The sequence below is a fragment of the Vombatus ursinus genome, unplaced genomic scaffold, assembly GCF_900497805.2.
Source record: "Vombatus ursinus unplaced genomic scaffold, bare-nosed wombat genome assembly UNPS02000580.1, whole genome shotgun sequence".
NCBI lineage: Eukaryota > Metazoa > Chordata > Mammalia > Diprotodontia > Vombatidae > Vombatus > Vombatus ursinus.
The window spans coordinates 13,975,964-14,114,261 of NW_020940358.1; the positions used below are offsets into that span (position 1 = coordinate 13,975,964).

At 36.0% G+C, this 138,298-nt stretch overlaps 3 protein-coding genes across 3 annotated transcripts; 2 read left to right on the forward strand and 1 right to left on the reverse strand.

Moving 5' to 3' along the window:
- Positions 1-10,084: 10,084 nt before the first annotated feature.
- On the reverse strand, positions 10,085-30,050 carry RAB22A (RAB22A, member RAS oncogene family). The gene is made up of 7 exons (XM_027847997.1): positions 29,933-30,050; positions 28,396-28,475; positions 16,357-16,438; positions 14,965-15,036; positions 14,536-14,642; positions 12,766-12,875; positions 10,085-10,995 (listed from the first exon to the last, which is right to left on the reverse strand). The coding sequence occupies exons 1-7, from the start codon at positions 29,966-29,968 to the stop codon at positions 10,898-10,900; spliced, it is 585 nt and encodes a 194-aa protein (XP_027703798.1). The 5' UTR covers positions 29,969-30,050; the 3' UTR covers positions 10,085-10,897.
- Positions 30,051-30,498: 448 nt separating this feature from the next.
- Positions 30,499-94,036, forward strand: LOC114034866 (serine/threonine-protein phosphatase 4 regulatory subunit 1-like). Its single transcript, XM_027850662.1, has 20 exons — positions 30,499-30,598; positions 30,942-30,986; positions 61,394-61,526; positions 61,906-62,012; positions 64,462-64,604; positions 65,754-65,900; positions 72,049-72,156; positions 72,967-73,032; positions 73,814-73,972; positions 75,220-75,386; positions 76,865-77,319; positions 78,883-79,079; positions 81,808-81,903; positions 82,913-83,098; positions 83,338-83,499; positions 84,324-84,424; positions 87,519-87,639; positions 88,290-88,424; positions 89,572-89,713; positions 90,896-94,036. Exons 1-20 carry the CDS (start codon positions 30,592-30,594, stop codon positions 91,048-91,050), a joined length of 2,832 nt encoding a protein of 943 aa, XP_027706463.1. The 5' UTR covers positions 30,499-30,591; the 3' UTR covers positions 91,051-94,036.
- An 8,536-nt stretch (positions 94,037-102,572) lies between these two features.
- Positions 102,573-109,926, forward strand: ANKRD60 (ankyrin repeat domain 60). Its single transcript, XM_027848534.1, has 4 exons — positions 102,573-102,855; positions 105,315-105,445; positions 106,185-106,350; positions 109,631-109,926. The coding sequence occupies exons 1-4, from the start codon at positions 102,573-102,575 to the stop codon at positions 109,924-109,926; spliced, it is 876 nt and encodes a 291-aa protein (XP_027704335.1).
- The last annotated feature ends 28,372 nt before the right edge of the window (positions 109,927-138,298 follow it).

The window sequence follows — 138,298 nt, forward strand, 5'->3', positions numbered from 1 at the left end:
CACACACACACACACACACACACACACACACACACACACACACACACTATGATAATCAGTAGCAGCGGTATTCAAGTGAATATGAATTTTAACTCTCAAACATGTGAATGAACTTCGGCGACCTAGGTGCAAGTGTATTATTCAGATAATACCTAATGCTTGTATATAACCTTTCAACAGTTTCTACAACCACTCATTATCATCAGATTCACTAATCGGTGAGATAGGCTGGGCTCGGAGAATTCCCCCCATTTTAAAGATGAGGGAACTGAGGTCAAGAGAAGTCAATTGATTTGTCCATCGTCATGCTGCAGCTAGGTGGCGCAGTGGATAGAGTGCTGGCCCTTGAATCGGGAGGACCCGAATTCAAATTCCTCCTACGACACCTACTGTGATCCTGAGCAAATCACTTCATCTTGTTTGCCTTAATTTCCTCATCTGTAAAAGGAGTTGGAGAAGGAAATGGCAAACCACTCCGGTATTTTTACCAAAATAAGCCCAAATGGGGTCAAGAGGAGTTGGATGTGACTTAACATACTATTAGTAACAAGTGGCCTTTAACCCGGGTTTTCTGCAGCTTGGGACAATGACCTGTGTTAGACTCTACTGCCATTTCTGTATATTAAGTAACAGGTGCTCCACAATCCACTGAAAGCCTCTGAAGGTATCTTCAGACTATTACATCAAATATAGGTAAAGTGGAAGTCAGGAAAGGGAAAGACTATGAAATACTTTCTTCTATGGAAGTTCTCTGAAAAGAAACATTTTCCCAGTTATTCTCTTAGATCAATTCCTTAATATAATAATAATTTATCAGTGTTATGACAGTGATTTATCTCTGTAGGGAATTAGGATCTGTAAAATCTGGTTCTGATTTTTATTTTTGTGCCTAAGCAGATCTAGGGCTTTTCATTGGCAGGAATGTTTTAACATCTAACAGCAAAAGATGATGAATCAGCCTATTAAGATTTGCAACAAGGAGGGAGGAAGATTGTGTTGAAACATTAAGGAAGTAGGCTACAGTATATATCTGCATTATTTATAATGTATCCCACCTCTTCAGCTGTTCCTGTCCATCTTAAGCTTCTCTGTTTATCTTTAGCAGGCCTCTTTCTGATCCTGTTTAATGTTTTACGTTCAGTAGCTTAAAAAGACTCTTCTTTCTCATTTCATTACATAATTTAAATCATTTTGCTTTTCTTCATTTGCTTAAAAAAAAACATGGCCTTTTGAAGAATGACAACTTTGGTTTGTCTATATTTAAAACATGCAATATGAAAAAAAAATTAGCATTTTAATTATGGGCCACATGTTAAATGACCCTCAGCCCTTAGGAGATATACAGCGTTAGCATTATAAATGCAAGTACAAATCAGCTCATATGTAGCAGTCAAGACTCTGTTACGTCAGCAAATAATTAAGCATGTCAAACAGCAGGCTTACATGTATGAAATCAACTTTGTCCAGAAAGTGATTTGTATTTAACAATCACTTCAGATGCTATTTTTTTCTACTTCTTTAAATGTTCTTTCACATTTGACAGCTCACTTTAGCCTGTATATCAGTTTGCTACATTTCAATACTGAAGAGGCTTTCCAAGTTAAGATTTTTCAACTTGAACTCAGTCACTTAGAACAGCTGTACTTTTAAAAAAATTAATTTGATCTCTATAATCTTCATATAAGAGGCTTTAAAACTTTCTACCCAGAAATTGGTAAATATTTGACAATTATACCCCATCTTATTTGTAAAAAATTGTCATTTACATTTCACAGGGTTGTTGATGGTCAGCAGCATCTGATTCTTCATGTTTTTATGGACTATCACCACACCAGACCCTTCTATCCTCCACTATCTCCCAAAGTGTATCCAAGTTCACATTTGTTGTTTCCATACTATCTATCCATCTCATTCTCTACCATCCCCTTTTCCTTTTGCCTTCAATATTTTCCAACGTCAGGGTCTTTTCCAAGGAGTCCTATCTTCTCATTATGTGGCCAAAGTAGTTAAGCTGCAGCTTCGTTATTGACTGACTTTCCAGTGAGTAGCCTGAATTAAATTATTAAGTATTGACTGATTTGATCAATCCTTGCTGTCCAAGTGACTCTCAAAAGTCTTCTTTAGGACTAGAGGGATTCAGTGAGAGCTAAATGAATATATGCAAAATATTTTGCAAACCTTAAATCAGTATAATAAATTTCAACTATTAATTATTAAAGGTACTTTCTGAATTCTAGTACTGTGAAACTGCTAGAAAATACTAAGAAGTTTCAGGCAGCACTGTTTAAAATGACTATCTAAATTCTTAGGTTCCTGATTAAAACAATGGGTCTGTTAACACCCTAATTCATTCTGACAAGATGTCACATGTAAATTTCTTTTTGCTACAATCTGAGTCAAGAGCCTTCCAGGATATGTATTTTCTTTTGTGGGCCTTTTGAAGAAATAATTTAATGCTTGTAATGAAAGATTTAAGAAAATTGTTGCTTTGTTTCCCAAATGGTATTGACCTTTTCAGCATAACAGCATATTTTAAGCTGGTATTGACTGGACTCAAAATACCTGCAAACTTTAAATTTAAGCCTTAAATTTTAGTTATCTCAATCACTACCTCACTAGAAGTCTGGTGCTTAATTTCAAATGAAAGTTACTAATAAATTTGGAAATTATTTGAAATCTGAAAAACATGTTCTAGGCACTGCCTGCCCTTCTAAGCATGTAGGTCAGTACTGTCGAGCATATTGCAACAGTAAAGGATCCTGATTCCAAAAAGCTAAGAGAAAATGAAAACATCATGTTGTTACTTTTTCCTGTCATGAATAGTGGTATATAATAACAATATTCACATATAGACTGCAAATGGAACACTAGCATCTCTGATAAACTTCTAAGTATGAAGTGAAATGAGTCTGGAACTTTTAATTTCATGACTGTTTAACCAAGTCAACTCTACCCTCAAAAGAAAGGGCTAATCTTGGCCTTGGTAGTTTTGGTCCCTTTCTTAGCATCATAAGGGATGAGAAAGACTAGGACCATACAGAAGGACGACCTAGAAAGTAACAACAGCTGGTTCATTCTTGCAGCTTGCCCATGTTACAGCTGTCAGTTCTGTAGCTAGTTTCCCAACTCTGTCTTGGAACTGTCTTAGATATGGTATTTGAGAAATCATGATTTGGAAGAAATATGTGCTCCTTAGATCATACAACAAAGAAAAACCATTCTAGAAAGCAAGTCTTCATGTTTGTAAACATGATATTTTATTAGTAAAATGTGTACATCCATTCACAATACAACATAAACCTGCAGTGATTTAGCACATCATTCGTTACATTATAAAAGTTTGTAGATTGACTCAGCTGAAACAATGTAGTTTAAGATATACCAAATCAACTTTTATTTGCAAACTACCTACCTATGGTATGAGTATAAACAGAAAAATCTTACAGCAATCAAAATCCTGGTTTCTTGGTCAGCTTCTATAAACAATACAGACATCATACTAATGTTTATACATAGACTCTTAGGTCCAGCCTAAGATAAAGACTGTAAAAATAAAGTTTCAAACCATTCATATAAGCTTGGCAACCATCACTACAATATTTCATCACTAGTAATCGAGCTACATGTCATGCAGTAAAGCAATAGCTGTAGATCTGTGCAGTTTAGAGTGCTACAAAGCAACTATAAACAGCTTAATTCTTTTTTCATTATGCTATTATAAAAAGGCACAAATATCTTAACCCTTGCATCAGACTTTGGAAAGGCATAACATTCATAGGAGAAAAAAAGATTTGCTGGTACAAAGGGCTAACTTTTGATCAACATTTCAAGATCTAAATTCAAGACAGTTTTGGGGGGGAATATATCATACTTAAAATACTCTGCTAAGAATTAAGCTAACTTTTGACATTTGAAATTACTCTCACTGAAAGTGAGAGACACTTTAGAAAATAGAGTAGATGGTGTGCCATAATTTGGTGTTTCTCACACCTCTCTGAAAACAGCGAAATTCACTTAAAATTAGCCTCCACGTTTTCTGACAATGATAGTTGCTTCTTTAATCTTCAGTTGGAAGGAGCTGTTAAAAAAGTTTACCACTTTAAATCACATAAGGCAGCACAGTGTGGAATGTCAGGACAATAACATGTTTGAAGGTACAATTGACCTTTAGAGGAACTTTCACCATAAGCATGTGAATGTTAATAAAATAAGGCAAGAAGTATATTTTACACAGAAGGCAAGAGGTAAAATTCTTTAGTACAGAGGAATGCTAAACAATCTTGTGAGGTTCCCAAAAAGTAAAGACCATGACTAGACTTAAGTCAGAATAAAAGGTTTTATATTATAGGACAATAAGGCTCTGTCTACACAATGCCACAACTGTTTGCAAATGAAAATTCAGCCAAGCAGTTGTTTTCTCTTATTGAACATCAACAATTAGTGTGAGAATTTTTTTGTGTGGATAAGTTGCACATGTGGAAACTAAGATTAGCAGGTTCTATAATTACGTATACTAAAACAGGAGGATAGAAGTTAAAATTTGCCATCAAGAACAACAGATGGACCTGTCCTTTTCATCAGTAAATGGGAAAAAATCTATCTATAATACACCTAGTTTTACTATAAATTTAGAATATTAAAAATATATATGATTTGACCCTATGACCACAGGGTCATTGAATATCAAAACTGGAAGGGACATAAAACTCACAAATCAAATATAGACAGAATTGACACATTTCCAAAACATGAAATTAAACCTAGGTAGTTGTGATAAATATTCATTTTAACCCCAAAGTTTTACAAATTTAATGAAAGGATCAAAGGTAGATTTATTATTATGCTACATTTTTGGATCATACTTGCATTCCAGAAGTTTTGAGATCCTCCTTTGGGAAGACCAAGATATCTTGTTTTGAGCCTTTATAAATTATATGGTAAGATTTGGTGGGAACACATTTATGTTTCCATTAAAACTACAATTTGAGAATAAAGATCCCTCACCCTAAATGCTTGATAATTCTGATTATTTCCTCTAAGCTTTTTCTTTATGTTATTTGCTTTATAAATTACTGTAAAATTCAATCAAATCTTGTGATAATATAAGATAATCATGAGTATTTTTGTCAAATGACGAGGGGATCATCTGATCAATTCATTTTTCAAAAACCTTTAAGAATTAAGAAGCCCTTTTTTGAAGCCATTTATAGGACCATAAGTATTTAGAAAATAGAAGTGAGCCAGCAGAAATGAATTCTTAGTTACAGAAAGAACCTCAGGATATTTTTGTTTCAGTTAGGAAACAAACATTTTGATGACATATTGGGCACCATACATAAACAGAAAATCAACTTCTCTTGACTAATTTTTTTAAAAGGTTATGGTTTCATTTCAACATTTGATATTAAGTTAATCATAGTAATAAATAAAATGTTAAGGGGTACAGATGTAGATAGATCATAAAGGTTAAGGCTTTATTTCACTTTTAGGTACTTTGGTTTAGGGCCAACATAGCTTTATGATTATCAGTTGCACTCTAACAGAGAACAAGCATAAACATATTAATTTCTAATGTTCCAAAAGATCAAGCTAATCTATGCTAACTGAAGTTTTGCTAGATTTTGAGAATTGTTTTCTTCTAAGAGAAGTGGGCAAAAACCCTCAGGAAGTAAAAATTATGGATTACATTTCTTTCCCTCATTAGAGGAACTTGATCACAAAAGTCTGGTTTAGCATTCCTCTGGATATAATGTTAAAAAAAACTCAGGTCCCTCAAATATTTACCATTTTCTGTGTCTATTATCACATAAAATTAAATGAAAATTTCACACTATTCTATTATTATTTCTTCTAAGAAGTTTAAATCTTTTAAACTTTATTTTTAGAAATCAAAATAAGCAAATTTCTGCTAAGTCAGGGTTTGGATTTTTTTTTGTTTTGAGTTTTTTTCATTTTTCTGATTTTTCTCAGGAAACACTCTCATTCCCAAGCTACTAAATAGTATAAAAATAATAAAAATAAAAAAATCTTTGACAATTCCTTGGAAAGGAGTTTTAAATAAATCATCTGGACCCATTTTATCTTCGGCTGAACGTTAAGATTCTACATTTTTTAACAAGCTAGAGTTACGCTGTCCTGAACATTAAAAGTGCATTTTGTTTCTCCCATTTTAATGTTGAGTGTTGAGGTAGAGCTCTACTTGTAAGTGAAATGGAAACAGAAAACATGGTGTTAAAACCCTATAGAAAAATTTGGATAAAGGTTTTACATTTTTCACATCAATTTCTTATTTTGTTATCCAATAAAATGTAAATTTCATTACATCAAGGACTGTTTTATTTTTATCTGCATCCCTAGGGCTTAGCACAGTGTTTGGCATAGAGGAAGTGCTTAATAAAGCTTAGCAAATTCAACTACTGATTTATACTTGTGTAAATATGTATATCACATATGTATATTTATACCAACAAAACTTAGGCTAAGATTCAATGACTAGTTAAGTATGGATGTGATGGGAATGTAATTTTTAGTTTTTTAAAAAACCTAACAGCAACACTTCAATGATGAAATTCCAAAGTAATACAGTACCTAAAAATAATTAGGATTTTGGTGCTAAGTCCTTTTCCCTTAAATGCTGAGATGTACAAAATATAGTGGTATGTTATTTATAGGAATATTTAAGTTTGTTGAGGTATGAATTTTTCGAATAGCTTTTCCTCTGGGAGAAACAGGATTCTAATACTACTTATATTAAACCCCAAAAGTTATTTACATGCACAAGTTATTATGCACCACCAATTACTATTTTAAGAATGTATGTATCAAGTTCTCTGTGTGTTGGGAGCAAGAGGCGAGAAAAAATTTGTACAATATCTGTTTTAATGCAGCCTCATATTGTAAAACAAGCATATAATTAATGAGCAGATACCACATTTCTATCTGTTAGGACTCAGACGCCAATTACTTAATCACAACCAGAACTACAACTTGTTTTAAAAAAAGAATAAAACACTGCCTTTTTACACTCCACACTACAGTACTAGAACTTATTGGTTTGACAATACATTTAAAGCAATGACAACACTTAAATAATTCTGTAAAGGGTTTTCCATTATTCAAAATTTTACAGTTTCATTTAGAATGCCTAGATCTATTTTCTTGAACATACCTGAAAATGAACAAGACTATGAAATGTGAAAGTTGTTTTCTTTTCCTTTATATGAGTAAATCAAAAATCATTATGCCAAGCAACAGATCACCAATATCCAACACAAAAAAATTTTTGTTCTTTCATAAATGGCTAAGTTAGATGGAATAAGCAATAATATGTAGCAATGTATCTATGTATGTATATTTTTAAAATTATGAATAAAGTTAAATATTGGCATTTCAAAAACAAACTCTCAACTTACTCAAGAAGTATGTTAGAAAAAAAAAACCTGAACTTTAAAATTTGAATGAATAATTATCATTTTCTTTTATAATGTACATAAGTTAATAGCAAAACCTGGAGGGGTTAGGAATTTAGACTGTGGAGTAAGTCCTAATGTCTCTTCAACACAGCCCTCTACCCCCAAATTGAAAATCATTTCTAAAAATGACTAGTTACAGTTATGTTGTAATTATCACTAACCAAATTGATATTTGTAAATCAGAAAACATTTAAAAGTTCTAGAGACTAGCTGTTTCTAGGGTTAGGCAGTCAGAATACAAGTCAACTTTTTTAAAAGGAGCAAACATAAATTTAGAGCAAATAATCTAAAAAAAATCCTCAAAACCTTTCCAATTCCCTGTCATTAGATGGGAGTTAAAAGGAATTCTATAAAAGGCTGAGATAGGCAATTGTATGATGTTGTTTCTTTCATTTATTTTTTATACTCAATGATATCATTAGTGTAGGGAGGGTATTCTGAATGAGAGACTCCCTTCCTGTCCCAATTACTGAATGGAACCTTCTTTACAACTTAATCATTTTAGAGGGTTGCCCAGGGCACTGAGAGGCTGAGGAACTCTACTAGGATCCAATAGCCAGTACGGATGTATTAGAGATGAGAATTAAACCCAGGTCAAAACAACTCTCAATCTATTATGCCAAGCTCCTTTCACTATGTTTCAACATAGTGAGTTGTAACAATATGGTGTAAGACTATGCAAAATAGGTAGCACAAATCATTTGTGGTTTGATTTGTAACCATTTAAAAATGTGTAAAATAAAATACTGCCTACTAAGTTTGGTATCATCTTTACCTGTCAGAAAGGCATTAGAAATAAGAGACATCATAATTTTATCTTCAATGGATAGCAGTTGCAGAATATTTGAGGTTCCATTCCTATTTCCTTTTATGGTATGTGGAGCATCACAAGCTGTTTTATGCCAATTTCTTGGATAGCTGGGTAACAGGAAGAAGGGTAAAGAGAGAAAGAGAGGGCAGCTAGGTGGTGCAGTGGATAGGGCACTGGCCCTGGATTCAGGAGGACCTGAGTTCAAATCCAGCCTCAGACACATAACACTTACTAGCTGGGTGACCCTGGGCAAGTCACTTAACCTCATTGCCTAGCCAAAAAAAAAAAAAAAAAGAGAGCGAGAGAGAAAGAAAGAGGTCCTTGAAATGCATATGGAAAAGTTATGGATGCATAAACTTGAAGCCATTCATCCTGATAAAACATGGGAATATATGCATTTTTACATATGGTGTAGAAGTAGCAGAAAGCAAAAATAGAAATGGTTTGCTAATGGCTGCTGAAGGGATTTACTTGTGTAAAGATATAACATTAAATGTTACAATATTATTATAAACAATGAAGTGCCTTAATATCATCGAGACACTAAACCAGACTAGCAACATGAAATTCAGTTGATTTGGTGGCAGGAATGTAAAACTTAAAAGTTTTTATCATCTTTCATAGATATAAAAAAGGCAGGAAGGGTCAAAAGGCATTCACTGTCTATTTAGTAATCAACCAACTTCCAAGCACAACTTTTGTATTTTGCTATTTTGTGAGTAAGGGCATGGCAAAGCAACAGAAATACTATGAATAGAGAAGCTGAAGTACATAAGAGTATATGTAAAGTTAATGTCAGATTCCAATTTCTCCTGAAATTTAAGAGCGGAGCTTGTACGTTTTCCTTCCAAGTTTGTTAACTAATGACAAGAAAACATTAGGTAGCTAAGATCTTTTTTTAATAATAATGTCAGAACTTTCATTATGTGTTGCTTCATTCTGATATGTCTAAGTCAAAATGAGCTTAAAATGTTTAATGTTCTAAATAATTTTCCATTAGAATCCATACATACCATGTGTGTACATAAAACAATTAATTTGTTGTTCAATATAAGGGTAGTTCTGATTTCACAATTTATAGTTCTAGCTGCTTCATTCCTTAATCTTGAAAATTCCCTTCAGTTAAAAAACTAAAAGTGGAATGCCAAATTAGACCATGAATAAATTTTTCTAGATCGCATAAATGCTTTATTTTTAAGTTATATGAAAAACTCATTTCCCTAAGTGGGAGAGAAGATTACCGCTAAGCAGATAAAAGTAAAAGGATACTAAAGGCTAAGAGGGACTGCTAAAATTAAAGATGTGTTAAAAAACAAAACAAACCCCCCCCCCCCCAAAAAAAACCTGGCTTTAGATTTGACCTGAGGCTAAAGAGTAATTAATTATTACAGACATCAGGTAAATGACTTAGGCTTTGCACTTCTTTCTCTTGCTCCAAGCTAGGTTAGAGTGGATGCTGTCAAGGTAGTATGTAACCTAATATGCTTATCCACAGTGCAGCGGGGCCAGTGGGTAAAATCTTGCAGTATTTTCAATTCAAGTGCTATTTATTCTTTTCAAAACAATATCACAAATGTGCTTCAAAAAGTACACTTTTTCCTCAAAGAAAACTTGAATGGATGAGTATACATAGGCCTCAAATGGGATACTGAATGAAAAACTGAATTTTCTATTGTATTTACAGAGTTTATAATGCTTTAAGTATGGGTCTCATAAATATAGTATAAAACTTTACATGTGCTAAACAAAAAATAATTATTTCCCCCCAAAATATTTGGGTTAAATAAAAACATTGACAGCATTTATGCTACTGTTTTTTTTTTATTGCCAGTCAGTTCAAAACATTTTCAGTTTGCTATGTGTTCACCTATGTTATCTACTACCACCATCTTGATCGTGAGAGCTTATTTAAAAAGGTGCCAATGATGCATCTGCCTAAACATAAATTATAGTAAAAAAAAAAAAAAAAAAAAAAAAAAAGGATTATTTAATGTTTTCAATTCATTGCATGTATCCATCCATGGCTAATACCTTCAATGAAAAGTGCTTCAGGGATGGTAGGGGATGAGATCCTTTCCATCAGTTTTATAAATAACTTATTATTTTGAATACAAAGTAACAATTACCCTCCTTTCACTACGGCTATGCACTCAAATTTTAAATGGTACAGCTCACTATAGCAATGATAATGGGAAGAAAAGTAATCTAAGTGTCAAAATTACAATTTCTACAAGGCTTATTTTTTTCAAGAACCACAAAAGTGCTCATTTTCCCTTTACAAAACATGACATAAAATCTTGATTACAAAACTATTAAACATTTTAATGCTACTATCCATACAATTACACATTCCTCTTCAGTAAAGTCAAAATTTCAAATACGTATTCTCTTTGACTACAAGAAATTCTTTACATAATAGAAGTAAACAGACTGAAATTTCACAACTGCAGTCTTCAGGAAGTCAACGATACTAGAAACAAACCGGTCGATTTCTGTAGGCTCTCTGTGTACGATGATCACTCAGGTGAAAATGCAAAACATATATACTCAAAACACCCCCATTAACTTTCAGGACCACCTACTTTATAATTAAGTCTGAGTTGCTGCATATCAGTCAACAACAGCTTCGCTTTGGCTCTGAAGGCTGTCTTCTTAATTTGAAGCCTTTACCACTAGATGAGGGATTAGTATCTGTTGATGGAATTCTTCGACCTACAGCAAAAGCAGCCAAGACAAGGAAATCAGATGATTTTAAATGTTCAATTCAGCCTTGTGTAAGTAACCAACAACCATCTACAAAAATACAGTCCGAGTTTTCTCTTTTGCTAGTTCTTAAAACATAAACTTAATTTTACGCAAAAATGGTCATACAGAAGAAGACTAAAGTGAAATAACTTTGGAATATTAGGGAGAAACTATTCATATTTTAGAAAATTCGAGTTGGGTATTTTCAAAGAACATATTTTAAAGTAGTAATTATCAAACACCAACGTCAAGGCTGTTGTGTTATTTACAATCAGAAAACCTGAGTTCCAGTCCATGTTCTTCCAATTCCAAGCTGGATAGCCTTGGGTGTGTTATTTAACCTCTAAATCCTTTCTTAGCTGTAAAATGGGAAAATTATCTGCACAACCTACCCTACAGGACTGTTCTAGGGATCAAATGTAATCATGTATGTAAAGCAATTTACACCAAAAAAGCACAAAGAAATGTCATTCATCAGTGGCAAAATAATAATATTATATATTTCAGCTCACTGTGACACTTAAGATTCCTTTTCTGAATTTATACATTAACTTTCTTTTAAAAAAAAAGTTTTATTGATGCCTTTTGCTTTGACTTCTCATTTTTCATCCTCCACCTATGTGCCCTTATTCTTATGACCAAAAAACAAAACAAAACAAAACAAAACCAAAAAAAAAAACCCTACCAGTTCGGGAAAATCAGAAACGTATCAATCATATCTGACAGCATATTCAAAATATATTAGTTAACAACTTTTGATTGAAGAAAGTATAACAATTTACTTTTTAAACTACTGGGCAAACTTTAAATTCTGAACATTTAACAGAATTCTGTAATATTCCTCTAAAACATCCTGCAACAAGAGTTTTCTCCTTGGTATCCATGTAAGAGTTAAGGTCATAAAGGTCATGATATTTAGGAGAGGTATATTTTATGAAATGTTGAATCCCATTTAGCAATGTCTTTTGAAGATACCAAACCACTGTTATATCGAAGCTTGGATTTTTATAAAATAAATTTTCCAAATGTGATACCTCAATTTCTTTTTAACTTTGCTTATGCACTTTCAATGACCTTGGATAATTAATTGCAATATGTTCACAGTGATAAATATGGAAAGATGACAGCTCATGTGACATTAAGCTCAACTGAATAGACTGAGACTGGATAAATCATTATATTGCTCAGTGATACCCTTCCCCAACCCTGTTAAGTATTGAGAGGTATAAGCTGCATAATAATGTGCCAAATCTGCATTGGTAGAGGGAATTTCATTACAGGAAGTTCTCTATGGCAATAAAATTAAAGTCCATTTTTCTGTAAATGGTTACTTACACACACACACACACACACAAACTTCTAGAGATGAGATGTCTAATAGAGTAGAGGCAGACTGTGAGCCATGCTCCCAGGTGAGGCCAGAACCAGTTTAAAATGAAATTGGGAAACATTTAACAAAATTTAAAAAAATACAACACAGATAATGCTAGTTTGTGGTTTTCTAACTCAATATGCAGCCTGCATAGACCTATTTCTATTTGAGTTTGACACCACTGATCTAGAGGTTTAGAATCGCTCCAGCAATAATAACAATGAAAGACAGAAAGCAGTTAGCTTATAGTTGGAGATTGGGAGGACAAGAACACAGAATTTTCTTACCAAAGTGATCATTTCAAACTAACAAAATAGATAAGCTTATTTGCCAACATTATACACACTGAGTACAAGATGACTTACTAATTTCTATAAAGAGTTCATTTATGTTTATCGCATTTTTAGCGCTGGTCTCTACAAAAATCGCATGGATGGAATCAGCATAGTCTTTAGCATCTCTTTCCATGACTTCCCTGAAAAATAATTGTAAATGAGACAAATTTTAATGACTAATATTATAAAAGTACTCTTCATCCAGTAATTAACAAGATTTATGGCTACAAAATCCATTATGAAGACTGATGACTGATTGTGGTTACTCCCTTAATATTTGGTCCTCTTCAACTGTATCACTTTTACAAATTTATTTTTGTAATACTAGTAATTTATTTAGCAACTAAGGACCAGAAAATGGCAGTTTGTTTCCCAAATAGGAAGCATGGGAGTTATTAGCAAAGTTGGATGAATGACAACCTTTTTGGGCCTCAGGTTTCTATAAAATGAGAGGACTGAAAAAACTGGGCCTATTTAGCCTGATGAAGAGAACAATTATGGGAGAAACAATAGCTGTTATCAACTATGTAAGGGGCTATTATGTGAAATAGGGATTACTAGACTTACTCTGATTGGCCTCAGAGGTTATAACTAGAAATGCAGAGTTGTAGAAGCAAAATTAGGCTGGACATAAGGAAAAAAAATTCCTAACAATTGTTTTGAAAAGGAGTGGCCTGCTGCAGTTAACAGGAGGTTCTAGTCCTTTCCACAGATCTTCAAGAAAAGACTGGAGGCCCATTTGGAAGGGAAGCTGTACATCAGACTCTGGTCTGATGTGGGTTGATCTAGAGGGTCCCAAAAGGTCTTTTGAGCCTTCAGATTCTGTGACTAGATGATTTCTAACCATAAGTGAAACTATGAGATATAATTTATAGATGCCTGTTTTATTTAAGAAAGGAGATTAATATCCATTTTCTATATCAATGCAAGTCTCCTGGGAATATAATACCTGTCACTAAATAGCTATTTTACTGTGGACAAGTAAATTAATCCTTCTGAGTCTCTGTTTCCTCATATGCAAAAATGAGAGAGCTGGGCTAGATGATCTTTAAGGTCCCTTTTTGCTTTAAAATTGGAGAACTCTATTAACCCAGATCAGTAGCACTCCTGTTTAATCAGGTTTTAAACCTCACTCATTTCTGTAATGTATTTTCATATTTTTGCAAATAGTTTTATTTAAAGGATTTCAGGAGGACTCATGATGAAAAATGCTATCTGCCTCCAGAGAAAGAATAGATGACATCTGAATACAGAATGAAGCATGTATGCTTTCTTTCTTTTCCTTCCCTGCTTGCTTCCTTTCCCTTTCTTTTTTTGAGTTTTCTTCTACAAAATGACTAATATGGAAACGTTTTACATGACTGCACATGTATAACCTATATTAGAATGTTTATTCTCTAAGGGAGGGAGAGAGAAGGATAGGATTTGGAACTCAAAACTTAAAAAAAAAAAAAACCTTGAATGCTAAAAGTGTTTTTACATGTAATTTGGAGAAAAAAAATATTATTGAAAAAATAAAGGAAGGGGCAGCTAGGTGGTACAGTGGATAGAGCACCAGCCCTGGAGTAAGGAGGACCTGAGTTCAAATCCGGCCTCAGACACATAACACTCACTACCTGTGTGACTCTGGGCAAGTCACTTAACTCCAATTGCCTCATTAAAAAAAAAAAAAAGGAATTCAGGATTCCAGCTATGTAAGTATAAAAAACAGAACAAAATAAAATAAAAATTTCCACATGGGAATTCCTTGCTAATAAAAAACAATTTATTTTGCAACTAAATTTTCATCATGCAACTTACCTTACATCAATAAGGTCACACTTATTTCCTGCAATAGCAACAACAATATTAGGTGGCCCATGCTGTCGAAGCTCTTTCACCCAATTCTTTAATGTTGAAAATGTTTCCTATTGAAAAGGAAAAAAAGCATTCAAAAACAGCAGCAACAAATATAAATTATTCAAAAATTCAAAAAGAACCTCTTGTACAGGCATCAATTACCTAACATTCTTATTTAGTTCCATGAAAATATGACATTAGGTGAAACCACATTCCAAGGGCAGTTAGTTCCACAGAAACAACAGCATAAATATTATAAATGGAAAATCTGTTAATGATATTACAGCAAGATTCTATAACTTTAAGGTATTTGCTTACAATATACCAATAGCACTCTTGCAAAACAACACAGCTCAGGGAACTTTATGATGAGTATGCCTAAACTCTTACTTCTTTTGTGATGTCATAAACGATTATAGCTGCTGCTGAGCCTCGGTAGTACATTGGTGCTAAGGCACGAAACTGTATGGAGAAAAAACATGGAAAGCTCTTTTAGCACATGAATTATAAGCATAATTATGACAGTGAATTTCACTAGGTATAAATTCAATCTGCCCTCACACAAATGGGAATCTTTGTCATAATCCAAACAAAGAAAGTCAAATTATTTCACTGACAACTCTCAATGAAAACAATTTTAATGCAATATTAACTCTTAGGAAATAATTCAGCATACATTGTTTTATATGAGTAAGACATGTCCCAAACTAAATCTATTTAAGCTAAAACATGTAATTGAGTTCAAAATCATGAATAAACACATTTTTTCCAATAATCCTTTAAATGTTAGTTCCAACACTATCATTATAAAGTCAAAATAAGATAAAACAAACCCACAACTTATAACATGCATCAAATGTACTTCTAAAGGGAAATGCAAAGAAAATGGAAATTCTGAGAATCAGTTTCTTCTCCAAACTTTTTTTTTCTATTTGATACAGGAAGTTACTCGAAGGAAGAAAAGGAAGGTAAACTTAGTCAATACTGCTGAAGTCTTCTTTAACCTTTCACTTTAATACTATACACTCTGCTTTCTGGACATGGTACCATTTTTCATTTATGCTTAAGTCACTAATTTTTTTGGTTAATTTTTATTGTTTATGAAAAGCTCAGTACATAATGTTATATTGTATCCATTTTAAATTTAAGTTTGAAGTTTTATTTTTTGTAAAATTCTCTCTTAAGTATTGTATTTTAAAAAGCTGCCACAAATGATATATGTCTGGCTTCTTTTCCCATCCCTAATTCACTTATTTCCTTCCATGTCTTCATTCCTCATCCTACAACAGCAGAGCACTGCACACCACGCCCTACCCCATCCCCACCCTACCCCGCACTTAGCTTCCTTTTATGCATTATCTTCTCCCATTAGAATGTCAGCTCCTTGAGGGCAGGGTCTGTCTTTCTTTCTACTTGTATTTCTACCCCTAGTACCTGGCACATAGTAATTGCTTAATAATTGACTTTCAGAAAAATAGAATCCCAGATTATACATAATGCTCCAAATAGTGTTGTCATCTATGCTGCTCAGTATTTTCTATAAAGTTGAAATATTAAATAACTTTCAACACAGTGGATTTAGGAGCTCTGAGTAGAAAAGACTGTTGTACCCAAATAAGGATAAAGCAATCTCTAGTATAGGCTAAAGACTTAGGCCAACACGAAAATGTCCGTAACATTCAGAATATAGTTTGATCTTTAGTTGAAGCCTTGAAAAAACTTATACAGAAAATCACACACACACACACACCCACACACACACACACACACACACATACTTACTCGTTCTTGTCCAGCCGTATCCCAAATCAAGAATTTATGTAGCTCATTTTGATATTGGACAGTCTTGGTCATAAAGGATGCTCTATGAAGGAAGACATAATCAAATTATCATAATTATTATTAACAAAATATTATTACAATAATAATCACATCAAAATTATTATAAAATGGTCATAATCACTATGACTATGTTTGAAATACAATTGGGCATTCAATAGGTCATATTCTTTAGCCTCAATGCTTAGGAAATCAGTAAACCAGAATTTCAGAGATTTTAGATTTAGAAGAGACCTCAGGGTCCAGTTTAATCTAGACTCCAAAAACAACTTCTACTACAAGACAGCTGACAAAGGTCATCTAGTCCTTGACTGAAGGCCTCCGATGGGGGGGGGGGTAGGTGGGTAGGAAGAGAACCCCTAACTTCTAACGTAGCCCATTCCTCTTTTGAATAGTTCTCATTGTTAGGATTCTTTTCTTACATCAAGCTAGGTCTGATGTAAGAAGTTGCCTCTTTGTAACTTCCTTCCATTCTCCTAGTTCTTCAGAGCCAAGGAGAACAAGTCTAACCCTCTACCATTTAATAACCTCTTAAAAACTTAAAATTATCCTGTTCCACCTAAGTCTTCTTTTCTCTAGGATAACTATACCCAGCTCTTTGTACAGATCTTATGCCATGGAATCAAAGTCCTTCACCAACTTGGCTGCCTCACTATAAACTGTACACCTTATGTTAAAGTTCTTCCTAAAATGTGATACATATAAATTTAGAGCTATATTCCCAAAGTCATTAAAATCCAATACCCTCTGACCCAGCAATATCATCACTACTAGACATACACCCTGAGGAGTTAGAAATTAGGGAAAAGATTTATATGTACAAAAAATACTTGTAACAGTATTTATTGTGGTCAAGAACTAGAAATAAAGTGGGTGTCCATAAACTGGGAATAGCTGAACAAATTTTGGTATACATAACTGAATTAGTATACCATTAATAAAAATGTTAAAACATAAAAGTGCCATCATAAACAAATTATATGAGCAAGGAAGACACTACTTTTCAGATCTACAGATAGAAGAGTTCATAACCAAACCAAGGATAGAAAAGATCACTGAAGATAAAATGGACAATTTTGATTACATAAATAAAAAAGCTTTTGCATAAACAAAACTAATTCAGCTAAAATTAGAGGAAAAACAGTTAACTGGGGAAAAAATAATCTTTGCAGCAAATTTCTCTGATAAAGATCCCATATACAAGATAGAGAATTAATTCAAATTTATAAGAGCCATTTTCCAATAGATAAATAAATGGTTAAAGCAAATAAACAAGCAGTGTTCAAAAATAAGTGATCCAAGTTATCAAGAATCGTAAGAGAAAGTGCTTCAAATTATTGAAATTACTTGAGAAATGCAAATTAAAGCAACAGTGAGGCTCCACTTCATATCCCTAAGATTGGCAAAATGACAAATAGGAAAAAGACAAATGTTGGAGGACCTGAAGGAAAGCAAGCACACTAATGCAGTGCTGATAGAACTGTGAATTAGTTCCGTCACTTTGGAAAGCAATTTGGAAGACACTAAACTGTTCATGCCCTGTGACCTTGAAATACTACTTTGAGGCCTATAACCTAGAGATCAAAGAAAGAGGAAAAGGATCCATATGTACAAAAATACTTATAATAGCTCTGAAAAACTGGAAATGGAGGGGGTACCCACCTTTTGGGGAATGGCTAAACAAATTATGGGATATTAGGAGGAAACTAGTAAGGAAATACTATTATGCCCTAAGAAGTGACAATAGATGTTTCAGAGGAACCTTTATGAAATAATATGCAGTGAATGGGTGCAACTAGAATAATTTATATGACAATACTGTAAAGGAAATAAATTTTGATCAATGTAATGATAAACCATAATGCTATAAGATTAATGTACACTTTTAAAAAACACAGCGTAACATAAATTCAACTTCATAGACAGTCCTTTTTTATGCTTTGTATACTGGAATGTTTGTGCTTGTTGATTTAAGTGAATAAAAAAGGCATTCAAAAATAATAATATGGTGGCCAGATATGGTTCAACTGGAGGAAAGTATAGCAGAATTGTTACATCTCTATTCCTAGTAGAGATGTCTCTCTTAACGCTGTCTAAGTTTGCATTAGTTTTTTCTGACTGCTGTTATCATACTGTTAATTCAAATTGAACTTGCAGTCCACTAAAACCCCTGTATCTTCTTCAGGTGATGTGCTGTGTAGCTATTACACACACACACACACACACACACACACACACACACACACACACACCCCCACACCCACCCGCCTGCCTCCAACATTTACTGAGCCCAAGTATAAAGCTATGTGCTTATCCCAGTTAAAATACATCTTATTAGAGTAAACCTAATTTTTTTATCTTGTCTAGATTTGGATGCTGACTGCCGCTCTAATGTGTCCGCTATCCCTCCCAGGTTTGAGTCACCTGCAAATCTGCTAAATATGGTACCTGTGTCTTTATCTTAATAAGTGACAAACATTAAACAGGACCAAACCAAACATAGATACCTGGAACACTACAGTTAAGACCTCCAAGTTGACAAGGAACCATTAATAATTACTCTTTTAATCTAGTCATTTACCCAGTTCAGAATTCATCTAGTTGTACTGTCATCTAGCCAGCCTCTCTTCATATTTTCCACAAGAACAGCATGAGATTATTTTAACAAGGACTTAAAATCTAGATAAAGTGGACGTATGGTATTCTTTTGCTCTACTAGTTCGATAACTGTCAACAAAAGAAATGAGAGTAGCTTGCGTGATCTGTTCCTGATGAAGTCACATAGGTTTGCAACCATAATTCACTTATCTGGATGTTTGCTAACCATCTTATTAATAATTATTTTTGATAAATAAATTTTATCTTTTGTTTTTACATTTCCTAAATTTCCCTTTGTATCACCTTTTATGCCTCTCCACTTTGAGAACCATCCCATATAACAAAGAATTTTTTAGAAGAAAGAAAAAATTCAGTAAAACTTAATACTTTTAAAAATCCAAAAATATATGCAGTGTTTCACACCTGTGAACCTGCCACCTCTGAAAAAGACTGGAACTGTCATAGCTCTCTTTGAAGGCATGCTTGCTCTTCGTAATTCTGCATCTTTCATTTTGGATTCTTTTGCAGTTATTGTCCTTTCCATTTACATTGCTGTAATCATATGTAATGTTTTCTTGGCTCTGCTAATTTCACTGTGCATCAGTTCATATAAGTCTTCCTAAGTTTTTCTGTATTTGTTTTATTTGCCATTTCTTACCATACAGTAATATTCCATTACATTGAGGTACTAAAATTTGTTCAGCTATTCTCCAATCAATGGGCACCTTTTCTTTTCTTTTTTTAGCTACCAAAAAAAGTGTGACTATAAATATTTTTTCTTTTCATCAATAACTTCCTTGGGGGTAGATCTTCAATCATTCTTTCTAAAACTTGGCCAGTAACGCAAATCAAGCTCACTGGCCTATAAATTTGCAGATTCCCTTCTTTTCCCTTTTTTGAGACTCAAGAGAACATATACCTTTCTACAGTTCTGTAGAATTCCTCCCCTTTTGGCCCATATTCTTTTCCATAATTAATTAATGACTGGTTCATTAATCACATCTGCCAGGTCTTTTCCGTACCTAAAGATGTAGTAATCCAGTTCACTGAGCTAGAGGTGGAAGGGATCTTGAAGGCTCTCTAGTCCAATCCTTTCTTTTTACAGATGAGGAAGCTGAGGCACAAGGGAACGTAAGTGATTCTCTCAAGGTCACACTGCAGTAGCATCAAAGGCAAGATGTGAACTGACTCTAAAGCTAGTGCTCTTTCCAGTGTACTTTGCTTTCTGGGCCAAGTGACTAGAATACAAAGGCAACAGAGGGCTTTGTAACTACTGACTCACTTATTTTGTATCATCCATTATTACAATTATTCACTGGATTTCTTCTTTACCCATAGTTATTTATTCAGGATCAAAAGGAAACTTTTAGCACGTATGTCCAATATAAAGGAAGAAAAATGCTTAGATTTAAAATGCAAAATCTTTTAAAAAATCATCTTAATCTAAGAAGTGTTTTGGTACCTGGGAACGCCATCCTTTATTGAAATCTGTAAATATTTTTGACAATATTGTCATAGACAAAATCTAAAAAGCAGCCAAAAATAAAGAACATTGTATGTTCTTTATAACATAAAGATCATAAGATAAATGTTCAGGTCTTTGTAGACATGTCCTGTTTCCCCTATAAGTAAGCTCTTTGAAGGCAGGAATACTATGTTACTAATCTTCTAATTTCACAGAACATCTAGAACAGTGCCTTGCATCTATTAAGTACTCAAAAATTACTAAATAAAATTCAAACTATGTGTAAAGAATTCAAGAAAATATACATGGAAATTTATGTTAATGTCACCTTCTCGATATTGGCTTCTGTAAAGTAAGTCACCACAATAGTGCAAACTATGAAAAAATTAGAATTATGGAAAGGTATAGAATAAGAATTTCTAGATGTTATATTAAATGAGTATTATTTTTGAACAGATGGTATCTACGTTAATCAGTAGCCTTTACTAAACTGTTATCCGCACAAAGTTACTCAATAAAAGCATGCATAATTTTTGGAAACATTTACACATACAATTGGGACATAAAACATGATTTTTCATTTGGGAAATGATTTTGAAATACTGTAAGGTACTCCTAGGAAGATTTTCCAACTGAATATAAATCCAGAACATTATTTTCTACCAGTTATAGTGGCAAAATTTTACTTAAGCTCAAAATAGTCACTCAATAGAAACCTACCATTACCTCAAACTTAATCAGTTCAGCTGTTTAAAATACTTAAATTACCAGTTAGTCAAGGAGTTTGCATTACAAACAGCTGGGAAAGACATGTTATAATTAAAAAAGAAAATTTCAGCAATGTGATTAAAACTCTGGTCATTGCTTCTCACAAACCATTACACTTTAATGAAGCTTAAGAAACCAAGCATAACTGTACCCTACAAAACAACACTGCCAAAACTGAAGCAGAAGAATGGGGAAACCATCTAGAAAAATTTGGAAAGAATTTCTTAAACAATTATTTTTTTTCTGTGAATTCCTAATTTGTGCCATCCTTACCCCCCTTACCAATTCATGGGAATGATTAAATATATTAAACACATTTGCCTAAAAATTCTGATATAAATGCACCACATGGGATGGAAGTAAACAGATAAAAAAGCTTGGAAGGATTCTTATTAAACTGTATTGCATAATCTGTCACCTAGTACTACTTTCAATTCTTCTTTCTCTCTGCAATATATTCCCTCATCTCAATAAGTTTTGAATTCATGACACTGGCCAAAAGCTTTTTTATTTTTCCATGCCAACCACAAAATTTTCAGTACCTGTGATCCAGCATAAGAGGAATTTTCTGATCAGAATTTTTGAGGTGTAGACAAATAACAAGCAGAATCACTGGCCTTCTCCCTCAGCTTTAAGCCAGGTTCCAATTCAAGAGAAATCACCCTCCCAGGATGTAACAGTTGTAACAATTTCTAAGGAGTGTTTCTGGCCCTATCCAATTCAGCAATTAATTCCTCCTACAAAATAGGAGCTAAGCCACTATTTACATCTCAGTTAACCCATCTAGCCTGCACGGTCATTTTGCTAGCCCAGTGCCTTTCTCTTAAGTCACTAACCTGTGAAGTCTGATTTTTAGTATGGAAATTCCCTTTATCAAGCTAGGTCCTGTAACTTTTCTAGAGAAAGTGACTTAATAGGGCTCAGAGCAGTCAATCCCCTTGTCTATGATTACACAGCTAGAGTCAGAAGATGGATTTGAAAGTAGATCGTGTTGCCTCCTTACATGTTTGGTTTGGCCTTTGTGATTTCATTGGTGTAGAATTCCCTGTGGGACAAAAAAGTAGATCTTCAACTTATAATCTTAAAGCTGCCTGGGGCCCAGAAAGTTAAATGACTTGCCCAGGATGACACAGCTTATATGGGTAAGAAGCAGGATTTGAACCCAGATCTTCTTACTCTCAGACCAGCTCTTTTCACTATGTCATATTGCCTTTCAAGTTACCTTGCACTTAATACAAAGGTTTGCTCAACTGAAATAACAAATTTGTATGCAGTGCTCTCAAATATGGCAAATCATTAGAGAAACTGAGCAATATATACCTTTTTGTGCTTTTATTTTTAATCATTCCTTGCAAATACCTTTTCCCCATTTTGACAGTAGGAAGTCCTTACTTATATCAATCAGGCTCTTTTTGTCTTCCATTATGACAGTGATTTCATTCTTTCCTATGACTTCAATTTCAATCTAAATACGGACATGTTATAATTTAAAAAGAAAATTTCCATATTTTTAAATCCACATTTTGTGGGGCAGCTAGGTGGCGCAGTGGATAGAGCACCGGCTCTGAAGTCAGGAGGACCTGAGTTCAAATCTGGCGACCAAATACTTGACACTTATTAGCTGTGTGACCCTGAGCAAGTCACTTAACCCCAATTGCCTAAAAATAATAAATAAATAAATCCACATTTTGATTTTAAGCTAAGTATCTGATACTATCTCAAAGTTAACATGGAGAAAATAACTTGGTTTTCTTCTAATAATCCTTAAATGTTCTAGCTGTCAACCATGGTGGATTACATTTATTTTTCTAGTTCCCCCATCTGAAAGCCTGTCCTTTGCTCTTCTTATATCTAATTTTGCACTACTTCTACCTGTACCTCATCACCCTACTATCCTTCTAAATACGCAAAGTGAGCCCTGAAATAAATTGGGTATTTTCACAATTCTTTTTCTCAATTTCTTTTTCAACCTCTAAAACACTTCCCTGACAATTATTCTAAATAATTTGGGAGGTTAAAAAAAATTCTATAATGTTGCTACTTAAATCACACACAAGGTCCTTTGACATCCAAATTATACAGCTTCATTTTCAAAAGTTGTTATTTAATTGCCTAGGATAACCAAATTTCTTTTTCAAAACCAATCTCTGCTCCCTACTCTGTTCCAGGTAGATCTCAATATTATCTCTCAGCTTCAATTTCCATTTATACCATTTCCTGAACTTGGACTACCTCCTACATATTTTTCATGGTATGCTGTAATGCTACCTCTTACAAAGTACATAGCCTAAGTTATAAATAACAGTAAAATTTTTTCATAATATATTTATTTCATCACACATTTTTCTGAATTTTTGTTTATAACTTGCTATAGTTATGGCTACATAAAATCATATTTTAGAATAAATCTCTAGAATGTAGGGGTTTGGGGAATGGCAAATGGCACAGATACATCCAATTGATGACATTAACTTCAAGGATCTATTTCAATAGAGTGAGTACTTAAGTCAAGGAAAATTGCAACCTTTCTATACTTTAGTGGGCAGGTTTCTGAAATTGCCACAGTGGAAAATTCATCACCTGCTGGCCAAAATCTTGGTGATGAATCTTTTCAAAAAAGTTTTGTTGGTTCTCAGATGTTAGACCCTGATCACCAAGTTTCTACTTGATAGAACCACCAGGAATTGTGTTCTACTGAAACAGCCTTCAAGAACCTGGGTGACAACCATACCACAATAGGCATCAGAAGAGGACTTCAATAGAGGAAATCTTCATCATATTACTTAAAAATTTTTCCTTTTTGATTTAAGGAAACAAATTTCCTTCTAAGTAGGTTAACATATCATCTAAAAGATAGTACTTGTAACCTGTGTAATGTGTTTGGGTGTTATGTGGGTTGAGTCACTTCAGAAATGACTCAGTGTAAAGTATGTCACTACTGAATCATAAATACTACTTACTTCAGTTTTCAATCATTTGTAAGATTCCTCTGCAGGTAGTAACCCGCCATCCTTTATTACTGGAAGACTGATGGGATCATACATTTAAAAAGACATGCACATACATGGTTTTTTCCTTAAGGACTGTGCAAAGGTATCACTATAGCAAAGGCTAATGGGCTCAATTCTATGACTCTGAATATGAAGCAACATATTTTAAATAAAAAGAGCTATAAAAAGAACTAGAAATTAAAATTTCTCACATCAAATACATCAATATTTCAAGGATATGTAATCTAATTAGTCTAAGTACTTCATTGCCCCTCTACCACTCAGTTGGGGGAAAGGGGTTCTTAACCTGGGGTCTACAAACCTGTTTTGAAAAATATTGTGATAACTGCATGTCAATATAATTAGTTTCTTCTGTAGTCCTATATGCTCTATTTTATGCATTTAAAAATATTGTGAGTTGAGCATAGACATCACCAGATTGCCAAAGAGGTCCATGACATAAAAAAGGTAAAGAAATATTGACTTAAGTGGTCTTTAAAGGTTGTATGGCTAAAAAATTCACCACCTTATCACCAACTGGGAGAGAAGTCTTTCTGAACTTAGGCTGTTCCTCAGATAGCAATCTGTCATAGAACTTGTACTCAAAGCACTTCTAGTTTTGGACTGCCAGAGCTTAACAATCCACGGGCATAATCTTTCAGAACCTAGAGTTACCTATATGTACAAAAATATTTGTAGCAATTCTTTTTTGCAGTGTTAAAGAAGTAAGGGAATGACCAACTGGAGAACGGCTAAAGAAGTTAGGCTATATGAATGCTATAACATTGTACTATAAAAGTAATAGTTTTTTTCTGAAACAATCCCTTCTAAGACTTGTTCTTTTGAGAAGTGATTTAGAGTGAAATGAGCACAACCTACAGAACAATTTTTACAACAAAAATAACAATGTAAAGACAAACAATTTTGAAAGAGGTAAGAACTCAATGATGGATCATGACTCTAGGGTACAAATAAAGATGTATACTACACACCCTACAAAGCTGCAATAGATTTAGGGTGTAGAATTAGACATAATTCTGAAAATGATCAGAGGGAGAATTTGTTTTGCATGAGTAAGCATACATTACAAGGGTTTTGTTTTTATTTTTTCCAATGAGGTAGGGGTGGAAAGGGGAAAAAAATAAATGCAAAAATTACTATGCAAAGGTACCCTCCCTCCCAAAACCAAAATAACAACAACAAAGAAACCAAAACCCAGGGTCACCTAGAGGCCATAATCAGGGTAGATATTTAGTGGAGGTTACAATATATGATGAAATTATTATTCTCTATCCAGATCATCTTTTGGTTAACAGAAAAAGAGCAAAAAAATTTATTTTATTTTAACACAGGAAAAAAAACTACAAAGAAATGTAGTAAACATCTTAATTTGGGGGTTTGATGACAATAGCTCTATTGCTTTACAAGGAATCTACAGTAATGGAAACAAAGTAACAGAACCTCTCTCCCATAGCAGATATTTAATGTTGTAAATAGTTCACAGGATCATAGATTTTGAGCTGGAAAGGACTTTAAGGAATCCAGCCTAACCCCCCTCCCCCCACCCTATTTTACAGATGAGGAAACTCAGGCTCAGAGAGGACAAGTGATTTGTCTAAAGTCAAAAAAGCCGTAAATGGAAAGCCACAATTTTTACCCAGACTTTTTTTTTAAACTATAAATCCAGCTCTCTTTCCATCACTATACCATCCCTACATTCTTGTCTAAAGCTCCTCTTCATGCCCTTCATCCTTTCCCCACTAACCTTAGTACTGACAGTCATTTGGTCAGCTCCTTCCTACTGCACGCTCAAACTCCAGCATATGCATGCATACAAACACACACACGCACCCCTGCTTCCCCCCTCAGTGGTAGTAGCTGAGGTGGTCAGAAGAGACCAAGGGACAAGACATGCAAAATCTCCATGTCTGACATAGAGAGGAGGTCCTGCCTCCACCAAGGAGTAAGACTCTGGGCCTCTCTTTCCCTCCCTCTGCCTCTGACTGGGTAGACAGCAGGGAGCTCTTCCCATATGCACTACTTAAGGAGGGACTCCAGGGCAGGCAACTCATCAGCTCCTACCTGGTTGGAGGACTTCACGGCTCTCACTTTTCAGCTTCTTTATAATGTTATCTTTTCCCATCAGACTTGGAGCTCCTCAAGAGCAGGTATATTTTTTTGCTTTTCTTTGTGTCCCCAGCACTTAGTGCAGTGCCTGGCACAAAGCAGATACTTCATAAATGTACACTGATTGACCTACTTCCTCAGCATCCTATCTACAGCACTTAGGAACAATTTTTTTCTTGGTGCTAAAGTTTTTCTGCCTGTTCCACAGCTCAAGTGGAGCTGAGGTTACAAAAGAAGGCTCCCTGTGGCTACTGTTACTTTCATGCTAGGAAATTTATTAGCAATTTTTAGAAAATAAAACTTTTCAAAGATCTCCCTATGAGCCAGCAAACAGCATTAGTTATTACTTATAGTGTGTGAATTATAGGAGAATTTGGAGAGTGAAGTTGTATTTTTCAAAAGCAATAGAAACCTTCTAGTTACTTTTAAGAGCAAACTTGCCAGAAAGGGCTATGCTTATGAAGAAATCACTCCATTTCCATTTGCCTCATTGTAAAGATAAACTATCCTCAAAGGTTAGTAGTAATCAAAAATTTTATTTCATTTATGTGCACATACATACATTGTGGTCATATATGTGGGACAAGAAGGGAACCTAGAAGTCACCCTATCCAACTCCTTTATTTTATAGATGGGGAAACTGGACCTCAGAAAAGTTAAATGACTTGTCCAAAGTCAAATACCTAAGGAGTAGGAAAGCCTAGATTGAAACCCAAAGCCTCTACCTCCAAATCCAGCATTCTTTCTACTCTTCCATTTATTGATAAGCATGTTTACTTTACATGAAACTTTCATGTAAAAAGATATTTTTATAAAATCAAAAGGACATTAATTACCATGACAATTTTCTGACTGTACATCCTAAAGCTCTCTGGACCCTCTTCTCTCTCTGTGAGCTCTTACTTGGTAACTTCATCAGGGCTCACAGATTTCATTATCAACTCTATGAAGGCGACTCCCAGATCTATATATGCAGGCAGTACCTTCCTCCTGAGCTCAAAACAGGTACCTCCAATTGTCTGTTGGACACTTCCACCATGGGAAAATCCAAATATGTGCCAAAGTAATCTCATTATATTTCTGCAAAAGCCCACAACTCTTCCAAATGTCCCTATTATTTTCAGGGTCATCACCATCCTTCTCATGTCCAAAACCTTAGAATCACCCTCAACTACTCATTTTCCCTCCCGCCACACATTTAACCAGCTGCCTAATTGTGTCATTTCTACTAACATAATCTTTCTCAAATTTGTCTCCTCTCTGCTCTGGGTTACCACCACTCTAGTTCAGGTTCTTATCACCTAGTCTGGAATATTGCAAACCTTTAATTGGACTTTCTATTTCAAGCCTCTCACCTCTCTCTAATCTATCCTCCACAGAGCTGTCAATGAGATTTTTCTAAAAGGCAAGTCTGACCATGTCACTCCCCTACTCAACCTCCATTGGCTCTTTACTACAACCAGTATCAAATCTGAACTCTTATCTGGCATTTGCAGATATTGATAACCTGACCCCAACCGCCCTTTCCAGAATTATATATTACTTCCTTTCCTATCTTCTGACCTTTGCCCTCTATAGACTAGCTAAACTGATCATCGTGTGGTTCCTCACATGTGACATTCCATCTTCTGTCTCCAAAATTTGTACCGGTCGTCCTTCATGTATGGAATGTACTCCTTTTTTTACTTTTTTACTTGTTTCCTTCAACTTCACTCAAATGCCAACTTTACAAGAAGGCTTTCTTGATTTTCTTTCTCCTAGCCCCACTCCCCCACCATTCACTTTATATTTATTTTGTATATGCAAGTTATGTCCCCCAATAGAACGTTAAGTTCTTTAGGGCAAGGACCATTTCATTTTTCTCTTTATATGCCCAATGCCCTGGTACATAATAGCAGGTGCTTAATAAACTTATTTCTTATTTATAGGGGAGTTTCAGTAAAGATCTCAAACTACCTGAATTTTTATAACACTTTCATTTGAAAACATTTTGAAAACACTTCTAAAATTGATATTAAATAACTCATTTCTTACCCTATTGTTGGATTGATGTTTGGATCAAAACTGTCTTCTACAAACCGCCATACAATACTTGATTTACCTACACCTGTATCCTGAAAAATAAGGATTTTGTGAGTGAATATTTATTTATTACATTAATAACCATTGTTTTGGTGAAATTCTAAAATTTCTAATAAAAAAAAACTTCACAAGAGTATATACCAAGGAAACATCCATAAAAACTCAGTGAAACAAGTAGGAAATTTCAAGCTATTTAAAAAGAGAGGTTTTTGTGTAGTCCAGGTGGGGACCCTTCAGCCTCGAAGTCTAGGGCCTCAAGTTCAGCCCTCTGACTGAGTCAGGGCCGCAACTGAGGTCCTACCTCGAGGCCAAAGGTTCCCTACCCGTTGTAGTCTATAAATGACAAGATTCTAAAGAAATAATTATTTGTTCAAAAACCGAAATTTTTTATGAGTGAAAAATAAGATAAGCAAATCAAGAGCTCCAGAAGCAATTTTGGGTAAGTTTTGACTATTCCCAACCTTACCCTATTTAGTAAAAGATTAGATATACAACATGTGCAAAATCTTTTAGGGACAACTCAAAAGAGCCCAAATACCTCCTTTCAGGCTGTGGATGGTATGCTTCAAACTGCAAATGTGACCAAAAGAGTCAGGAAGCTGAAGTGTAAGCATCAATTTTGGGTTTCCTGATAAGATAGCAATCACATTTTAAATTCTGCATCTTCACATTTTTTTTTTTTGCACATTAAATGTGTAATTTCAGAAATGCATTCCACAGCCATAAATTTATTTAAAAAAAAGGCCAAAAAAGTTGAACAATTTGTAAACAGGTAACTTTCTATCACTTGCATTTTGTTAAGATTAAATGCACTAATCCTGGTTTAGAGTAAGTTGTTTGGGGAAGTTAATTAAAAAAAAATTTTCCAGAACAACCAAAGAGGTAGGTAGTATATATACGTAAATAAGATGGGGAGAAGTCATGAAAAGGCGTGATGAGACTCCTTCTCAAGGTGACTAGAACAGGTGGGAAGGCAGGGTTTTCACTTTCTTAATAAGAATTCAGAAAAACGGAAGATAGTGATAGGGTTTCATTTCTTACCACGGCTAGCTGAGATAGTATTTGTAAAGCACTTACCACAGTACCTGTCACATTCAAGGCACTTAATAAATGCTTGTTAAAAGTTTAAAAAAAAAAAGAAAGAAAGAAAGAAAAGAAAATCCAAGTGGGAGGGAAAGAGTAAGGGAATGGGGTAAGGGCCGAGATTGCATGTAAAGGGCTGGCAGTCAAAGGGGCAGGTGAGTGACAGTGGGTGGTTCAGAGAAAATGGAGTGGGGGGAAGGGGAGGCTACCAGGTGCCCAGGAGGCAGCTGACTCTCCAAAGCGGGCAGCGGCTCGGGGGCTGCGGGGGGCTCGGTCCTCCCTGGGCGCGCCGTGAGGTACAAGAGGCCCAAAGGAGCGGAGGCCGGGCCGGGCCGGAGGGGAGGGACAAGCAGGCCTGCCTCCCGCCCATCCCACAGCCCTCACGGCGGAGCAAGGGACCACTCACCCCCAGCAGACAAACTTTCAGCTCTCTCAGCGCCATGTCCGGGGAGCCTGGCCTGCCGCCGCCGCCGCTGCCACCGCCCTAAGGAGGAGAGGGAGTGCCCCGGCCCAGCACGAACATCCCCCGGCCAACCAGGCTCCAGCCCCCGGCAGTGGGGGAGAGGCGGCGTCGGGAGGCCCTGAACGCCCTCCCCGCCGCCGCCCCGCTGGGGCCTCTTCAGGCTGGTGCCGCCGCCGCTGTCCCGCGTGAGATGGCCTCTCCTCCCGCCGGGGAGCCAGCCGCCCGCCTCAGCAGCTAGAGCCGCAGCCGTGCCGGCCGCGTCGCCACCGAGGAGCCGCCGCCGCCATCTTGGGGAGCCCGGCGGGTCACCTGACCTGCCCTCCCACCTCGGGAGCCACCTTCGCCTGCAGGGAGGGGGGAGGAGGCGGGTGCGGGACGCCGCTTTTCCCTAATTTCCGCGAGCTCCGGGCGGGGAGGAGCCCCACCGAGGCCTTCTCGTCACTCCTCCCCCTCAGCCCCAGCCCGGTGGCCGGCGTGCGGAGGCGGGGCGAGGGGATGGGTCGGGAGGAGTTGGTCGCTCCTCCCCTCCGCCCGGCTCGCCCAGTGGGTCTCCCTCCCTCTCCCCCCGCCCCCGGCCCCGCTTCCTTCAGGCCCATTTCAAGATGGCGGGTGAGTGGAGCTAAGACTTCTTTGGCAGCAGCTGTGGCTGCTTCTTCCTCCTCCTCCTCTCCCTTCTCCTCCTTCTCCTCGTTCTCTTCCTCCTCCTCCTCCTCCTCCTCCTCCTCCTCCTCTTCCTCCTCTTCCTCCTCTTCCTCCTTCTCCCCCTCCTCGTCCTCGTCCTCTTCCACCCTCCTCCTCCAGCCTCCCGCTCGGTTCGGGCGGGCGAGGCTCCAGCCGTAGCCCCGGCCGTCCCGGATCCAGCCGTCCCCGGGGTCCCCCTCCTGCCCTTCCCTGGCCCCGCTCCCGGTGCTCCCCGCGCCGCTGGTGATCTCTTATCTCTCTTGGTTTTCAGAGATCCCCTTGTATTTTGTGGACTTGCAGGATGACTTAGATGATTGTAAGTAACAGTTCTGGCTTCCTCCCCTCCCTCGTCCTCCTCTTCCTCCTCTTGGTCCCTTGGCCCTCGGAGGGCCTCTCCCTCCCCGCTGCCCTCCCTGCAGCTTTGGGGGTGAGGGTGAGGCGAACCTCCTCTTTCTCCACCCCCCCCTTCTCCACTTGTATTGTGAGGGTGACAGTTTCTCGGTTTATGGAAGTGACGGGCTCCCCACTCCTGTCCGGGCCCTCTTTGGACATGGGGGTTTGGGGGAGGGGCGTGCACAGGGAAAGGAGGGGTGTCTCTTCACAACCATTTTGGGGAGTGGGCACGATCCTTCCTGCATTCTCCCAAAAGGGGAATGGGCGGTGATGGGGGGACGCCTTGTGTCACCTTGTCCATCTTGGGGGAGGCATGGGTGTCTGCTTGCAGACATCAGGATAGTTCTGACTCCAAGTTTATTTAGGTTGGGGGGGACATGGGGTGAGGAGGGGGAGTCTTCGACTTCTTGAAGGATTCCTTGTTTCTTCTGGTAGGAGGGAGGTTTGAATTGCCTTGTTTTTTCCCGTGGGACCTTTGAAAGAGTTGGAGACCCAGAGTAATGTACGAGTGTGACTGAATGAGGAGTTTCAGTACTGGCAAAGTAATTAGCGATTTATAAAAGTGCTCTTGATTTATAAAAGTTCTTGATACTGTGGAATTAGTGCTGGTTTTTGTAGTCAGAGGTTCAAATTATGCCTTTGTTACTGATTTATCCCTGTGACCCTAGGCAAGTCACTTTCCTCTGGGACTGGATTTCCTCATCTGCAAAATGATGGGGTTGGACTATGTGACTCTTAAGAACCCTTCTGTAGCTATAAGATCCTCTGATTTGGATTGTTTCTGATTTCTTCATACTTGTTACTTATGGATCCCTCCCTAAGGAGAGAGTTTGTTTGTTTTTTTTTAATAGAATCATTTTAAAGGCAGGTATTGAATTAGATGCTTTGTTGGGAAATTTTTCACTCGTGTTTTATAAGAAATTGGTACTGTTTCATTCCATGCAGAAATGGGCAGGTGAGAAGAACGTTAAATGCCATTGGCATCATTAAAAATTGTTTCCTTTAAGAAATACACACATTTAGGGGCAGCTAGATTTGCAATGGATAGTGCTCCAGCCTTGGAGTCAGGAGAATCCGAGTTCAAATCCGATCTCAGACATTTGGCACTTACTATCTGTGTGACGCTGGGCAAGTCACTTAACCCCGATTGCCTCACCAAAAAGAAAAAAAAAAGAAACACATTATCTTCCCTGATAATGCTCCATTCTATCTTTAAGGAACGTATTCTATTTTTTGGGTATGCGTGGAATGAAGAGGAGTCACTTTACAAGAGTAAAGAAATGGTTTTTGTTGGCTTCCCTTTAAAAACATTTCTACTCTTATTAATGGTACATACTAGGTATCCGAGATTTAAAAATCAATGTTGGTAAAGAAGACAAGTAAAGAGAAACTTATAAGACAAGATACCTTAACTGGATCCAAGGTTATCTTTGTGAGGAGGTGCGATAATTTTGTTTTGGTCCTATATATGTGCTTTTTATCTATTTTTAATTAGGTGCAGTGGTGTACCTTTTGACTTAAATTCAGAGCTTTTAGTAGATGCTTACCAAATATTTGTTGATAATGTTTGAGATTTTATTTTCTTAGTCTTTATTTTGTTAGTCTTAGTCAAATTTTACTTTTTTTAGTAGTATGAAGCATGATGACTTGCCCTTTAAGTCAATCATATTAGAAAAGTGTATATTAAATGAGCTAGCATACTAAAACAATGTAAGTTCCTTTCCTTTAAAGTAGCAGGTATATAGATAGCTTTATATCTAGCGCCATATTTGGTTTTATATAGGTTAAATGGAGCTTCCACCTTGGTAGCTTTTAAATGCTAAAGACATCCTAGTCATGATAAAGGTGTTTATGCAATTGGTAGACTAGAGCTCTGTGCTGTGGGCTTAAAAAGATGCCCTCTGAAAGATTTTTTGTGAAGATTCAGAATTTAAATTTGTCTCCAAGATGTTTTGTGTATGTACAAGTTTTATTTTATACACCTGTGTTTAGGGATAATTCTGAAATCTTGGATTCAGACCCTAACATTTGCAAACTTATGTAAAGATGACACTGTAGTTCTAAATGATTCATGGCAGGGTTCTAATATTTTTGGAGGTAGCTTATGATGAAGTTTATGATTTGTTTTACATGAGTGGAGCTATAACTGCCCAGTTTGCATGAAAAATGATTGTGCCTGTAGTAATAATATCCAGAATCAGGACACAGGTTTAAAATTAGGATTAGATAATGCTTAGTATACAAAATTATAAAATCATAGAATTTCAGAAGAAGAATCATACCCAAATAAATTGAACTTTGTGAACAAATCATTCTATTTTAACTACTCTGTTTGCTCCCAGGTTGGCACTAAATTGTCAGAATCTTAAAGTAAATGATGAAGGAGATGGTTTCAGAAAAACCTAGGAAGACTTATATAAACTGGTGTATAGCGAAGTAAACAGAACCAGAACAGTTTACACAGTAAGAGCAAAATTGTAAAGATAAATCAACTGTGGGAGACTTAGTAACTGATCAGCACAATGACCCACCACAATTCCAAAGGACTCATAATAAAACATGCTATCCATCTCCAGATAGAAAACTTACGGACTCAGAGTACAGAATGAAGCATTTTTTTTCCTCTTTTTCTTGTTCTTCCCCACCCCACCCCTAAACCCCCATGGAAATTTGTTTTTCATGACTTCCTGTTTGCAATGGATTTTCTATTTCTTGCCTTCTCAATGGGTGGAGGGAGAGAATTTGGAACCGAAAATAATATAAAATTAAATTGAATTTTAAAAAAACAAGAAAAAAAGAATCTTAAAGAAACGGATTTGACAAATGTATGTTGAATTTCCATTCCACAACTTTTTACGTTTATCTCTTCTCTGAACTAGTGTTTCAGCCATTCCAGGTGGTTCTTCATTCTGTTATTGAACAAACATAGTGCGTATTATATGTAAAGAACTATAATTGATGACATTTACAGTGTAATAAGGAACATGTAAAGACACATACATAAGTAAATGATACAAGGGAAGGTATGTTAAGTGTACAGGAGAGGTCCGAGCAAAGTGCTGTGAGAAATGCGATAAGAGAAAAATTATTTGGAGCAGAAAAGGAAGTGTTCATGGAGAAGGCAGCATCCATCAGTGAGAGGACTGGACTAGAGCAGCTGAAACATCTGGAAATGGGAGGTAGATGTTAGGATCCCTCAGTCTCTAACACTTGATGTGCTTGAAAAAAAAAAAAGCCAAGGAAGGCCAGAGGGTGTTTTCACAGATGCAGTTGTCACCCACCTTGTTATATTGTCATCACTGCTCAGCCCCTTGGTGGCCTTCATACCTAAGAACACAAGTGCTTCCCATACATGAAACTTTTCCCAAAGGTAGGAGCAACCCAGGGAGACACAGTTGTGTAGGGAAAGCCATCCCATACCGTGTAGGGAAGGGTAATGAGAACTCTTCTGTTCTGTCACACAGCAATCAAACCTGACTTTGCTTCCCTTTTTTCAGCAAAATTAGCTCTGTAGCCACAGTATAAGGGCAAATTCAGTTACACCAGTGCAGAGGCCTTGGTTCTCTTAGCTTTTATATGTTGCCTGCATGCAATCTCAGAAATGGATCAGGTCTGTGCCTTCTTAGAACTGTTTATAAGTCACCACTGTGTTCCTGCTTCAACAACTTCAACAACTCCTCTGATCCTGGTAACAATGGTATGAGCAAAGAAGCAGACAGAGTAGAGTCTAGATTGAGAATGGGGGAAAGACCAAGTAGTCCATTTTGTCTGGAACATAGAGTATGTGAAAGGAGTGGTTTGACATAAGGCTGAAAAGAAAGGTTGGAGTCAGATTGTGGAAGACCTTGAATCAAGATTAGAATATTTTATTTAATATTCTGTGATGAGTTAATTAGAGTTTTTGAGAGATAGGATCAAAGTGTTGCATTATGAAGGCTATGATCATTGATTTCAAAGACTTTGAATAGGAAATAGATTGAAGATAGGAAAAACAGAAGGCAATTACTTGTAGTTTAGGCATGAAGAGGTGAGTAGTCATAGTGAGTCTGGAAGGGAGATTGCATGCAGAGATATGTTGCAGGTGGTAGAATCAGTTGTACTTGACAAATGATTAGATGTAGGTAGGGGCTGATGAAGAAGAGACAGTCAAAGAGACCTTATGGTTATCCATTTAATTGGAATGGTAATGCTGACATCAGCAGAAATAGAAGATTTGGGGAAAGGGAGGACATTATAGTCTGATTGAGTTTGAGGTGTCAGCAACACATTCAATAAGTCTTCTTGCCTCTTCTCACCATCTTCTACTCAGCTGTCAAAGTGATCTTCCTAAAGCTCAGGGCTGACCATGTCATTTCTACCAATCCCTAAATAAACTCTAGTGGTTCCTTATTACTTCCAGGATCAAGTATGAAAACCTCGGCTTAGTATTCAAAGCCCTTCATAACCTGACCCTTCCCTACCTTTCCATTCTTCTTACATCTTACATTTCCCCACACGTGAGTGGGGTCTTGAGTCCAGTGACACTGGACTTCATCCTGTTCTTCACACAAGACACTCCCATCTCCCAACTCTGAGCAATTGCACTGGCTATCTCCCATGCCTGGGCTCTCTTCTGAGCCCTTTTCTCTTCTCCCTTTATACTATTTTATTTGGTGATCTCCTCAGCTCCCATGGATTCAATTATCTCTATGGTAACTATTCTCAAATCTGTTTATCCAACCCTAACCTCTGTAGTGAACTCTAGGCTTGTATCTCTACCTGCCTATCAGACATCTGGACCTGGATATACAGTAGATATCAGAAACTCAGCATGTCCAAAACTGAACTCATTATCTTTCAACCAACCCTCCCCATCTCTTTCAAACTTCCCTATTGTGGTTGAAGGTACCTCCAGTTCTCCTAGTCTCCGGGGTTTATAACCTAGGTGTTATCCTCAGCTCCTCACAATTGCTTGCCCCTCTTGTTGCCAAGGCCTATTGATTTCTCCTTTGCAGCCTTTTTCAAATATGCCCCCTTTTCTCCTCTGTTACTGCCATCACCCTGGTGCAGGCCCACATCTTCTCTACCCGGACTATTTCAATAGCCTGTAGGTTTGGCCTGCAAGTCTCTCCCCACTCCAATTTATCATCATTCAGCCATCATAGTGATTTTCCTAAAGTGCAGATCCAACCATGTCACCCCCTTACTCAGTAAACTCCAGTGCCTCCCAAGTACCTCCAGGATCAAATACAAAATCCTCTGGCATTCAAAACCCTTCATAATCCAGCTTTCTCCTATCCCACCTTTCTACCACCACTACCACTCCCCCACATACTGCTTAATCCAATGAGCTTGCCTCCTTGCTGTTCCTTGAATAAGTTCCCTATCTTTGGGGATTTTCTCTGGCTGTCCCTCTGCCTGGAATGCTCTCTCTCCTCACTCCAACCCCTGGCTTCTTTCAAGTCCTAGCTTAAGTCTCACCTTTTATAGGAAGCCTTTCCCAACCCCTCTTAAGTCTAATTCCTTCCCTTTGTTGATTATTTCCTATATCTCCTATGTATAGCTTGTTTACACATTTTTTTTGCACATTTCCCATTAGACTGTGAGCTCCTTGAGAGCAAGGACTGTCTTTTATCTTTCTTTGTATCCCAGTACTTAGCATGATGCCTGGTGCATAGTATGAGTTTAATAAATGTTTATTGACTGACCTGCCAGCAGTTAGGCTCCTGAAGGTCTCTGGAGAAGTTGACGGTTGAGATAAAGATTTTGGATTCATTTTCATAGTTGGGACAGTTGAATGAAAATTGCAATTGTTAGACTTGGGGAAGGGAAAAGTGGGACACAGTATAGAGATTGTAGAAAGAAAAGAAGGCAAAAGGTAGAACTTATGATGGAATAGTGTTAAGAGAATTGAATTTTGTGATGGATGAAATCTGAAGTAACTGAAGAAATAAAGGTTCAAGCTTTTGCAGATACTGATTTATTAAGCAATGCATGCCAGTTGCATAACAATTCAGGACCAGGCCTCCTCAGCTTAGCAGTGGACCCTGAATATAGAAAGAGACAGATTTCTGTGCATTAAAAGAAAACAGTTAAGAGGCTACAAACCAGGGTACAAGATTAGGTAGTCTGATTTCTAATTGGAGGAAAGATTAGGGGCTTTCCGAGTTTGGAGGGGAATGAATGAGTTTCAAGAGTTGAGAGAGAGTGAGCAGGTGAAATTTCCAAAATCAGAAAAAGAGGTGCCTCATTCCCCTTGAAGTGTCTATATTCAATCAGAGGAACAAGGGAACAGTAATATTGACCAGTACAGGACTAGTTTTTGGATAAGATACATGGGTTGCTTGAAAATGTATAATTGTGAGAAAACTCCTTGCATCAATCTTTGGATCTGACTGGGTTTCTGGTCAGCATAACCAAACTCCTCAGTTAAGCATCTCTAAACAACATGCAAAGGTAGTGCAGCTTCCCAGCCTCAACGAGGTAGGTTCCAACTGCAATAAAGTTTTCTCATAAGACAGAAATTGGACTAGACTCATAATTGAATACAAAAGGAACTGAGCTAGATCCAAAATTGAGTAACAAGATGAAGTCAGAGTAGTTCACTCAATTCCCACAATTTGTAGTCAGAGGACTTGAGTTTGAATCTATACACTGCTATGTATTCTCTGTATAAATACAAGCAAGCCATTTTATTTCTCTTGGGCCTATTTTCCTTCATCCATAAAATGGGTGTTGGATTAGATCAGTAGTATCAACTCAAATAGAAATGGATCCCTACTGACCACTTAATGACTTTGAAAATCACAAATTAACATTATTTATGTTGTATTTTATTTTTTATTTATTTTGTTAAATATTTCCCAGTTACATTTTAATCTGGTTCAGGCTGTACTAGAGAGTTTTGTAGGAAGCATGATCTGCAAATTTGACCTCTTTAGATTAGATAACCTTTAAGGGCCTTCCCAGCTATAAATTCTGTGATTCTGTTTTGTTCTTTTTAGGAACTTGAACTGAACTAATTAACAAAGAACAATAATGAACTATGCTGAATTCCCATTTTTTTTTCCTGAAAATTGAATCAAATAAGTTTTTTTTTTTTTAATCTCCTTAGGAAACCAGTTTGAATGGAGCAGAGCCTTCATATTTTCTAAATCTATTGAACTAGAATAAGTGAAGAATATAAAAATGGTATCCATATCTAATGTTTCATTTGTTTAAAATCCTTGAATATTCTGATCAAATGAAACAGCGGGAATTAATTAAGATAGCTGCATTTAGTCAAGAGGCCTGACTTGTTTTATACCCTAACTCTGACTTACTGACAACTATGGACTAACTACTTAATCTTTCCTCATTTCATTTTTTCCTTCCCCCTCAAGGGACACACCATCTCTTCTTAGTAGAATGAAGACATCAGTGACCAAAGTATTATAAGAAGTCAAATTTTCCATTTTCTTCCTTTTACTTTTTTGCAGTTTTTTTTAATTCCATGAGGAAAACAGATGTTGACAATTTCCTGAAATTATCCATTTGTTTTAAAAGTAGCTTTAAATGGACCCTTTTCATCACAGATAAATGCTATTTTAAGAAAAGTGCTGGGAACAGAAATCTTCACTCAGAAAACCAAAATGACCTAACTCAGCTAACTGAGAAAAAATGTAAATTGTTGCTTATAGTGCCAGTTTCTTATTTTTGATAGGAAAGGGTGAATGATTGATCATGGAAGGAGTTTCTGTTTCATAATTGAAAATTTTTGGTGTCTCTGCCAAGATTGTCAGTCAGTAGAATTAATTTTGTGTTCGGCTTCTAATATTATGAGCTAAAATGAAAATTTTTTTAGGTTTGAAGCATTCCTTATTATGGGGTTGTTTCGAGTTTTTGAAACAGGAGGAAAACAAAATAAAAATAACTTTCACTTTGCAACACTTAATTTATAAAACTCTTATAGGCTGCCTAGTACAGAGAAGTATTAGCATATTAAAAGTAACCGTTTCACTTATTAGTGAACAAAACCCCCAAAAGGATTTGTTCTGTGAAGTTTGGATTCAGTCAAAGGGCCTCACTTGAGGACCTAGAGGGCCACCTGTGGCCTCAAGGCTGCAGTTTCCCCACCCTTGGTCTAGGTAGTCTCCCTATGTGGTGCTTAAATACTTTGACCACATAATGAGAAGGCAGGACTCATTGCTTGATGTTTGCAGGACTGATTGCATTGATGTTGAGAAAGATCAAAGGCAAAAGGACTCTTGAGCTGTTTAACATGGAAACAATGAACATGATCTTGGACTGACTTCAAAAGATGTTGGAGGATAGAAAGGCCTGGAGTGCTATGGTCCATAGGATCACAAAGAGTCGGACATGAACAACAACAAAAGTCTCCCCATGGACCTTGTTTCTCTCCCCTCCCTTCCCCCCATCCCCCATTTTCCTGATAGCATATACTTTAGAGACATAATCGGGATAATGTCATCTGTGGAACTGCTTAAAGCCTTTAAGTTCTTAGATCTCAGGTAACTTGAGTATATGTTTCCTGTTGACTAGTAGTCTGAGTTATAAATAATCCTAGGCTTTGGAATCAGTGGCTATAGCCACAAATCAAAGTTGAATAGTGTGGAAAGGACTGTTGTTGCTCATGGATTGAGTTGGCACATGTAGGTATAGCCATACACTGAGATAGTGATAACCATCTGTAGCAAATAAAGAACCATAACATGAAGATACCATATGTCATGCTGTTTACATAATTTATGACAGAGAAGATTAGTTTAACTTTTCTTTTAAGAGAGAGAAATATTTTAAAAGGTTGCTACATAGAGCAGCATGGAGAACAAGACTTACACTGGTGATATTTGTTTTAATTTGGCACGCAAAATCACCTGCTATGTACTTGGTGTTGGAATTACAAAGACAAAAATAAAACAGTTTTTACAGTTAAGTTGGTCATGTTCTACTGGAGGTTAGGAGGACCAACCCATAAACTGGTAAGTAAATACAAAATATACATGAAGTAAATATATAGTAATTGGAGGACAGCACTAAGACCTGGATGTGGGGAGTGGCTCCCTAAAGTCTTGTTAATAAAGAAAGTCCTTGTGTAAAGGTAACACTGTAGTTGAACCTTGCAGGGAGCTAAGGATTCCAAGAGGCTGAAATGAGGAGGGAGAGTATCACAGGTTTGGGGCAGGCTAAATGCAAAGGTGTGGAGGTGCCTAGAGCATAGGTATAAAACATGCAAGTGCAAACACTCTCAAGTGTTCCTGAACCATATTAAAATGTAATTGGGAAATATTTAACAGAAAAAAAACCCGATAAAACATCAATAATGTTATATGTGGTTTTCTAAGTTAGTATTCAACCAAGGGATCCTTATGCATGATTTGAAACCACTAGACCAGTCAGATGATGAAGGTCTTTAAATGTCAAAGTTTACATTTTATCCTAGAAGCAATAGGGAGCAAGTGCAGCTTCTTGAAAAGGGGAATAATATAATCTTACCTGTACTTTAGGGATATCAATTTGGCAGCTCTGTGGAGTATGAGAGGAGAGAGACTGGTGGGAGAGAAACCAAATATGATTCACTTGGGATAGATGATCAGTGCCTGATCTATAGGGGTAGCCGTGTGAGAGGAGAGAATGGAATAGGTGCAAAAGCTGTTGTGGGTGGAGATGAGACTTGGAAACTTTAGTTTAGTTGGATTAATAGGGTTGAAAACTGCAGGGCTATGTATGATTCTGTAATTGTTGTCTCTGTGCTACTCTGAGAACCCTTTGAAAAAAAGATAATGAGGCAAATATTAATAAGTGAGATTGTTAAATCACTCATTTAGAGAAATGTTGCATATTGTAGTTTACCTAAATTTTAGCAATGTTTTTTGTAAAGTATCTTGTGCTTTTCTTATAGAGACAGATTAAATGAGCATATAATTAGATTCAGAACTCATTTGATGGCTAGTTCAAAGAATAGTTCATGGGTCATTGTGATCTTGGCAGGAGGTCTTTAGTAGAGTACCCCAGGGATCTGGGCTGGACTCTTGAGCTGTTTAACATTTTTATCAATCACTTGGATAATTGATATGGATAGTATGATCATCAAATCTGCAGGTGACACAAAGCTGGAAAAGATAACTAACACACTGAATGAAAGTTAGGGACCCAAAAAGATCTTGACATGCTAGAGCATAGGTTTGAATCTAATTAGATAAAATTAAATGGGAATAAATGTAAGTTTTGCACTTGGGTACAAAGAGATCAACTTCACAAGTACAGGATAGGGGAGGCATGCTTATATATGTAGTTATTTTGAAAAAAATCTAGGAGGTTTTGTGGACTGAATGCCCAATATGAGTCAGCAGTTGGTTGTGGAAGCCAAAAGACCTAATGCAGGCTTGGGCCTCATTGAGAGATATAGCTTCTAGACATAGAAAAAGTTCACTATACTTTGCCCTCATCAGACCTCATTTGGAGTATTGTGTTTAATTCTGTATGGGTACCACCTTTTAAGAAAGACATCATGGAGTGGTTTAAGAAAGACAAGCTGGAAAGTATCCAGAGGAGGACACTAGGATAATGATGGTCCTTGAGTCGTTGGCATATCAGGATCAGTTGAAGGAAATGGATAAAGTTAGCCTGGAGAAGAAAAAACTAAGAGGGAAACATGATAGCTTCCTTAAAATATTTTGATGGGCTATTATTTGGAGGGGAGAATTGACTTGTTCTGTTTGCCTTCAAAGGGTGGGATCGGGAGCAATGGGCAGATTTTGCAAAGAGGCAAATTTAGGCTTGATGTCAGGAAAAACCTTCTACCACTTAGAGCTGTCCAAAATTGGAGAGGGTTGCCTCAGGAGATGATGAGTGCCCCCTGGCTGGAGGTCTTCAAGAAGAGGCTGGATGACGACTTGTTGGGAATATTAATAGTGGGGGATTCCTTTCATGTATGGGTTGGATTACATGACTGTTGGAGTCCTTTTCAACTCTCAAATTTTGTGATTCTGGGAATGAATTATTTGAGATTTCCAAAAACTTTTAGAACAGCTTCTGTAGAGGCATAAGAGCATAAGTAATATTATACTAGACCATTCCAGAGCTCTATTTTGCGTTTAAATTTGGCACCAAGATCATCCCAAGGGAGAACTTGTTAGCCCTCTTTTTAAGGGTGTCAACCTTAAAAGATCAGGGTTATACATTAAACATTTGCCGGTTTCCCTTCATAACCTATTTTGATGTTATTGACTAAAAAGATCAGAACTTAATTCATATATCTTTAGAACTGGAAAATACTTTAAATGTCATTTGGTCTAATGTTAATCATTTTAAATACTGTGAGAGGCAGGAGTGGTATTGAGGAAAGAACACTCACTTGAAGTCTAAGAAGACGGGTTTGAGTTTGCCTTTTTATTTGCTGTAATACCATGACGTAGTCAGTTTTTATTTCTGAACATCAGTTTTTTCATCTGATGGTCATTGTTCTAGACAGTACTTTGAACAAAGCATATTACCGTGTAGTTGTAGCTATCACTACAAAGAGAGTCGTCAGTGGCTTTGTGCCTTTTAAAAGTGGATGGTGATAATTTGGAGCTCATCGATGAAGAGATCATGTAAGGTGAAATCATTACTGATTTCATTAATAAATTAGAAAAATTTTTATGGTTTATGAGGGAAGCTAGAAACATATTCTTAATCTTTTGAGGGGGATATTGTAGACTACATCTGTGTTCATCCACAGAATGCTCCTTAGTACTATATTAGAGCTAGAATTTTGACCTTGATATATTATAATTGGTCTTACCAATGTGGCATTTCTTATATAGAATTTTAGTGCAAGAATGATAATCAGAATTGGTAACAGCAAATATTTTGATCACTCAAAGAAAGGGTTGTTAATGAAAATATTTATTGTAAATAACATGCCAGAGCATTATATCTTATACCTCTACCCCTCCTTGTAGGTTAGGAGATTAGAGTTCTCCCCTTGGAGGATTTTTGTTATGGGTTTAATGCCTTCTTACTCCTTCCACTTTCTAATTTGAAGCATATTTATAGTCTAGCTACTCAACCTAGTGGTTGCACCTAAAATTAATAATTTAGCAATTATTAGTTAGACCAATGTTGTTTAATCTCTGAATTATTTAGGAAAAAATAAATAAAAAATAGTAGTTTTTTTCTTTGTTTCTATTATTTTTGTTTCTTTAATAGGACGTCTGAGCCTTGTGTTGATATGAGGTACCCTATCTTTTTTGCTATTCTAACTTGTACTTTGAATAACACATTTTGTCTAAATGGACTTAATTAGGTCAATTCTCAGAACTCTGATAAAACAAATAAGTAGATTATCAAGCATAGTTGTTTCTTACAGGTTCAAGTAGGATTTAGAGTTGGGTGGGACCTTAGACCAGTTAGATGGTAATTCAGTAGCAGAGCACTGAAGAGTATCAAAATCTGATTCTATGTAGCAGCCTAAAGTATACTCTTTACCATCCCTTCTTTTTTTAAATGAGTAAGATGTTGAGATCCTCAAATTGTCAGCAAACATTTATATACTTAATTTTTACTAGGAACTGCCTGGTGTACTGAGGAAAAACAAAAACAATCCTGACCCTCAAGGACCTCCCATTCTAATGGGAGAGATAACATGTAAAAACTGAGAACATAAAATCAGGCAGAAAACATTTATTAAGCAGTGCTATGTGTCAGGTACTGTGCTAAGTGCAGGAATAGAAGAAAAGTAAAAGACAGTTCCTGCTCACAAGGAGTTCACAGTTAAATGGGAAGACAGCATATAAACAGCAGTGTACAGTGTATACAAGCTATATACAGGATAAATTGGAAATTATAGCTCTAGAGTTCAGAGGGATTGGGAAAGGCTTCCTATAGAAAGTGGGATTTTATCTGGGACTTGACAGAACCCAGGGGTTGGAGATGAAGAGGGAGAACATTCTGGAGATGAGTTTCTTATGTGAGAAATAGCATGTAGGTCAGTGTCACTGGACTACTAAGTATATGAAGGAATGTAAAATTCAAGAAGACTGAAAAGGTAGGGAGGGAACAGGTTATGAAAGGCTTTGAATGCCAAATAGGATTTTATATTTGATCCTGGAGGTGCTAGGGAGCCGCTGGTGTTTACTGAGTAGGGGATGAGACGACAACATGTTCAGCCCTCTGCTTTAGGAAGATTACTTTCAGCCATGATTGGAGGGTGGACTGGAGCAGGGAAACCAAGCAACAGGCTATTGAAATAGTCCAGGCTTGAGGTAATGAGGGCCCTACCCCCAAGGTGGTGGCAGTTTCAGAGCAGAGAAAGGAGTGTATGCAAGAGATGTTACAAAGGTAAAAATCAACAGGCATTAGCAAAAGATTGGATTATGGTGGGGAAGTAAGAGAGAGTGAGGCGTCACAAAATATGTAACTTAACATACAAGACAATATGCTCATTATTTAATATATGTTGATAGACATTCTTTTTCTTTCTTCCTTTTTGTTTTTTTTTGGGGGGGGGCAATCAGGGTTAAGTGACTTGCCCAGGGTCATGCAGCTAGTAAGTGTCTGAAGGGCCAGTGCTTTATCCATTACACCACCTAGCTGCCCCAATAAGACATTCTTTTAAACTGTAATAAGTCAGTTTAGCAAGCCCCTTTATAGTTTTACGATCTAGAGTTGTTTTTTTTTCTGGTAGAACTTTTTGACTTGTAAAATACTTGAGATAGCAATTCATCATCATCATCAGGCATTTGTTATGTACTTACTATGTGCCAGGCACTATGCTAAGCACTGAGGAAACTGAGAAAGGCATAAATACAGTTCCTGTCCTTAAGGAATAAACATTCTAATTGGAGAAACCAAATGCAAGCAACTGTGTACCTATAAGTTATGTCCATTGTAAATGGAAAGCCCTCTTTGAGAAGATGGGGTTTGAGACTTGAGGAAAGCTAAAGAGGAGGATGTTAGGAGGGAAAATATTCTAGGCATGGGGAACAGCAGGTGAAAAGGAATGGAATGGAGAGATTGAGTTGTATTTTGTGTATGAAACAGTGAGGAGGCCCATGTCTATCCATTGTATGGTGTATGGAGGCAAGTCAAGTGTAAGTAGCCTGGAAAGCAACCAGTAAAGGACCAAATTGTGAAAGGGTTTAAAAGCCAAAAGGTAAAGTTTATATTTGATGCTGGAGTTAATACAGAGTCCCTGAAGTTCATTTAATGGAGGGATGACATAGAGCTGAACTTTAGGAACATCACTTTGGCTGCTGAGTAGAAGATGTTTTAGAATAAGGAGAGACTTGAGGAAGGCCGAGAGACTAACCTTAGGAAGGCTATTGCAATAGTCTAGAAGTAAGGTGATAAGTACCTGCACCAAGATGACACCTGTGTGAATATAGAGAAGGAGGATATATATGAGAGATGTTGTGAAGGTAGAAACAACAATATGTGGCAGCTAATTGGATATGTGGGGTGATTGTGAGTGAGGAGTTAAGGATGAAAGCCTGAGTGAATGGGAAAATGGTGGCATTCTTAACAGTAATTGGGAAATTCCAGAGAGGGGAGGTTTTTGGAGGACAGGTAATGAGTTCGTGTTTTGACATATTGCATTTGACTTGTCTTATGGGCTGGACATCCAATTTTAGATGCCCATTAGGCAGTTATGAAGACTAGGTTTCAGGAGAGAAGTTAGAGCTGAATAAATAGATAAAAAGAATTATGTGCATAGAAATGCTAATTGAATTCATAAAAGTTGCTGGGGTCAAGAGAAATAGTTTTGGAAGATTGGAGAAAAGGGCCCAGTACAGACCCTTAGGCAATACCTATGGTTAGTTGTTGTGACCTAGCTGAACATCCAGCAAAGAAGACTGAGGGAATGGTAAGAGGACCAGGAGACTACAGTATGAAGAAATTCTAGAGGTAAGAGTATGTCCAGGAGAAGAGATGTTTATGCCAATGACTTCAGAGGAGTCAAGAAGGAAGAGGATTGAGAAAAGGCCATTAGATCTAGCAACTAAGAGATCCCTAGTGACTTCAGAGAGAGCAGTTTCAGTGGAATGATGGGGTTGGAAACCAGATTGCAGATTTCAAAAGAGTAAGAGGAAAGTAGAAGTAGTAGAACATTCATTATAGAGGGTTTTTTTGTAAAGGTGTTTAGGCAAGAAAGGTAGGAGAGATAGGTATAGAACAATAGCCAGGATGATCAGATCAAATGAGGGTTTTTTGAGGATGGAGGAGATGTGGCGTATTTCTAAGGCAAGCAGAGAAGTATCTGGTAGATAAGAAGAGATTGAAATTAATATAGGAGGCTTCCTGCTAGAAAGATGAGGTGGAACAGGATCAAGGGTACATATAAAAAGGTTTCCTTGGTAAGGAGAGGGGACATGTCTGAGTATGACGGGATGAAAGAGGAGACAACAATCCTTCCTTCCCTAACTAGTCTCCAGGTATAGATGAGAATGGCACTTGAAGAGATGGACTCTCTTTACTCAAGGAAGATATTGATTCTGCCTCTTCTGCAGACTGAAGCTGACTGTCTTACGTTGAGCTGGGAGGGAAAGAAAAACAAATAGATATTTTTGGGGGGGGTAGGGAAAGAAAGGAAATAAAGGGACCAAGATGTAGAATCCCAATCAATTATTAATTATTTTCTCTAACCCCAGCCACTAGATATTGAAGAGCAGTTGCTATGGGAGTCAAGGGCTGAAGATCTGACCTAGCACCTTGGCGTTCTCACAGGATAGTGTCAGAGGACTTGCAGACCCAAGGAACCTCTGCATTATACTACCAAGAGACTGTCTGATTTCTTCTAGGTTGTACTGAGAGAACCTGTGTTGGCCTCCTGTTAATGACCATTGGTAGTCATTTACCATTGATGAGGCTGTGGCCTTTTGCCTGAAATAGTGACTCTGAAGTACCTCAATGTATTATCATTACAGCATCCAAGAAAATGGGAAATGCCTTAGATATTAATGCCAGAGGCCATTATTCACTGACAATTGATAGAAACTTGATTGAATTAGAGTCATTTTGATAGACTTATTGCATTTTCTGGTACTGTTAAACCCAATAAATGTAAATGGCTAATGTTTCAATTCATTGTTATTTGATAGTGATGGAACTCGGTTCTCATGCTGCTTTGTTGAACTGAGTTTTCTTCTTTGAGTGATCCTCCTAGAGATATGCGTAATGATAGCTGTTAACTGTGATGCAACAGAGGCAAGGGAATATTGGTCACACAGCTGGGGGAAACATGGTGGGTAGGTATGTGTATTAGATGGGGAATAGTGCTGGTCATAAGGTATGATTGATTTTTATGAAGTATGTTAAATTTCTAAATTCTTGGTGCTTCAAGTTTTGCTCCTTGTTTTTCCTTGCTATGTTCTGATTATTTCTAGGAAGTGAGTTAATGATGCCTATATAAATTAGCTTATAAACTTTTATTGTGACAGTGATTTTGAAAATTTATGTGCTGGTGCTCAAAAATTATTAGAAGAGAGACTGACTAGTTCTCCACAAGAAAGAATTTTTAAAAATTTAATTTTTCTTTTGTACTCTTATGAAAAAGAGATCTTGATAGTATTAATAGAAATGACTTCTAAATAAACTAGACTTACCTGAGTTATATTAAGTTTTCATAAAAAAGTAGGTTTTTTTCTTTTAAGCACATGCGAGCAATAAATGAAAGCAAGCCTGCAGTGATGGATAGATAGAGAACTTGCCTTGGATTCAGGAAAATCTGGGTTCAGGTGTTGCCTCTGTCATATACTGACTCTGTGACCCAACTCAGTTAACCTCTCAGTGCCTAGGCAACTCTCCAAGACTGTAAGTCACAAATTAATGTCAGCTTATCTATATTAAGGGAGGAGAGTTTCCATGCTGGTAATATCTCACAGTGATAAAATCACAAGTATGAACTAAAGAAGTAATACAGAAAAAAAATCTTATTTCATAGATGAAACAAGCTGAAATTTATCTTTTACTTCCAATTTTGGTATTTTTTTTCTAAAATGCCACATGGCATGAATTTACTGACATCTCAGAAAATAGGTTAACTTTTCAGTAGTGCCCAAGAATATAGCAATCCTGAGAAGACATTTAACTTAATATTTAGCACTAGTTTGTAGATGGCACTCTCTTAAAATAGTAGAATTTTAAATTCTTCAATATTTTGCAATGCGTTAACTTCTCCAGCAGATCACAAGTTTGAAATTATTTCTTTTTTGGACATATACAGGGCCTGCTTAGGTAGACGCCATTCTTGTCCAATTTCATACTTCTTGAGATACTGCTTACTTATCTTTTTTTAAAAGCTAGAATAAAAATTTCAGACATTTAATATTTCACTCTTAAATTATTCTAACCCTCAATTAAAAATTCTTAATGACATTTAGCCTAATTTGGGCTTTATTCATTTGTAAAGAGTGTAATTTAAAAAAAAAAATTTCCATTGATTTAAACTGTAGTAGGAACCTATGTATTAAAAAAAAATTTAGAATATATACTGCTTAGTAAAGTAAGCGTAATTGTAGAAGAATCTCATTAAATTGGACTTGACTTTCAGAATGTATGTGTGTGTATCCATCTATAAACCTATATCTATCTATTTAAAACTTCAAGTTATTTTTCTTGTCAATGTTTCCTCATCTGTAAAATGAGGGTATTAGATTCTATATCTATCTAAAACTTTATTTAAGTTACTTTTCTTGTCAATATTTCCTCATCTGTAAAATGAGGGGATTAGATTCTGTAGCTGTAAAGTTCCTTTCAAACACCTGGCATATGAGATAAATTGTTTTTAAGTACTTCTTTTGGGGGTGTGGTGGTGGTGATGAATACTGTCCATTGCATGACAGTGACACTAGGAAATGTGGTGTTTTTTTTTTCTTGTATAGGTGGTAGATTTTTGCTTATCTAACCATAATTTATGATTCACAAGGGAATAGATTAGATTTAAGGTTATACTCCACTCATGGAAAAGAACAGAAAAAAATCACTAGACCATACCAAGAAGGAACAAGTTTCAATGCATACAAATAAGATAAATAAAATTTAAATATAGGTGAACACTTCATTCTGATGCCTTAATATGCTAATTATAATGTTTACTAATTAAAACAAAACCCACTAAATACTACTTAGCTAACCTAGTTCTAATTCCTTGAAAATAATTACATTTCTTTTAAAATATTTTATAATCAGTTTTCCATTAATTTAGACACTCTTCAATATAAATTTGTAAAATATTATTTTGTAATCTGAATTGTTAAACAGGTAGCTCAAATGTTTTAATACTATCATCAAGTGATAAACAGTATACCAAAAAACGTTACTTGGAATAATTTGTTTCTAGCAGCAGTTAGACTGTGAGTTCCTAGAGAGCAAAAACTGTCTTTTGCCCCCTTTTTTTTGTATCCCCAACATTGGACACAGTGCCTGGCACAGAGCAGGTACTTAATACATGCTTATTGACTGATTGAATATGTTTTCTATCCAATTTTCTTTTCCAAGATAAAGATTTTTTTATGGGTAAGAAATAGCATGAGAGGGGCACCATGGTATGGTGAAGTTTTTATTGGACTTGGAATCTTTTTTTTTTTGGCAGTTGGGGTTAAGTGACTTGCCCAGAGTCACACAGCTAGTAAGTGTCAAGTGTTTGGTCTGAGGCCGGATTTGAACTCAGGTCCTCCTGACTTCAGGGCCGGTGCTCTACTGGACTTGGAATCTTAAGGTCATAGTTCTAGCCCAAGGTCTGCCATTACTGTGTGACACACAAATTAAAACCTCTCTGGGCCTCAATTTTTTTATCTATAAAATGAGGGGATTGGATCTGATAATCAGCATGGTATGATTTATTAATGTCTATTTCAATTAAGCGTTTATTAAGTGCTTACTATGTTCTGGGCAGTGGGGATACAAATACAATAAAAAAAGAAAAGTAAGACAGCTCTTATATTCAAGGAATATTCTACTTAGGAATATAATGCATATGGTGGTAGGTGCCTTTAATGCCAGGGAAGGGAGCTTTGATCTAGGTGAGGGCTTCTTAATTCAAACTTTTTCTATTTAAGTGTGTGTGTGTGTGTGTGTGTGTGTAAAAATATTTAAAAGTAATTGGTTTTCTTTGTTAGCATAGATGTTTTATGCATTTAATTTTAGAAGGGGTCCATAGACTTCGTGGATGTGGGTGATACAAAAAATTTTAAGAACCTCCGGTTTAGGCAGGCACAGGGATTGTGAGTGGAACCTTAGGACAGTTGATTGTTATGCCCTTTGCAATAGCAAAGGAATACCAATTTGTTCTCTAGACTTCCTTCTAGTCTCATCTTAAATCCCACCTTCTATAAGAAGTCTTTCTGATTGATCTTCTTCAATTCTAGAGCCTTCCTTCTGTTGATTTATTTCTAATTTATACTGAATATAGTTTGTACATAGTTGTTTACTTGTTGTCTTGCCCATTAGATTGTAACTTCCTTGAGAGCAGGAACTATTATTTGTCTTTCTTTGTAGTCCCAGTGCTTAGCACAGTGCCTGGCACACAGTAGGTGTTTAATAAATGTTTATTGACTGACTGACTGAAATGGGGAGTGGGGAAGTACTATAGGCATTATTTGTAACAGGGCAGGTTGGCTAGGGTGGCTAAGCCCTAGTGTCCTGGTGGATAGATACATAGCACGAAGCATGGTCTGACACATGCTAGATATAAAGGGTTCAGGTGAGGATTGACTTATATAACATTTAATCAAGGAAATTCCATCTCACTGCAAACACCAAAACTGAATCATTTGGGAGGTAGAGGTAAAGTTTCTTTAGTGTCAAAATGGGAAAGATTGGTACTATGTAGTATGTAGTACCTTGGTTGGCTCACCAGGGAATATGGTCTGATTCTTAGGCATGCAGTCTCAGAAAGTCAGTTTTCTCAGCTCATCCAAAGAGTAATCAGGTCCTGGTGAATGAATCACACTAACCAAAATTTAAAATAAAAAACAAAGAACTAATTTGTAAGTTAGATTGCCAATTTATTTTATGCTTTATATCTACACTTTCTTCCAAGCAGGACTGTCCTCTTGAGGGAGTGGAAAGATGACTGGATTTTTCTCAAATAAAATCCTTTGATCCTGTAGGAAACATAACTGTGCTTTTTTAATACAAATCTTACCTGTGCTATTTACTTTCTCTGTCACTAAACCTCTTTGGAACTCGATTTCTTCATCTTTTAGATGAGTGGTGTTGGGCAATAGGGGTTTGGACAAGATGATCTACTCTCATGTCCCTTGCAACCTGAAATCCTGCAATCATTTGGTTTTTCATGTATTAAAAAAAAATGGGGGGGGGGGGGCATGTAGATATATTGACAACACAGAAGGGGCCAACTGAGAATCAACATGGAGTTCAGGTCCAGAGAGTTAAGTTGCCCAAAGTGTCACATTGAAAGGGGAGAGCAGTCAGTCCACATTTGAAGCAGCATTAGTTAGATCATAGACAGACCGACTAAAGCATTATTCCCAAAGAATAAGTCTGAAGTTCAGGCAAGTGAGGTCAGTTCACGATAGAGGAGGACCCTAAGTACTTGAGTATGACTGAGAGCAAGGGCCAAAATTGGGACCAAAACTTTCCTACAGGAGAAAATTGGGGAAGTCAGATCAGGACGAAGTTGTGAGTACAGTAGCAACCATAGTTTATGTATACAAGTGTATTGTGGCTGAACAAATTAAGTTTGGTGATGTCAACAAAAATTTATTAAGCACCTCCCCTGTACCAGACACTATACTTAAACACTGGGGATGCAAAGAAAGGCAAAAGACAGATGTAGCCCTCAAGGAGCTCATATCTTTTTTTTTCCCCAAGATTCATTAATTTATTTATTTTTAGTTTTCAACATTCACATCCACAAGATTTTGAGTTCCAGATTTTCTCCCCATCTTGTCCCTCCCCCATCCCCAAGACAGCATGAATTCTTAATACCCCTTCCCCTAATCTGCCCTCCCTTCTGTCTCCCCACTCCCCTTCTCTTATCCCCTTCTTCTTCTATTTTCCTGTAGGGTAAGATAGATTTCTTTACCCCATTGCCTGTATATCTTATTTCCCAGTTGCATGTGAAAACAATTTTTTAACATTTGTTTTTAAAAATTTGGGTTACAAATTTTCTTCCTTCCTCCTTCCCTACTCACCCTCATTGAGAAGGCAAGCAACTCAATACAGGTTATACTTGTGTAGTCATGCAAAACACTTCCGTAATAGTCATGCTGTGGAAAACTAAGTATATTTCCCTTAATCCTATCCTGCTCTCCATTTATTCTATTCTCTTTTTTGACCCTGTCTCTCCTCAGAAGTGTTTGCTTCTGATTACCCGCTCCCCCAATCTGCCCTCCCCTCTGTCATCCCCCTGCTCTCTTGTCCCCTTGCCCCCTGTTTTCCTGTAGGGTAAGATAGATTTCCATACCCAACTGAGTGTGTATGTTCTTCCTCCTTAAGCCAAATCCGATGAGAATAAGATTCACTCATTCTCTCACCTTCCCCCACTTCCCCTCCACTATCAAAGCCTTCTCTTGTCTGTTTTATGTGAGATAATTTATCCCATTCTACCTCTCCCTTTCTCCTCCCAGTATAAGCCTCTCTCACCCCTTAATTTTATTCTCCAGATATCATCCATTCATCTTCAACTTACCCTGTACCCTCTATCTATCAATCTATCTAGATATATAATTTTTTTTTCCCTCCAACTACCCTAATACTGACGAAGGTTTCGGGAGTTACAAATATCATCTTTCCGTGTAGGAATGTAAACTGTTCAACCTGAATAAGTCCCTTATGATTTCTCTTTCCTGTTTACCTCTTCATGCTTCTCTTGAGTCTTGTATTTGAAAACTGAATTTTCTATTCAGCTCTGGTCTTTTCATCAAGAATACTTGAAAGTCCTCTATTTCACTGAATGTCCATTTTTTCCCCTGAAGGAGTATACTCGGTTTTGCTGGGTAGGTGATTCTTGGTTGTAATCCTATCTCCTTTGCCCTCTGGAATATCATATTCTAAGCCCTTCGGTCCCTTAATGTAGAAGCTGCTAAATCCTGTGTTATCCTGATTGTGTTTCTACACTACTTGAATTGTTTCTTTCTGGCTGCTTGTAATATTTTCTCCTTGACCTGGGAACTCTGGAATTTGACTACAATATTCCTAGGAGTTTTCCTTTGGGGATCTCTTTCAGGAGGTGATCAGTGGATTCTTTCAATTTCTATTTTACCCTCTGGTTCTAGAATATTAGGGCAGTTTTCCTTGATAATTTCTTGAAAGATGATGTCTAGGCTCTTTTTTTGATCATGACTTTCAGATAGTCCAATAATTTTTAAATTCTCTCTCCTGGATCTATTTTCCAGGTCAGTTGTTTTTCCAGTGAGATATTTCACATTGTCTTCTATTTTTTCATTCTTTTGGGTTTGTTTTACAATGTCTTGATTTCTCATAAAGTCACTAGCTTCCAATTGCTCCATTCTAATTTTTAAGGAAGTATTTTCTTCTGTGAGCTTTTGGACTTCCTTTTCCATCTGGCCAATTCTGCTTTTTAAGACATTCTTCTTCTCATTGGCTTTTTGGACCTCTTTTGCCATTTGGGATGAGCTATTTTTTAAGGTGTTACTTTTTTCAGTATTTTTTTGGGTCTCCTTTAGCAAGGTGTTAACTAGTTTTTCATGATTTTATTGCATCACTCTCATTTCTCTTCTCAGTTTTTCCTCTACTTCTCCTACTTGCTTTTCACAATCCTTTTTGAGCTCTTCCATGGCCTGGGACTGATTCATATTTTTCTTGGAGGCTTTGAATGTAGGAGCTCTGATTTTGTTTTCTTCTTCTGGTTGTATGTTTTGATCTTCTTTGTCACCAAAGAAAGATTCTTTGGTCTGACTTTTTTTGTGCAGTTTGCTCATGATCCCAGTCAATTACTTGAGTTTTAAACTCTTTGTTAAGGTAGGGGTCTGATTCCAGTGTGGAAAATGTGCTGTGCCAAGCTTTGAGGGTTTTGTGTAGCTGTTTTCAGAGATCCTTCTAGGGACCTGTAAGTTTTCAGTTCTTCCAAGGTGGTATGATCAAGAGTGAGGTGTTTACTACTTTCCTGGCCTGTGCTCTGGTCTATGAGTGATCACAGGCACTGTTTTCTGCCTTGGAACTGTGAGGAGGATTCCCTCTCCACTGCCACCACAAGCTCTACCATGCCAGCACTCCTCCTTGCCCCAGGATCGCCACCCAGAACTGTGACCCAGATCCAAGCACAGGCAAAGCAAGAGAATCCTGCCTCAGCACCAGCAAAGAGATCCCTGCAATCCCCCTCTGATCAGCCACTCAATTCCCCCTTAGTCTGATGGGCCAGCAGCTCTGGAAACAGCTGCCTCCCCAGGACTGTGTGGGGACTGGGGCTGGGACTGAGCTTCTCTTTCATCCTGGTCACAGACTTTTCCTACTGACCTAAGTTCTCTTTGATGTTCCTGGGTTGAGAAGTCTGGAAACCACTGCAACTACCTGTGATTCAGTCCCTTGAGGCCTGCTCCAGGTTAGCTGAGGCCTGTTTTTCCTGCACACCCACACTGAACTGCATTTCTCTCCCAGCCAGGTGCGATAGATCTTTCTAATCAACCATCCAAGTTGTCTGGGGCTAGAAATTTGTTTCTCTCTGTCTTTTTGTGGGTTCTGCTGCTCTAGAATTTGTTTAGAGACATTTTTACAGGTATTTGGAGGGGTTTGGGGAGGAGTTCAAGCAAGTCACCATTTTTACTTTGCCATCTTGGCTCTGCCCTGAGGAACTCATAGTCTTAATAGAATGTAGCAAAATTCTGTTGGAAATAGTAATTTCAACTAGTTGTCTTTATGGCAAATGATTTAATATCTCAAATACTGATTGCTTTGTTGTTATTATTTTGTTGATTAGTCCTATCTGACTCTTCCTGACCTATTTGGGGTTTTCTTGGCAAAGATACTGGAGTGGTTTGCTATTTCCTTCTCCAGCTCATTTTACAAATGAGAAACTGAGGCAAACAGGGTTAGGTGACTTGCCCAGGATCACACAGCTAGTGTGTAAATAGGTATAGTAATCTCGGGTTGGATTTAAATTCAGGTTCTCCTAACTCTAGGGCCAACATTCTATACACTGACCTAGCTGCTCCTACTCATTCCTTTAGGGTGTGGCATGTATACTCATTCTGCTCAGATTCCCAGAAGATGTTATCTATGCCCCTACTTTTGTTAGAAAGGTAGGGGAAAGGGGAGGAGGGAATTGAGAAGGGGTGTAATGTAATGTGTTGCAGTTGGTTATTTTTACTTCACTGATTTTTTTTTCTTTGTTATGATGGAGTCATGATATATCCAGAAATAACTGGAACATAAAAAATAAATCATCAATAAAACTTTTTAAAACTTAAAGATTTTCCAGGGTGAGAGATGGGAGTGTTGTAAAGGACATTTGGATAATATTATTGAAGAACATTTCAGAGAGTTCAGAAATAGAACTAATTAGGTATCATGAGCCTAAGAGTCTAGTAGAAGTCAGTTTCAGAGGGTTAAAGTGCTCTCAATAAGGAAATTCTGACGATATAGATATAAATGAGGCAGGTAAGGGTGAAAAGAGATCATTATCTAAAAAGACTGATGTGTGTGTCTTGCACATAGTAGACATGTACCAAATGCTCATGCACTAGGACTTCATTTTTAAAAGGTGTAAGGAAAGGCAAGTACAACCCTGGTAATGAATACAATTTGATGAATATGATGAGTAAGACTTATGATATTGTAAGAACAGAAAGTATTAGAAAGGCTAAAGCTCTGAAGGAGCTGAGCCTCTCAGTTCATGCTAAAGATAAAAACCATGTTGGAGGAAAGATGATTGGAAAAGAAGACTCCACTTGGGGCAGATAGGGCAGTGATAATGGATGACAGCTAGGTGGCGCAGTGGATAGAGTGGCAGGCCTCAGGTACTTCCTAGCTGTGTGACTCTGGGCAAGTCACTTAACCCCAACTTCCTAAAAAAAAAAAAAAAACAACAACAACAAAAAAAGAAAGATAAATGGTTTCTGAATTTCAAAATTGGGAAGAGAGTTAATGCTTCATGCTCTCGATAAGTATGTATTTGTTGTCAAAAGTCTAGAATATATTATGAAAGGATTAATTTGTGAGAATTCCAGAAGAAAAATGATAAAAACTGTGAGCTAGCACAGTGTCATCTAGAACCTTTTATGATACAGCAAATATGCCTTATTTCCTTTTGTTTTTTTTTAATCGGATTACTAGGCATAGAAAAGCCTATAGCATTCACAGGAATGCTAAAGACACAGTCTAATATCTTTTTCATTGTATCTTTGTAGACAGAGTTGTGGACTAGATAAGAGTAAAATTGATTGAAAACTGATTGTACAGTTGAATCCAAAAATCTGTGATTCAAATGATCAGTGCTAATCTGGAAGGATGTCTCAAGTAGATTCCCCTGGAAGATCTATCCTTGCTAAATACGTTTTGAGTTTAGATCTGGCCTCAGACGCTTACTAGCTGTGTGACACTGCACAAGCCCTTTAATCTATGTCTACCTCACTCTCCTCATTTGTGAAATGGTGATAATAATAGCACCACCTTCCAGGTTTGTTGTGATGAGGAAAAATGAAATAAAATTTGTAGAGTACTTTGCAAACCTTAAAATGTTGTATCAGTGTTGGATTTTTTTTTTTTGCATTAATGCTATAGATATAGATGGCATGTTTATGAAATGTGGATGTAATTAAAAACTGACGTATAGCTAAAATATTGGATTACAAAGTCAAAAAACAGACTAAAATGATGGCTTCTAGTTACTAAGAAATGTAGTAGGGATAAATGTAAAATCTATACTTGGGTTGAAAACAATCAGTTGTGCAACTATGGTAAGAGGAAGGGGTGTAGTATATGCAGAAAAGATCTGGGTATTTTAAGAGACTAAAAGAAAGTTCAGTATGAGTCGACATTATGACATGCAACTTAAAAAGGTTAACCGTAGGTTTCATTAATAAAGGGACAGTGTTCAGAATTATGGACAGCTTTCTCAAGATGACAGCATTATACTCTGCCTGGTTTAGACCTCATCTTGAATACCCGGTTCTAGAAATCATTTCAAGGAAGGTATTGATTAATTAGAGTTCAGTCAAAACAGGACAGCTAGGCTGACAAGAATGGAAACCATATTCTAGAATGGTATACATTTAAAAAAGAAAAAAAGAAGGGGAGGCTGGAAAGAGAGTGTGAAGAGGACATAGGAGCATAGATTTAGACACTTAGGTTCCCAAAGTGGGCGATACCACCCCCTGGTGGGCACTGGAACGATTGGGGGTGAGGTGAGGTGAAAGTAGCTTCACGTGCAATTGGGGGGCATTGAATAAAAATAAGAGTTAACCTATCCCCAGGAGGGCACTGAGTAATTTTTTTTTTTTTGAAAAGGAGATGGTAAGCCAACTAAATTTGGGAATCTCTCAGATAGCACTATAAAAATGTTAGAAGCCTCATCTTATAAATGAGGAAACTAAGAGACAGAGAGGTTAAGAGACTTGCCCATGATCATGAGCTGGCATCAGAGGCAAGATTTGAATCCAGATCTTCCTAACTCAGAAATTCAGAACTCTCTACTTTATCATGCATCCTCTCTAAAGACACTTTATCAGTCTTTGAGTATTTGAAGGGCTGTCATGTGAAAAAAGGATTAGACTTGTTTTGCTTGGCCCCAGAAGTCATAACTAGGAAGTTGAAGTTGTAGAATGTAAGTTGTAAAAAAGCACATTTCAATTAAGTATAAGGGGGGAAAAACAAATTTTAAATGAGTAATGCTGTCCAAAAGTGGAATAGGCTTCCTCAGGAGTGATGAGTCTCTTGGAGGGCTTCAAGAGGAGACTCAGGTTACTGCTTGTTGAGGTTATTTTAAAGAGATTTTTATTTGAATAGATGAAGTCAGAATGTCTTCTCAACTTAAAGATTCTATTATTAATCAAGACAGTTCTTGTCCTGTGCCATGGGGCTTGATTATACTCAATTCCCTTTTTTTTTTTTTTTTTTTTGTTTGCTTTTTGGTGAGGCATTTGGGGTTAAGTGACTTGCCCAGGGTCACACAGCTAGTTAGTGTTAAGTGTCTGAGGCCAGATTTGAACTATTCCTGTTGTATTTTGCCTGCAAACATTGTATGTTGTCCAGAGCATTTTGTTAAAGCATCATAACAGAGGCATAGTCCAGGATCACATTGTTATTTGAATCACATATTGGTATGCACATGGAAATGAGTTATCTAACAGAGCAATCCAAAGATAAATTTGGAAAAGATAAATTAGAGAAGAACTAGGGTGACAGTGGAATCAAATCAGGAGGGGGTGCTGAAGGTATTGATAAAGAGATTGGCTGGCGGTACCCCTCCAAAATGAAGTTATTCAGTTTGTCTACATGTTGCTTCCACTTAGAGATAGATAGACTTAGAGAATAAAGTCCTGCAGTGTCTGAAACAAGACATTTAACCTTTCTGTGTCCCAGACAATTCTCTTAAACTCTAAAGATACAGATTGCATGCAGTTGCTCATCTGCATCAGCAGAGAGTTTCTGTATCCAACAGTTCTCTCATTGAGTTCTCTAAATAAAATCACAAGTCTGAACCAAATAAATTTTTTTCCCTTAACCACTCTCCCTCTTAACATACTAGAAGCAAAAAGTTGGGGAAAACATCATACTATGTGTTTTTTCTCCTTGATCTGTGCAAATCCCCATAACTCTTTAGAAACAGGGGTATTTCTGTTGGCAACCAAATTCATTTGACCCTTCTTCTTTCTTAATGGTTTCCTTGACGAACTGTGTACCTTTTCAATCTTGACTTCCTTCCATAGATTTCTTAAACAAGATCCAAACCTTTTTCTTTAATTTCCTGTCTTTCCTCCAACATTTTAAATACCTTTGAATATAGTATTTTTTTTTTAAACAAAGTTATGCTGTTGTTGTCTCACATAATTTACCTTCACTTAGCAGTCTTGGTATAGACATAAACTTTGCATTTATTCTGGATGATAGGAATGCAATGTGAATTAGATGAATTCTTAAGCTTAAGGACTAGGATTCTTAAAAACTGCAAAAGTGTTACTAAATTTAAACTTCTAAGATCCTTTCAGCTCCAGATCTATGGTCCTTTATACTTAGAAGACATTTTCTTCATAACAACCCCACTTTATAGATGAGGAGTTGAAGGCTTAGAGTGCTTCAATTCAAAATATAATTTAGTGCCTACTGTCTGCAAGGCCTGAACAGTTCTTGTTTGCATGGAACTTATATTCTATTGGGGTGATATAACATGTTAACAAGTAAGTAAACTCAAAGTACATACAGAGCAATATGAAGTAATTTCAAGAAGAAAACAGTACTAATGACTAGGGAATAAAAGACCTTGTATAGAAGGTAGGACTTGAGCTGTGCTTTAGAGGAAGCTAAGTATTCTACCAGGTGCAAGTTAGAAAGGAGTTTGTTCAGGATGTGGAGGCCATCTTGTACAAAAGCTCAGAGACGGGAGATAGATGGAATATTGCCCACAGGAAGAAGGTAGCAAGGAAGTTTGACTTAACACATAATGCACAAAGGGGAGTGATATGTAAAAGAGTGGAAAGATAAGTGGGAGTCCAGTTTTAGGGCTTTCAGTGCTAGGCCAAAGATACTGTATTTTATCCTAGAGGGAACAGGGAACCATTGAAGATTGTTAGGTGGGAGGAGGGAAGGTGGGATGGCACCACAGTCAGATTTTAATTTTAGGAACATCAATTTGGCAGTTATGTGGAAAATGAATTGCTGTGGAGAATGACTTGAGGTAGACCAGTTACAAAGCTATTGTAATCATCTAGTAGAAAGCCTGAACTAGAATAAGATAAAAGGTTATATGAATGCCAAGAAAGGGGTAGATGTAAGAATTAAAAGAGATAGAATCTGTAAGACTTAGCAACTGATTGGATGTGGGAGTCGAAGGATAAGGGGAGGATCAAGGAGCACTCTAAGGCTGCATACCCGAGTACCTGGGAAGAATAGTGGCACCAATAAGTCATCTAGCATTTATTAAGTGCCTGATATGTTCCAACCACTGTGCTAAATGCTGGGGATACAAAGGAAGGCCATATACACATGCCCTAAAGGGGCTCACAGTCTAAGGTGGGAAACAACATGCAAACAGCTATATAAAACAAATATACACAGAATCAATTGGGAGTTGTCTCATAGGGAAGGCACTAAGGTTAAGGAGGCCTCAGAAAGGCTTCTTTGTAGAGAAGGTGGGACTTTGGCTGAGACTGAAAGCACCAGGGAAGCAAGGAGGCAGAGATGAGGAGGGAGAGTGTTTCAGACATGGAGGACAGCCAGTGAAAATGATTGGAATCAGAAGATGGAGTAACTTGTTCAAGGGAGTAGGCCAGCGTCACTGGATTACAAAGTACATGGGAGGGGGGAGTAAGGTGTAAGCAGACTGGAAAGGTAGGAAGACGACAGATAATATAGGAAGGGCTTAAAAAAAAAAAAGATGATTTTATATGTGATCTTAGAGGTGATAGGGAGCCACTGGAGTTTACTGAATGTATGATATGGTCAGTGCTTTAAGATGATCAATTTGACAGCTGAGTGGAAGAGGACAGAAGTGGGAGAGACTTGAGGCCATTGGGCAGACCAACCAGCAGGCTCTTGCAATATTCCAGGCCTCATTTGGTGAAGAGGGCCTGCACCAGGGTGGCTGCAGTGTCAGCAAGAGATGTGATGAAGGTAGAAATGACAGGCCTTACCAGCTGATTGGCTCTAGGGCAGTGGGAGAGAATGAGGAGTCAAGGATGACACCCTTGTCTTGTGGACCTGGGGAAAGTTCTGAAGGATAGGTTTGGAAAAAACACGAGTTTGGTTTTGGACTTGTTAAATTTGAGACACATCTGGGGACATGTAGGTAGAGATATTAAGCAGGCATTTGGTAGTATATAGGATTGGTGTTCAGGAGAGAGATTGGGCCTAGTCTTTTTAGATTTGGGAATTCCTTACACAGAAATGATGAGAGTAGATGATATTAACAAAGGAGCAGTTAGAGACTGAAGAGGCCCCAACATAACTTTGTGGGGAGGGAGGCAGCCCACATTTGGTAAGTCGGAGGAGGAGGAGGAGGAGGATGAATCAGGGCAGGTCAGACAGGTAGAAAGAACAAGTAGCACCATGAAAGCCTGGGGAGAAGAGGGTATGCTGAAATGTCCACAGCTGCAGCCACTGTGGGACTTGTCCAGGGTCATCCTGACTACAGAGTGGGGGCTCTTTTCACTTTTTCGCTTGACCATACTGCCTATATTTTCTTGTATGGTTGATAAACAAATGTTTTGTTCTTTTTTCTCTCCCTTTAAGTTGGGTTTGAAGATTATGGGCCAGATTGTGATAGCATGAGGATAACTGCCTTCTTGGACATTCCGGGACAAGATAATTTGACCCCGCTAGCGAGATTGGAAAAGTATGCCTTTAGTGATAACATCTTTAATCGGTAAGAATCCCACTAGAAGTGGGGTGGGAAGGAGAGGACTGGGGATGTGTGCAGGGGGAGTGCATTGTTTCATTTTACTGTGTTTAATTTCTCTTTTACTCATTTCATTTAATTGTGTATTTTCTTGTGTTTGTTTTTCACTTAATTACCTAGTAAGATAGGAGGTAAAAAGTGGCAGAATTTAATGGTGTCTAGATAATTAGAATTGCTAAGTAGATTTTTAAAAAGTTTTTAGAAAAGTAAAACAAATTGTTTAATTGAGATTAAAGTATCTTAAAAATGGTATTTGTTCTTTCCTTTTACTTTAGTTTGATAAATATTTATGTCAGAATGATGTTTTGTTCATTTATGATATTGATCTATTATATTCCCTCCTTAGGCAGATTATTGCTAGAGGACTGTTGGATGTCTTCCGGAACTTCAGTAACAATGAGGAAGATTTCTTGACTGTAATGGAGATAGTGGTCAGACTGTCAGAAGATGCAGGTTTGTGAAACTATATGCAATTTCAGCTTATTTGAAAAGAATTGTAGACTAACCACATTTTTATTCTTATTTTGAAAATTATGCTTATTAGTTTTAAATTATTCAGAACCTTTAGGCAATCATTAAATTAGACCCTGAAAACTAGAATCATAGGGTCATTGAGCAAGAGCTGGAAGGGAACTCAGAAAACATCTATTCCAACCCCACTTATTTTACAGGTGAGGAAATTAAGGCCCAGGGAGATTGTGATTTGGCTTTACTTTTCTGCCATTAATTAATTTCAAAAATAACACTGAGGATCTTATCTGAATTTGATTAATAGTACTGATTTTCAGAAAATAATAAATGACAAATAATGTTGCCATTTGCCAAGGCACATAGGTTTTGTTTTGTTTGTTCATTTGTTGGTGAATTTGCTAAACTGTTATTAAGCAATAAGGACACAAAACAAAGTTCAAGGTCTATTGGACTTGATTTTTATGATTTACCTATTTTAGTTTGACCTGCAACATTTGAAGGTAAATCTAGGTGGGATTTTCACCCCATGTATATAGTAAAAAGAAAATGAACTCTATTTAGAAAGAATTGTTTCTTAAATCTATATGGTTTGATTTTATTCCCTGAAAAATTGTCAAAATGATCAAGTGTTCTTGCCATTGATGCAGTAATATTCATCTTCTCTTGGAATGAGTCCTGCTTTAGAATTTAACTAGTTTGCCCTGAAGCATCCAAATAAGGTTTCTATTCCTTATCTTATTTGAATGCTTCAGGGATCTGTGGGTATTCTTTTCACTAATTTACATTAAAAACTTCACCTTGACTTAGTAGATAAGTCTTAGCAGATTGCTGTGACCAAAACATTCATTGTCCTATGACCAGTCAAGGTGGTGAACCTTTATGAGTTTTTGCTATGCTGATCTTCAGGCTACATAGTAGATCACTAAGCCTATTTCAGCTTGCACTGGCATAACTTCTGAGAATCTCCAGGGTCATCTCCATGCCTTGATAACTCAGAGGAAGAGGATTTGAAGGGGAAAGTGCCAGTCATGTGCCAGGTACTGTAAGAAGCGCTGGGGATACAAAAAGCAAGACAGTCCCTCAGAGAGTTTACATTACACTGAGGTGACATAAGGTTCAGAGATATGCAAATGTAGTATTTATAGAAAATAAATGCAAAGTAGTAGGAAGAAGGAATACTAAAAAGCAGGGGAGGAGGAGTCTGGAAAGGCCTCTTGAAAGAGAGGGCATTTGATCTGAGCCTTGAAGGGAGAGAGGGGTAAGGGTTACTAGAGGTGGAGACAAGAAGTGACTTCCTGATGCTAAACAAATATGTGCCTGTTTCCCTCTACCATGTGCTTCTGCTTTAAGTCTTTCAGTGTCCTGGTTGCTATTATCTCCTGGGTCTGCAAAAGTTTACTCTCAAAATTTCTTCTTTCAGACCACCTGCAAGCATGTACAATTCCTATGTGCCTTTCCTTCAAGGCAGTCATTTCCAGTGTGCACAGGCTGCTTTCCTGCTTAGAATCAGTCCTATTCTGCTTCCTGCTATTTTGTCTTCTGAATAGGGAAAGTGAAAAGGAAATGAAAAATAAAAAACAGGGTTACCATGGCTGTCACGTGATTTAGTGATGTCACGTGATTTAGTGATCCCAGTTGTTAGGGTCAGCAATTGCTCAGTAAGGGGTAGACATGCCTACACACCATGGGTAGATGTCGCCGAGATGGCCTCTAAATAAAGGTTCATGTCCTATAATTTCATCAAGTTGATTGGAAAACTCCTCTAATTGAGTCTTAGATACTCTTGGTCAATCTGTTACCAAATTCCCCCCATTTAAATATTTGGATACTAGCAAATCCAACTTGAGTCTTTAGGGCATATTGGTAGAAGTTCCCAAGTTTAGATATACATTTAAAAGATTTAATTTGATAGTTTAAAACTTTAAATGGATTCTCTTTTAAATGAGTTACCATTTATGATGCCTTTACAATTAATAGAACTGTAAATTGTATTTTTAGTGTGTTGCCTTGAAAATAACTGGGATTCATAAATTGTGAGAGGATATATTTTATGTTAAAAATCTTTAATATCTACATTCTTTTAGGAATTGTACAGTAATCTATAGATCTTACACATGTACAGTTAGTTGTATTGTTTGTTTGGATGCTGTTGCAGTGTGTTGCATATTGTCTCCTATTTTGATTTTTTTATACCTTGAAACAGAGTTACCATTCTCTTTTCTGTTTGTATTTATATGATTCACCTAACTTTTAAGTCTTTCACTAGCACAAATACACTAAATGGACTATTATTTTTAAACTACAATGTCTCATTTTCTTGATAAAGTGTTTTAGGAAGAAAAGCTAGAAGTTCTAAATGTGTACTCTATCTAGGTCTTGTTTTATTCTAAAAATAAATTCCTTTTTTTTTTTTTTTGTTTCATTGCCACAGAGCCTACAGTTCGAACAGAGCTGATGGAACAAATACCTCCCATTGCCATTTTTTTGCAAGAAAGCCGACCAAACTTTCCATTGGCATTCTCTGAATATCTTATGCCCATTGTCGTGAGGTATCTCACAGATCCAAACAACCAGGTTTGAAAATTTTTGAGCCTTTCTTTTTGACAAATTCTGTATGGTTAGCAAAATTGTCTCTTATTTAATTATACTAAATTCTTTGAGAAGAATTGTGCTTTCTTTAACCCAATACAGTAGTTGGTAGTTTTTTAGTGTTAAGCCACTAAAGAATTAGTCATTCTATTTATTCAGAATCCTTCTAATTACTTGTGAAAATAGATGTTTTTAATAGGCTCCTTCTGACCTGCCTATTAAACACATGTATACATCACCATGTCTGTGAAAAACATCTTGATCTCACAGTTGCTTCAAGCTACTTTCATCCTGTGTTCTGAACCCCCTACCTTCATTCTTCCTTCACCCATTTATTCTTTAACCTTGTCATCTGGCTTCTGTCCTCACTATTCTATTGAAACTATCCTCAAAAGTGTGTTGGTTTGGGGGTGATTCATTACTGCATTCAAAATTGCCAAATCATACTCATAGAAATTAGGAGCTCAAGAGGACTTTGAGTCACCTCCAACCTCTTCATTTTATAAATTCGTTGGTCTTTCTCAGCCCTGATTTTCCCCGTGCCCTCTTTCGAATTTGAGATTATTAACCACCCTTTCCTTTTCTCCTTTGGCTTCTGTGACTTGTACTCCTGCCCCTTACTGCTCTTCCCTGGCTTCTTTTCTTCCTTCTGTCCTCTAACTATCTATTCTGAGGCAAAGCCCTCTATTCTTTTAACTTTCTTTTATGTTCTTTCTTTTGGGTAATTTATCACCCTCATGTCCTCATCTCTCACCACTATTCTCACATTTCCAGACTTAACTCCTCTCCTGAGTTCTAGCTGGACATCTCCAGCTGCCTGTAAGACAATTCTACCTTGATGTCCTGTCAGTATCTCAAACTTAAGTTAATACCAAATGAATTACTTTGTTCCTGCAAAGTAGTCTTTACATTCTAATTTCCCAACTTCTGTTAAGTTTCATCTGGGCTTGAAACCTTAAAGTTAACTTTGACCCTCTTTCTCTCACTTCCCCATGTCATTTGGTTACAAGTCTGTCTTGCTGATCTGGTATTGTTTCTAACTTTCTAAGTTAGGAGAGAAGGAGAAGAAAACCTTTTTTGAAACACTTTTATGTTTCTTTTCCCCCCCCCCCCCCCCTTTTTAAACCATTCCAGGTTAGGAAATCAAGTCAGGAAGTACTGTTAATTCTATTGGAACAGGATCTAATTTTTCAAAATGATATTGAAAACAAAGTCTGCCCAATACTACTGGACCTATCTGCTCCAGACAGTGATGATGAGTACAAAGCAGAAGCTGTGAATGTAAGTAAATTGTGGTAATACCTATTTCACATATTTATTTGGTAATTTGTATAAAATGACTGTTGCACATCTTGGAATATACTTTTTGGCTTAGTTAATATTTATCACGTTTTCAACAAGTAACATATCTTATAATTTGTGATTTTATTATTAAAAATTTGCATTTTGTTACTGAACATCTTTTTTTGGTTTGTTCTTGTTTGGGGGGGGTGTTTTTGTTTTGTTTTGTTTTGTTTTGTTTTTGAGGGGGGAGGTTGTGGCAGTAGCTCTTTAGTAAGGATGCCCAATCTGTTTGTGAGAAGAAAAACTTCATTGCCATTGAGCCTTGAATTCATACTGTAGGGTAGCCATCCTGATAGTAATATCAGAGGAGGGCAGTGTGGTGCTACTACCAGCTGTGTTGCCTTCTCTACCAGGAATGACAAGAAAGCTTGGAGAGAGGGAGCACAGTGTAGCATTGATCAGTTAAAAGTGCACCATATAAGATTCATATTCTCTTGGTAAATTCTAATTCACAAATTGCAGTCCCTTTGCCCTATGTAACATTGGTGTTTAAACCAGTTAAAGAAATAAAGCTAAAGAAAAATTGTGATAAATCTTATAAAATATCTACATCTGTATCTTGTGAGACAAGTTGATTATCAAACTCCATATATAATGAGTTAATTTTAAAACCTTTGAAAGGATAAAAGTTATATAAATTTAAGTTATTATTTAAGTTATATAGTTATTTTATTAAAATATAATTATGTAAGTTAAATGTTATAATGGTAACAACTATAATTGATAAAAAGGGAGGTCCTTGTTCTCTATATTTAAGAACAAGTGCCTTGTACAGTTATATATTTGATGCTTTCTTGAAGAAACTACCCATGGTTTTAGAGTTGTTCTTGAAGAACCAAAGAAAATCTTATTTATGAGTTCAATAAGATGCAAAGAAGAAAAATCTTTGCCAGATTTGAAGAGAAAGGATAATTTTGTTCAAGATTCTAAAATATTATGTGTCATGGAACAATAGCTCCGCTAAAATTTTGTATGTGGTAAAGCATATTCCAAAATCAGAATACTTGCCATGCATATGCTTTTTATGTTTATTTTCTCCAATGATAAGCTTAAGGACTAGCCTTTTTGACCAGTTTATATTTGTATATTCTATAAGTTTATAGAAGAGGATTAGTTTCAAGAAAAATTGATTATTTAGTTTAAATTCTCAGATATTGTATGAAATCCTTAGTTTTTTTGAAGCAATTAATTACATTGATTCTTCAAAATGAAACTAGATATTGCCATTTAGTAAGGGTATTTGGCATATGACTAATAAACCTCTTAGCCATTTAGCTCTCTCTTTCTTCTGTTTTGGAAGTCAAGCAGGTTTCCAGTGTGACATCTGATAAAGAGATGTCTTATCCTGAAGACTGACATAATAAAAAATAGGGTTCATAGCGTTCTCTCTATTTTGTTTTATTGCCAAATACCACATTATCCTCAGTAACTTTTTTTTAAACATGTAAGTATTAAAAAGATCTTAACAAGCTTGTAAAAATATTCCTTATATGAATCACTCATGGTATAATTAATTTAGCAGTTGTTTTGCTTGGTAAAAATATTATTTTAGCTATTTTATCCATATGTACAAGTTTATAAATATGACTGAACTGCATGTAAGATCATTTTAATACTGAACATATCTTTGCTTTTAAGATGGCTGGTGTAATAGGATTTTTTTGTTTGCTTGTTTTTTAACAGAGCTATTTGGCCTAATTACAGAAAGATTTAGCCTTGTGGAGGTCTTGTTTGGTGAAACTTGGATTGAGTGCTTGGAAGACCCACCATCTCCATCTTAGGCTACTTAAATCCTGTCTTTTCTTTAAGGCTTAATTCAAATGCCACATCATCCATATAGTCTTACTAGATTCCGCCAGTCAATAATGATCTTTCCCCATTTAGACTTAATATATCACTTGAATTGTACCTCTCATTTACTTAATGAACATCATTTTTTTGTTACAGTTATTTGCTAATAAATACCAAACATTAACCTCTACCTATAGCTAGCCTTCTAATAAATGTGTGGGTGTTGAAGTTTGTTACAGTCAATTCAGATGAAATCTTAACCTTGGAACTGTTAATCTAGGCTTGACAATATTAAGAAAGTGTTGTAGGGGAAGAGAACTCCTAGGGTAAATGGAAGGGAGGGATTTTCTTTTTTTCCTTATTTCATACATCTTTGCTTATCTCAGGAAGGCAAGGGTTTGTTTTTGTTTTAGCAACAGAATTGCCCCATTATCACTGAAGTTTTCTCCTTATATTAATATTAATCCTACGTGCCAATTTTTTACTTGTTATCAATTAGAAAATCAAGAAACATGAACATTTACATAAACAAAAAGAGGATTAGACATTGAAACTCTTGATCTATTACATAAATCATATATTTATATAAACTATACACAGATACAGTTTGTGTGTATGTGTCTGTAAAGTTAATGTGGTAGTTACCATACCCTGTCTTTATCCCCTTTCTGACCTTTCTTATTTGTATTTTTAAAGGTTTCATTTATACTTTTATTTTTCTTTACATCAGCATCATTACCTCTCTCTGACTGTCATCCCCAACTTCTCCACTTGCCCATAAAAGCCCTTTCTTGTAACAATTAACTATGATTAAACAAAATAAATTTGTGTTACTTTAGTTGTTCCTGAAAATGTATGCCTCATTTTACACTTATTGTCTCATACTTCTTCCCCAAGAAGTGGGAGACGTGTTTTATCATTAGTCATCTGAAGACATGATTAGTCATTTCACTGATCATAGTTTTATAGTCTTTTAAAAAATAAATTTTTTATTATGGATTTGAGAGTCAACAGAATATAAACATTTCTGTATATACAAAGGACAGAAAAGAAGTTTTCTTATGAAACTGAATTTACTGTGTACAGTTTGGTCTTTTAAAGTATACATTATTTTAATAGGCTTTACTTGTCTGTTTCCCCTTTTAAACTTCTGCTCTCTTCTGTGTAATTTTAAGTGTTTCGTTGAGGCTTTTTAATTTTTTTTTTTTTGGCATCACCATCCCTTTGTCTCACCACTCTACCCTCCTTCTCAATTAAAAGTCCTTCTTTGTAACAAATAAGTATAATCAGTCTATACTGTTTTTGCCTTGCCTAAAAATTCAAGTCTCATTGTGCCACTTATACATCACCCCCCCACCAAGAGGTGGGAGGTATACCTTGTCTTCTAAAGCTATAGTTATTCATTGCATTGATCAGAAGTCTAAAGTCTTTAAAAATTCTTCTCCTTTAGAGTGTTGTTGATAGTGTATAAAATTTTTCTCTTGCTTGCTTATTTTACTCTGCATTTATTTATATACAAGCCTTCCCAGATTTATCTGAATGTTTCTTTTGCTATTTCTGAAGGAACTTGTTTTTCATCTCATTCATATACCATAATTCATCCAGTCTTTTCCCAGTTGATGGACACCAACTTTGTTTCCAGTTTTTTGCTAACAACAAAGAGTACTACTATAAATATTTTTAGTACATATAGGTAATTTCACTTTATCTGTAATCTCTTTAGGAGTATTAGACCCACAGTGGTATCCTTGGGTCAAAGGATATATATAGTTGGGTGACTTTATATGTATCGTTCTAAATTGCTTTCCACAATGATTGGACTGATTCACAGCTCCAAAATTTTTTATGATATTAATTAAAGGTTCCTCTGTGCATATACTGTGTAGGGGTTTTTTAGCATAAAGGAGTATTGTACTTTGTCAAAGGCTTTTTTTATGATCAATTATGCTGATTGTTTTCCTAACTTTTTTTATTATTGTTTTTTAGCATTCTTTTTTTTAAAATTTGAATTCCAGATTCTCTTCTTCTTACTCCTCCCCCAGCCACTAATAAGGCAAACAATATGATGTCAATTATACATGCAAAATTGTGTAAAATATATTTCTATATTAGCCATTTTTTTTGAAGCAAGAAAAATAAACGAAGTAAGGAAATTATACTTCAATTTGCAATGAGTTCATAATTTCTTTTTTCATCATGAGACTTTGGAATTATCCTGAGTCATTGTATTGATCAAAGTAGCTAAGTCTTTTGCAATTTATCATCATTAAAGTATTGGTGCTTTAGCTTTTTATTTTAATTATGTGTGTGTGTTTCTATTTCTAGTGTCTTTTGTATACAATAAATTGTTGGATTCTGATTTCTAATCCATTCTACTATTCACTTCTATTTTATGAGTTAGCTCATCCCATTTAAATCACAATAACAATTACAAACTATGTATTTCCTTCCATCCTGTTTTTTTCTGTTTATCTTGTACCACCTCAAAAGTCTGCCTCCCTTAATCCATTGTTCCTTTATCATCCCCATTCCCACCCCCCATACCTCGTATACCCGTCCCCTCCTATTTCCCTAGTGGGTAAGATAGATCCTATACCAAACTGAATGTGTGTATATATGTGTGTATATATTTATGTATTTATATATATATATTTATTTTTCCCCCCTCTTTGAACCAATTCAAATAAGAGTAAGGTTCAAGCATTGCCTATCACACCCATTTTCTCCTCTGTTATAAAACCTTTTTGTCATATGCCTCTTTTACATGAGAAAATTTTCCCATTCTACCTGTCCCTTTCCCCTTCTCCCAGTGCATCTCTTTTTCTCACCCCTTCAGTTCTATTTTTGGAGGTCATCCCAGCATAATCAACTCATATCCGTACCTTCTTTTTAATTTTCCTAATAATGATAAGGTTATTAGGAGTTACATATATCATCTTCCCACAAATGAATATAAACAGTTCAACTTTGAGTCGCTTATGATTACTCTTTCATATTTGCCTTTTTATGATTCACTTGCCTCTTACCATATTTCACTGCATATTCCTCACACCTCTTTTGTTTTTGTTTTGTTTTTAGAATTTAGAACAAGATACACAGTTCTACATAGATAAAGTGTAATTGTTCTTGCAGGCAGAAAAGTTGTTTGCATTCTGAAATTTTAATTAATGGTTTTTTTCTCAACAGATTTTCATATTGTCTTCTTGATGTTAAAACTTTTTTATGTTTAAGCTAGTTTTTTAAAATTAATTTGTGTGGTTACACATTATAGAGAATAATAGTTAACTCTGATGAAATATGTAAAAAGTTATGTCATAAAAACAGTCCCCAGAGTCCAAATAGTATTTCTTGTTATAAAGCTACTGGATTTATAATGCTCTTAGTTTTTGAGCATCTTGAAGCTATAGTGGAATAAGTTTGAGTGAGTGTGGCTGAAGGGGAGGGACAAATATGTTTGTTTTTTAGTCTTCTCGTTCTTTTTTCTTTGCAAATAAAGAACTTGTGATTTTCAAATAATGCTTTGAGTATACCACCTTTACCGCCTTAAATATTTTACTTGAGGTATCTTTAGCCAAAAGATCATAGGATTTAGATCTAGAAGGAACTGTAGACATTATCCAGTACAGCTCTCTCAGGGAACTGAGGTGGAGAGAAGTTAAGCCACTGCTGCAGTGTCACATAAGTAGTAAGAGAAGTGGAACTTGAAACCAGGTCGTCTCACTCCAAGTCCAGTGCTCTTTTCTACTATATTATGGCAGCTCTAGATAAGAAAACTTTAGGACAAAAAATTTGTGTTCTCTAAGTTTTAAAAAGGTGAGGACTGTACTCATTTCTGCAGACATTATTCATTTATTTGATTTGCATGTGATTTTTTCTGTCATAAGGTATAAATATATAGTTGTTTAAAAATAAAATGGGGTGTAAAACTAAAAAATTACAAGTTAGGCCTTTTTTTACTTTGTTCAGACATCATGTAGAAATTTGGGAATATTAAAATACAGTACTAGGTCTGGAGTCAGAAGACATTAAATCCCTGTTTTGCCACATAACTGCTTGTATGATCTTGGGCTTGTCACCTGACCTTTCCGGACCTTGGTTTCCTGATCTATAAAATAAGAGGTTTAGACCATAAAACATTCCTTCTAGCTCTAAAAATATTATGATTAAAAAGTAGGTTGGGAAGATCTTTAGTTTTAGTTCGATTCCATAATTTAACTATTGTATTTGTAGTGTTTATGGGTTAGTAGGTATACATTGGTTTTTCAAGTGACTTTTGTTTTATTATTTTTTACAGATAATCTGCAAAATGGCTTCAATGCTAAGCAGAAGCACAGTTGAACACCTGCTGCTTCCTCGATTTTGTGAATTGTGTGGTGATGGGAAGCTCTTTCAAGTTCGCAAGGTTGAAATATCTAGTTTCAAATATAATATGGATTAGATTTCAAATTAAATTATTCTACAATTTCTTGACTAGATAGAAATGATCTGGTTTAAAAACAGATTCATCCTTTAATAGAATGCATAAACTATGTTTTATAAGTTTTCATTGTAAATTCATAGAAATAGCAAGATGCCATTTTATGTGCATAGATGAGATCATTGTTTGAGGGCAAACTGAAAGCAGTTTGTGAAAAGGGGTTTGAATTAGGTGTTATTGCATTCGCTGTATCCTATGATGGACAGGAGCAGCCTAAGCATAATCTGTTTCTAGATATCTGGAGATCTCTAGTAATCTGTTTCTGTGTTCTTAGCCCATAGACTCCTGCCCCATACCTTCTTCAGGAAAACTATGTCTCTTCTCTGGATCTTGAACCAGTCTCTTCAAATCCACATCCCTGTTTAATCAGTAGGGCCATTGGATTCACCATGTGTAGGGAACATAAGGGCTATATTTTGTCATTATTGATGGCAATGCACATTTATGCATGTGAGACTTGATGTGGAGAAAAAAGATTATATTTTTACAAGTCATCTTATTCTTTGATGTGCTTTTTTTTTTTTTTTTTTTTCGGTGGAGGTGGGAAGTTATAAATTAGGAATATCTACTATGTCCCTGTGGATACTCATGTTCTTGTTAGCTGACTGACAGAAAAAACATACTCTTATTTATAGTTTCTGCTTGCTTGTTTGCAGATTTTTCTTTTAAGGACCAACGAAAGTACACTCCAGCCAGCTAAAAGTAACAGGTACTAATACCTTTTCCCTACCTCAGGTCTGTGCTACAAATTTTGGGGATGTCTGTAATGCTGTTGGACAAGAAGCTACTGAGAAATTTTTGGTATGTGACATTTAAATAAAAGTAATTTCTAATTTAAAATAAATTTTATATTTATGTTGAACTTAATATGGAATGAACATTTAATTTTAAATCCTAAATGGACATTTATCAATTTAAAAAATTAATATTTTCACAAGCATTTGGTTACTGGTAAGTAGAATATATGCATCTTGATGGCATGGACAGTCTTACCTTTGTAATTGTACCCTCAGCACTTAGAATAGTGCCTAATAGTGCTTGGTAGTTGATTGAGTAAAAGTAAAAGAAACACCACGTAGTAGAATTTAACATTGAGTGAATGGAATCCTTCACATTTCAAATTATTGTTAATTTTTTTCTTTTCTTTTTATCTAGAGAAGCTTATTTGTGTTTTGTTTTAAAGTCAGGGAATAACCTTGCTGCCCTAACTTTGAATACAGTGTATAAAAGTTTTCTTTGTATCAAACATAATTGATAGAAGCATAGCAATGGACAGCATATTAATCCCTCCATAAGTGAGCATCATTTCCATGGTTAAATTTATTTCAGTATGATAGTTAGGAGGCTGAAAAATGCTGCTCAACAAATAATCATCGTGGATATTTTTAAAGGTTTTTTTTTTTCTGATAAGCTTAGACAAATCATGACTGAAATTAGTAATGAGAATTTATTCAAAATTGTTTTTAATGATATTTTGTTGTTTTCTTTGCAATGAATTTTTAATTTAAGAGGCAGAAATAAATGTAAGCAATCTCTTGCAATAAAGTAAATTTGAGTGTTTCTGTTCTATTTGTTCTGGTAGATCCCAAAGTTTTTTGAACTCTGCTCTGATAGTGTTTGGGGAATGCGGAAAGCTTGTGCTGAATGCTTTATGGCTGTATCCTACACCACTTCATCTGAAGTTCGAAGAACCAAACTATCTCCTCTCTTTATCAATCTTATCAGTGACCCTTGTAGATGGGTAAGTTGAAAGAACCACAGAATAACATGGTTAAAATATTATATAAATATTTGACTTATGTCTTTCATGACTAAAAACTAACCAGAAGTTAATAGGTCTTCAATTTGGCTTCCAAATTCATGGCTATGACTTTTGTATTTTGGGAAATTGAACCATATATCTTATTTCAGAAAAAAATGTCACATTCCCACAAAAAAAGATTATACTTTAATGGTAATGGCACTCTTACTGTTGGCTTGCTTTCTACTTGATTTAAAGTTAGCCTTTTGAGTGTAGTAGAGGGAATACTTTGCTACCTTTTAAAAATCTGTAAGCAAATTTCAACTCAGCATAGTGAAGAGCAACCTTTTCCTCCTTCCAGTTTTTTTTCAGTTTATCTCATTCCTAGCAGGACATACACATGTCCTTGGTGAGGATTTGTTATTGTTACTTCTTATTTTGAAAGCAAATAGAAAGAAACAATAGATTATCTCTTAGTATTATCCCCTTGAATGATGGAGTATGCTAGGTGTTTCTACTGCATTCCTTTACCAGTAAAGGAATTTAGGACATTTTTTAGGCCATAAATGACCTAAAGCCAAAAGGGTTTTTATTCACAGGTAACCATGCATGCATAGGCTGATACATACACACTCCATCCATCTTTGTATGTATCCATATGTGTGTGTCCTTCGGTGTCGTGAGTGTGTGTGTGTGTGTGTGTATGTGTCTTTCCCTTTCATTATATCTCTCCAAAATGTCCTAATAGAATAGATCTGGAGACCTTTAGTTCTAGTCCTGATTCTGCCATCCATTAAGTGATTTGAGGACAAAACATTTCATTTCCCTGAACCCAGTTTACTTATCTTGTAAAATGTGAGGTTTGGACAAAGTGACCTGTAAGGTCCTTTCTTTCTAGCTCTAAGATACTACAAAAATAAATTTCAGAAGGAAATGAAAATATTAGTTAAGAACTAATATAACTTTGTTATAGCGAAAGTTTACTGATAGCTGTTATGTTAGAGATCTTGGGACATGAGGAAATCAAGAATCAAGGTATAAAATTGTTTTAGTTTTTTTGCCTTGCACCCAAAGGAATAAGAATTGAACTACTTATTTCACATTGGATGATTTAGGGACCACTTGCCCTATCCGTATAAAAAATGTTAAATTTAATTGAATGAATCTGATAGGATCCCTAAGCAAGGATGTCCGACATGCAACAAGGAAATCACATTTGTTTCATTTTCTCATTTATCTTGTTACAGGTACGTCAGGCTGCTTTTCAGTCTCTTGGTCCATTTATTTCTACCTTTGCAAATCCTTCTAGTGCTGGTCTTTATATTCGAGAAGACGGAACCCTAAGTATCCGACCACCAGCACAGGATGTAACTCCCAGCTCCACAAGCAGTTGTGTCAATATTACATCATCTTGGTAAGCCTGAAGCAAAAAAACAATTATCACCTCAGGTTTATTTTCTGTGACATTATATGTAAAATGGATAATTTGAGCTTTAATTATTTAAGGAAGTGTATTAATTTTAGTGAGATAACAATGTGTCTGGGTGCATAAAGAGTTGCCCCCGCAGTCAGGAAAACCTGTGTTCAAGTCCCACTTCTGCCTGTGTGACATACATACTGGTTGTGAGATCCTGGGCAAGTCACTTAACCTCTTAAGTGTTCCAGGCAATTCTTTAAGACTTTCAGTTGCATGTTAGGAGCATTGGTAGAGGGAATTCCTCACTGGGAGCTTGCTACCAATGAAATCACAAGTCCGGTTAAAAAAAAAAAATGTATATATATATGTATATAGTAAAGCTTTTAAAACAAGACTACTTTACTATAAGTAACATAGTGATTACATATTTGAAAGTTTACTTGAAATAGTCGTTGAGATGAGAGTTGAAATAATTTAGAAAGATATTGTCCCCTTTACCTTTTAGTTATAGGAAATTGTATAGATAATATGAACACAATGTTAAGAGCCCCAAACATCTTGGAACGTTGTAATATATAATATGTAATATGTAACATGTCTTTTGTGTACAAAGGTGACTTTTCAAATTAGATAACTTAGCAGGCTGCTTACCTACTTATGATGGATTATTACACTTGTATCTGTTTTGCAGATAGTGGTGGTGGATTGTTATTGATTTATTTATTCATGATTTTGCATCCTATCCCTCATATTACTATAGGCAGACACTTGTAAGATGACTTACTACCTGGAGTTATAGATAAAGGCTGTGAATGTAAGCTTTATAGAAAAATTAATATATAACTACCTCTCCAATAATTATTTTAATGTAGGATAGAGTTATGTCATTATTCCAAAGATCTGTGATTTCATTGGTGAGGGAACTCCCTCCCTCAAGTTGTCATCCATCTGTAACTTACTTAGTAAGTCTTAGGGATTTGCCTGAGGTGCAAAGAGGTTAAAACCATTGCCCATGGTTAAGTAAGTTTCAAAGGTGGGATTTGTATCTAGGTTTTCCTGTCTGCAAGTATGGCATTCTACCCACTCTTCCCTGCCCTCTCTTTCTAATGAGAATACAGAATAATTGAAATGCAAAGATAATCCAGGATTATTTTAGACAAAACTTTCATCCCTTTTCTTCTCTAATCTTTTGTACCAAGAGGACCTAGCAGCATGATTGACTATTTAGAGCTTCAATTTTAATACATATTTTAAATGTATTTAATATGCTTAATAGTTTATGTATGTGTGTGTATCTTCCCCCTCTTCCTACCCCAAAGAGATCCAGCGGTGGAATGGGGAAGAGAGCTAAGGGAAGTAAGACAGGTTTTAGTGGATAGACATTTCACTGCTACCAGAGCCATATACTTTACAGAGTGTTAAGTTGTTTGTTTGTTTGTTTGTTTTTCCCTCGCCCCACTCCCACATTTTCCTAGTTCAGGAAATCCTGAACATATGAAACCAGATCCACTGACTGAAGGAACATCAGTTGAAACTAGTAATTTCCTGCATGTTGAAAATTCACACGTAAGTGGAATGGAAAAGAGAATGACCTGCCCTGCTAGCGATGAAGAAGGGTTGATTCGGAGCTGTCCGAGTGACAGTTCTTATGCAGTCAAGGATGCTAATGATAGTCAAGTAAACAACTGCCAGGGCGTGAAGAAAGCTTGTTCAGGAAGTTCTGAGGACTTATTCAATAATTTTCTTTACTGGCGCACGCCTCTCCCGGATATCAGCCAGGATTTAGAAATGCTTCAAACCAAGACTGAACAGCAGGAAGAAGGATGCTGCATACCAGACACTGTGTGTAAGAACTGTGTTGCCAGTAGTGAAATTAAAAAAGTATTGGAAAGTTTGCAGGAACATATGATGAATGATCCAGATGTCCAAGGTATAAGTCAGTAATTGTGATTTTGTCTGTATGGAATGTGTGAGTACATCTTCCTCCTTCGTGTGTGTGTGTGTGTGTGTAGGTGAGGTGAAATTTGCTCAAACTAATTACTGCCTGGAAAGTGTGATGTCTGTGGGTATCCCAGTACGTAAGAGGATATACATGCATTCAATTCGAAGTCAGTTTTAAGTGTAAAAGCATATATGTGTGATGGTACTACTACAAAGTTTCTAGTTTTAATAGTACATTGATCATTATAAAGAGATGTACAACTATTGCATGCTGATTCTGTGTCCCCTTTTATGAATGATGTTTCTATTCATTGTTGGAATTAGGGAATAAATCTTGCAGTCTACATGTTCACTATCAAAACTCTCTCCATTGTCTAAATAATTTAGTATTTGTATTCTTGTTTGGATTAGAGAAATCTGAAAAAAAAAATCCAGCAATTTATTTGTGTAGAAAGAAGAAGGGAATTTTTTTTGGTGTGGTTTTAGGGGCCTATTATGAGAATTCATGTACAGATTTCTTCCTTTTTCTCAGATTTATAAAGGAAATAAACTAAATATAGTATATCACCTTTAACTAAAGAAATATCATTGAAAAATGTATCTGTTTTGTAAATCTGTGGATCTGTTGAATAAACATAGAAGAAAACAATTTCTTTTCACACAACAGTACTTTTAAACGACCATTGTGGATAGAGTGCCGATGTCAGAACCAGGGTGACCTGAATTCAAGTCTTCATCCTAGTTGTGTGACCTGGACAAGTCACTTAGCTTCTCACTGCTCTAGGCAGCTCTCAAAGCTAGAGTTGCAAAGAAGGTGCCAACCTACATGGAGAAGAAATTTCCTCATTGAGAAATTCTCTTTTCCAACGAAACCAGTATCATTACCAGTACCTATCCCTACATATTTTGACCAAAAAAATTGCATAAAATAAAATTTAAAAAGAACATTCTGTAACTTAGAGGAATTAGCAAATAGTTTTTGTGTGTATGTACAGAAAGTTGTGTAAAACATTTTGATTTTGTTGGATAAAATGTGTGTAGGTAGATAGTCATTATTCTGATCTTACTTTCAAGAATGACAATGGGCAAGTCAGTAAATTTTTTAGTGTCAGATTCCTCATTTTTTAAATGGAAATAATAAATACATCAACTATTTTCACAGGGATATTTTAAGAACAGCATTTTGTCAGTGAGGTGTGACATAAATAGGGGTTGTTATATCTTATGGAAGGGGTATTGACATGTCATTTCTGTTTTACCAGAAAAGAAAACTTTAGCAGAAAGAGGCTCAACTACCTGTCCAGGTGGTGAGAGCCATGCCTAGAAACCCCCAGTCTGTGTTATTTAAGCAGCAAACTCACAGCGATAGCATAAAGCACCACCAGGCTCTCAAAGGCAAGGGTCTAAAGGGGAGTTAGAGCTCTTCCTTCATTCTTAAGGTCAAATATATGTATATATACATTTCATACTTTTGGTTTTGAGGTAAGATATTTGTTTTTGAAATTCAGAGTCAAATAAAACAACAGTTGCTTAAATCTTTACTCTATTACAGCTCAGGTTCAGGTGTTATCAGCTGCTCTTAGAGCTGCCCAGCTTGACTCCATGAGTGATTCTGAAACTAAAAATGCAGAAGAGTCCCATGAGGAAGTATCCAGTTCAGAGCCTAGCTCTACCACTGAAAATGAGAACACAATATCTTCTGTATCATCCCAAAATGAACTGTTGGTGACCAGGGTAGTACAAAGCACAGTGAGTATCTATGTTTTCTCTGAATAATAAATAGAAACCACAAATCTACATTACATTAATAAATCTCACTTAGGAAAATAGCAAAGTTGTATTTTATTGTTGAGGTCATTTTTAGTTTAACTCTAAATAATCAGTTGTTAGATAACCATGGATGTATTCTGGAGAGTTAGAGAGATAAGTTACAAAAAACTCTCCTTCTCCAAAGTTGATTTGAACATTCTTATTTTTTTTTGTTTTTGTTTTTTAATGGGGCTAGCTACATAAGTCATAAGTCACAGCTAGTAGCACTTAGTGTATTTTAATAATAGTAGTGGATAGACTCACTAAGGGAGAAATTAGAAGGTAATTCTAGCAAATGTTCAATATCTAATCACTTCAACAAGCTTTGTGAAAATTTAAAGTAGCACAAGTATTTTCATAGGGGAAAGATTTCAGTGAAAAACAATTATCATCACCCCCTGGAGTATCATCTCATGGCTTGAATCTATGAACCTTTACCTGGCCAATGCTTCTCCAAAAGTGCCTTTTCTAGAACTCTATAAAGAGGTGGATTCCTGTTACTTCTCAGGACCCCATTAGCTCCACTCAAACTAGTCTGATCCAGGATATTTGCAGGATTAGCGAGGCAGAGGGATACCTCAAAATTCAAACTACGGTAGGGCAAAACCCAGTTCATTTCAACAAACATTTACAAATGTCTAATATTGTAGTAAGGCCCTAAATTAGTTTTCACCTACTTGTTAGAATGTGGTTATGTGGTTTCCATCATCTTATGCCAAACAAAGCCTCTGTGTTCTTTACGTATATCTTTATGATAAACCACAGGTTTATGGGTCCAGTATTCCAGTCTTTACCATGTTTATTCAGTTAGTTACTTTACATTAATGATATAACTGATCTACTTATCTTCCTTATATGTGAGCTACCTTAAACTTTTTTGACTGTTTTATAAAGGAAAACCATTCTGAAGATTAGTCATTTTAAAAGCATATAGGTATTCCTTTAAAAAGTCCTTGATTGGTATGAAACTGGTTTCTGGCTTAAGGTTACCATTTCCGAAAAACAGGTATGAAAGCCCATTTTGAAGGTATGATTAGCTGTAATAACCAAAATGTGACTTTTTAAAATGCAAAGTTTCCTTTTGCATTTATCTGGCAGGAAAATATAAATATTCAGGTTTCTTTTATCACATATAAAAATTAAAATGATTGGTTCTTCAAAAAATTTAGCTGCTTTGAGCTATCTTTAAAAAAAAAAAATTAATACCTGAAAGAAACTTGGTATTAGGACATAAAGTTGGTTCTTGAGTCAGCTCGTTAGAAAATTTAGGCTCCCTATACTGTTTTAAAAGATTCTTCTAGTTAGTGATAAAATTTTCCCAAGGATGAATAATTATTATGGGAGTATGATTGCAGAATACTTTTGGGGGGAGAGTTTTTAGAACATTTCTGCAGTAGCCTGTATGCTTAATTCTTAATTGGTCACTATTATACACAACGTATACTGTAAAAACTATTGCAAAATATAAATTTTAATTTTCATTCCTAGAGAGAACAATTCTTGAATGGAAAATTTTGTTGTGATTGGCCTTATTTATCCTAGAGAAAACTAGAACTTAAGTGATCATTTCAAAATATTTCTTTTACCCAATAAACCATTAGGAAACATTTCAAGAAGACTTAGGGATTGAAGCTTCTCACTTTATATATCAAAATGATGAAGCAGTTCAATTTGTTCACTATTCCATAAGCACTGTTAGGCTATAGTTAGAAAGAAAAAAAAAACCTAGTCACTGTTCTCTCATGACACTTCTATCTTATTCCAGGAAAACAACATTATGAGTATATTATGAGTTTCCTTTTAGCATATATGAGCCGCGTTGTCAGGATTCATTATGCTGTGAGAGCATGACATTTCAAGTGTGAATAGGAAATTACTGTCACCTTTGAAGGGGAAAGTCATCTGATTTAATGCTAGATCAGAGACCAACATTGCCACTTTGATTCTTGCAAGTTTTGTTAACATAACGAAGATTTTATATTCAAAATATACATATATAGGAAGATATGTGTGTATTTATAACAAAAATCAAGCGAACATACTTTTTATCAACTATACCATTTTTTTTTTGTTTTTGTTTTTTGTTTTTTTTTTTAGGCAATTGGGGTTAAGTGACTTGCGCAGGGTCATACAGCTAGTTAGTGACAAGTGTTTAGTCTGAGACCGGATTTGAACTCAGGTCCTCCTGACTTCAGGGCCGGTGCTCTATCTACTGCGCTACCTAGCTGCCCCCTCAACTATACCATTTTTAATGAAATTCAGATGTACTCTTTCTACATCCTCTATCTAGATCAAGGATAAATAAACTTTAGCACTTGCTACTCCCTACTATTATGTAAAGTTAGTTTTGTTTCTCTTCTTCCTTTCCTTGGTCATTCCTAACCATAATTTTTCACTTTAGGCCTCAAATAGTTCTTAAAACCTTTGTGATAAAGACTTCTAGTGCATTATCTATTTTCATTTAGACCTTTTCACAGTAATAGTAACAGTACACAGCTCATAAATATAACTTCTGAGAAGTGCCATGAATTATCAAATGACACTCTAAGGGCATTAATTTGTTTTAGGGTACGATTTTATGTCATTATTAGAGCTCTGTTAATGGAAAAATAGTTTGAACCCCCCTGTTTTAAAGGCAAATGGGTAACATCCAAGTTCAACTTTTTAGGATTCTGAAAAACATCTTAATGGAACCAGTGAACATTTGCAAAAAGAACAGCGTTCTGACCCAACCCCATTTGAAGACGATAAATCTAAGTTACAGGTTGGTAAAATAGTATCTATATGTCTTGAGAAGAAAGTAAGAGTCTACATTTAATTTCCTTGGGGTTTTGCCCAAGATGGTTATTACTAAATTTAACGTTATTATTCAGTTAACATTCATGACCCATCTTGGTTTATAAACTCAAGTTGCCAACTTTCACTTTTTTCTACCTTTTAAAAAAAAAGTATTAATAAAGAAGATGATCTGCAGAATCCGGCATGGTTTTTTTGGTAAACAAAAAGAATATAACTGAATAAAGACGGTTTGATAACATTCTTAAATTTTTATCATGCTTTCAGTTCAGACCATTTAAAACTATTTTGACTGACCTGTTGATAACTGACTATCCTACTGAACTGTGATTGGCTACTCTGTCTCCTGGGCCGACATCTTGAATGAATATATTCAGTAATTTATTTTATTTTTGTTGTTGTTCAGTTGTTTTCAGTGGTATCTGACTTTTTGTGACCCATTTGGGGTTTTCTTGGCAGAAGTACTGGAGTGGTTTCCTTCTCCAGCTAATTTTAAATTAGAGTCATTCAGTTGTTTTGATGGTGGTAAAAATAAAGAGAATATTGTCCTTCTGTGATGATAACTTGCCATTTAGCAGTACTTATTTATCACTCTTTGTGTGTAGAGTACTGTGTTAAAATCTGAGCCTTTAAAAAGAAGGTAGAAGACATAGGAGACATACATATATATAAAATATGAGATGAACTGACCTGAATTAATGCTAATCAATTACATGTGCTTTTCAGACGTTCTATTAGTTTTAAAATTAGCTAACAGAATCTTGATCCTTCAGCCAAACCAAACATATTTGCTAAGAAATAAGTAAAATATCCAGTGTAGGACTTATTGGGCCATTGAAAAATAAATGTCTTTTGTTCCTATAAAATTTCCCTAGGATTGGCCTCACTTCCATATTATGAATTATTTGTGATGTTTATTACTATAGTTTTAAAATCAGTTCTGGAATTTGTCAGTTTTTATTCCTCTCATTTTCTAGGATATAATACCTCAGCCATTATTAGATCAGTACTTGTCAATGACTGATCCAGCAAGAGCTCAGACTGTTGACACTGACATAGCCAAACATTGTGCTTACAGTCTTCCTGGAGTAGCTTTAACTTTGGGGAGGCAGAACTGGCACTGCTTGAAAGATACATATGAAACACTGGCATCAGATGTACAGGTAAATGTAGAATTTTCAGAAGAACATGCAGATTTCAATTTAAAGAACATTGGATTTTTCAGTTAAAAAACTTTATGTATATGTAAAAATAAAATTAATGTGAATGTATATATTCTAACAAATTATACATTCAGATAGAAGCTGAGCATTCTATTTAATTTTGTCCCATGAAGGTAATTTAAGTTAGATTTTAGAGTATATTTGGTATTCATTTTATTACTTTTATTTCCTTTGGATAGTGGAAGGTACGTCGGACACTAGCCTTTTCTATTCATGAGCTAGCTGTAATTCTTGGAGATCAGTTAACAGCAGCTGATTTGGTGCCAATATTTAATGGATTCTTAAAGGATTTAGATGAAGTGCGCATTGGAGTTCTTAAACATCTCTATGATTTTCTAAAGGTAGGAAGAAATGTATTTTTTACTTTGGAAGTTTCTACATAAAATATAAACATTTTATGTCTTTCTTCTTGCAACTTTCCTAGAAAATTTCAGTACTGATGAAAACCTTAGTGTCCATTTTATGGGTGAGGAAACTGAGGTATAGAGGGGTTAAATAACTTACCTCTGGTCACTATCTAATGGCATACATAGCCTGGTGTAAAACGCATATCTTCTGGCTCGTATATTCCAGTTCTCCTTACTAGTTCTCCTCTTTTAAAAAAAAAAAAAGGTATTTTCGAAGATAATATTCAAAGATAATTTATTATTTTGAAAATGGACTCGGTAAAAAACATCTTCTAAATCCAAATTATTAAATAGTCCTTGATGTAAACTTTATTATTCTGTACAAGCTTAAGAAGCATATTCATGAGAATGTTTTAAAATATATTTAGATGTTATCCATCACCTACACAAGAATGAGTATGACATAATTAATGCATTAGATGTAGAATCAACGCACCAGCGTTCAAATTTCGGCCTTGCTAATTATTATTCAACCTTCAGTAAGTCAAATAATCTTTCTTGGCCTTAGTTTTTTTTATTGGTCAAATGAGAGGTTTGGATTAGATTATGTAAACTTTCTTCCAGTTTTAAATCCCATATTTGAAAAGAATAGAAAGTATTCCTAAGTACAGCAGTAGTTAGTTCATAATATTTATTCACTGTTGCTATAATACTTGCTTCAACGGAAATACAAAGTTTTTGTCCCTGAGAAATTTAGTCATTTATGTGTAAGTATGTATTGATGTCTCTGGAAATATTGTCATTTTTTTTTTTTTTAGTTGCTTCATGCAGACAAGAGGAGAGAGTATCTTTACCAACTTCAAGAGTTTGTAGTAACTGACAATAGTAGGAATTGGAGGTTTCGATATGAATTAGCCGAGTAAGTAAAAATTGCTGATATATATGAAAAGATAAATTCAGTTTGAATAATGCTTAATTTTTACACATCCTTGGAAACCACATACTTTAACAAGAATCACTTCTATACCCATTCTGAACCAGTGATCTACCTTTGCTTACAGACCCATTGAAAGGAAAACTCATCTTTAGGGCAGCTCATTATACTTTCAGATAGTTCTTTAGGAAATTTCCCCTTAAATCAAGCCTGAATCTGCTCCTCTGCAACTTTAATCCTTCTTTTTTTTTTTAGTTTTGTCCTTTCAGATCGATCAGTTTACTCCCTCTTTTACATGCTAACTATTTGAATACTTGAAGATAGTTATATTGTCCCCTTCCAAACCATCTGTTCTTTAAGCTAAATAAACTCAGTTCTTTCAAACAGTTCTCATATAACTACATTCTCTAGTCCTTTTTCCATTCTAGTTGACCCCTTCTGGACATGCTTGAAGTTGTTTGTGTCTTTTTCTTAAAATGTGGTACCCATAACTGCACACTCCAGGGGTGGCTCAACAAGGGCCTAGTAGAGTAGAACTGTTCGTTCCTTCACTCTAAATATAGCCCAGGTTGGCATGAGCTTTTTGGCTACAGTTGTCACGCTCTTGACTCATTGAGCTTATAGGCTACTAAAACCTCTAGATCTTTTTAAAAAAACACCAAAAAACAATTTTGTGTTTTATTACACAAAAAGCACTTTGCTTCAGTGTTGTCTTTAATTTACTTCAGCTTACAACTTTTCAAACATAGTAGGAAAGATCTTTTTTTTTAGAACTTTTTAATAGAACTTTTGACACTAACCCCAGATTATATTTTGAATTTGTTTTGTATTGCCCAAGTGATTTAGATTTATCTTTATTAAATTAGTTCTCATTTAGTTCATCGTTTTTAGTAATTTTACAACTTATGATTTGTAAGCAATATTAGTGGTCTTTTAAGTAAAGTTACACAAGTTTTTATTAAGGGGGTTTAAAACTGTAAATCTTTTAATGTCTCAGGTTCCCCCAAGGCAGTTTTCCAAAACTTTTATGGTGCTGATTTACATATCAATAGCAAGTTCCTCGCTAAGAGTTCACTGCCCTGCTGAAATCCTAGATTCAGGAAATAAAAAACAAAAAAACCTAAGCAATAAGACAAATTCTTATTGTCAGAGATGCTTGATAGATGTTTGGATCCTGAAAATGAGTCCCAATTTAGATTTACTTTTTGGACACTAAAACTTTTCATTCCAAAGCTATCTTTTTAAACCAAACGAATTATATTTATTATAATTTTGTATTAATAATGGGAAGGGATTCATTCCTTTATAATTGAAGAACGAGTAGCTGTCATTTAGCATTCATAGAGCGTTTGGCCCTGGTACTGGATATAACTAAATAAGTTAATAAGTTAACTAAAAAAAAATAAGAATAGTGACATAGTGTGACAGAAAGATAAGGCATAAAAGTATTTCTCACAGTGACTTATTCTATTACCACTAGAAGAATTAATGAAAATGCTATTTTGAATAATTTTTGTTGTTGTTTAGTCTTTTTTTTTTTTTTTTCAGTCACGTCCAATTCTTTGTGACTCTCTTTTGGGATTTTCTTGGCAAAGATACTGGAGTGATTTGCCATTTCCTTCTCCAGCTCATTTTACAAATAAGGAAACTGAGGCAAACAGGGTTAAGTAACTTGCCCAGGGTCACACAGCTAGTAAGTGTCTGAGGTTGGATTTGAATTCAGGTTTCCCTAACTCGAAGCCCAGCACTCTTATCTACTGTACTACCTAGCTGCCCCTATTTTGAGTGATATTGCAGCATATGACTTTTGAAAGGCCTCCACTTCTAATGATATGAGACATTGAAGGTTGCTTTGTGTACTTTCCAAAGATCAGGTTTAGTTTTCACATTGTGTTTCTAGACTAATGTTCTTGGAACAAAAAAAAAATCTAAAATAGGTAGTTACAAATGTTATGAAAACTCCATGACCTCTAGTGGTGATATTTCAAAACTTCAATGTAGCTTTTCTTTAGCAGCACCTCATTAATGATTGCCTCTCTTTGTTATGATTAGTCTCCTTATTTTGAGTTTTGATGTTAACAGTAGCTTTTCATCCCATATGATCTCTGATCACAAGATATTTTGTAATTTTTAAAGAAATTAAAACTACAGGTGTGAAATCTTTATCCTATGGCTGATATTGGAGATCATTGTCCAGAAATTGTTCTTTTTGACAGTCAATATACATTGATTAAGCATCTACTATGTCCAAGGTAGTCTTCATCTTCTGACAGTGTCACTAGACACAGGGATTTATGGTTTCTAAGCCTCCTTTCTTTCCCCCCTGATTGCTTCTCAGTTTTTCTTCTGTTAGCTATTTTAAAGATTGACATTTCTTTTCACACTTCTTTCTCACTTTTGAAAATATTGAAAAGTTTAGGACCAGATTCTCCTTTTTTTTTTATTAATTAAATTTTCTATTTTCAAATCCACATTCTCACTCCCTCCCCCTGGTATGTGTCTATCTGTCTGTCTGTAAACACACACAAATGTTCTCAGTCTGTATTGTATGTCTGTTACCTCTCTGGCAGGAGGTGGGTAGCATATTTCACCTTGTGTCCTCTTGAGTTGTGATTAGTCATTGTTTTAATCAGAGTTCCTAAGTCTTTCAAAGGTGTCTGTCTTTGCAATATTGCTATTGTTGTATAAATCATTCTCCTATTTGTGAGGAGCAGATTTTCCGAGCGGGTTTTGTTTTGAAGCATAGTAGCAATTTTTTCTATTTTAACTTAATCTTGCTAATTTTAAATCCTTTATGTGCTTTGCCATACATGGGAAAATGTAAGAGTGGGGTTTTAAATTTCCATTTGAAAGAACATTAAGGATATAATGAGATTTTATAATTTTGATTTTGCCTTTAATGGAGGAATACATATTTCTCCTGGGCATTGAAGATTTTTAGACCTAGCTGTCCAACTTTTCAGTGGTATTCAATTATTTTAACTCTTCTTTTCCCCCACCCCCACACCCATGCCTTGTCTGAAAGCAAAGAGAAGTGACCATGTTAATTTCTCAAAGATAATCAGTTTTTCTGTTTCAGACAACTGATCCTGATATTGGAACTCTACAATCCCAGTGATGTTTATGACTACTTAATGCACATTGCACTAAAACTGTGTGCGGATAAAGTTTCTGAAGTTCGGTGGATCTCCTTTAAGCTAGTAAGGGAGTGTGTGTATATGTGTGTATGTTTGTTTGTTTGTTTGTTTTACTTCTGTGCTTCCAAAACTACAAATATTTAAGCATTTTCTATTTAACTGACATAATTTGTACACTCCATATACAATGTCATTTTGCAAAACATCTTTTTGTAAAATATATTTTTCAAAGATGGGAACTGTGGATAAATAATTTGATATATTTATATCAATTACTGTTCTTTTAAAGTTAAATTGGCTATCATTACAAAATAGTTTTAAATAAAAATAGCTAAGAGAGGAGCTCATGTGGAAACAACAATATTGTTTTCCATGAACCTATATCAGTCAAACATTAATGGAAAATGATATTTGAAGTAGTAATTTACTAACATGTTGACAGTAAAGAGCCTATATCAATTATTGTTTAAGCGAAAATGTTTATAAACTTGAAAAGACAGGTATGTATTTTATATATATATATGCATATATATATATACATACATATATATTTAAATTGGTACTCCTTTTTTGAATTTTCATTTTTATGGAGCATTTTTTTTCAGTGTCTTACAACTTAAGGTGATAATCAGTTAAGAGAGGAAAGAGTATATAAAAAACTTTAAGGTAGAGTGTATTCAGTTTTTTAATCTGTTCTTTTAATCTTTTCCCAGGTTGTGGCAATTTTGCAGAAGTTCTATTCAAATAATGCAAGTGCACTGGGGTTAAATTTTATCAATGAACTCATAATAAGATTTCGACATTGTTCCAAGTGGGTTGGAAGGCAAGCATTTGCATTCATTTGTCAGGTTAGCATGCATTTTTTTGATCCAGTATGTATACGTATTAGATATTGGTAACTTTTTCATAGTTATAGATTTTGTAGTTATAGAGTCATAGTTATTATAATGTATACTTTAGCAATGATCTAGTCTAATACACTACCATCCCCTCTCCTTTTATTACAAACTGAAGCTTACTAAATTGAGCTAGGAGATAACCTATTTAGTTATAGCAAATCTGTAACTGTTACTATCTAATGCATTTCTATATTGAATTTAGTGTACACCTTTATTTGGTTTGAACTCAAAATCCTGAACTAAAGTCCTCACCCTTTCAATTGTATTCCCACCCCCTTAGCCATTTGACGAAGCTAGTAATTATATTTGTCAGGAGGTTTTTGATGATGTTATTTAGATATAACAGAGCTGTAACTAATTTCAGAAAAACTTCTGTTGCTCAAGGAATTATATATGCTTGCTCTGTAAATGTGGGGTATCAACTTATAAAATTTTATCTGACTTTTTTATGGTACAAAGTTCATTGGGTGGGGGGGAGAAAATAGCTTACGTTAACAATTTGCCTTTTAGCTTTTTTTTTTTGGTAATCAGAGTTGAAAAACAGTAATAGATCAGTTTTACTTATGGTAATCTACTATATATAGTAAATTTGGATAATTTAATAATTGAATATCAAAATTCCCCATAGTATTATTTACTCTTTTAAGTAAGAAAGACAGCCTAGAAAGAATCTTGGCTTAAAAGTTCATAAAGAGCTGGATTTTCATTCCAGTTCTATAGGTTATTAATATGTGACCTTGAACAAATCATAATTGCCTCTCATAGCTTTAATTTCCTCGTCTGTAAAATATATAGTATTTGTCCTGGTGCCTCAAAGGAGTGTCATGAGGATTGTATGTGAAAATGCAAGATACTATTGTTATTATAGTATATTATGCATTTGGGCTACTCGTTAATTGTGGTGTGTATGAATTTCAATGTAAATAGTAAAATATTTCTAGAAAATGTGTGGAAGTTTTAAATTAAAACACATACACAGCCATGTTCAAGAAAAGTCTTGATTTACAAAAGAATTTTTCATGGGAAAAATGTGGGTTACAAACATGAGCTTCTGTTAATGGTATGGATTACTTGTGTGTATATTTTTTTTCCATAGGCAGTAGTAAGAGAGGAATGTATACCTGTAGACCAGTTTGTAGAGCACCTACTTCCCAGTCTTTTAAGTCTTGCTTCTGATCCTGTGCCAAATGTAAGGGTTTTGCTAGCCAAAGCCCTAAGACAAACACTACTGGAAAAAGGTATGTTAAATTCTGAAAAAAAATTAAGTGACTTAGCACTGCTTGAAGAGGCAGTTTGGTATAGGAGAGAGACTGTAGGGTAGGAGGGTAGCTGTGTGAATTTGGGTAAATCATTTCCCTTTCTGAGTTGTAGTTTCCAATTTGCACTGTCCATCTCATAGCTTCTTGTGAATTTTAAATGAAGTAAAAGAAGTGACCATAAAGCATTATATGAAGGTAGACTGATACTATTGCATTAATGTTCTCTGTAGATTCATTGTTTTCTTTTATTGCCATTCAGGTGTGTTATTTTGTTGTATGCTCTTTTTGAAGTGAAAGAGTATTTCATTTCTTTATCAAAGGCAAACATCTATATTAATGGTTAGCAAAAATAACAAATGTAGTTCAGTCTTGTAGCCGGGGAATCATTATGCCCACCAGTTTTTAAACTTTAAATCTAAAGTGAGCAATAGGAAAGTTGTCTTGAACTCATATCCACCATCCACATACAACTTAATAAAATATATTTTTGACTGGCTTTCCATGTTGGTCCAGGCTTGAAGTTCAGGAGCCATTTCTTGACCCAATCCCACGCTGATTAGCATAGGAGCTTTGACCTGCTCTATTTCTGATTTGGGGTAGTTTGCTCCTTTCTTAGGCAGCCTGGAGGCAACCCCTCTGCATGTAGGAGATCATCATACTGGTCTTGGACTTAGTGTGTTCACCAGATTGGCTTAGCCAGTTCAACTCAGAACTCTTAAACTCAATTGTTCCACCAGCTTCCCCTACAGGGATTATAGGTGTGTGCTGCTACACCTGGCCAAAAATGCCTTTATAATAAATAAGATCCAACAGATCTATTAGTTTTTGCCAAGACTTAAACTAGTGGGTTTAGGATGGGGGGAGGGAGAGGAGTGATGAAAGAGGTTTAAGGGAGAATAAGAGTGACAGTTTTCTTGTTTTCTTGGTGCTAAATAGAACCTCTTAGAAAGTTCTGACCTAGGCGGCCAATTCAGAATTTGAGAGAAGTTGTTTCATTAAGAGAACTCATGAAATTAGTGGACCTCTAATTCTGTGGTTTAGTTTTTCCCAGAAAAAGTTTTCTTTTGTCCTGAATTTTAATTTCAAAGAATACATCCTATATCAAAACACAGTACATGGCAAACTTGATAAAAAACTATCACTTTCTCTTTTTTTTTTTAGCTTATTTTAGAAATGCTGGCAACCCTCATCTTGAAGTTGTTGAAGAGACTGTTTTAGCTTTGCAATCAGACCGAGACCAGGATGTTTCCTTTTTTGCCACCTTAGAGCCAAAAAGAAATATTATGGACACAGCTGCTCTAGAGAAACAGAATTAATTTGGTTTAAATCTGAATCGTGATTTTACAGTCTTCATATACAGTTTATGATAACAATGCAGAAGGGGAACTGTTTTGTATCTTCCTGGAGAGAAAAGATTTGTTATATTCATAACATCACTAAATGAAAACTGTCATCTGCAGCAACATACATTTCATATGGGATGGTTACTTATTTCAGTTATGCTGTGCCTGCTATGCTTTTGCCTTCCCCTTAAAAGCTTGATTTTTGTTTAACTTTCTATGAAAATGAGCCAATACTGTGTAGATCCTTTGAGTTTGATGCATAACTAGAATCTTCATACCATCAGATTACCTGGTAGTAATTTTATACCATATTATTTAAAATTATTTTTCATAATAAAGTAGTTTACTACCAGCTTTAAAGCCTGAGTTTAGTAAACTTGTATATTTTGATGCACTGATACCCCTTTTTAATATAGTTTATGGTGTTGCATTTTATTCTACCTGAAATATTGTACATATGTGAATAATTCTTGGCCAGAAGTAGATATATTAATCAAATGTCAACCTCATATCACTAAAACCTTATAAATACATCATTTTCATTTATACTCTACTTTGTCGTTGCAAATTAGGTCAGTTTGTGTTTGCTTTTGAATATACATAATATTTTCTTAAATGTACTAAAGAAAATATATGACAACTTTTTATATGGTAGTTTTTATTCTTATAAACTGTTATTGGAACTTTCTTAAGCACTTAATTATTTCTTGCTCTTGCTGCTAGAACTATATTATATTCATAAATGTATACATTGGCCATTGCCAGAGGTATAAAACTATATAAAATTAACAGTTCATTGGTTATATTAACACATTTATGAATGTGAAAACAAAATTTCTGATTGAAATGTATGGGTAGTAACTGGCCACAGTTCTTAAAACTTAACAGAAGTAGGAAGCTATGTAGGTAACTAACACATCAATATACATGTTATATGTATAGTGATTGTTGCAGAAGAAGGGGTGGGGGGGACACAACATTAAGTACTCCTTTACACAAAATCCAGACATATGTACAGTTTAGAATAAGAAGAAACTGATGTATTTGGACCAATGGTCATTAGGTGATTATATTGCTTTTCATTATGGTCTGTTTACTACAAAAACCCAAATCTAAATACATGTATACCTGTGTAAATTTTTATTTCCTTTTCTGTTTGAAAAATGAAACATAAGCTAAAGATAAGCATTCCAGTTTGTGTTCAAAGAGTGATCTGCAGAGGGAGTGTATGTTAGTGCTATACTTTCCGCATAAGTTTGGATAGCTCTTTCTGAAGTGACAAAATTTCTTGGCATGCATGGCTTGTTTTTCTGATTCTTTTTTAGGTCATTATTTTAAAAATAACAACAAAGCCTAAAATTCAATGCAGAGAAATGGTTACCATTCTGGGCTAGTGGAAAATAAAGTACATGGGTTAAAATGTGAAACACATTATTGACTTTTGATTTGTGGGGGGACACTGCCAACTTTTGTCAAGTACAGGTTAGTACATTAAGGATACACTTTTTAAAATATGAGCTTTCAGACATCTAATAGAGAACTAATGTAAATAGATGGAGATACAGTTTTACTGTATAACAAGCCATTTTGATTCCTTTACTGTCTGGAAATTAATTGTAACATTAAGTGAATTTTTAGCCTAGCAGCAAGTAGAATTTGTTCAACTGGAATTTGGCATTTTGTGTAGGGTTTAATTTTATATGAAAGTCTACCAGATTATATTTGTATTTTAGTGTTTAGAATTTTGCATGATAGATTATATATTACATGCTTTTAGAACTTGTAAGTAAATACGTTAGTGTTTTGGTAGATAATTTAATCTCTAAAATTCCAGTTGTACATTAAAATTTTTCTGTGATTTAATATGAATGCTTCTCCAACGCAAAATTTTTTTTATGACTGAAGTTTCTCTGCAAAAAGTATTTTTTGTAGTTTTAATATCTTTTCTAATGCTAATAATATTTGAGTGTTTTTAAATAACTCAGATTTTCTAAATTGTTCTCCCTTTACTTCCCTTTTTATTTTTTCCTATCATTAAATTTCTTAGCACTGATTGTACTTTTTTAAAAAAGTGTACACAGACACATGTTTTGAGTGTTTGTAATTGATCATCACTTAGAAGCTTCCTGCTTCTGTTAGCAGTCTTTTCTTCAATGACTCACTGAAAACATAGTGATGTTTCTCACAGGAAATTTAGTTGAATGTGTTGTTAAATAATAGGCCATTTTCTAACTTTTCCAAAATGTAAATGTTTCCATTGTTAAATGTTTGGTTTTTTTTAAGCACCTTTCAAACTTCAAAAATTCATTCCCATTTAAAAACTTGACGGGTTTTGATAGAGCTTTCTAAATTTCTGTAAATGGATATCTGCATGCGTTAGAAGAGGGGGAAAATGTAGAACTTTCTAACATCAGGCAATGTGCAGATCTGCTGAAGTGGCTCATCTTTCTAAGATGTCAGTTTTTTCCTTCATCCTGGAAATATGATTTTTAAGCATGACTAAGGCAGCTCTTTTAGACAAGTTATATTATGATGATTTTAAACTGTATTTACATATAATTCCTCAAGATGGTTTACTTTGAATTATGCAAAAAAAATACTTAAATATACATGCAGCAAAGGTACATTTTCATAACAGCAGTAAGAACTTAATTTAAATTTTTCTAGCTAAGGGACATGAAATTAACATTAGTGGTGCAATATTGTTTGGATACTGTAGAAGATTATCAGGCACTTGTAATCCAAAGCATGTTAGTCATGTTGCTAAGAATTCAAACTCACTGTTATCTATGTTATATAAATGATATACACATGGCATCTAACAGGATATTGCCCTGGTGACAGAAGACAGTGTTTTAGAGCCCAAATAAGTTGGGACACTCTGGAAGTGCCACTGATTGTCAAAATATAGAATCTATGTAACTTTGTATTTATCTCAATAAACCTCATGATTGTTTTATGAAATGTGTACTTTTTTTTTTTAATAGAAATTTTATTGGCCTCCATTGATAAGAACAGGTATTCAGATAAATGAACAAAAGCTCTAGGGAAAGAAACGTGTGCTGAAACCAACAAATTACCTTGAGACATTATTGTACTGTCTTTAACTTTTACTATTTGCCCTCCCTATCGCCAGAGAAGCAATAGGTAATAGATAAAAGGTAGGTTAAGAGTGGGAAGGCCCAAATTCAAGCCCTGCCTCAGATATGTGTATGACTCTATGACCATGTGACAGTCACTTGCACATCAGAGCAAGGATTTTCTATGTTAGAAGTGATGGAATTCATATCTTGACCAAAAACTCAACAAAAATCTCACCCCAAAAGATTTAATCTAGTACCCATATTCTTGTTTTCCTCATATTTGACCTTTACTATGTGTGGACTATATTTTTGTTGTTGTCTTTACATGGCTGGAATTTATTGTATGTTGTTTTGTTCCGCTTCACTAAACCACTACATATATCTCCCTCTCAGACTTAAGAAGATGGGACTTTGTTTCAGGGAGTAGCTTAGGGTCTCTGAAAGATCTAAAATTTCCCAAGTGCAGCCCTGCCTGCTCTCTTCCTCCTGTTTAACAATGGACTGATTCTTTGCCTATCTGCGGTGTGTGTCAAAGGTATATTATGATGATGAACCACTTCTGTGCTGTCCATCCAAATGCAGTCTCCACCCATTTGTTTTTTCCTTTGTGGATGGTCAGGCCAAACTGAATAATTATGGATCTCATTTAGGAATCTCTGCAGTGTTGCAGGGTTTGATGAAATCACAACAGTTAACCCCAAAGTAGTATCTGGAGGATCTCATCACCTCTGTATAGCAAGGGTTCAACTTTTTTTTTTTTTGGTCAGTCTCCCCATTGTTTTGGCAGGCTGATGAATCCTTCTCAGAATGTTTTAAATGCATAAAATAAAACACATAGAATTACAAAGGAAACCAGTTACTGAAATAAAAATGTGATTTTTCTTCTACTAAGTTCTTGAACCATATAAAATTTCTGCAAGGAAACTTTGGAACTGTAGTCTGCAGGTTAAGAACCCCTACTTAAAAGGAATCTCTTCCATTTGGATTTCTTGCTGGACAGCTTCTCTGACTGAAGCAAACCAGTTTAAGCAAACATCTCCCAGGTTTATGCCTACCACGATAACAATTCAATGAGCATTTATTAAGTGTCTACTATTTCACTGCTAGAAATTTATGTACAGCTTTTAAAAGCAGGCCCCTTACTGAAGGAATTCACATTCTATTCCATTAGAACATCAGTTATCTGTTGCATCTTTAAGGAATCTTGAAGGATCCTAACATATGCACAGAATCAAATCCAGAGTTGTAAATGGCCTCCGACCATCTAGTCCAATCCCTTCTTTTACTGATGAGGAAATGGGGCAGCTAAGCAGCGCAGTGGGTACAGCACTGGGCTTAGAATCAGGAAGATGAATTTAAATCCAGCCTTACTTATATTTGTGCAACCCTGGGCAAGTCACTTAATCCTATTTGCCTCAGTTTCTCTGTAAAAGGTATCTCTCTCTCTCTCTCTCTCTATATATATATATGTATATACAGATATAAAAATATCTATGAAAGGAGCTGGGGAAGAAATGGCAAACCACTCCAGTATTAGTTGGACAAGACTGAAACCATTCAACAACAAAAGGGAGAGTAAGCAAATTGGCCCAAGGTAGTGTTAGAGTTGGAATTTGAGCGGAAGTGACTCTTTACCTTATAACAAACATAGGAGATTTGTTTGTTAGTTAAGAGCTCTTACAAGTGCATTTTGCTTTACTGAATTGAAAGGTTTTTTTTTTTTTTCCGATAGTGAATAAACAATAGTCTGCACCTTTCAGTCATCCGTATTAGTGTCATCCTTGGGGTAAAAAAAATCAATCGCTGTATAAATAGTTATGATGACAATTTGCTTTTAGTTAGTATTGCAAAATATGCTTGTGTTTTAAAACGGTATTTTTTCAAACTGTTTTTGAGATTTTTTTTCTGAAAAAAAAAAGGGGGGGCTGTTGTTTTTGTTTTAAATTAAAACCAACAGCACTTTGCACAGTGAAGCAGGTTTTGGGACTAAGCTCAGACTTTTTGAGATGCTTTACACAATATATGTGGACTTATCTGGACCTTCCCTTTATGCAGCAGAATGGGACAGCAAATGTAGCACTGGGTTACAGCCCAATTCAAGAAGTTCAGTGATGCATTCGTGTTACCTGCTTATCATACCATCATGAATTCCCTATCCTTACTCTTCCAACTGGGACATCCAACTTCTGGGAACAGTAAACAGTTCTGAACCATTAGTACCATTTCTGAAAGTGTGTATCAGTGGACTGCCCTAGGACTCCAAGCACCATCTTTGTGACTTTTGAGACCAAAATACCTTTTCCTTTTATGTGTTATCGTATAAGCTTTTTTAGGGCAAGAACTTTTTGTACATGGCATAATGTCCTCCAAATGAATGTGTGCATTGTTTTTCTTTTTATTTGTATACTCAGTTCATAGCATAGTATCTAGCAGATAGTAGGTGCTTCATAGATGTAAGCTGATTGATTTGTTGAACTGAATAATAATGGAAATGGAACTGGATTTGGGGACAAAGTCACTGGATTAGAATCCTGGCTCTATTACTTACTAATGTGGCTGTGGGCAAGTAATTTAACCTCCCTGGGTCTGTTTTCTCCTCTGTGAAATGATAGGATGGGACTGCATTTTTATAGTTTCCTCCACCTCTAAACTCCCATGATCCTTAACTCTGGGGCCACATCCTGGAATTAACTCTATCCCTAGGGTAGCAACAAGTCTCCTATAAGGTGCTAATATAGAAGTCGTAAATATCTTAACAAGGAAATTATGTCACGTGGGAAGGTAGCAATGGATAGTATTGGGGCCTTTCTTGGGTTCCAGATGCAGTTAACACTGAGGACACACTTTCTGAGCTGAAGATAACCCATAACTTTTGAAATATGAAAGCTATCATTAGGCATTTGAATGAGGTCCCTTTCTAATCCACATTTTATGCATAGAATCACTTAATTTTAAAATAATATGAAATGGATTAATTTTAGACAAGTTTCTAATTACCTTCCCCTTTACAATCTACCTTTTATCATACTTATTTGTGTACTTACAAATCAATCAAATCAATCAACAAATCAGTCAAGCCTTTTAAGAGACTATAAGTATGCCAGCCATTGTGGATATGAAAACAAAAAAGTAAAAGTCCCTGCCCTCAAGTAGTTTACATTCTACAGAGGGGACAACATGTACACATATGAGTATATATTAAAAAATATGTGTGCTCTATGGCCCCAGTCTTTCCCCCACTCCAAGGGACTATTGATTCAGATCTAATTCATTCTTTGAACCTTAACTCCAACCAAAGCAGTCAAATTTTCTTTGTCTCATTGATGTTCCTGCCTTGGTCAGGGAAATCTCTAAAAGAAAGCTTAGGTATAGTTCATGCCCAGATTTCTCCCTATGTGGATAATTGGGTGTCCTCATATGTGGATAACAGTGGAACTCAGTGGACTATATGGATATGAAATACTGGATATTATTTCTTCTACCACAGAAAGAACAGAAGATCCACAGCTCAAAGGCATGCATGAAAAAAAAATACAAGAAACATCAAATGATCAAATACCTGAAAATTGCCTATTAGCTTTTTCATATTTGCTTTAAAAGAAAAAATGAAATGTTTGGTTGATAAAAACCACAGAATCTCAAAGTTGGAAATTATCTCAGAAGTCATTTAGTCCAACCCCTACCTGAACTGGAATTCTCTCTACAACACTGTATTCAATTCAACAAACATTAAGCATCCACTCTACCTATTATGTGCAGGGGATTATACCATTTCACTTTTGCAAAGCTCTACTTGTCAGAAAGGGCAATTAGGTAGCAAAGTGGATAGAGCGCTGGGCTTAGAATCAGGAAGATTCATCTTCCTGAGTTCAAATGTGACCTCATTTACTATCTGTGTGACACTGGGCAAGTCACTTGACTATGCTTCAGCTTCCTCATCTGTAAAAACGAACTGGAGAAAGAAATGGCAAACCAATCCAATATCTTTGCCAAGAAAACCCAAAAATGGGTTCCAAAGAGTCAGAAATGACTAAAATGACTGAACCAAAAAAAATCATCAGGATCTTTTTTTCTTTAAAACAAATTAAAATTTGCTTCGATGCAATTTAAGATTGTTGGATTTCGAGCTGATAAGGGCTTTGGATTCCTTATGTGTGCAATACAAGGGCTGGACTGGATGATTGCTAAACAGAGACCAAGAGATGAAGATCTCTGTTCATGTTCAGACACAGTATTTTGAATCTAGATCATCAGATTGTAAAAGCAGTTCTCTTCTCCCTCCGTGAGTTACCCCTAGCTTTGAACGCAGCCTGTGATACTAATTCATTATGTGACCATTGACCATGGATAAGTCACTGCATCATTGGATTGTTGTCAGGAAAAAAATTTGCAAACCTTAAGGATTATATATATAAATATATAGACACACACACTATATATATATATATACACACACACACATATATACATACATACACATATGTATGCATATGTATGTCCTTGTTTATAATAAACTTTGTTCCTCAGTTTCCCCATCTGCGAACTAGGGATGATACTACCTGCCATACAAACCTTACAGACGTGTTACAAGGACTGAATAATAGTATATGTGAAGTATTTTATAAAATTTTAAAATTCCATAGAAATGTCAGTTATTATTTTGGTTATTAATAATGATGATGATGTTGAATCTTTCATCCACATGACAACCCTCAAGTACTAGACTTTGATAAAAATCTAAGCCAAATTGAAGTAAAAAGGGTTAATTAATCACATTTCCCAAATAGGATTACCTAATACCAGAACGTTAAAAAAAAAAAGCTAATACTTTGACAGCTATTGCTAGTCCTCCAAAGATGCATCCGTCCTGCTTATTCATTCCTTCTCATTCTGCACAATCCTTGACTGTATGCTGCCATAAAGTCCTCCACAGAGACTTACTCCACCAATGCCTTGGCAGCCTTTATCATGCAGCACTTGGTCCATTTGGTCACCTGTTAGTCCCAGTCTGTCCAGCTCTTAAGCCTCATTCTTATTATATGACCAACTCACCAATGGTTGAATTTATAGTAAGAAAATCTCTCTCTCTATATCTATATATCTAAACAATGATGTGTAAATATATTTATATATTTCTATGTATAAAATTACATATAAACACATATTTACACATCATTGTTTATAAATATACAAATAGATTAATTATATTTATATACAAATATAAAAGTATATATGAATATAAAATTGTATATGAACATAAAATTCAGTTCCTCCAGAAGTATGTCTGCTCATTAGTAATATTGGACGAGGACCTCATATTTAGTACCAACAGTAACATAGTTAAATTGTTTATTGATGATACAAAATCAATTTGATTCTTAGCATCTGTGGCCTTCTTTTTCTACTACTCTATCACCATTGCTGCAGAATTATGAATGCACAGGCTTTGTGACCTATTTTGTATTTTTTTTTCATGGATTGTCACGGACCAAAGAATTCATTCTTTCTCCTACTCCTCTCTCTCTCCCCATATATATATATATATAATATACATATATATATATACACACATATATTAAGAGATGAGAGAGATGCCATGACAATCCATGAGTGTCTGTCTATCTTACATATACACGTATATACAAAAATATATACCTATACATACATATATGCATATATGTTCAAATCCAGTCTCAGACACTTATTAGCTATGTAACTCTGGGCAAGTCTCAACTCTATCTGCTTCAGCGTCCTCATCTGTAAAATAAGCTAGAGAAGGAAATGGCAAACCACTCCAGCATCTTTGCCAAGAAAACCCCAAATGGGGTCATGAAACAATCAGGCACAATTGAGATGAGTGAACAACAACAAGACATGTTTCTTTTTTTTGTTTTTCTTAGCAATTGGGGTTAAGTGACTTGCCCAGGGTCACACAGCTAGTAAGTGTCAAGTGTTTGGTCTGAGGCCGGATTTGAACTCAGGTCCTCCTGACTTCAGTGCCGGTGCTCTATCCACTGCACCACCTAGCTGCCCCAATATATTTCTATATATATATGGAGAGAGATAAAACAGCACTAAGACTTTTGAGACAACTTGTATATCAATATTGAAATCACTGTATATGTCTCTCATACACATACATATATACAAACATATGAACATGTCATGTATGTATATCTGACATATATAGTCTGTCAAATGTTTATATATATATGTGTTTATATATATTTAAATGAACGTGTTATTGTTAATAACTGTTTATATGTATATATGTGTGTATGCGTAAGAAATTGAGAAACATATAGTCAGAAGATCAATATTGATATACAGGGTGTCTCAAAAGTTTAGTGCAATTTTATGCTTAAAATAGCACAAAGACTTTTTGGACACTCATTAAAATTCATTTCCTCCAGAAGTATGTCAACATTTATTAGAGTATCAAGTGACATACTCAATGGTTACTGTTGATATAACATTTATTTGAATCCCAGCACCAAGACATAATTGGTTGGTTGGTTGCTGTCCTTTGTTCTTGAAGAGGCCAAAATGACATCACTATGTTAAGAGTCAAGTTACAGTGTGTCCAACTGTGGCTGATCAGACCAATACAGGCTCGAAATGTTCTACCGCAGGTTGGGCACAAAGAGTCCATGTGAATTTCTGGGGTGGATTCTCTAAATTTTCATATTTTGTTTCTTTTGAGTTACTTCAATTCTGCTTTGCTCATAGAGCACTTACTTTCTTTGAGGAAAGCATGCCATACTGGGCAGTCCTGTGCCAGTATCTCCCATGTCACACAAACAATTCCGAAGTTCTTAGGAGAGCCCTTGAGAGTGTTTTTGTATAGCTTCTTCTGACCACCATGTGAGCACTTGCCTTGTGTGAGTTCTCCATAAAATAGTCTTTTAGGCAAGCATACATTAGGCATTCAAACAATGTGGCCAGCTCATTGGAGTTTTGGTTGACTAGCAGGATAGTTCATTGGTCTCCAAGGAAGCATTTAACTCCATCAAAAGTAAAGTACAAGGGAAGCTTAGGGAGATGAAGGATTCTTGTCTTAGTAAGATGGCAGATGAAATTCAGTTTTACACTGCTAGTAACACTCCAAAGAGCTTTTATGATGCCCTTAAGGTTATTTATGGGCCAAAGGCATTTGGTACATTTCAACTACTCAGTGCTGATGGAGCCACATTGATTAGTGATAAGGACATGATCTTGGAAAAATGAGCTGAACACTTCCATAATGTTCTCAACAGACCATCATCAATCAATAATACTGAAGCCCTTGACTGTTTACCTCAGGTTGAAGTTAGTCCCTCTCTAGCCTAATTTCCAACTGAGGAAGAGTTTTTCAATGGCATTCCAACAGCATCCTCTCCTGGCTAAGCACCTGGTGCTGATTCTATTCCAGCTGAGATTTATAAGGTGTGTGTGTGGGGGTGGGGTGGGGTGGAGGTCCATTGTTTATACAAAAGCTGACTGAAAGTTTCCATGACAAGAGGAGGTTATGCCCCAGGAGTTCAAGGTCGCCTCTATTGTCCATGTCTATAAAGGTAAAGCAAACAGATTGTCCTGTGACAATGGGGGCTGGAGGGGTGGTCCTCTCTCAGTCATTTAGACCTTCCAAAGGAGGATCAGCAATTGGTGCCAGCCCAAGCCCTGATGCCAGCTATCTGGGTGCCCTTTGGCAAGGTCCCCGTCTGGGCCTCGGCTTCCCCGACTTTGGGGACACCTACATCACTCCTATCTTCTCACTATATACCTCTACACACTTGGAATGTGTGCTTGTGACCCAAGGGCCCCCTAAGTGGGCAAAGGCTTATTCCAGACAGCAGGTTATTTTATTTTGGTCACAGCAACTCAAAAAACTAGGTGTGCAGCAAGCATTCACACTCGACTAAATCAATTACACAAACATTTAAGTGTTGGGAACACAAAGGCAGAAAGGTCATTCCTGGCCTGGAGGGGCTCACATGGGGGGAGGGCGGGGGATTCTTCGGGGTTATTTGAAGAATGGGCTGCAGCGGGTGGCCCATGGCATGCATTCCTCTTAGCTCCACGATCCCGCGTGGTTCCGGGCTCGGCTCTGGCCCAAGCTGGGAGCGCCCCATCCGCCTCCCGGCCCCGTCCGCCACCTCGCCGCAGCTCCTCTCCCCACCCCCGACCCCGCAGGCGCGTGCTCCAGTGTTCTCCTCATAAGGCCCCAAAAGGGAGAGGGCTCCCGTTGCTCTTAGCAACGCGGGCGGTGCCTGCAGTATTTGGCCCTGCGCTGGCGCGGGGGACCCCAGTGTAGGCTGGGGCACAGGCCCAGGCTCGGGGTGGGGGTGGGGGTGGGGTCAGGCTGGGGGGGGTCGGCGTCAGGGTCGGGTGGGGGTGGGACCGCGGCAGCTGCTGCTGCGCTAGAGCGCTGGGATGCTGGCTCGGGGGCCGCTGCCGGGGGCGCTGCAGTTCTCTCCAGCGCCCCCACGAGGCCTCGGGCTGCATCGCTCCTCCTGGCGGCACAGACTGTCTTCGCAAAGCCGTTCGCCCAATCTCAGCAAGTGGTTCTCTTTGCGAGTGCGGCTAGAAGAGACTGGAGAGATTTACCGGCTGTCCGGCTGCCACGGCGACACCACCGTGCGGGAGCTGAAGGAGGAGTTAGATCTGATGGCCGGGATTCCTTTCCACTTCCAACGCATCTTGTACCTGGATCAAGGTGGCGCCTCGCGTGCAGCCCGCCCGGGACGCGACCCTTCTGGGCGTCCACCCTGCATTTCCTCTGCGAGCATCCCCAACTGGCCTCCTCTGCTTAGGACCAGCACCCCAAAGCCCCCACATCCTGCCCGACACCAGGACCTCCAGCCCCCAATCTCGACGACCCCTGCATCGCACCATAACTCTTCCTAGCCCCCAGGATCTTATCCCCGCTCTCATCCTATTTATAGCCTAGACCCCAGATCCTGCTTTTGGGGTTTAGGACCTCAAATACCTAATCAGATCTCACAATCCTGTCCAGGTTCAGGATCCCAAATCACGTGATGGCTTCCTTCACCTTTAAGTGTCTCAAATAAATTTGGGGACCATGATTTTCTCCTTTCAATGTTGCCAGAATTCTAGGAATCTGAGCACATGATCCATCTTCTCCCCACTCTCATTGATACGAGAGGCTTCAAGGAAGCATGGAAGTTTAAAAAAAAAAGCCTTTTGGCTCTAAACTGGGCCAGGGGAATGTGAAGAGCTGATTTTTGCAGAGATGAGGACATAACAGAGAGAAAGATGGGTGAACAGCAAAGTAGTCTTGCCAAATGTTTCTCTTAATTTTTAATCTTTTTGATGCAGACTTTTTTCTTTTTTAGACATTGAAATAAGTTGAAAAGTTTTTAAGAAGCCCTAAAGGAGAAATTTCAGTTTTCTATTTTTGAATCGGTGGAATCTATTTCGTTTTAAAAATGTTTTACTTTGTTACTAATATCTTCCTCTAAGGTGGAATTCTGATTCCTCATCTTGATGTGGACGTGATCCTAGCAGCTCAGAAGCTTTGGCGGAAAGCCCTGACGGCTCCAACCTAGCTGGAAAAGCTGCTAGTACTGCAACAGCTTGGAATGCATACTTGTAATCTAAGCATTCACATGCTTATAAAACTCAAAAACTATGGCAGGGAGGAAGCATTCACACTTGATTAAATTAACTCAGCAAACATTTAAGTGTTGGAGACACGACAAAAAAAAAAGAGTAATTCCTGCCCTCAAGAAGCTTGGGTAGGGAAGGAAATGCCCTTGGATCCTTTGAAGGATGTTGATAATGCTAATATGGAGGCAAAATGGCCTATTGATAAAAAAAAAAAATTACCGAACTTGAAGTCAGAAGGCTTAGGTTTGAATTTAGGCTCTGCCACTTACTAATTGTAACTGTGATTATGGGCAAGCCACTTAACCTCTCTGATTCTCAGTCTCCTCAGCTGTAAAAGAAAAGATAGGGCTAATAATGTTTGTATAACTTATTTCACAGGGTTGGTGTGTGGAAAATGCTTTTTAAACTTTAAAGTGCTATATAAAAAGTTTTTGAGACTGAACATGTTAAGCACAGTCAAATATCAAAATATTTTAAAGATTAAAAAAAATTAATAGTTGTTATTTGTACCTTTTTTCCCCTTAGGGGAACATCAAGCAATCTTAATATATTTTTTAAAGTTCTTGTGAAGGGATAGGGTCTTCATTCAATTTCATGATTATCCTTTGACACTGTAAATAGGACCCTAATTAATGAGTCTGCTAATTCCCAATTCTAACTTACTTTAGTCCAAGTTTCTGGCAACTTACACTGTAGGTGTAGTTTTTATTTGTACAATATTGCCCTGAACTTCATTCTTCTCATTTGGAATTTATGATAATTGCATCTGTACTGGATTGATGTTTACTTTTGTGCTACTTAGGAAAAAGCAGTTTAATACTAAAAACAAGAACACAAGGACATAGAGAACATTTAATGAAAGTTACAGTATATACTTGAAAGCAACACTCTTCAAGTTATTAGTTCATAGAAGCCTTCCCCAAATGCTGCTAAAGTCCAAACTATTTAATATAGAAATGTTGTTCTAACATCTACATATATGATCTAATGTCCATTACATATTCAAACTCTGGTAAATGCCAGTATTAGTCACTCACATGTTGCTATATTTGGGTTGGACCTTGTGAGCATTTCATTAATAGGCTAACATTTTTGAAAAATATGACATTGTTATCCCATTAGCAGCTAATAACATGAATCATAGTTTATAAGTTTATATTATGTGTAATTTAGTGTATAATAGTATAATACTGTAAGCAAATTTTATTCTAACATACCTTTAAATAGATCTACTTTTAAAGGAGTCACTTCATATAGTGATTTTACTGACCTCTGCATCTTTCCATAGTATAGTTGAAATTTTTTGTTTTAAAATTGTCATTGTTATCTTTTGTTAGGCTTTTGTTATTGATATATGAACCAAATTACATTTTAAAAGGCTGTAAAGTACAATAAAGCTGATTTGTACAAATTCATCAAGTGAGATTTATTTACAAAATTCAAAACAATTTTTTTAATATCAAATGTCAGAGAACCTCTTTAGCTATCCAGTGTAATAATTTATGTGTAATACTTTATTCTTTCGTGTGGGGAATTTCCTTGTAGGAATTTTGATGGACGATTCCACATTAGGGTTCCATGATGTTGTTCCTGGTGGAATTCTTTCAATGTGTATTTGGCATCAGGATGGATGGCAAGAACTTGTTTTGGCTGCAATGGAAGGGGACGCTAGTAAGGTGTTTTCATGTTTCTTTAAATTAATGTTATTCTTTATAAAGCAAAGATAAATTCTAGAGAAGTATATTCTGAAGCTTTTTTCCTTAAATGTTTACATAAAAATTAAATACAGAAGAGTCAGTCTTCCTGTTTATTAGGTGCTATATAATATTTCTGTTCAATCTCTTGATTTGAACTGTTTTCCCCTGACTATCCAATGAGTTTTCTTTACTCTTTCTCAAAACAGATCAGTATTTTCTAAACATTTACATAGTATTATACAAATCGAGGCAGCTAGGTAGCACAGTAGATGGAGCACTGGGCCTGGCATCAGGAAAACCTGAGTTAAAATCCAAGCCTCAGACACTAACTGTGTGACCTTGGCAAGTAATTTAACCTCTGTTCGCCTAAGTTTCCTCAATGGGAAAATGAGTATGATAACAACACCTACTTCCTAGAGTTGTTTTAAGGATCAAACGAGATAATATTTGTAAAGCCTTTGGCACGTAATAGGATGCTATTTAAATTATTGTTAGCTATTATTATTATTTTTAGTACCACCTATCCTTTTCAGAGTATTTTCTGAGCTTTCATTTAGGGCATTATACTTATTTATCTCCACCATGAGCCTTCTTTTCTAGAAACTGCTGGATAGGTGATTGAACACCTCTCCTAATATAAGTGTATCTAAACTGATTAAGTATTCTTAGGTTTTTGCATAATTTGTTTATTTCACGGTAATTCCATTTTTCTTGCCAGCTATCTTGTCTAGGTGTTACTGAAGACTCTCTCTACAGAACTCCGCATTCTACACTTTTAAGAGCAGAGAAATATAAGGAATGGATAGCTGACAGAGCTTTTATAGCTTTGTATGTTGCAGCACATAAAGGCCATACTGAAGCTGTACGTTTTCTCCTAGAAAATGGTAATATCAATACCTCATAGCTTATAATTTACGTCGCTTAATTCTTATTGCATGCATCAGACTTTCGAGGAGGGGGAATAAGCATTAAGTGCCTACTATCTGCCAGGCACTGTGCTAAGCACTTTTCAGATATTCTCTCATTTGATCCTCACAATAACCCTCTGAGGGAGATGTTATGATCTCCATGTCACACTTGAGACAGAAAGAATAAAATATGAACATTTTGATTATCCTACTTTATAGCCTGTTGTTGTTCAGTCATGTCCTACTTTTTGTAAAACCATGGACCAAAGCATGCCAATACTGCCCATGGGATTTTCTTGGCAAAGATACTAGAGTGGTTTGCCATTTCCTTCTCCAGTGGATTAAAGCAAACAGAGGTTAAGTGACTTGCCCAGGGTCACACAGTTATTACGAATTTGAGGCAGAATTTGAAGAACTCAGGTCTTCCTGACTCTAGGATCAATGTTCTATTCACTGAGCTATCTATCTGCCTCCACCTTATAGACTATCTTTCCACTAAAGTTCTCCCAACTAGACTTTTAAAAAAAAAATTAAAAAATTTTATTTTATTTATGTTTTTATTTAAGTTTTATAATTTTTATTTTATTTTTAAAATTTTATTTATTAAAAGTTTATTTTATTTACATATTTATAAATATTAAATATTTTATTTTATTTATTATTTATTAAATTTAAATCTTTAAATTTGTTTATTTTAAAATATTTATTTTTAAATTATTATTTTTATAAACATTTAAAATTTTTATTATTTTAACACTAATTATTTTTCTGGCCTTCCTGTTTACCCTTCACTTTGCATGTTGCAGAGTGGCTTTTGAGACTTTGGGGGTTCCCAGGTAAGGATCCCAGCATTGATTTCAGCCCTGGCCGGGTACTGACTAGCTTGGGTATAAGTGTATCTGATCCCAGTACCTTCAACCCAGCCCAACTGCAACTTCACCTTCTCAAAACATTTTAATGTTTTAACCTGGGACTTGTTTTGTTTTTGTATTCTCAGCACCTAGCATAGTGCCTGGCACATAGTAGGTATTTAATACGTGTTCACAGATTGGAAATAAATTCCCTAGCACCTAGCACAGTGCCCTGTGTACACATTATGTGCTTAATGGATGAATTTGGAGCTCACAATTCAGCTTTACAATAAAACATATAACCTTACATATCATTTTATATTATAGTTATTTGTATTAGAGGTGAAAACCAAGTGCAATATCAATATAGATAGATGATGGAGGCTCAATGGTTGCTATCTGACCATGCAAAGCAATCCTTAAGCCTTCCAGAAGTGGTGTAGTAGAATTAAAGACACAATAAAGCAGAGTCCATTCTCCCAAGACCATTTGCTATATGATGGTCTTGAGTTTTTGTTGTTGAGTCATTTTTCAGTCATTTCAAACTCTTTATGACCCCATTTGGGGGTTTTCTTGGCAAAAAATACTGGAGTGGTTTGCCATTTCCTTCTCCAGCTCATTTTACAGATGAGGCAACTGAGGCAAACAGGGTTAAGTGACTTGCCCAGAATCTCACAGGGTCTCATACACACAGTGTATGAGGCCAGATTTTGAACTCAGGTAGATGTGTCTTTCTGACTTCAGGCCCAGTGCTCTATCCACTATGCTATCTAGTTGTCCCAGGATCTTGGATTCAGAAGATTTTACACAGAGACCTGCCTCCTAATAACTTAATAACTTTTCAACACTGTTCAAATCATACTCTGCGCTCCAATTTCCTCATCTGTAAAATGGGGCTAATAATTCTTGTACTACCTTATAAGTAGTTTATGAGGATTATGAGGAGAAAGTACTTTGCAAATCTAAAGTGTCATGTAGATAAGAGTTATAATTAATAAAAAGTAACAGTGATGTTACTTTGTTATTTGTACTGGAGGTAGTAGAAAAGAGCATTAGATTAGGAGTAAGGACCAGGGTTCTTGAGTGTTCTTCAGCAAGCCACTTCCCATCATTCTTGGCCCCATTTTTCTCATTTGTAAATTGAGAGTTTGAACTTGATGATCTCAAAGATACCTCCTACTTCTAAAATTTGTGAACCTGTGACTGGAGGATAATCCTATTTTCCTTCTACGTATAACTTTATAGACTTCTACAACAAGAAACCCTTTTGTACTTTAGTATTCTAGACTTTTTTACATTTTATTACAAAATAGGCATTTTCATAGCCCAGAAGACTTTGATGCATTTGAAATTTTGGTCATATTTTAAGTGGAATTTTCATAGTTGTTTCACAGTGAAACTGACTTAAACTCATGGAAAATATTTTGGCTAACAATTTTTTTTTTATTTTTTGCTGAGAAAGATTACTGGTGACACCAATGCGTTACAAGAATCTATTTAAAACTTTTAACTCCACAAATGAACAAAAATGAATTAAAATGTGTGACTAATTTATGTGCATTAAGTTTCTAAGCATTTAATCTAAAATATTTATTGACTACCCTGTTCTCCCTGACGTCTCTCCCATATACAGCTCTGCGTCTAGTACAGTGCCTTGTACAGAGAAGACTCAAATTGAATAGAATTCTGTGTAACTGGTACTTTGTTGTTGTTGTTTAGTTGTTCAGTCCTGTCCAACCCCTCATTTGGGGTTTTCTTGGCAAAAATACTGGTGTGGTTTGCCATTTCCTTCTCCAGTGGATAAAGGCAAACAGAGGTTAAGTGACTTGCCCAGGATCATACAACTAGTAAGTATCTAAGGCTGGATTTGAATTCAGGCCTTCCTGACTCTACGCCCAACACTATCTACCGAGCCACCCAACTAGCTGCCTCCTTGTTACTTATTAAACCCCTATTATGTGTCCATCCCTTTTAAGGTGAGAATCCAAAGCAGCAGATCTATGACTTCTATGACTTGGCTTCTGCCTGCAAGGAATTCACCATTTTATTAAGAAATATGTTTATTAGGGGCAGCTAGGTGGTACAGTGGCTAGAACACTGGTCCTGGAGTCAGGACGACCTGAGTTCAAATCTGGCCTCAGATACATAACACTTACTGGCTGTGTGACTCTGGGCAAGTCACTTAACCCCAGTTGCCCCACTAGAAAAGAAAAAAAAAAGAAAGATGTTCATTAGTGTTATGGTTTTGCTATCTTAAAAGATGATGTTTTTAAAGAACTTGAGTACTATTCTGTTTTTCCAGTTGTTCCAGAATGTGTTACTGAATGTGCTATTTTGCATCCTGGGTAAAAAACAAACAAAGAAACAAAACAGAACTCCACAGTATGGACTATTTACTTTTGCAGGTGCTAGTTGTTTGGCCAAAACACCAGTAGGAAGAACTGCTCTTCATGTTGCTGCAGCCATGGGACATGTCAGCTGTATAAATCTACTTCTTGATTATGGTGCAGCTCTAAATGTGAAGGACTTAAAGGGAGAAACGCCAATCGAAATAGCACGCCGCCTGAAGCGTAAGCAGAGCATCCAGGCATTCTGCATCTATCAGATGAAGCTGAGAACATCAAAACTTGGATCTTCCCATTCAAATCCTCATCGTTCAGCTCCACTGCTCTTCTCAAAAGGGCAACATATAAAATCTTGAGTCTCCCCCTAAAAGTTTTGAATGTCAATGTTAACTTTAGGAAATTTTAAGATTCAATCCAAGGTGGTCCCAATGAAAAAGTGGAAGCACAAAGACAACTAGCATTAAAGTAGACAGAACCTCAGAGGCCACCTGCCTCCTCCCACCCCTTCATTTTATAGATGAGGAAATTGAGGCTGAAAAAAAGTTGAGACTTGCCTAAGGTGACCCAGATATTTAGAGGCAACATAATGGAAAGAACATCACAGATGCAGTCAGGAGACCTTCTTTTGAACCTCAGCCTTTACACTAGTAAATAATTTGATCATGGACAAGTCACTTAAACTTTCTGGCCCTCAGTTTCCTCCAAATGGTAATAAAACCCACACTATCTACTTTGCAAGGTTGTTGGGAAAAAAGCCAGGACTGGAACTTAGGTTCCCTGACCTCCTACTTCAGGGTTTTACCCACTGTGACACTACTCCTTTAATTTGGTTCAAATACCAAATTAAAGATAATTTGGCTATGCATGAGAATATCAGAAGCATGTTGATTGTAGATCATCTTGTGTTCTGTTAGCCATAGACTTTCAGAGTTGGAAGAGCATTATGTAGTCCAACTTCTCAGGCATATTGATGCTCACGCGCTCTCTATACAATATATACATGCTGTTGAGGCCCCTTCCAGTCATGGGTATTGGATCCCTGGTGTGGTGATCTAAATATTTTTTTGAAGCTGTTTCTGTGGTCATCCTATATGGCTTGGGGGAGGGGTGTAATAAACAATTACATTATTCCCCTACACGGCATGATTCAGTGAATGGAAACAGTAGTAGTAATTTTGTAAAATAACATTATTATTGCTGTAACTGCTCCAAGAGGGTCTATTATCATGAGTCTGTTTCTGGCATAACATCCTGGCAAGCAGACATTCTGCTACTTATTAACTAATAAATTTACTTTTTCTGCATAGGATTTTGTGACTGATAAAGAATGGCCCATCTAGCAGAAACACACATGCTTCTGTGAGAGGAGCACTCCCCCCAAATATGGAGTCATAGGCAAAGGACTCAGCCTGTGATTCCATTGATTTGGGAGGCTTGAACATGAGGAAACTCTGCCAACCAATTCCTATGGATGCCTCCAACTTACAACGTTAGAGTACTGAGAGTTTAAGTGACATGCCCAGGGTCATATAGCCAGTGTGTGTCAGAGGCGAGGTTGCAAGTTGGCCTGACTCTGAGACCCTGCCCCTACAGGGTTCTTGCAAAATCAAAATCAAACCCTTTCTTTCTAGAAGAGGTCTAGGGACCTGTCATCTTTTGGCAGAATGTCAGTAGGTAATTCGGGTATGTCCTTGTGACAAAATGTCTCCCAGGATACCTAACAGTGTATTGAGCATACACATAAACTCTTTGTTATGTAAATGGTAGCCAGTAAAACATACGATTCCTCAGCCAGTTTTGCTGATGTCAGGGGCTCCAAGTATTTTATCCTCCAAAAGCTGGCTTTCTGGGAACAAAGACTTTCCCCTTCACTTCTCCTGTAATACTCCTTTCCCTTCCAGAAGAACGGGCCCACTCAGTCACTTAAAGTAGACAAATTCTTTTATTGCACTGCAAGAGAATCTTGGGGTACAAACTATACAAATTAGATACGGTACAGTTACAGGCTCCTTACTCAATTCAGCTTGACACAGATTTACACATAGATTGATTGCTACCCTTATCAATATGCCTTTTCAAATCTGCTCTTGGTTCCTGACTAACCAAGAGAGCTGAGAGAAATAACCTTGGCCACGAGTTGGGGTCAAAAGTAAGATCCTTTCTGTCTTGGTCCCAGGTGCACCAATCAACGATATCTTATGGAGAAGAAGGTGTGCTAAGGCACCTGGAAGACACTCGAGATAAAAGTGGCAGAGCCTAGAGTCCCTGGTGCTCCTCTGTGTTGTAATGCCTGGAACCGTAGATGTATATCATGAAGTAAGTGGAGTTGTCATCTGCACACCCTTTCTCTACCCACGGCCTTCTTTCTCCACCCTTCCTCCTTTCCTCCATGATTGCTCATGCAAGGGCACCCTCCATTTGCAGGAGGCCTGACATAAATAATCAACCTCATTTATGCACATTTCCAACTTACTCGCTCTTCTCTCTTGTCCTGTCCTGTAGCTTATATTCTCAAAGCCCAAAGTAGAAAACTAGTTAAGCTTAAAAGAAATTAGCCTCTGCTTAATGAAAGGTGACTATTTCCTAGGATTTCAGGATGGAAAGAGCCTTAAAATCTAGTCCAAACCCCTCGTTTTATAGAGGAGGTCTTAAGGTGCTAAGTGACTTGCTTAAGATCAATTAAGTAGAAGCACTAGGATTCAATCCCAAGTTTTAGGACTCCAAATCCAATATTTTCCCATTACGCTATATTGCCTCTACATCCCCAGCAAGACAAAGTTGGAATTTTTCCAGGAAACTAAAGGAAAGGGTACAAATGATTATAAATAAAAGAGTTAACAGAGTCCTAATATCAAAGCCCAATTTTAATGTGTAGACAAAAATGGTCTTGGCTGGAAAACGATATACTTCCCATTTTTTCCTCTCCTCCCCTCAACCACTACTAAAGAATGGTACTCAAAGTAGATAGACTTTGGTTGGCACCATTGCCAGGTCCAGGGGAATCTTTAGTTCTTTTTCCAGAAAAACAAAACAAAACAAAACCCTGAAACATTTTGGTTATCCTATTTTCTACTCCATTTCCAGGTCTTACTGATCTTTGGATGTGGGTCCCCTGATCATCTCATTTGGTTGGAGATTGAAAATATGCTTCTGCTCCACGGGTCATTCTGACCCCTCCAGGTCCTTCCTGATCCTTAATATGCCCCTCAAATATTCTTTTCCTTAGCATTAGGCCATTTTACAATGAGCTAACCATCAGCATCTTCATTGTCCTGGAGGATTCTGTGACTCCAGGCCTTGGAAATCCTACATTTGTCCCTGGTTTTCTCTGACCTGTTTAATTTGTCTCAATAATATTCACCCAGCAATTAAGGCTTGCTTTACTCTTCCATTAAGTTTGGCTTTTGCATTTGTTCTAAGCCCACATAGGGTTATAGAAGTGAATTGACCTCAAAGATAATGGAGTCCAACCTCCTTTTAAAGATAATGGAACTGAGGCCCAGAGATGTAAAATGACTTTACTGAAGTCACACAGTTAGTGTTTGTATAAGACATAAGACCAGGCCTCATCACACCATCCTGCGACTATGCTACTCTACGGTTGTACTCTACAGTACAAACATTTTGTACACTTTCAATGGTAAGCTGAATTGAACTTCAATGTACTTCCAAGGCCTAAAAAGCAGAATGAATTTCTAGAAAGTATAGAAATAAGGTCTGAACTCTCAGTTTCTTTTTCATTTAAAAAATGCTCTTTTTCCCCTAAAACATGATGGTGTGTTTGTGGACATGCAAAAATTGCTTTAGAAACTTTTTTTTTTAAGAGGTGGCTAGATGGCACAGTGGATAGAGCACCAGCCCTGGATTCAGGAAGACCTGAGTTCAAATCTGGCCTCAGACACTTGACACTTGTTAGCTATGTGACTTTGGGCAAGTCACTTTTTGCCTTGCAAAAAAGAAACAACTTTTTTTTTCCTCCCTTAGATTTGGAAATATTTTTGACTGAAGAAGAAAATTCGATTAATTTGCTGGAGAGTGGACAGCACTACAATGCATTGTGGAATCTGCAGTCAGTTATGAAGCTTCCACCAGAGGGCACTGTGGGACCAGTCAATATTCAGATAAACTACGGTTTTTATAAGCGCATTTTAAAATGCTCTAAGTATTGCAGTTTATGTAACATCTTAAACTTCAGAAGGTCTTCATAAATTAAAGGACTTATTCTTAGAGGGAATATGCTTTTAGTGGATTCACTAATAATAATAATCAAAGCTTATGTTTTAAAAATGCTTTAAGGTTTACAAAGCACTTTCCTTATTACCACTATGAGGTAGATAATATAATATTACTATACTCATTTTATAGTTGAGGAAACTGAGGCTAAGAGAAACTAAATGAGGTGCCAAGGGTCACCCATTTGGTGAGTTTGTAGCATTATTGATATGTCATTACAAGACTGAAGATCACTTTTCCTCTTTACACTTAAAGGATGGTGTCATTTTTTGGTTCAAGTTTTAATGTTGTGATATAAGTATTTTTTATAAAAGGATGACTATCTTGAGTAGGCATACAGTATGAATATAAAAATTCATATTTTAAGTATAACATGGGTGAATATATAAACATATACATTGAAAATAAGATGTTTTATACGTTATGTTTTTGCTGTTGTGCCCCTGAGAGGCCCAAGGCTTGAAGGAACCAGTCCCAGATGGCATGGACACTTGTCTGTATAGCTTTCAAACCCCAAATTTTAGATTTTAGGCCTTGTGACCTAAAAATGCTTCCCAGTCATTTGGCCCCTATGGGATCTCCATTGGAACCTTTTTTCTTCTTCTTTCTATATCATCTATTAGATTGAGTTAACTCAATTGTTTATAGCTCAGTGCTTATGAGATTAGCCACTGGATCACTGTATGAGCCAGTTAGGTTTAATCTTCCCACCTACATTTCTAGACCTGTCAGCTTTCTTGCAAATTTGGTCACTCGAAAATATGTGAGAGTGTGGAGGGATCAGTGCACCCCATCCAACTACTAAAAAACAGCATAATTTATGTGCTTTGCTGAGAATGAGTCACTAGCACCAGAAACTTCTTTGGATATTAAAAAAGATGTCTAATTATGAATATTTTCTTTGGTTTACTATAACACACATCCATTCTTATTCTGTCTGAAATACTAGATTATTTGCTGCAAAAACAGCAGAATGAAAACTCTATTCTGTTGAAGGTTTTTCTGTCTTTCCAGACAATTCTGCCAAAGATTCTTCTTTTTGCTGGATTGATTTTTTTTGTCTTTTCCATTTATTCAGTTAAATATTAGTAAGATCTTTAAGAAAAATGAATATTGCTGGAATAGTTACATGTCAGTAGTTACATGACACTTAAGTTAAAGGCTTTTTCCTATGGAAGAGTATGTGACTTATAAAAGAACATATACATTTATAGAACATATCCATACATAGAATATATACATTTGCACATGTGTATGATCATACACATATAAGTACACATACACATGCATAAGTATATCTTGGTTATAGCGAAGGAGAGGAAAGCTATCTAACACCAGAGATATGTTTTCTGTTTTTTAAATATGGAAAAGGATGCCAGGAGGAGGAATCTGAGATCAATTTCTTTTAAAAGGGTATAAAATCTTTCTTCTTCCTTTAGCTGTTATTAATATATTTCATAAACTTTCTCATGATTAATTTTAAAATAATTCTTATAAAAATTATGCATAAAATCAATGACACAACATATATCAAGAACCTGTTGCTGTTCATTTGTGTCCAATTCCTTGTGACCCCATTTGGGGTTTTCTTAGCAATGATATTGGAGAGGTTTGCCATTTCCTTCTCCAGATCATTTTACAGATGAGGAAACTGAGGGAGCTGTGTGACTTTTTCATTTGTTCTAAGCTCACATAGGATTATAGAAATGAATAGACCTCAAAGATAATTTTTGCCCAGGGTCATATAGCTGATGAGTTTCTGAGGCCAGATTTGAACTCAGGTCTTCCTTATTCCAGGCCCAGAGCTCTATCCACTAGACCATCTAGCTGCCTAGATGTTATCAAGAACTGTATGTCATTCACCATGCTAATTCAAATGAAAAATGAATTCAGATGCTGGAGATTACATGAGAGTGTTGTTCGGTTATTTCAGTTGCATTTGACTCTTCATGACCCTATTTGGGGTTTTCTTGGCAGAGATATTGGAGTGGTTTGCTATTTCCTTCTCCAGCTCATTTTACAAATAAGGAAACTGAGGCAAACAGGGTTAAGTGACTTGCCCAGGATCACACAGCTAGGAAGTGTCTGAGGCAGGATTTGAACTCAAAAAGGTGAGTCTTCCTGCACTATGGTGCCACCTAGCTGCCCATGAGAGTGAGCATGTATAATTACCTTAGAAAGATAGGCTAGAGATAGAGTGTAAAAGACTTTAAGGGCAAGGCAAGAGTTTGTATGTTAATCTAAAGGCAATAGGGAGTTGCTGAAGCTTCTCAAGTCAAGCAATGACATGATAAAGACTTGTGCTTTAGCAGCGCTGATTTGGCAGTTGAAGAATGAATTGGAAAAGAGAGAGCCTAGGTGAAGGGGTCCCAATGAGGAGGATATGCAGTAGTCCAGGTGAAAGGTAGTGAAAGCCTCAACTAGGGTATCTGTGCTATGAGTAGAGAAAAGAGGAAGAATGCAAGAAATGCTGAGGTGGCAGAACTCACAGAAGCTTGATAACTGACTATGGGAGGTCAATGAGATCGAATGATAGTGATGACTTTTAGGTTGCAAATTTGGGTACCTGGAAGAATAGTTATACCTCTGACATAAATAGAGAAGTTAGGAGGAGGGATGGGTTTAGAGGGAAAGTCAATTAGTTCTGACAGATGAGTTTGAAATGCCTAAGGGACATCCAAATATATCTATCTATCTATCTATCTATATGATGTATATATATCTATATGATGTATATATATATATATATATCAAGCAGGGATTTGGAAATATGGGACTGAACTCAGGAGAGAGATTGAAATTGGATCTATAGATTTGGGAGTCATCTGCACAAAGAAGATAATTTAATCCATGAGAGCTGATGAGATGAACATGAGAGAAAATATAGTAATATGCACTTCACAAAACCTCATTTCCCCTTTGAAGAGATGCAGTTATAATTATTATAGAAAATGGGGCCATCACTTCAGACAGGAAGCCAGAGAAGTACCATCAGAAAGAAGGTGATGTTCTCTGGCAGAGTACCTTTCAGAAAACTTTGAGGGTCATGCCTGAAGAGCATAAAAATCCTCTGGACTCTACCCATTTCTACTTGCTCATGCACATTTCTTTCACCTTTGTGTGCCTTGCAAGCTTCTCTCTAAATTTGCAATAGTAAATGTACTTCAGTGAATAATGATATACAAGGAACACATCTCAATGTACAATATCACATCTCAAGAACCTGTGCTGTCATGGGTTAAATGCAAAAAGGAAGTCTTCCTTATGAGAAGATACAAGCTATAAAAGCAGTCTCAAGATTTGAACAAGAGCAGTAACGGTAAAGCTAGCAAAAGGTGCCTCTTGAAATATAATGAAAATCATGTGGTCATCTTTCTTCTCTCGTTGTCAGGAAATTTAAAGAGGATAAGATTCTATCGAATTTCTGTCAGATGGAAACTAGAGTGACGACCTTATCCTCCTTATTGAGTACCAGACATCAATGACCCTCTCAGTGACACTGAAGGATAAGTCTTTTGAGCAAAAAGGTTTTTTTTTCCTTTCTCTAAATCCGTGGGTTGGGGATGGAGGGAGTCTTCCAGTAACCTGTTTTTGTCCAAATTCAGTTGGAGGGGTCTACTTCTGATTCTGGCTCTATTACAGGAAGATACAATTTGTATACTGATAAATGTTTTCCTACCAAGTAGTGGGGCAAGTGTGGTGGTGATTGGGAGTGGAAAGAAGCAAGAAGTTTAGCTTGCAGCTTTCAGATCCTTGTGAAAGGAAGTGGAAGTGGAAATCCTAAAGTGAAATCCTAAAGTCAGTGAGTTCAGCAGCCTAACGGAAGCAGCTACACCTTTGTGAATGGGGTAAGCACACTGAGTACCTAAGAGTAGGATGAAAAACTAAGTTTTGGCCCACCATTACTGCTTGCTCTCACCTAAGATGTATCCCTATACATTTGAGGGGATGCAGGATGGTGCAGTAATTGAATCTCAAATAACTTCATGAGCATTTGTATGCATAAATCAGGTGCCTCTGTGGATTGAATCCCGGTGAGTATTGATTGAATGTGTTCCTGATAATAAACTGGATGAATAAATCTGTTGTGAATTAAGGTAGGCACAGGGTATGTTGCTTATAAAAAAAACATTTAAATTTAATGCATTGACCATGAAAGGAGAATAATTTCACAACTGCACAAGTTTACTGATGACATGAAATAGGGAGAGGGCAGCAACTGCAGAGGAACAGAACAAACATTCAAAATGATTTGGATGGAACAGGATTATGGGCTGATAAGTGACTTATGCAGTTCATTGCAGAGCAGAGTAAGGTAATGAGGTTGGGGACTGCAAGTAATCAGTCTATGGCCAAAAAGAGAACCTCAGAAAATACAGATAAGATCTTGACATGAAGTAGAAGTAATGAACATTTACAGATCTGAGGAATACAGGCGTCCAAATGAAAATTTTCCTGTATAGATAACTTACTAAATCAATCAACAAATCTGAAGGTATCATAGGACGACCTGTTACATTCTCAGTTCTGGACTAGACACTATGTTGGAAATATACAGAGAAGTGTAAGACAAGCCTTGGCTTTCAAGGATCTTACAATCTATCTGGATTGGGGAAGACATGAAATAATAATGGGGAGCAATCCAAGGCAGGCAGTTTATAATCAAGTGATGAACAGTGGTAACAGCTATTAAATATAGGAACAATTCAAAAGGGAGGGAAAATGAAGGCTAACATAAGGAGTCCTAGGGAAAGTAAAACTTGAGTTGGTCTTTGGAAGGATGAGTAGGATTTGAATCAATGTAGGGGAGAACAGAAAGTTTTTCAGGTGAAGGAAATAACATGATCAAATGCCAAGAGGCAGAAATGAACACGACAGTTTTCTGGGATAATGAAAAAGGCATTCCATTTTAGTAGCCAATCTTAAACTACTCACTTACCAGGGCTAAAGACCTAAAACAGAAAATGAGTTAAAAAGGATAAAACAAGTCATATCTAGATAAAAATTCTCTCCTTTACAAATATGACTCATTCCATGTTTTTGATGTACTTGAACAGTCATGCCTGGGCTCTGGTCTCAACAATGCCACTCCAGATTTTGTGACCAGGGATAAATTAACATACCTTCTCTTAGCTACAGTTTTCTTTCTTTCTTTTTTTTTATTCAAAGATGTTTGTCACTCATATTTTTCAGTCATTTTCCCTTTAAGAAATTTGCTATAGAGAGAAACATGAATAGGTAGCCATTAAAATATCAGCATTTATAACCTCAACATAGAAGATAATGATTTCATTTCAAGCACCTTGGCACATGACTATCTGATCTGGAGGCCTGTTGGAAGAATGAAGGAATGCTCAAAATTCTTGGTTAGTGTTCTATCCTTCAGTCTTTTTTGTTGGGTTCAATTTTTAAGTTGATATATTTTATTCCCAACTGCTTTGATTTCCGAATATATCCCTTGCCCCTCCTCTAGTCAATTAATCAACCAATTAATAAACAAGCATTTATTAAGTGTCTACTATATGCCAGGAAATGTACTAAGTGCTGAGAAAGTTAAAAAAAGGAAACACTCTCTACTTGTAAAATATATAGAATAAACATGAAGATAATACAAATATAACCAAGCAGTTACATAGAAGGTAGTTTTTTTTGGGGGGGGCACTAGCAGTTGGAAAGATAAGGAAAGGCTTCATGAAGAAGGTGGTTCTTGAGCTTCATCTTAAAGGAAAGGAGAGGTGGAAATAAGGAAGACATAGGAGCATGGAGACAGGAGGAGGAGAGTTTGTGTGTGTTAAGGGTAAATGGAAGGTCATTTTGGCTAGATTAAAAAGTGATTCATTCCTTGTATCAAATAATAAAAAAGAGAAAGGGGGAAAATTCAGCAAAGCTAACCAACACATCAATTAAATGTGACATCATACACAGTATTCTGCACTCATAGTCTGCCTCTGCAAATTAAGGGAGGCACATTGTCTAATCTCTTCTTTAGGGAGAAGCTTGGTCAAATTAACAAAGCATGCAGTTTTCTAAAAATTATTATTATTTATTTTTCTTTCTATATAAATATTCTATTCATTCTAGAGAAGTGAATCTAAAACAGTTCTTAGTGGTTTTTTTTTTTTTTAACATGAACTGTTTTGGTAATCTGGAAAAGCCTATGGGCTGCTGGGTAGTACAGTGGATAGAGTGCTGGACCTAAAGTCAGGAAGACTCAACTTCATTAGTTAAAATCTAGCTTCAGATACTTACGAGCTATGTGACCCTGAGCAAGTCACTTAACCCTGGTGGCCTCTGTTTCCTCATCTGTAAAATGAGCCAGAGAAGGAAATAGCAAACCATTCCAGTATCTTTGCCAAGAAAACTCCAAAATGGGGTCATGAAGAGTCAGACACGACTGAAAAATGACTGAACAACAACGAAGCCTATGAATCCTTATCAGAATAATTTTTTAAACATATAAAATAAAATACATAGTGTTACAAAGAAAACCAATCATTTTAAAATATACCTATGAAAGCTTTTTTTTAATTTAAAGTTTAAGTTCACTAACTTTCTTTGTATCCCTTAGAACAGTGTCTGGAACATAGCAGGTGCTTGATGAATGCTTATTTACTCTCTGCATATTCCTTTTTTGTTGTTGTGGAACAGGTCCAGGAGTTTGTCTTCTATGACTAAACCAAAACCTAAAAGCATGGGAGGTAGGGATGGTATCTAATTCTTTGTCCTGTGCTGATTAGTTGATCAAAAAGAAGTCAATACAAATGATCACAGCAGTTACAGAATGCAACCATAATCTTGTCCTTAGTGCAGTTCTTAGAAATAATCTTCTTTCCAATGTTTCCCACATGGCTGATGTCCAGAAAATATTTGTCTTGCTACCTATAAAGGAGAACATTGATGAACAGAAATTAACATCAAACACCATAAACATCATATAGTACAGGATTTTTTTTTCATTTAGGAAAAGGGGAGACAACTGAGGTTTGGCTTTTAAGCTAAACTGTGTGTGTTTTTAATAATGTAAGGATTTGTGGGGTACGGTTTAAATTTTCCATCTTCCTGGCCCCTAATGCTCCTCTGTTCCTATATTCATATGCCTTACAGTAAATAAAATAAATTCAAGTTATAAATACTGTATTTGAATGGGCTTTACTCAGCTTTTTATCAGTAAGCTGCAGTACTTGCTGTAGCAGCATTTTTCTTATGAATTTTTGGAATAGGAGGCAGGGATGGCAGGGTCTTCTCCTTTTAAGTTGGTTAAGTTATGAATTATGCATGTATTGTTGTATTGTAGTGATAAAGAACATAATTTTTTTTGAAAGGTGAAGAATTGGAAAAGCTCAGGAATTGCCAGCATGACTTTATTTTTTGATTTCACAATATACTATCCTGTGTGGTGCCAACAGTCATGGTAATAAATGAAGTAAAATCTGACTTTGCATTTTATTATTTACCATTTATATCTTGCAAAGTGCTTTACACTCATTATTATTAGTTATGCCTCACAAAACTCTGCAAGAAAAGTTGTGTTGGTATCTTCATTTTCTGGATCAAAAACCATGCAGAGACCATAGTAATTTGTCCAGTGCTACTCTCTAATGGCAAAATATGGTCCTCAGAAAGAAGCATTAACTCTTTTTAGGCCACCAAGAAGTTATTTAATAAGTTACTGCTAATGAACTGAGTATCCCTTAGAGACTAGGACTACCAATAAGCTGCTGCATGGAGGAGGACTTGTAGGGTGGTGAGTGGGAGGTAGACAGGTTGATAGAGTAAAATGCAAACTGATATGTTTAGCCTTACTGAACTGGACAGGGTTAATTGTGCTAATGTAATTTGCCTGCCTGTATACAATTCTTACCTCAAAATGATCTCCCATTGTAGTGAAGTACATTTTCACTCCAAATGTGACAGTCCAGTACGGGGATTATATCATTGCTGGGGCCAAGTTGAAAAGCCTCTCTTTTCTTTGGTGCAACCAGAGCCGAATTGGGTGGGTGGGCAGTCTTAGGGTGCCCTGGGCATTTTGTTATAAGACATTGGATTGCCATTTGGGAAAATGACAGAAAGTCTGTGATCTTAACAGCTAATGTTTGCCCCATTGGTCTTTAAATGTAAATGACATAAATTGTTGTCCATCATACAATTTTCTTTTCTTCTTAAATCCCAGTTGCAGTTCATTTCAACTTTCACTTTCTCTGATGGTGAATTCCACAGGCCAACACATACTGTGAAAAGTATTTCTTTGTATTTATTTATGTAAAAAGGGATGTTTTGGGAGTGATTTCTCGACCATTTTAAGAAAAACAAGACAGAGAGTCAGTCAAAAGTCCAACTTCCCAACAGGGTAGACAAGCATTACCATTTATGTCTAACTGTGAGATCAACAACATCCTGTTCTGAGGATTGAGAACGAATTAAAACTAAATTAATCACCCCCCCCAAAATTTTAGGTGGCTTATTAATGCATTATTTATTGAGTTTTGTAGCATTAGGGAAGATGCTTTTCCCTTTTCTTTTTTTTTTAATTGAGGAGGAAATAAAGATACCTTTAAAGATAGAAGAATAATAAGTATAAGAATCATCCCAGAGCTTTAATATTGGGGTTAACACTCAGAAAAAATACCCAGTAGATTGTTAATCTGTATTAGAAGGACTAAAATTCTCATATAATTTAAAAACTTTTTTCTCCTGTTGTCTGAGTTTGGAAAGTTTTAGTCTGCTGGGTAGATTATGTTCTCCAATGACAAGTAAACTATAATAGTTTCTTGTGTTATAGAAAGCCAGAGCAGTTTTTTTTAAGAAAAAGGAAGAAAGAAATAGTTTAATAATTTTGTAGCATCTGGGGTAGAGCTTTTTAATTTGCTTCACTGATCTCACATAAGCTGGACATTTTTTCAATTCATAGAAAGCAAAGTGCTGCTACAATCATCAGATACAGGAGTTAAATTTTGGGAGTGGGAAAGTAGTAGTTTCTACTATTAACCACAGCAAAGGCACCAGTCTGTCTCCTATGAGGAAGATATCTGCAGTTAGCACATAAGAGCTGGAAGAAACAGCTTCTTTGCAGGCATTACGGACTAGCTTGTCTGGTTGCCCTTGAAAGGGAGAGAGAGAGTGTGAGCTAGGAAAAATAATAACAAAATTCATCTGGAAGAACAAAAGGTCAAGAATATCAAGGACATCAGTGATAAAAAATGTGAAGGAAGGTGACCTAGCAGCACCAGATCTCAAACTATATTACAAAGTAGTAATCATTGAAACAATCTGGTGCTGGCTAAGAAATAGAGGAGTGGATCAGTGAAATAGATTAGGTACACAATATACAGTAGTAAATGACCACAGTAATCTGGTGTTGTATAAATACAAAACTACAAGCTTTTGGTACAAGAACTAACTATTTGACAAAAATTGGTGGGAAAACTGGAAAGCAGTTTGGCAGAAACTATGTATAGATTAACATCTCACACTGTATAACAAGGTAAGGTCAAAGTGGTATATCATAAACAAATTAGGGGAACATGGAATATTTTACCTGTCAGATCTATGGATAGAGGAAAAATTTATGACCAAACTAGGGATTAAGAGCATTACAAGATGTAAAATGGATAATTTTGATTACATTAAATTAAAAAGGTTTTGAACAAACAAAACCAATGCAGCCAAGATTAGAAGGAAAGCAGAAAACTGGAGGAAAATTTTTTACAACAAGTTTCTCTGATAAAGGCCTCATTTCTCAAAAATATGGAAAACTGATGATGGTTAAGAATTTGATGGTCGAAGGATATGAACAGGTGATTTTCAGATGAAGAAATCAAAACTATACATAGTCATATAAAATGCTCTAAATAATTATTGATTAGAGAAATTCAAATTAAAACAACTCTGAGGCACCACCTCACACCTATCAGGTTGGCTAACATGACAGAAAAAGACAATGACAAATGTTGGAGGGGATGTGGAAAAATTGGGACACTAATTGGGGCACTAAAATGCACTGTTGGAATTGAAAACTGATCCAACCATTTTGGAGGGCAATTTTGAACTATGCCCAAAGGGCTATAAAACTGTGCATACCCTTTGACTCAGCAATACCACTGCTAGGTCTGTATCCCAAAGAAATTTTTTTTTAAAAGAAAAGGACTAGATTGTAAAAAAAAAAATAATTACAGCAGCTCTTTTTTGTGATGGCAAAGACTTGGAAATTAAGGGGATGCCTATCAGTTGGGGAATGACTGAACAAGCTATGGTATATGATTGTGATGGAATACTATTGTGCTATAAGAAATGATAAGCAGGGTGGTTTCAGAAAAACCTGGGAAGACTTATATGAACTGAAGCTAAGTGAAGTGAGCAGAACCAGGAGAACATTATACACAGCAATATTGTACAATGATCAACTGTGAATGACTTAGCTATTCTCAGCAGTACAATGATCCAAGACAATTACAAAAGACTTATGATGAAAAATGCTATCCATCTTCAGAGGAAGAACTGAGGGAATCTGAATACAGATCAAAACATACTCTTAAAAATGTCTCTTTTTTTTTTGGTCTGTGTTTTCTTTCGCAACATGGCTAATATGGAAATATGTTTTGCCTAACTGCACATGTGTAGTCTATATCAAATTGCTTGCCTTCTCAAGGAGGGGGGTAGGGAGGGAAGGAAAGAATTTGGAACTCAAAATTTAAAAAATGTTAAACGTTATTTTTGCATGTAATTGGGGAAAAAAAGAACCAATTAAGACCTTTGTATATTTGAGCAGTGTGGGCTAAGGGAGTTTGATATCCCTGAGCGTTTTTCTCTATATATGTCTGTATTCCTTGATAGTGTATATGATTCAGCTAGTTGTTTTAAATCTTGATATCATTTATTATTTCTTCCAGTGTGCTTGTCAGAGGTCATAGGATCACAGCTGGAATACTCTTTTCTCCTCTTTTTTGCTATTACTGTTTTTATATTTAGACACCTTAGGGATTATTACGCTAAATATCCTGAAACTTGGAGTTAGGAAGACCTGAGTTCAAATGTGACCCTAGACATTTATTAGGTCTATGACCCTGGACAAGTCACTGGTTGCCTCAGTTTTCTCAGACATAAAATGGGGATAATAATAGCACCTACTTCCCAAGGTTGTTGTGAGGATTAAATGAGGTAATATTTGTAAAGCACTTTGTAAATCTTAAAGCTCTGCACAAATGCTAACTATTATTATTGATATATTTCACAACTGGTAGAAGAAGAAATACATTTCTTAATGTTTGAAAATCTTAGTATAGTTTCATTCAGACACAGTAGCAGTCCTGGACCTCAGGGATAAAAAGAGGACTTGCAGTACCTACTTCATTACTATAAAAAAAATTGCATTGTGAGCTTTTAAGTGCTATGTAAGGCCAGAGTGAGCTAGCAGAGAGAGTGTGGGATTTGGATATAGCAGTTCCAATTCTATCTGTATATCCTTGGGCAAGTGTTTTGCTCCTCTGAGCATAATTTTCCTCATTTCTAAAATGAGGGAGTTAACAGGGGTTCTTAACCAGGAGGCTGTGAACTTTTTCAAAATGTATTTTGATAACTGTATTATAATATAATTGGTTTCCTTTGTAATCAAATGTATTTTATTTGGTGCATTTGAAAAATTACTCTGAGAAAAGGAGTCCACAGGTTTCATTGACTGCCTGATTGATCCATGATACATAAAAGATGAAGAACCCCTTGGAAATTTTCTCTGAGGTTTTGTGAAACTTGAAATCCTAAAAAAAAGAAGAGTGGGCTATTGTTAGTCTATGTATCACACCTGAGATTATATTGATTACCTGGCTACAATTCATAGATTTAGAACTGGAAGCAAGGACCCTTGAAAGCTATGTAGTACAACTCCATTTTATAGATGAGAAGACTGAGTCATAAAGAAGTTACATACTTTACCCAAAGTCAAGCAGATTGTAAATGATAAGAGGTAGTTCTGTTAGTTAAGATAATGAAGGTTATGACAGTTATCACGTTGGCTTTTAGTACATGAAGTTGTTGTTGAGTTGTTTCAGTCATGTCCAACTCTTTGTGACCCTATTTTGAGTTTTCTTGGCAAAGATCCTGGAGTAGTTTGCCATTTCCTTCTCATTTTACAGATGAGGAAACTGAGGCAAACAGGATTAAGCGACTTGCCCAGGATCACACAGCTAGTAAGTGTCTGAGGCCAGATTTGAACTCGGGAAGATGAATCTTCCTGATTTCAGACCCAACAATCTATCCACTTCACCACCTAGCTTCCCTGAGTACATGAAGTACTGTGATGTAATTAGGCATTAAGAAGAGCTAGATAAAAATGCATTTGACATCCCTGGTACTAACTAGGCAAACTAGCTATGAATTTCTGACTATGAAAAGCTATCTATTTTAACATCTGAATAATACAGGATAGGGATAAGAACTGGACTTAGGATTTCCTTAATATAAGGAACTTCTAAGTGAGGAAACACCTCCTACGAAGGCAGTTTGGCGCCTTCTTTGTAACTTAGAGTCTCAGGTGCTTAGAGTACTGAGGGGTTGGTTATGTGGCTTGCCCAGGGCCATATAGCTAGTATGCATCAGAAGTGGTACTGAACCCAGGTCTCGCTAGATTCAAGACCAGCTCTCTATCCACTACCTAGGGCTTTCTCTTTTTTTCTCTTCACTTACTGTATTTTCTATCCACCCTACCTGGTGACGGTTGAGGGAAAATATTGGAGAGAGAGAATTTGGAACTCAAAACTTTTAAAAATGAATGTTAAAAATTGGGAGTTAATGTTAAAAGTCGGGGCTTCTCTGCATCTGGGCAATGTAAATACACATATGAATTTTGGTTGCCTACAATAACAAAAAAAAACATTTTTGAAGCATTGAAGAAAGATGAGGAAAGAGGATAAGAGAGAAGTGATTTGCCCATACTCACAAGTAAATAACACGTGTGACTCAAATACTGGTTTTTTAACACCAAATCAGATATCCTTTCTACTATTTTTCTTCTTGTTGTTCAGTTGTTTCAGTTATATGCATCTCTTCATAACTCCATTTTTGGAACTTTATTGGCAAAGATACTGGAGTGATTTGTCATTTTCTTCTCTAACCAAGGCAAAAAGTTTAAATTACTTGCCCAGGGTCATCTAGCTAATAAGTGTCTGAGGCTGGATTTGGACTTATTGAAATGAGTCTTCCTGATTCCAAGCTCAGTGCTCAATCCATTGTGCCATGGTATAAAGACACCTTGGGTCGTTTTCACTAGCTCAATACCACTATTCTTCTGCCCTTGCCTCTCTTATACGGAATAGTGAATCTTCAGGGCAAAGGATATGGAGACTTTTGGGAACAAAACTTATAACACTGATTCTCACTTGCAAAAAATGTGGTTGAGGCTGGATGTCTCACACCAGGAAGTAGCTTCATTTCTTATCCTGTTCTGAGACTTCTAGGATAAACTATCATGGGCTCGGTGGGTAACTTACCAAAGCATGGACAAACACATTTATGTAGAAAGTGCTATACTGTCAGAACTTTTGCAAATAAGACATACCACTGGTCCAGTGTAGAAGCTTTGTCTCTTCAAACCAAAGTCATGTGGCCAAAGTTCTTCTAAATATTTTATAATGAGTGTGTTATTCCTTTTTCAATATTATATTAGACAAACTTGTTGTTCTAACCCATGTTTATGTAAAAATGAGGATAATGACAATGATAATTCTTTTCAGTCCCATTGTGCTTTTAATTCTATCAAACCACCTTCACAAACATTATCTTATTTTACCCTTGCAAATACAGTGCATATTATTACTCCTATTTTAAAGCTACTTATCACCCAAAGTGATGCCAAGTGATGAATTTATTGGCTATAGCAATTCATAATTACCTTCTTAAAAGCATGGTGGTGTTATGATATTCAATGATGCATCAGTGAAATCTCAAAAGTATCACAGAAATAGTTCCATTCTACAGCTAAAGAAACTGAAGCCCAGAGAGGTTCAATAAATTGTCTCAGGTCATACAGCTAATTGGTTGCAGAGCTGAAACTAGAATCCAAGGGTTATTGATGCTCAGTCTAAGACTTTTTCATTAAACTTCACAATATATGGGTTGAGAAATAGTCATCTCCTTTAATTCGGCTACTCAACAAAGTACAAAAATGTAGGGTTTGTTTTTTATTTCAGATGCTTTCATTTATTTTGCATAATGTATGCTCAGGGTAATGGAGAACAGATCCTACTGATGAAAGATTCAGAGCTGGAAAGGACCTTAAAAGTCATCAGGTCTAACTCCCTTATTTTGCAGATGGGGAAATTAAAGCCCAGAGAGGGTAAAGCGGCTATGCAAGTAATAAGAATCTAGAGACGGAAGTTGAATCCAGGTCTTCTCACTAAAGATATGGTGATCTTTCCATTGCACCATACTGATGTGCTAAAAGGAAGCCATGTGGTCAACGTGAGAAAAGCGCCTGACTAAGACTGGGGAGAACTGGGCTGCCTCTGCCACTAACCAGCTGTATGACCATAGGAAAGTCTTTTCCCTTTTCTGGACCTCATTTTCCTTATCTGTAAAAAGAGAATTATGTCAGCCAGCATGATATAGTGTGATGGTCAATTGGATAAGGGGTTGAATTTTAGGTCTGCTATTTACCATCTCTGATTAGGAACAAGTCCCTTCCCCTTTCTGAACCTCATCTATAAAACAACAGAGTTGGGCTTGATAATTTCTAAGGTATTTTCCAGTTCTAAATCTTATGATCCTATAACCCTTTCAACTCTAAATACTTGAGTTCCCTAGAAGGATTGGGAACTACTAGGACCTCAGTTTCTTAATGCAAGACCTATTCTTTGCCCCACTAATTAACTTCTAAATAGTTGCCTTAAAAGTGCTGATAATCAGAAATAATCTCTGTTCTTCTACCTATTTCTGATTTCTTCAATCAATTAATCAATAGCTTTTAGTCACCTGCTATCTGGGGTGAACTGTACTAAATGTTAGAGATACAATATAAAAAAAGTGTTCCTACCTGCAAGAAGCTTAATAATCTAATGGAGGAAGACGAAATGTAAAAGGTACCTGAAAAGTGGAGGGAGGTGGAGAAGGAACCACAAAAAATATAATCTAGGTGAGAAATGATGAACATCACAAACTTGACTGGTCAGGTTGGAGCTACTGTATATAAATGCAATTTCTTCTTATCCTCTTTAGCCTTTTTAATTTAATTTAAACTTTTCCTTATAATTCAAACAGTTCATGCTCTGAGTACACATTTGAAAAACATTTACAAATCTTGATTTTGTGAATGAATTTATATCAGTGACAAGTTGATAACTATGTTAGGGTGTAGTGTTGTGTTGTTTTTTGTTGTGGTTTTTTTTTTTGTTATGTTATTTGGAGCTCACCATATCTAGGCCCTTCAACTCTCTTTGTGAAGTATTAATGACATTTGACTTACTGGCTTTAAGTAATTGACAGGTCTTCAGTCTCTTTCACTTTTTAACTAAACTGCAAACTCCATTTTCCAACTTTTCCCCGAATGATTCTCCCACAGTGCCCACAATATCCTTGAAATTAATCTGTCAGTCAATAAAAAAATTATTAAACACTTACTATATGCCATAAAAAAATAAATAGTTGCCTTAAACATCCTTTAAAGACTCAACATGGAATGGATTAATAGAAAAGAACACTTTTGGATTTTAATTAAATATTTCCCTATTTTCTTGTCTTTTCTCTCTTCGGGCAGCACAGTTTGGTGACTAAAGACCTGACTTTAAGGGCAGGAGACTTGGGTTAGAATCCCATCTCAGATGCCACTTGTGAGATCATTGGGTGAGCAACTTCCTTTTCCTGGCCTCACTTTCTTCATCTGTAGAATGAGAACAGGAACATTTCTACTACCTATCTCACAGACTTGTTGTGAGATAAGCACTTGGCACATATTACTGTATCAACGTGAGTATAACCTCATGGCTTACATCCATCTGAATAAGATTTTCTTCATTGATGGAGACTGATTACTCAATCCTCCATATCTGTGTAGGAGGCTGAGTTGACTTGGAAGCCAAGAGCTTGGAACAAGAAAGATACTGGTCTTTATGGCTTCCAGCTTTGGGAGAGAAGACATGCTGTTCCAGATTTTCTTCTTTCCTCTGAAGGGAGAGAAAAGCTCTGTGGAGAAGCTGCCATGTAGAGACTCCAGCACCTCAAACATATCCCTATCCCTAGCTTGCTGCTCTAGAGATTCTTCCAGTGAGAGAGCTCGCTCCCTAATACTCAGTGTATTAGCTGGCAAAGTGGTATCAAATAGAAACATCCTTGCAGCTACACATTGACTTAGAAAACCATTATGTTGCATTTTCTTTTGTTTTGTTCAATGTTTCTCAATTAGGTTTTAATGTGGTTTGGCTCCACTCAGGAATTTTGTGGTTGGGCCCTGGGCTGAGTTTGAAACTTCTTGGTTTAGTATCTATACACACATACACACATACACACACACACACATATGTATATACACATAGGTGTATATACACACACACACATATATATATACACACACATATACATATATTCTCTTGTCATATATATATACCTTCTCTGCTTTCTGTTTGCTATCAGCTTGGATAAATGGGTTTATTTGCTATTCACTATGTGTGTTCACTGTGGAATTGGCATTTATTGGGAAGGCGGTCAAGCCTTGGATATGTAGTTTGGGGCATTCTTTGCCTGTTGAGGGATAGCAATCATGAGTGCAGCTTGAATTTAATGATTATCTCCCTTAGTATAACAGTATTTAGGGGGACACATATCTTTCTAGCTAATATTCCTTCTCTAAGGAGGGTAGAGTGGCCCACCTCTGGTACCAATCTCCTACTTCTCCTCCTGGAAGGAATCAAAGTCTCTTGGGTGGAGGAGATTCTAGAGACATTCTTCATCTCTCCCTGTGAGCCATATTCAAATAGACCCATAAACTTCACATGCACCACACCCACAACCCCATATATGTTTAAAAACTTTAGCCTATAATTTGTTTCTCTGAAACTAAAATATGTTGATTCATTCAAAGTAGTGCCAGTTCATCATTCAGTTTTTATTAAATAACACATTAAGTACTGGTATTTAGAAATATACTGTCAATCTTAAAATCACATTTTAAAAATAATCTTTCTACACAACTTTTTTTTTAAATAATGGGACAGTAAACATGACTAAAACCTGCTTTCAGATAGAATTTCTCTAACCCTAGCATTGTGGGGGCTTTTGGTATCAGTGAAAATTGAGGCATAATTGTTAACCTGATAGTTCATTTGTTTCATAGAATTTATAGGGAAAAAGGACCTTAGAGCTAATCTAGTCAAACTCCCTCATTGTTTTAATAAAATTTTTTTAATTAACAAGCATTTATTTTCTTTCTTCTTATTCTCCAACCCCATTGAAAAAGAAAACAAATAAAACCTTTGAAAAAATACACATGGTCAAGCAAAACAAATTGCTACACGAGCGATGTTCAAAAATGTATTTTCTAATCTGCCTATTGGATCTGTCATCTGTCAGGCAGTAGGCAGCCTTTTTTTTTAAATCACTGGTCTTCTGGAATTGTGACTAAATCATTGCATTGATCAGAGTTCTTAAATCTTTCAAAATTGTTTATTTTTACAATGTTGTTATTGTACAAGCTGTTCACTTGATTTTGCTTGTTTAACTGCATCAGTTCATGTTCTCTCAGGTTTCTTTCAAACTATCGCTTGGCATTTTTTTTGAGACTTGGTATCCCTGTATGCCTCATATGGAAATGCAGTATCCACTCATCAACTGATCAACATGGGAGTGCTGCCTAGTAGCTCTGTTTCTGATCTGATAAGTTCACCATTCCTTAGACAACCTGGTGGCCTCCATTCTTGGGAGTTCACTGGAGAATGTTGAATTTAGTATGGACACCCAACTGGCCATAATCTGAGCCTAAATTAGCTCAGAATTTCTGAGCTCAAGTGATTTGCCAGCTTCAGCCTCCTTGGTAGCAGGGATTATAGGTTTTTGCTCCCCTGCCCAGCTTCATTTGTCATTTCTTACTGCACAATATTATTCCATTACATTCATGTGCCATATTTTGTTCATCCATTGTTCACCTGAAGGTCACCCATTTAGATTCTAGTTCTTTGCCACATCAAAAAGAGATGATATAAATTTTTTTTGGACATATGAGTCCTTTCCCTCTCTCTTTGGTGAATAGGCCTAATAATGGTATCATTGGGTCAAAGAGTAGGCACAGATTAGTAACTTTTAGGGCATACTTCCAAATTGCTTTCCTGTATGGTTGGACCAATTCACAGCTCTACTAATGGTGCATTGATATGCTTTTCCCCCACAGCCTTGCCAAAATTTGTCATCTTTTTTTTTTTGTCAACTTTGCCATTTTGATGGGTGTGAGGCAGAACTTCAATATTTTAATTTTCATTTCTCTATTAGTTATTTGTAGCACTTTTTTTCATGTGGTTATTGATAATTTGGATTTTTTCCTCTGAAAACTACCTATTTATATCCCTTGACCACTTGTTAATTGGGGAATGGCTCTTATTTTTATAAATTTCAATTTCCTTATATGTCTTGGAAAAGAGATCTTTGTCAGAGAAACTTGATGCAAAGACCTTTTTTTCCCCTTCTAGTTTTAATAGCATTGCTTTTATTTGTGCAAAAAAGCTTTTAATTTTATATGATCAAAATTGTAGATTTTATTTTTTGTGATCCTCTCTATCCCTTGTTTGGTCATGAGCTGTTCCCCATCTATGGATCTAAAAGAATAAAGGTAATTTCTTCCTTAATTCTTTAATTTGTTTACAATGTATCCTTTTATATTTACAACTTATCTTATGATTTGGAACTTACCTTGGTACATGTGGGGGTGGGGAACCTGCAGCCTTGAGGCCACATGTGGCCCTCTAGGTCTTCAAGTATAACCCTTTGATTGAAGGGAGTTCTGAAGTTTGGATTCAGTCAAAGGGCTGCACTTGAGGACCTAGAGGGCCACATGTGACCTCGATGCCACTGGTTCCCCACCAGTGGTAGATAGTGTCAAGTTTTAGCCTAATCTCAATTTCTGCCAAACTGCTGTCCAGTTTTCCCAGCAGTTTTTGTTGAACAATGAGTTCTTACCCCAGTAGCTGGAGCCATTGGGCTCATTAAAGACTAAGTTACTAGGTATAGTTTCTCCTATATATTATGTCCCTAATCGTCTCCATTGATTCGGCTTTGTTTTTTAACCAATATCAAATAATTTTAATGATGATTGTTTTTGGTATAATATGAGATCTGGTATTGCTAGGGCCCTCTTTTCATTTTTTGTTCACTATTTACCTTGACATTCTTGACTTTCTTCTGTTCTAAATGAATTTCAATATTTTCCCCCTAGCTCTGTTATCTGTTGGTAGTTTGGCAGAACACTGAATAAATAAATTAATTTAGGTAATCTCATTTTTATTATATTTGCCTGGCCTACTCATGAACAATTAATATTTCACCAACTGTTTAGTTCTGTGTTTCCATAAAGAGTGTTTTATAGTTTTATTCGCATAGTTCCTGTATGTCTTGGTAGATAAACATCCAAATATTTATATATTCCATTGTTATTTTAAGTGGAATTTCTCTTTCTATCTCTTCTTCCTGTATTTTGTTGGTAATATACAAAGATGCTGAGAATTTGTGTAGATTTATTTTTATGTCCTGCAAATTTACTTTTGCTATTGTTTCTACTAATTTTTAGTGATTCTTTAGTGTTTTCTAGGTAAAACATCATAGTATCTGTAAAAGGTGATAATTTTGTTTCTTCTTTTCCCATGCTTATTCCCTCAATTTCTTTTTCTTGTCTTACCTAGCATTTTTAGCACTACATCAAATAATAGTGATAATATAGGATGTCTTTTCTTTACCCTTGTTCTTAAAAAATAATAGCTCTTGGTTTTAGAAATATAGACTAGTTCACAACTCTATCAACAATACATTAATGTACTTTGCCACATCCCCTCCAGCATTTGCCATTTTCCTTTTCTGTCTTGTTAGCTAATCTGATGTATGGAAGGTAACATCTCAAAGTTGATTTAATTTGCATTTCTCCAGTTATTAGTGATTTAGAGTATTTTTTCATATGACTAAAGATAGCTTTGATTTTCTCCTCTGAAAACTGTCTGTTCATATCCTTTGATCAATTATCAATTGGGAATGGCTCCTATTTTTATAAATTTGACTCAGTTCTCTATATTTGAGAAACTTGCTGCAAATTCCCCTTATTTCTAAATCATGTAGCCATTTTGAACTTATCTTCGTATATAGTGTGAGATGTTGGTTTATGCTTAGTTTTTGTCAGACTACTTTCTAGTTTTCCCAGCAGTTTTTGTCAAACAGTGAGTTTTCCCCCTGAATAGCTGGAATCTTTGGTTTTATCAAGTGCGAGGCTACTGTTTTCATTTGCTTCTGTATATTGTGTACCTAATCTATTCCATTGACCTAATCACTCTATTTCTTATCCAGTACTGAATTATTTTGATGATATTACTTTGCATATAGTTTGAGAACTGGTACTGCTAGGACTTCGCCTCTCCTTTCACATTTTTAAAAATTGATTCCTTTGATAGTCTTGACCTTTTGCTCCTTGAGATAAATTTTTGTTATGTTTTTTTTCTAGTTCTATAAAAAAATTCCTTTGTAGCTTGATTGATATGGCACTGAATAAGTAAATTAATTTAGGTAGTATTGTCATTTTTATTATATTAACTTAGCCTACTCATGAGCAATGAATTAATTACTCTAATTACTGTATTTAGAGAAGAGAGTTTTGTAATTTTGTTTGTATAGTTCCTGTGTGTCTTTGCAGGTATATTCCCAAATACTTTATGCTATCTGTAGTTATGTTAATTGGAATTTCTCTTTTTATCTGTTCCTGTTGGGTTTTGATGGTAATATATAGAAATGTTGATGATTTGTGGGGGGTTTTAAATCCTGAAACTTTGCTAAAGTTGTTAATTGTTTTGACTAGATTTTTAGTTGATTCTCTAGAGTTCTCTAAGTATACCATCATATCATCTACAAAAAGTGATAGTTTTGCTTCTTTGTTGCCTATGTTTATTCCTTCAATTTCATTTTTGTAGTGTCATAACTAGCATTTCTATTACAAAATAGTATAATAATGATGATAACGGACATCCTTGCTTCACCCCTGATCTTAATGGAAAGACTTCTATTTTATCTTCATTACAGATAATGCCTACTCCTGATTTTAGATAGATACTACTCATCATTTTAAGAAAAGCTCCATTTAGTCCTAAGTTTTCTAGTGTTTTTAATAGGAATGAGCACTATGTTTTGTTAAAAGCCTTTTCTCCATCTCTTGATATAATTATGTGATTATTGTTTTTGTTATTGATATGATAAATTATGCTTATAATTTTCCAAACAGTGAAATAGTCCTGCATTCCTGGTACAAATTCATCTTGGTCAGAGTTATAATCTTTATAATATAAATAATAATAATAAATAAATTGAATAAATAAAATAAATAAATAATAATAAATAATAATATATTGCTCTAATCTCCTTGCTGGTATTTTGTTTAAAAATTTTGCATCAATATTCATTAGGGAAATTGGGTATGTAGTTTTTTCATCTGCTTTTATTCTCCCTAGTTTAGGTATCAAAACCATATTTCTGTCATAGAAGGAATTTGACAGGACTCCTTTGTCAATTTTTTCCAATAGTATGTATATATATATATACACACACACACGCGCGCGCACACACACACACATACATATATATAAAACACTGGAATTGATTATTCTTTAAATATTTGGTGGAATATGCTGGTAAATTAATCTACTCCTGCGGGTTTACTTTTTTTTTTTTGCAGGGGAGCTAATTTATGGCTTGTTCAATTTATTTTTCTAAGATTGAAAGTTATTTAAGTATTCTATTTCCAATTTTTAATCTAGGCAATTTAAATGTTTTAATCCATTTCATTTAGATTATCAATTTTATTGGCATAAAGTTGAGCAAAATAGCTCCTAATCATTAATTTAATTTCATCTTCATTAGTTTTGCATTTACCCTTTTCATTTTTAATACTAATATTTTGGTTTTATTATTTTTTTAAAAAACCAAATTGGCCAATGGTTTAAATATTTTATTATTTTTTTCATACAACCAGCTCCTAGTTTTATTTATTAGTTCAATGAGTTTTTATTTTCATTTTTATTAACCTCTCCTTTGATTTTTCAGGATTTCTAGTTTGATGTTTAATTGAGGAGTTTTAATTTGTTCTTTTTCCATTTTTTTTTAGTTCGCATGCCTAATTCATTGATTTTCCATTTCTCTTTCTTATTTATATAAGCTTTCAGAGATACTAAATTTCCCTTAAGTGTTGTTTTGGCTGCATCCCACAAATATTAGTATGTTGTCTCATTGTTGTCTTTATCTTTAATGAATTCATTGATTATTTCTATGATTTGTTCTTTGACTATTATTCTTTAGGATTAGATTATTTAGTTTCCAATTAACTTTTAATCTATGCCAAAGGTCCTGTATTGAATTTGATTTTTGCTGCATTGTGTTTTGACAAGGCTGCCTTTCATATTTCTGTTTTCTGCATTTGTTTTTGAAGTTTTAAAGCCCTAATACATGGTGAAGTGCCATGTACATCTGAGAAAAAGGTATACTCATTTCTATTTCCATTCCATATTTTTCAGAGGTCTATCCTATATAACTTTTCAAAAATTCAATTAATTTCCGACTTCTTTCTTGTTTATTTTATGGTTACATTTATCTAGGTCTGAGAGGGCTAAATTAAAGTCCCTGACTAGTATAGTTTTACTGTCTATTTTCTCCTGTAATTCATTTAACTTTTCCTTCAAGAATTTGGATTCTATGCTGCTTGGTGCATATATGTTTAGTATTAATATTAATTCATTGTTTATTGTACTTTTCAAATAAAAAGTTGTTTTCCTGATTATCTCTTTTAATTAGGTCTGTTTTTGCTTTTGCTTTATTTGAGATAATTATTACTACTCCTACATTTTTAATTCAGCTGAAGTACAAGAGTACCTGCTCCAACCCGTTATTTTAACTATTTGTGTGTCTATTTCAAGTGTGTCTCTAGTAAATAACACATTTTTGGATTCTGATTTCTAATCCATTTTATCTTCTTCAATTTTATGAGTAGGTGAGTCCATCCTGTTCATATTCATGGTTATGATTGCTAATTGTGTGTTTTCCTCTGTCTTATTCTATTTCTCTCTCTCTCTCTTTCTCTCTCTCCCAGTTCCCTCCTCAAAAGTCTGTTTTGCTTCTCACCATTGCCTCCCTTAATCTACCCTCTTAGCATAACCCTTTCTCCCTTTCTTGTCTTATCCCCTTCCCCTCCTACTTTCTTCTTGGGCAAGATTAATTTCCATACCCAACTGTGTGTGTAAATGTATATATGTATGTACACATATGTGTTTGTGTGTGTGTGTATATTCTAGCTTCTTTGAATTAGTTAAGATGAGGGTACAGTTTAAATGTTGCCCACTTCTCTCCCCCACCATTTCTCCCTCCATTGTAAAATCTTCCTCGCATGCCTCTTTTATATGAGATAATTTTTTCCATTCTTCCTCTCTTTTCCCATTTCTCCTAATGCATCCCTCTTTCTTACTCTTCTATTCTTTTTTAAAGATCATTTGAACATGATAGAACTCATACTTATGCCCTCTGTCTAAGTAGACTCCTTCTAACTACTCTAATGCTGATGAAGTTCTTAGGGGTTATATGTATCATTTTTCCATATAGGCATTTAATTAGTTTAGCCTTGTTAAATCCCTTATTATTTCTCACTCATGTTTACTTTTTCATGTTTCTCTTTAGTCTTGTGTTTGAACATCAAATTTTCTATTCAGCTCTAGTCATTTCATCAGGAATGCTTGAAACTCCTCTATTTTATTAAATGTTTACTCCCCCAACCCCCTACTCACCCAGTAGGATTATACTTAGTTTTTCTGAGTAGGTTATTTTTGGTTGTAGCTCCTTTGCCTTTTGGAATATCATATTCTAAGCTCTCTGCTCTTTTCTAACGGTAGCTGCTCAATCTTGTGTAATCCTGACTGTGGCTTCACAATATTTGAATTATTTCTTAATTCTTTCTGGCTGCTTTGTAGCATTTTCTCCTTGACCTGGGAGCTCTGGAATTTGGCTATAATATTGCTGGGAGTTTCATTTTGTGATTTCTTTCAAGAGGTAATTAGTAGGTTCTTGTAATTTCTACTTTACCCCTCTGATTCTAAGATATCAGCATAGTTTTCCTTTAAAATTTATTGAAATATGATGTCTGGCTCTTTTTTTTTGTGATCATGAGTTGCAGGTAGTCTGATAATTCTTAAATTATCTCTCCTCAATCTATTTTTCACTGTTAGTTGTTTTTCATATGAGATATTCACATTTCCTTCCTTCCTTCCTTCCTTCCTTCCTTCCTTCCTTCCTTCCTTC

What these genes read in the sequence shown, in the direction of transcription:
- LOC114034866 (XM_027850662.1), top strand. An exon ending in GCAGGATGACTTAGATGATT is followed by an intron (nt 30,987 to 61,393) that starts GTAAGTAACAGT and finishes TCTCCCTTTAAG; the next exon opens with TTGGGTTTGAAGATTATGGG. An exon ending in GTCAATATTACATCATCTTG is followed by an intron (nt 75,387 to 76,864) that starts GTAAGCCTGAAG and finishes ACATTTTCCTAG; the next exon opens with TTCAGGAAATCCTGAACATA.
- RAB22A (XM_027847997.1), bottom strand. Translation starts at nt 29,968, where the DNA reads ATGGCGCTGAGAGAGCTGAAAGTTTGTCTGCTGGGG. An exon ending in TGAAAGTTTGTCTGCTGGGG is followed by an intron (nt 28,476 to 29,932) that starts GTGAGTGGTCCC and finishes CTTATTTTTCAG; the next exon opens with GATACAGGTGTAGGTAAATC. An exon ending in TGTGACCTTATTGATGTAAG is followed by an intron (nt 12,876 to 14,535) that starts GTAAGTTGCATG and finishes ATTATTTTTCAG; the next exon opens with GGAAGTCATGGAAAGAGATG.
- ANKRD60 (XM_027848534.1), top strand. Translation starts at nt 102,573, where the DNA reads ATGCTGGCTCGGGGGCCGCTGCCGGGGGCGCTGCAGTTCTCTCCAGCG. An exon ending in TGGAAGGGGACGCTAGTAAG is followed by an intron (nt 105,446 to 106,184) that starts GTGTTTTCATGT and finishes TTTTCTTGCCAG; the next exon opens with CTATCTTGTCTAGGTGTTAC. An exon ending in ACGTTTTCTCCTAGAAAATG is followed by an intron (nt 106,351 to 109,630) that starts GTAATATCAATA and finishes TTACTTTTGCAG; the next exon opens with GTGCTAGTTGTTTGGCCAAA.